We start from the raw sequence: 144179 nt of genomic DNA on the forward strand, positions 1-144179 counted from the left end.
TGAATACTTAAAACAGAGATTATGCACAGGTCCATTAACATGTCATCCTTCTCAGACAGCAAGTGAAGAAGACAGTGAAGGAAAGAGAACCATCAGATGCCATTTGGATATATACTCTGGTAAAAAATATTTATAAGCCCTTTGCTAGCTTACAGACTCAATAACTTTGGAAGGCAGCAGTCTTCCAACCACTCTAAAATACACAATATCCCTACCAGTGATCAAGAAATCATAACTCAGTGCAAGTGATTGTGATTAATTTGAGCAAGAGTTTTGTCAAGCTTAAGATGAACAACAGTATTGCCAGTGTTAGGCCTGAAACTTCCGGAAGCCTTATAAAATGAGATTTGCAAAATTATCTTTAAAACAGCAATCTTTGCAAAATTAAGCTGCAACTTGTGGTCAAAAGATGCCTACAACCAGACATTTTATGCTGACTCCTATATGGTATAATAGGTCATATTGAAAGGCTTATTGAAACTGCCTTTGAAACTTGTGGTTAAAAGACGCTGCAGCCAAAAAACTGATTCTTATGTAGGTTTGATGGGCTAGGCCTTTAGATAATCTTACTCACAATCAAGCCAATAGCCCATTTACAGGTAAGTTACCTAGAGAACTAAGGAAAACCACAGTCAAGACAGTGGGCTACAGAGAAGTAAGCTATCTCCTTGAGCCTAATTTATAAACTAAAACAAAAATTGACTACAAAAAAAATAAGTAAGCATGAATTACACAGCCAAAGCGATAACACTAAATTTGGCCTAACGTGATTGGTTGTCCTGCTTCAAAACATGGCAGGCAGATGAAATTGAATGTGTACAACCTCAGGGTGTGTGTGTGTGTGTGTGTGTGCGTGCGTGCGTGTATGTGTCTTGGTCTAAGAATTTATTCTCTTTGATTGGTCCTACCTGCATCCCCTGAACCGAGGAAACCTGAACTGCACCGACTATCTGCACCTGGCCAATGCAAAGAGCGGTCGACTGAAAGGTAGCATATTCTCAGCTGGGTAAGGTTTTAAACTAAAATAATCTGGTTGCATGCAAAATAAGGTAACAGAGTAAAGAAGTCTGGGTTGCTTGAGCTGTTTTGATCCCAAGTTATACTGACATTATAGTATTAAGAATGGTAGTGTCGGGATAATTTGATATCAGATTATACTAATGCTGCAGTATTAAAAATAGTAGTAAAAGTTTACTTGTACTTGTGCTTGTCTTCTGTGTTGCATTTACAGCTGTAAGTCATTAAAAGCCTTTCTAGAGGAATAATCAGTAGTTTTCATTTCTTTATGCGGACACCACTTAACCTCATTACGTCTGTGTTGCGTGGTGGGAAGTAGTGATCACCCAGAGCCCCATTTGGGCCCTGATGTGTGTCCTCTTCTTCCTATATCTCCACAGTGATCTCACTGTCACTTAGAGTCTAATATTGTCTTCCTGAGCAAAGTGATTGAGAAGGTGATAAAGAACCATCTCCATCTACAGCTGATTTCTCCCAATAGCCCAACTGTTTCATATCAGGGTTAGAACTGAGATATGACACAGAAATGAGGCTGCTCATGCTAGGAGAAGATAATCTGCAATGGACAACAGGCAAATATTTATTGTTATACTGATGAACCTCTCAGATGCTTTTAATACAGTAAACCATGAAAAGCTGATGGCATGCCTTGAAGATCTGGCAGGAATGAAGTGCCTTAATAATTAGAAATAGCAAATATATATTTGCACATACATTTATTTAATACTTAAAACATTTCAGTTTACTTCAATAATATACCATACCATTGTGACAGTTTGGAATATTTGCATATGAAAAATATCTACCTTTAATATATCACACTCTCCTTTTCCATTTATTTTATTTTCCCTCTCTCTCTCCTCTCCACCCTCTCTTCACTGTGTATGCTTGATGCATAGCAATTGAAGATCCATACTGTACAGCAATTTAGTAAGATGAAGCATCAAATTACCTAGAACTCCAGTTGTGAAACAACTTAATGTTCCTTAGAGACTCATCTCACTCTTGTGCAAACTTTTCTTGAGGCACCACTTTTCTTACAGTTGAGAAGAGTTGACATTCAAGATTAATACAATTTGGTTTTTGATTTTTCGAGGACAGTCAAACACCAAACGTGATTTAATTTTGAATTATTGTATCATGGGGATTGCTGTTAAACCATCACATCCCTAGACTTATTGTATGAGTTTCAGTGGACAACATTAAACCCACAGAATTTTCAAACTGAACGTGTTGCTGTTCAAGAAGTTATTAAAATTCAAGACAAAATGCATTAATGTACTGGGAGGGAAGAAGCTGAAGGACCTTTCCTCATTCCTAAAATTCATATATTTTCCCTTGCAGAGATATATCAAACATATTACTTCAGCCTGCCTAGAAACTTTTCCATTCCTAATATTTATGCAATATTGTTTAGTTTGGTTAATGATGAATGTCTTTCGATGCTACCATTAACTGAAGTAGTGTGATAACTCAACTACAGCAGACATAAATAGCAAAAACAGTTTTGATAAGTAAAACCATGTTCATTATGTAGCTGCAAAAATGTTGCGCACATTTGGTGTACAGCAATTCTGTATATTCTAATTGGTGATTCATTCATTAAACTTTAAATGGCAATTATATTTTACATTTGGTACTCACTATTTTTAAAGTGGTGACTTATGCTTAAAAATAAATTTAAAATCATTGCTTTTCTTGTGTGTCCCATCCTTTAAGCATCTAAATGATATTATAATGAAAGTGAATTTTTTTTTCAGAAGGTTATTATTAAAAAAACTATACTAGTATTTCATTTTATTAGTATTTATTTTTTATTGATATATTTTTATAATCTGGCTCCTGTACCAAGCTCTGGGCGCTTAACATGTATTTTAAATATATTACCACATTTTTTAATCTACAAAGCAAAATTTAAAATGTTCAGTTATTCAATTATCCAGTAACCTCAATGACCAATAAAGATGATAAAACCACGCACCAAACTCCCAAGACTCCAGCTAAAGCAACACACTGTCTGCAGGCCCATCCACATCTCTCCCAAATGCTAGAGGATTAACAACTCTGAGGTCTGGCAAAGGGGAGCAAATTCTAGAGCCAAAGAAACATCACAGAAAGCACCATAATAACAGCTCCCATTTAAACCAGGGTAATCCAGTTTACTCTGAGAGTATCGCACAGGGAGACATTACAGATGTTAAGGAAATTAAATTTTTCTTTTTTAAAAATGTCTGACAACATTTGGGTGGGGTGTAAGCAATGTTTGGGAATAATTATGTGCAGTAAAGAAAGTGAAAGTTGTAAAAGCCCTTTTCATGCACAAATTTGATCATGAGGAACAAACAGTCATGGCGGTGCTTCCCTCCAGATCACACAGCCCATATGAGCTCTGAGCTTTGGTCCCACTTTTGTTACTGCCTGGTTTTATACCACTGGACAGTCTTTTATTTAGTTAGATAACAAGGATAAAATAAATTTCCCCTATTTAACACATCAGGAATAATGTCAGTGAAACTGAGGCTCAGAAAAGTTAGTGATATATCCAAAATCATGAACCAAGTCAGTGTCACTACCTGGATTAGAGCCCGAGTCTCTTGTCTGGTATGGCCCATGCTTAATTCACTCGTAAGCACTACGCTTCAGGACAATCACTATGTATTGGTTTCTCCAGCTGTAAAGCTGGAATAACGCATATGACTATGGGTCAAAAATTGAAAAAGAGTGAATATTTCATGTAAAGTTTTCAACATAACTTTCAAAAACTTTTTTTTAAGTTTTTGTTTGTTTGTTTGGTCAAAAGTTTTCAGTTTATTATTTTTCTTTCATTTTACCAATATAACAAAGTGTGGATGGAGAGAAAAGGAGGAGAAAAGGGACAAAAACAAAACCCAAAAGCTGAAAAAAGGAAAATAATGTTTTTGAGTTTTGGAGGGAAAAAACAAAACAAAACACCAGAACTGGGTTTTTTTAGAAGTTTATTGTTCCACCACAGGAGCTGAGACAGATAGCTGCTGGCTGTTTTCTAATTACACTGATGTAGCTAGAGTTGAAATTTTGAAGGACCCTGACTTATAGTGGACAAGAAATGTTCAGCAGAAATGGGAGTTCCCTGCACACTCAGGGGCAAGCACTGGTTGAGCTGGGTGGAGGAGTGGTCAGCAGCTGCATGGGACCTGGTTCTCACTGAAGTTGACCAGGGCCAGGAGAAGTGTGTGGCACTTGGAATTCACACAAGCCTAAATTTGAATTTGCCTGGGTGCTAATGGAATGGGCCATGGCCCATCCAGGCTCACCTGTGTTAATCCCCGTGTCACACACCCTGGCATACAGGGTTTGCCAGAGGCAGGACTCAGGGTGAAAGAAAGGTGGAGGAGGTGGAGATGAAGCACATATTGTTGCTGAGATTCTGGGCAGAGCTACTGCTCATTGGCAGCTAGGGACTGGCTACCATAACTCAGGCATCCTCCAGACACAGCACAGCCTGTCATCCTTATTTTGCAAGTACTTAGCTGTACAACCTGCCCTTCTAAACAGTGTGGTCAGGTCTTGAATAATGTCACTATTCAAGAATCCACCTCTCTAAGTAACAGTTACAGGAATGATATCACCACCTCACAGAACCTTCTACTGGCTAACAAATTGCAACATTATTCTTGAGTATACCATATCCTGTGGCAATATACCATGTCAGAGAGTGATTCTGATTACATACACAAATAGATGGTACATTTGTGGGTTACGCATTCATTCTTAAGAGGGTCAAGCATCCTACTGTTTGCTCATCTGTTGTAAACAATAAAAAGAAAAAAAATATCACTTACTTAGAGTAATATTTAAATTGAAAATTCTCACAGTGGCAGTTACTTAGAGGTCAGTGAACCTCAAATGAATCAAAACGTTGGTGAATTGTAATGTTTAAACCAGCTTCACTTAGACATTCAAGAAAGCATCATCCACACTGTATGCATTACAGGCAGCATCCAATCTGATAAATGACCATCACTGCAAGCTTACTAAAACGCATTACCACAAACTGCAGCTAAAGTTTGGAACTGCAACAAGAAATTGTAATGAACTAAAGAAAAAAAAAACTTTGATTGTATATTATGAAGGATAGTAAGCAGTGAATATCTATTTGCATATTTTGTATATTACATGTGGTGAAAATATACCTATATTTTTCATGATAAAAATAATCATCATAAAGTTAACATACAATATTTTAAAAACTCTTCAAATAATCTTATATTTAACAGTTTGTTTTGACTTCACTATCTCATATGCCTAGTTTTATGATACGTGAAAAATGATGTAGCTGTGTCTTGTTAAATTAAATTATGTACCACATACGGCTTTAGCAATTGGTGTAATTACTCTATAATTTCTAAAATATGTATAATAGAAATGCACAAATGATATAAAGCCCATTATTCTGTAAACAGAGTAATTAATACAGAAATCTCAAACTCTCTTGACTGTCAAAAGCAATATGCTTGAAAACTTTGGGAAGGTCTGGCTTAGTACCTTGAAAGACTTTAGAAGAAACAGTTTAAGCAGCTTTCAGCACAATAAATATATTCATAAACTATGCAAATGAAATTCAACAGGTATTATATAACAAAAGCCTTAGGATGTGAAGCTATGATTCACCATTTGTTTTTTCTCAGGATAATAAAGACTAATTGTGACCGTGCTCATCTGAATAGGAGAAAAAGCCATCGATCTTTGTATCAGAATACAGAATGTGATTTGGTGGTTGGCATCACATCTATCCTCATTGCTTTGCGGTGGGCTCTACTCCACTCACGTTTATGCTGGAGTTGGGCAGACTGTGAAGAAGAAAGCGGTACAGTACACCTCTTTCCAAATGACTCACAGACAGTATTTTCCTTCTGACAACTTGGAGCCCAATTCACCACAGGGTTACTCTGCTTTTACCCTGATGTAACTCCACTGATTTCAAAAGAATTACACTTGTTTAAAACCAGAACAATTCAAGGGTGAATAAGGCCCTTAGCGATAGCCGTTGAGATTGGAATCATTTAAAGGGCACACTTGAAATGTCTATAAGAATCCAGAGGAATTACAGTGAGGATGAAGAGGCCTAAAGAAGCAATTTACAGTCTCTTCTCTATTTTTAGTCTATTAAGTATTGGATTAATACACAACTACCAGTAATTTCAATGTGTATAACTCCAAACTATTTTTATTATTGCAAGTTCAATCCCACTCAAAGAGTTCATTAGTGCCAGCAGCAAAGGCTCTGGAGGCTAAAGCTTTCCAAGCAACTGAAGTAGCTGCCTAAAGAGCATTCAGCAGGAGTCTTTTGAAGCAGTTCTACCACCCAATTCCTGTTACCCCAACTAGTTCATGCCTATTAACCACTTGTGCACAGTGCATCATTATGAAGAAAATTCCTTGGAGCTGAATACTATATAAAGCACACAGAACAAAGCAAACTTCCACTGTCTTTGAAAAAATGCCCATATTCTACACCCATGATCAAATGAGCCATGGGTGAAATGGCATGGATGAAATAAGAACCAGCCTGCTCAAAGGTCAGACTGAACCAGATAACCAAAGTTTTCTGAGGTTTGAACAACATGTTACTAAGTTGTTGTAGTTTTCATTTTCAACCCTTTCAATCTATGTAGTTGAGGCAAATTTCTGAAAAACTGTGAGAAAAAATATTAGTATTATAATTATTTATGGCAGCACTCAGAGATCCCAGACATGATGAGGGCTCATTGTACTAAGTACTGTACCACAAAAAAAAATAAAAAAATAAAAAAATAGAGTAAGATAGTCCCTGCAACAAAAAAGTTTACAATTTAAATAGAAAAGACAGAATAAGAAGGTACAAAAAAAATACCATTACTGCCATTTTATAGATGAGAAACTGAGGCAAAGAATGATAATGCAACTTACCAAAGTCACCCAGAAATAAGAGTTGTGCAAATAACAGATTTCTCAGTTAACTGACAATTCCAAAAAAAATCATTTCAGGTTAACCTCAAAATGATTTTTTTCTTTTCTTTTTAATTTTCAGTGACTCAAAATGTATAAAACATGGTTTGGGTTGAAAAAAAAATGCTTCATTTCAATTCTGAGCATTTTAAACATTTTTTTAAACAAAATTGAAAGAAATTTCTAAACAAAAAGTAATTTTCAATAAAAAATTGATTGCTTCATTTAAAAAATGTCCAATAAAATTTTGACTTTTTTGAGACTTATTAGGTGTTTTTTACATGAACAGTTCAGTGACACTCACACAATTCATGAAATGCTCTGATGTCACAGAATCTGCATTTTTTACTGAAAAAAGTTTCAGCCAAAAAAAATTGCCCAGTTCTACAAGGAAATTCTGTGGCAGAGTCAAGAACCAAACTCAGATCTTTTGAGTCCCATTCTAATGCCTTATTATACACAAGCTAAGAAAGTTTCAATAATCCCTCCATCTCTGTGTTTGAAGTTAGAAGTATTTATGTAAACAAATATTCCTGTTTAATCATTTGTTTGAGTAGAATTTAAATATTGCCTGCACTTGACTTCTCATTTTATTTGCACAAATGCAATTATTTTTTTCAAACATTGTTCTGTACCTATACTGCAAATGTATCTATTTATAGTACCTGATAACTGGAAGCATACACACATGCACACAAACAAAATGGCCAATCCATGTCATATCCATATACCTCAAACTACCAAACACATGCAATTTTGTCGGGCTGGGCAAACTACATGATGGGGGTCTAACAAATGCATCACAATTAGGTTCTCAATGTTTTTAGTAAGCACACTTATAATGATCCTAATTAACCATCTTCAGGGCCGGCTCCAGGCACCAGCATAGCAAGCAGGTGCTTGGGGCTGCCAACGGAAAGGGTCGGCATGTCCAGCTCTTTGGCGGCAATTTGGCAGTGGGTCGCTCAGTCCCTGTTTGAAGGAAGGACCTGCCACTGAATTGCCTCCAAAGATGGAAGCGGTAGGGTAGAGCTGCCACTGAAGTGCTGCCAATAGTGGCTTTTTTTTTTGCCACCGCTTGGAATGACAAAAAAGCTCGAGCCGGCCCTGACCATCTCCAATATTAAAATGCTGTCCTATTTTCTGAAATACAGTACTTCAAAGCAACATAGTTGTTTCCAGGGTAGTGTGCATAATAGAATCTAAAAATAATAATACTAAGAATCTATATAGTACTTTTCATACACTGGTCTCAGCAAAGAAGGTTAAATGAAAATATCCATGTATTAAATAATAGAGGATAAGTGACTGGCCCAAGGCCACAGAGGAAGTCAGTGGAAGAAATTGCCTCTCTTGTGCACTATCCATTGCACTATGATGCCTCCCTATAAAAAATACAAAAGATTCAATCTGACAAGTAAGTCATAGTTAGTTGAGTAGTAACACTAAGTTCACCTGCATTTCCCATCGATTCTGAGTTACTTTGTTAATATACCATCTGACTTATTCATCAACAGAAATTGCTTCTGATGTGTTTCTAACAGAAGATAAAGATGCACTCAAAGTTGTTAGAAAAAAAACTAGGAAACTGCTAAGTTTGAGGAAGGGGTGGCATGGAGAGGATTATGCTTTCCATGTGTATTGTTTGCTCCTGTAAATTCAGTCCACATGACTATCAAACAATAGCTAACCTTAAGCAAAATGCTTGGTAATGTTTTTAACTACTCATGAGTTATGAAAGAAAAATAAAGAAAAAAAAATAGAAATCCCCAAGACACAAACCCTAGCCCCACGATCCAAATCACCACTACACCAAAAAACCCCTTCATTCTACTTTCTCCTGCTTTCCTTTTTTTTTTAAAAACAGACAACAAAATTAGACTGTTTAGAACTTGCTGTATCCTATTTGCCATCCGCAACTGGAACATCTTATTTCAGCCTTATTGTACACAGCCTAGCCAGCCTTAAAAAGCTGGCTCTCTTCAAACCATGGAAAGTGCAGCATAGCAGACACAGATGTTAGAGGAATATTGAAACAACCAAAAATTATGTTTGCTTTGGCAAACATTTTGCATGTTTGTTTATTGGCATCTCTTTAAAATAGTTGTCCTGGTAACTTTTTTATGCAAATTAGTCAATACTGGGGATTGCAGAAACATGGTTGACTTGCTATGAAAGTCTATAGCCGGCAGGCTTAGATTTATCTTTTATGCCGTGACCATGAAAAGTATGTACACAAAACACAATACCACAGCTGGAGTTTAAACAAATGGCAATCCATTAAGTGTTTTTTCCCCCAAAACATTTTAAACATCTCTTTTCATATCAGACAGCCCAAGGGTAAAAAAGGTTGCTTGTCAATTTATAGGCAAGTTTATACCTGCAAGTGTCCCATGAGCATGTTCTAAGCCTCAAACAAATGTCTGTTTCCTTTATGATGCATTTGGGCTTTTGAGACCAACATCCTCTAGGTGCATTATCTTTGTCTGAGACTCATTAACATGGTAAGATAAAAATTGTAAATGACAGGCTGTGAGATGGAATCTTATTTTAGCATTTTAAGGGATAGGTTTACTAGAATTTCATGTAACCTTAAATATTTGGTACAGTTAAAAAATGAATGAGACAAAAACAATGTTTCAATATAGGCAAGCTAATGTTAAAAAGTGTGGACAATTCAAAATAAGGGGATACCCATCTACACATTCTTGTTTCACTAAACTGCTTAGACATTACTAAGCAATATTCTCAGTAAAGAAGAAAAATCCAATTGGATCGTGAAAGATTTCAGTATTAGAATTTCAAGAAGGCTCATTCTCCATTCATACCTCTTGTACAATATTCATCACTATTATTCATTTGTACTTACAACTGACAGTCACTTACTAATCTTTCTTTCTTTCATACGGTTCATTGTCCTGTCCCCAAATATCACAAATTATAAACCTCTTTTGTCCTGGCATTCCCCAGTCCCATTTAATTAAATATATTGAGATCTTTCCCCAAAACACTTTTGATGATAATAAAATCAGCTAGACAGAACAAGACTGGTGTTGGGAAAAAAAAACACCACACACACACAGACAATTTGTCAGCCAAACAGCGTTTTTAAAGGATATTTAAGCCCCCCAGCAAGAATGTTATTTGTTAGCGGTAACCCTGTCTTCTCAATATTTCCTTCTTCCTCTCACCTGCCAGTCTGCTCATTTTCTCCTGTTTCCTCTCATCTCCTTTACTTTCATGATCATCTCCCCTTATGATACTTAGGGGGGTGCAGAGGAAAAAGGAAGCTTAAGAGTTCCACAAGGAATTTGAAAGTCTAGCAAAGGACTTGGGGTATGATCCAAAGTCCATTGAAATCAATTGAAAGACTCCACTGACTTCACTGGGCTTTGGATCAGGCCCTTCAATGATTGCTTAACTTTAAGCAGGCCAAGGGGTCTACTCTCTTGCAGGAAGGTAAGCACATACTTAAGAGCTTCAGGGCCAATGCTAGAGTATATTTAAATATAGCAACAAAATATACACTTGCAGGATCTGAGATGGCATATGTACTTACCTGTTTAAATATCTGCAAGCCCACCGGTAAAAGCTCTTATCTATTAATAAAAGCTAACAATTAGTTGATAATTTATGAACTAATCCAGATAGTTTTCTCAGTACCTAGATTTATTTCTTACAAGACCACATACAGATATTACAAGGTGCAATACACGTTGGAATAACACATTATTAATACAGAAATGAGATCTCCCACCCACTTCAGAGTTATATTTGTATGTGATCTGTTAGCAATTCCTTTGATTTCAGCACTGGGCAGGTCTGGGTGATTTACATTTCCTTTTATCTTTGTTCTCTCCTATATTTTTCAATCTATTCCATGGCTTCTGTGTGCTCTTACACATATTTCAATAGCATCTATAACAACATGCAGTAAAGCCCAAAACTAAGAAATACACGTAATAGCTTTTACAGTAGTAGTGTCAATAAAGTACTTATGGACTCTTAACCTTTATGCTCCTAATCAGGTTTGTATTCACAGCAGGTTCTCATTTAATCACATACATACATGTTTATTGACCTACTTGTGTTTTAGCTCGTTACTCACAGCGACTCTTAATAACCAGATGAAAGCAGCGTGAAGGAGGACCTGATTGAACCAAAAGGTGGAATTGTTGTTTATCTACAATAGCTTCAGAAAAGCTGCAGACAAAAAACAAAACAAAACAACAACAACAACAAAACCCAACACACGTGCTTCACTAGGGAAGGAGGGAAAGCAGTGTTTATTTGATTGGTAATAGAGAAAAGCATCCGCCTTAGTTATCAACAAATCAGGATGTTACTTTGTAGCTTTATAATACAGCTGGTTGGAAAACAGAATTGCTATTTCATGGGAAATATTGATCTTTCAGAACAAAAAACAAACAAACAAACAAAACCACCAAAAAAACCCTGTTCAACATGAAAAGATTTTTGCATGATGGAAATTCCAAAAAATATTCAATTAGGAAACATCTACATACTTTGTGTTAATAAAATTGAACCATTTTATTTCAATTACGTTAAACATTATACAAGAGTGTACATATATTTAGTATTAAATTATTTGCATTATATGAAAATATTACTATTAGTTTCAATAAAATTAAATAGAACAAAATGTGTTTACCTTTTCTCAATAAAATGTTTAGACATTATTGAAATTAAATGACCAAGTCAAAACTATTTGTTTTGACTTTTTCCTTTTGAGAAAATTTCAACAAAAGCATGTTCCCATGAAAATATTTCCATTTTGATACAAATGCATTATACCACAGAAATTTGTTCCTTTATTTTTTCCAACTACCTCTACATTTTGAAGCTCACATTTTGTCTTTTAATCCCATACTAATGAGCCTTTTCAATATTGTCACTCTTTTCTGCTCTTATTGGCTGTAGTCATAACAGAGACCACAAACTAAGCCCCTAATTTTCTTGTGCACAGTTTGCATTGAACATAGCAGAGAAAGATGGGTGAAATAGAGTCTGCACTAAGTTCATCAGAGAAAATTCCACTGGCATATAATGGGCGTCTTACACACAGAGCAAGTATAAACCATGCAAGAAAGATGTAGTTTAAATAAGGGAATTTTCTCTATCGAGAATAGAACTGCTACTGAAAAGATGCCCTTGTGTGTAGCCTATTGGAGAGTTCTGTAATTTACTGGGAGAAAAAAACTGATTAAATTTTTGTTCTACTTTCTATCATGCATTGCACGTTTAGCAACTGTATTCAAGAACACAGACAAATTGCCACTGGATAACATTAATGTATTTTTTTTTTTAAATATCCTTTTATGCTCTTGCCTAAAATCTGCATTTGATTCATGCCACTGTACCAGCCACACCATTTGCAACCACTCAAATGAATCTCATGTATCAAGGTAATGACAAGGCCCTTAGCTTGATATATTACATGCTACAGTATCTTGAGAAATGAGTAAGTAACACATTGTTGTGCAAAAAAACCCCACAAAAACACAACCAAAACATATATTTAGCAGGAAGACGCTTCTATGTATAAAATACCAGGAGTCTAATGTTTAAACTATGCCTATGGGTGGTTATGGCTGATGCTAGAAATCTGCATGAAATTTCCTTTAAAAAAGTGACATTAACAAATAACGTGACAAGTTATTTATTTATTTACTTACATCTTTATAGCCTAAAAAGAACTCAGTGGATATTTTTCCTATAACTGATACAAATTGACTTTATCCTTGGCTGAGACGTGTTTATACTAGAAACAGTCAGTCTCAGTAACAAGAAGTAGGTCGCTGTAGATTACAACCTCCTCGGGGTACGGATCATTTCTTTGTATGTTACCTGATACAATGGAGTCCTGATCCTGGGCAGGGTTTCTCAGTGTTATCACAACACAAATAACAACATACTGTACCATAAAAGCATTTAAACACCTTGTTAAAGTACAAAGTGGCATTAATATTAAAATTACAAGTTTAAAGGCATGAAAGTCAGGAAATATGGAAGTTAAAGTTGAAGGAACCTCTAGTCCATTATGTCTATGCATTTTTATTTATTTATTTGTATTAGTATCTAGGAGTCATGGACCAGAACCCCATTGTGATATGAAACAATTTTTGAAAGCACCTAAGTGATTTTGAAGATGGGAATTATTCCAATATAGCTATTCCTGATTAAATCCTGATGTGGATGCTCGTTGTCTAGGCCTTGGTCTGCACCACAAGTTTAGTTCGAATTTAGCAGTGTTAGGTTGATTTAATCCTGCACCTGTCCACACAACAAAGCCATTTTTGTTGACTTAAAGGGCTCTTAAAATCTATTTTTGTACTCCTCCCCGATGAGGGGATTAGTGCTGAAATCAACATCACCGGGTTGAATCTGGGGTAGTGTGGACTCAATTCGACGGAATTGGCCTCTGGGACCTATCCCAGGGTGCTCCATTGTGACTGCTCTGGACAGCACTCTCAACTAAGATGCACTGGCCAGGTAGACAGGAAAAGCCCCACAAACTTTTGAATTTCATTTCCTGTTTGGCCAGTGTGGCGAGCTGATCAGCACAGGTGACCGTACAGAGCTCATCAGCACAGATGACCATGGAGTCCCAGAACTGCAAAAGAGCTCCAGCATGGACCGAATGGGAAGTACGGGATCTGATCGCTGTTTGGGGAGACAGATCCATGCTATCAGAGCTCTGTTCCAAAAGATGAAATGCCAAAATATTTGGAAAAAAAATGTCCAAGGGCATGAAGGACAGAGACTGTAACAGGGACCCACAGCAGTGCCATGTGAAACTTAAGGAGCTGAGGCAAGCCTACCAAAAAACCAAACAGGCAAACGGCTGCTCCGGGTCAGACCCCCAGATATGCTGCTTCTATGACGAGCTGCATGCAATTCTAGGGGATGTCCCCACCACTACCCCACTCCTGTTCATGGACTCCTGTAAGGGATGAGAATTTTGGGGACGAGGAAGGTGATTCTGAGGAGGAGGAGGATAGCGCACAGCAGGCAAGCAGAGAAAGTGTTCTCCCCAACAACCGAGAATTGTTTATCACCCCAAAGACAATTCCCTCCCAACCCTCCCAAGGCAGGCTCCCGGACCTTGAAGGCGGAGAAGGCACCTCTGGTGAGTGTACCTTTGTAAATATAATACATGGTTTAAAAGCAAGCATGTTTAATGATTAATTTGCCCTGAAGACTTGGGATGCATTCATGGCCAGTACAGCTACTGGAATGCATTCAAGCAACATCTTTATCTCTCTGTATTATTCTCAGGAAAGTGATATGATTCACGGTCACCTGGTTGAAATAGAGGAATTTTATTAAGGGGACATTCAGAGGCAATATGCGACTTTGTACCAAAAGCACATGTGGTACGTAATGTTAACAGCTTGGTTCACCATTAAAGAGTCTACCCATTGTTCTCTAAAAAAATGTGTCTTTTTAAATACTACTCTCCCCTTTTTTTCCCTCCTGCAGCTGCAAATGTTTCAATGTTCCCCCTATTATCTCCGTCCCAGATGCTAACGCAGATAAGAAGGCAAAAAAATGCACTCGTGATGAAATGTTCTCTGAGCTCGTTCAGGCCTCCTGCACTGAAAGAGCCCAGCAGAATGTGTGGAGGCAGACAATGTCAGAGTCCAGGAAAGCACAAAAATGAATGTGAGGACAGGAGGGACATGTGAGAGGCAGGAGCAAGATGACAGGTGACTGCAGTGTGATGAGAAGAGGCAGGATGCAATGCTGAGGCTACTGGAAGATCAAACTGATATGCTCCAGCATATGGCTGAGCTGCAGGAAAGGTATCAGGAGCACAGACCATCGCTGCAGCCACTGTGTAACCAATCATCCTCCTCCCCAAGTTCCATAGCCTCCTCACCCAGACGCCCAAGAACGTGGGGGGGAGGGGCCTCCGGGTACCCAACCACTCCACCCCAAAGGAGTGTGCAAGCAACAGAAGGCTGGCATTCAATAAGTTTTGAAGTGCAGTTTGGCCTTGTCCTTCCCTCCTCTTCTCCTCCCACACCTCACCCGATGCTTCCCTCCTCTCCCACCCCACCCAGGCTACTTTGGCATTTATCCCCCTATTTGTGTGACGAATTAATAAAGAATGCATTAATTTGAAACAACAATGACTTTATTGCCTCTGCAAGCAGTGATCGAAGGGGGAAGATCTTGGTTGGCTTACAAGGAAGTAGAGTGACCTAAGGGGGAGGGTTTTCATCAAAGAGAAATGAACAGAACTTTCCCACCGTAGCCTGGTCAGTAATGAAACTGGTTTTCCAAGATTCTCTGATGTGCAGTGTGCCTTGCTATGCTCTTCTAACCACCTTAGTGTCTGGCTGAGCATAATCAGCAGCCAGGCGATTTGCCTCAACCTCTCATCCTGTGATAAACGTCTCCCCCTTATTCTCATTGATATTATGGAGCACACAGCAAGCAGTAATAACAATGGGAATATTAATTTCACTGAGGTATAAGCGAGTCAGTAAACTGTGCCAGCACACTTTTAAATATCCAAATGCACATTCTATCACAATTCTACACTTGCACAGACTATAGTTGAACAGTTCCTAATTACTGTCCAGGGTGCCTGTGTATGGCTTCCTGAGCCATGGCTTTAAGGGGTAGACTGCGTCCCCAAGGATAACTATAGGCATTTCAACATCTCCAATGGTTATTTTCTGGTCTAGAAAGTAAGCCCTTTCTACAGTTGTTCAGACAGACCAGAGTTCCTGAAGATGTGAGCATCAGGTACCTTTCCCGGCGATCCCACGTTGATGTTGGTGAAACATCCCTTGTGATCCACCAGCGCTTGCAGCACCATTTAAAATTACCCCTTTCGATTTATGTACTGGCTGACAAGGTGGTTCTGTCTCAAGATAGGGATATGTGTTACATCTATTGCCCCACCACAGTAAGGGAATCCCATTGCAGCAACGCCATCCACTATGCCCTGCACATTTCCCAGAGTCACTACCCTTGATATCAGCAGCTCTTTGATTGCCTTGGCTATTTGGATTACAGCAGCCCCACAGTAGATTTGCCCACTCCAAATTGATTTCTGACTGACCAGTAGCTGTCTGGCGTTGCAAGTTTCAAGAGGGATATCATCACTCGTTTGTGAACTGTGAGGGCTGCTCTCATCTTGGTATTCTGGCGCTTCAGGGCAGGGGAAAGAAAGTCACAAACTTCCATGAAAGTGCCCTTACGCATGCGAAAGTTTCACAGCAACTGGGAATCATCCCAGACCTGTAACACTATGCAGTCCCACCAGTCTGTGCTTGTTTCCCAGACCCAGAATCAGCATTCCATGGCATCAGCCTGTCCCATTACCACCAGGATATCCAAATTTCTGGGGTCCGTACTTTGCGAGAGGTCTGTGTCCATGTACTCATCACTCTCAATACCACGCTGCCAGCATGTCCTCGCCTGCTTTTGCAGGTTCTGGTGCTGCACATGCTGCAGGATAATGCGTGAGGTGTTTACAATACTCATAACTGCTGCGGTGATCTGAGTGGGCTCCATGCTTGCCATGGTATGGCGTCTGCAGGAGAGCAGGAGACCGGAGTTGCAGCAGAAGCGATGGATGTTGGAATAGATATTTATAGAGAGATGCCACAAGAATAGGTATTTATAGAGAATGACAAGAGGACCTGTGAGGTGGGTTCATGAGAGCAGGAAAGCAGATTTGCAGTGGAAGTGGGAGTCCATGACAGCCAACATGGAGATATTCGCTATCCATCGAGACGAGAGCAGGAGAGTAGACTGGCAGTGGAAGTGGTTGTTGGAAGACCAGTTTTGCAGACCTACTTCACCATCTTCTGCCAGGACACAAGAGCGGTGGCGCCCATTAGCTGAGCTGAGCAGGCTGCATGCTTGCCATTGTATGGCGAGACAAGAGCAGGAGAGCAGAGTTGCAGCGGAAGCGGTGGATGATAACAGTCACATAGAGGACCGGCGAGGTGGATTCATGGCACCAGAGGAACAGGAGAGCAGAGTGCCAGCAGAAGTGGTGGTTGGATGGCCAGTTTTGCTGACCTATTGCACCGTCTGCTGCCAGCAACATCAGGACACAACAGTGGTGGTGTCCATTAGCTGAGCGGGCTGCACGCTTGCTGTGGTATGGCAAGACAAGAGCAGGAGAGCAGAGATGCAGCAGATGCCACAAGAATAGATATTTATTTATAATGACGAGAGGACCTGTGAGGTGGATTTATGGCACCAGGAGAGCAGGAGAGCAGGGTGGCAGCGGAAGCAGTCATTTGATGACTACGGTTAGCAGTCCTACTACACCATCTGCTGAAAGCAGTATAGCGCCTGCATGGAAAAAAGGCGCAAAATGATTGTCTGCCATTGCTTTCACAGAGGGAGAGGTGACTGACAACATGTACCCAAAACCATCCATGACAATGTTTTTGCCCCATTGGGCATTGGGAGCTCAACCCAGAATTCCAATGGGCGGCAGAGTCTGAGGGAACTGTGGGATACCTACCCACAGTGCAAGGCTCTGAAAGTCAACGCTAGCCAGGGTACTGTGGATGCACTCCACCGACTTAATGTGCTTAGAGGGGACACACACAATCAACAGTATAAAATCACTTCCTAAAAATCGACTTCAGTAAATTCGACCTAATTTCGTAGTGTAGACATACCCTAGAATAAAAGTGCCTTACTCCAAATTAGTTTAATCCACTTGCAAAATGGATTAAGCTAATTCAGAAGAAGGCTTGACCATATTGACATTTAGTTCACAGCAAGTTGGGGTGTGAATCTAGCCTGATACACACTAAGTGTCATCATGGACCCTGCTGATGCATGCCAATTATTCCTTAGTGCTCTTTGATCTATTCTTGTTTCAAAGTGGGGTAGATCAAAGCAAACTAGGAAACCATTAGTGTGCATCAGCAAAGTTTGCTGTGATAATTCAGCCTACAAATTTACTCTTATTGTGAGCTCAACTGTGAAAAAGTGAATAAGAGTTCATAAAATGTCACAATAACCTATAAAAAGCAAACATTGAAGAGAAAAAGGAAGACAGGAAGACTGTATTAGTCTGAAAAAAAGGCTTAATGCGGTAATTCAAAGACTGGGTTAAGGTCATGTCTGGTAAACAAGTGTGGCAGTGGACTGGAATTAACCAGACTAGGCCTAATTCATGGGCACAATAATGAGAGGCTGGACTATGCCACCTGCCACTTGACTTTTGAGGTCCTCAAAAAAACTCTGGAGGGAAATTTGGTAAGTGGACGCAGGGATGTGAAAGCTGGCTGACTGAAAGAAGGAAGGAGCAAGCTTCACTCTCATTATGGCCATCCTCACAGTGCCTTGGGACCCAAGGATCCAGCATTACACCCCTGTATCTTAGGCCTGGTCTACACTACGAATTTATTTTGAATTTAGCAGCGTTAAACTGAATTAATGTTGCACCCGTCCACACAACAAAGCCTTTTATTTCGATAAAAAGGGCTCTTAATATCGATATCTGTACTCCTCCCCTCTGAGGGGAGTAGTGCTGAAATCGGTATTGCCATTTTGGATTAGGGTTAGTGTGGCCGCAATTTGACGGTATTGGCCTCTGGGGACTGTCCCACAGTGCACCATTGTGACCGCTCTGGACAGCAATCTGAACTCGTATGCATTGGCCAGGAAGACAGGAAAAGATCCGCGAACTTTTGAATTTCATTTCCTGTTTGCCCAGCGTGGAGCGCTGATCAGCACAGGTGACCATGCAGTCCCAGAATCAAAAAAGAGATCCAGCAAGGACCGTATGGGAGATACAGAATCTGATCTCTGTATGGGGAGATGAATCTGTTCTATCAGAACTCCGTTGCAACAGACAAAATGCCAAAATATTTGAAAAAACCTCCAAGGTTATGATGGACAGAGGCCACAACAGGGACTAAACACAGTGCTGTGTGAAACTTAAGGAGCTGAGACAAGCGTACCAGAAAGCCAAAGAATGAAATGGATGCTCACGGAGGGAGGGGCGACTGACGACTGTAGCTATCCCACAGTTCCCGCACTCTCTGAAAACCATATGAATTCTTGGCTGAGATCCCAAAACCTGAAGGGTCAAAAACATTGCTGTGGGTGGTTCAGGGTATATGTCATCAACCCCCCCACCCTCTGCCACAAAACCAAAGGGGAAAAAATCATTTCTCGCCTTTTTTCAATGTCATCGTATGTCTACCGGATGCTGCTGGCAGACACAGTGCTGCAGCGCTACACAGCAGCATCACCTTCCCTTCCTTTGCCTTGCAGATGACAGATGGTACAGTATGACTGATATCCGTCATCGTCATCCTGTGAGTGCTCCTGGCTGGCCTCGGTGAGGTCAGCCAGGGGCACCTGGGCAAAATTGGGAATGACTCCCGGTCATTTTCTTCTTTAAGCTTTGTCTCCTGGAGATTCACTCCTGCCTGGAATATCATAGCAGCTGGAGGCTGCCCCCTCCCCCCATTTGATCTCTGCTTGCAGAGGCAATAAAGTCAGTGTTTTTTCTTATTCATGCATTCTTTATTACTTCATCAACAAATGGGGGATAACTGCCACGGTAGCCCAGGTGGGGTGAGGGAGGAGGGAAGCAAGAGTGGGGTTGTTGCAGGGGCATCCCTAGAATGGCATGCAGCTCATCATTTCTGCAGGATGTCTGGGGCTCTGACCTGGAGTGTTGTTTTAACTTTTCTGGTTCTTTAGTAGGTTGCCTGATATTCTAAGGCAGGACTGACTCTCCCTTTAGACAAAACTTAAAGAAGAGAATGACCTGGGGAGTCATTCCCATTTTTTTCATGCGCCCCCGGCCGACCTCACTGAGGCCGGCCAGGAGCACCCATGACAGCAGTAGATGGTACAGCATGAACTGGTACTGTCATTGTCAGCTTGCAAAGCAGCAGACGGTACAGTAGCGCTCAGTACCACGTCTGTTAGCAACACCAGTAGACATACGGTGACAGTGAAAAAAGGCTGAATGGGCTCCATGGTTGCCGTGCTAATACCGTTTGCCTGGGTAATCCAGAAAAAAGGGCGCAAAATGATTGTCTGCCGTTGCTTTCACGGAGGAGGATTGTCCCTGACGACAATTTACCCAGAATCACCCGCGACACTGTTTTTGCACCATCATGCATTGGTATCTCAACCCAGAATTCCAATGAGCCGAGGAGACTGCGGGAACTATGGGGTAGCTACAGGATAGCTACCCACAGTGCAATGCTCTGGAAATCGACGCTAGCCTCGGTACATGGACACACACCACTGAATTAATGTGCTTTGTGTGGCCGTGTGCACTTGACTTTATATAATCTGTTTTTAAAAAAACGTTTCTGTAAAATCAGAATAATCCCGTAGTGTAGACATATCCTTTGTTGTCCTGATCCTGAGAGATGTCCTGACCAGACCAAGCCAGAGAGATGAAGCCAGATGACAATAACATCACCACCTCCACCAGCAAAATCTTGAACACCACCAGACTTTGCACATACATTCATGAGCACACACACACAGCATGTCTTTTCTTTCCTCATTTTATTCCCTCTCTTTTCTATCCTTCTGCCTGATAAGAATTTGTCTCAGGCAGCCAAGACTGCACATTGTGCCACACTGCTGTGAACCTCTCACCAGAAAGACGCAGATCAAAAGCAATGCCCTAAACAGCCTGACGCTGGTACAAATTTGTCATGTCCTGGATTGTGTGCTGTGCCTATGTTTTGTTCCTAGTAGTGAGGTTGCACCTACTGAGAATCTGGGAAAGGGCAGAAACAAGTCCTGCCTATATCTAAAAGCCCTTCCCCCCAACAAACGGGGAGAATCTATCAGACCCATATCCCAAGTAAATATGGGTGACAACAAATGATAAAAACAAGAGCAGTGAGGTTGCAAGCGAATATGAAAACCAGAAAAGAAGCTGCCTTTTCTATCTTTGCTCTTTTTTTCTTTGCCTGTGTGTGTGTGTGTCAGGGCCGGTGCAAGGAAGTTTCGCGCCTTAGGCAAAACTTCCACCTTGTGCCCCCCCTCCATCCCTGCGGCAGCTCCCCGAACCCCCTCCACCCTGAGGCACCCCCACCCCTGCAGCAGCTCCCACCTGCCCTGAGGCTTCCCCCCCGCCATGCAGCACCTCCCATCCCAACTCACCTCTGCTCCGCATCCTCCCCGAGCACGCAGCCCTGCTCTAATTCTCCTCCCAGGCTTGCGGCGCCAGACAGCTGATTGGTGCTGCAAGCCTGGGAGGCAGGAGAAGTGGAACAGCGACTGCACGCAGGGGGGAAACCACTGTAAAAACAAAATTGGGGGCACCATTTTTTGGCACCCCCAAATCTTGGCACCCTAGGCAATTGCCTAGTTCGCCTTAATGGTAGCACTGGCCCTGGTGTGTGTGTGTTTGTCTTGTTTAATCTTCTAGAAAATAGGACTGAACTTCAACAGCAAAAGCCATAAGAGCTCCAGCCCATCTCAGCTAACTTCGCTTTTCCCAATAAAGGACAGTTACCACCATCTTTAATACCACCAATAAGACTCTCAAACAAGGAGTTTTTCCGTATCAACATTCTGTACAGCAAAAGGGAAAGGGAACAAAACATTGTTAAAATGAAAGTCTTACGTAATCCTTAATCATTTACATTTACAAAGGTTTTAAATATGTTTAATCCCTGTAAGATGTTTGGTGTGTTTGCCATCGTACTAAGCAGGTAAAGGTTTCTGTATACCAAACTCCAAATCTTGCTTACAACTCTTTAAAGTTAGACAGTTACAGGATCGTGTGAACACCTTTGACTTTTTGGGCCCATATAGGCCATCTAAATTAATTCAACAGATCCACATGCAGTGGCAGGCTAATGTGGGATACATTTATACCCCCAGCTTGCCACAAACTAAACTTTGCTGTAGACAAGGCCTAATATGCTCTTATTCCATTATAAAAGCATTCACAGAGATAGGTAATCAGGAAGATCAAGTCTATTAATTAGCTGTTATTCCAAGTTAGCTTCCCTGTGCAGACAAGCCCTAAGTGACTGAGGAGCCTAAGTTCAATTTTCAAAAGTGTCTCCTAAGTCACTTTTGAAAACTTTACTCAGTCTTTAACAATAATGTTTACTATTGCCCAAATAATAGAGTGCCATTTATGCATATTTAACTTATTTTCACATTGACACTGAATGAAGAGACATACTTTTTGAGAAAAAGTGGCCCCCGTGGGCAAGATGTCCACATATCCCACCTTCCTTAACAAAATGAAGTAAAACCTGCTTAGGCAGCAGTACACTAGGAACCAGGGAGTTCCTGCAGTTGCTTCAGGAAATGGAGACAGGACAGCTGTATCTAATTACCAGTGAAAACAAATAAAGAGTATCCAGAAGTCACCTACTACAAGACAGGCCCAACAAAGAAAATAACAGAATGCCACTAGCCGTCACCTTCAGCCCCCAACTAAAACCTCTCTAGATCATCATCAAGAATCTACAACCTATCCTGAAAGATGATCCCTCACTCTCACAGATCTTGGGAGACAGACCTGTCCTCGCTTACAGACAGCCCCCTAACCTGAAGCAAATACTCACCAGCACCATACCACCACAGAACAAAAACACTAACCCAGGAACTATCCTTGCAACAAGCCTGATGCCACTCTGTCCATATCTATTTGAGTGACATCATCATAGGACCTAATCACATCAGCCATGCCATCAGGGTCTCGTTCACCTGCACATCTACCAATATGATATATGCCATCATGTGCCAGCAATGCCCCTCTGCCATATAAATTGGCCAAACCAGACGATTCTTACACAAAAGAATAAATGGACACAAATCTGACATCTAGAATAATAAAATTCAAAAACCAGTAGAGAACACTTCAATCTCTCTGGCCACTCAGTAACAGACCTAAAGGTGGCAATTTTGCAACAGAAAGCTTGAAAAACAGATCCAATTAGAAATGCTGAACTTGAATTAGTATGCAAATTAGACACTATCAATTTAGGCTTGAATAGAGACGGAATGGCAGAACTGTATTCTCATACCTCTTGTCAAACTGTCTGAATAGGCATCCTTATGGATCACTAACAAAGTTTTTTTATCTTAATATGAAGTGGGCTGTAGCCCACGAAAGCTTATGCTCAAATAAATTTGTTAGTCTCTAAGGTGCCACAAGTACTCCTGTTGTTTTTACAAAGAGGGAAGTTTCTCAAGTGGAGGTTTTGTTAGGAGTTGTCCTGCTATTCTGATGTACATCTGAGGGTAATGTCTACACTGCATCTGAAAGCAAGCTTCCCTGCCTGGGTCCACAAACTTTGCTATCAAGCATTGCAAACACTGAAAATTGGATGTGTAGACATTGCAGCTCAGGTTCTTGAGTCTTGATTCCAAAGCAACATCTACTCAGCTATTTTAGCAGGCTAGAAAAAGGCACACTGACACAAATCTTTGGACTCAGGATTGGACACCCACCTACAGATGCAGTGTAGAACACACTCAGGGTCTTTATTTAGCTCAGTTCACAACTGTGGAGAAACATCATTGCTCATGAGTCAGTACTTAGCAATACAATAATTTCTTCCTCTTAAACAACCAGCTTGATTAGTGTATGTTTCATTCAACCCTTTTTTCTCCTTTCTTGTTGATGTATACTAGTTTCTTATCTATTTTTTTATTTTGAAATATTTACCTTCAATTAAATCTTTTCTACTGTCTCCACTGGTTACATTTGATCAAAATGGCATGGCTAGCGTGTAGTCTGGGGTCATTCAGAAAGTCTCATTAGCTTGTTGATTGTCTGCGACATCTTCCAAGAGAAGGTTTAATTATCATGCAAATGGAAATAGCCCTTTGTTCAGACAAGCTAATTGTTACACAGCATAATTTATAGATCACTAAATATTAAACTCATCAAAATGTATAGAGTTGATGAAATCCATATCAAACCAACTTGACATTGCCTGTTACTCACACCAAGGATGAGGAAAGAGAGAGAAAGATAATGGGGAGTCACCTGTATGCTGTGACATTGTTTTGTGTTTTTGTTTTTAGTATTCAGCTCAAAATGCAGCCAGGAAAGCCATTCAAACTCAGGGCAACACAAGAAAGAGAAAAGCAAACTTAAAACTGCCCTTTCAAAATCAATTTTCTTAGCATGCCTTCTGCATTCCCTAGGAAAGATTCGTCACAGCAACCACCATTAAACAACCAGATCATTAAAACATTGGTGAGACATAGAGCTCTTTCCCATACATTTTGCAAAGAAATGGGCCAAAGCCATGAAGTTTGCATCATGATCTAGTGCTCTAGTTCGAACTATTTGAGAGAGTTTGGAGCTTTCAGTCTATGAAAGAGTTGAAGCATCTGGATCCAAATTTAACCGTCCTCATATTTTGGGACGGTGAAAGGGCTAGATCTGGTGTTCAGCTTCAGGCTTGTCTTCCACAACAAGAAAAAAAAATCACACAGAGTCAGAGAGAAAGATTGGAAGAAAAGCAGTCTATTAGGAGGTACACAATCTGCGGCTATCTGAAAAAGCTTCTGCTTGTGCCAACCAGTCATAGAAAGATCACCATAGAAGCATGTATTTAGCCTCCTCTCCTCGCATGCTACTCCTCCAGGGCCAAATTGACTTGTAGTTCAATCTTCCTGAATCACCATCAGAGTAGGTTGTGCACTACTATTGACAGAGGGTGTACTTATGACAGGAATAAATAGCCTTTTCTAGAAACTTGCTTGACCCTTCTTAAATATAAAGGCCCAGATTATCTTGTCCTGTTCCAGCCACTATGTGACATCTGAGCATGTCAACAGAGGCAGAAACTGGCCAGCTAAGAATTTACCAGCATAGAGGAGCTCACAGAAGTTATAAAGGGAGGTAGATAACTCCTACACCAAATGCCCCACCTTCTGGTAGGCGGGCATTATGAAGTGGCATTGAGGTTAAGCCAGTGTGTTCCTGCACTGTACCAGTTCACAACCACCACATACTCCCACAGAGTCTACAACCACCTGGCATATGTTAGAGCCATTAAGGAACCTCGCTGACTTACACCGAGACGCTTGGGCCAGCACAGAGGCATCACAAGAATCAGGGAGGTGTAACGTGTTTCCTGATGGGTCCCTCCTTCTCCTATGCCAAGTGAATCTCAGCACAAGAAAAGAATGGCCCAAATCTCCTGTTTTTAAATGAAATCTTATGAGAACTTTAACAGAAAATAAAAATACACATTAAAAATGGACAAGGTAAGTAAATGTTAAGGTCCATCTGGTAGGTTGGAGTATATATGGACATTTCCAGTTAACAGGCAGCTGTGAAGGTTTAGGAATAAAATCTTTTTAGACTCTGTGGATATTACCCTGACCAATCAATGCTGATAGCCTATATTGAATAAAGTGGACATCCACCCAAGCACTTTAGTCAGTCATTCCATTCTCTACTTATCTGATTATTAGAAAGACGCAGAGTGATCTTTTAGACTCACAACATTAACCTTCAATCAATAAACACTTTAATGGCAGATGGACTTATCTTTCTTCAGCCTCTTCCAGCTGCATTACTGTGACATCACCATTTGGATAATGATTAACATGCTCAATATGTCAAAGTTTAATTCCTGTTTACACTGAAAGATGCTGCATTACACATTACACATTTCTATACAACATTCCAAGTCCTCCAGTAGTGGATTCTGACAAAGATAGGCTGTTGATTGCTTTCAGAATGGCCTCTGCTGAAGAACAGAACTGCTGTTCCTTTTTCAACACTGTAATCAGTAGGTGCAATTATGTGAAATGCTACTATTTGGGGAGTTTTAAACTATGGAGGTATATATGTAATTTGCTGAAAAAAAAACAGAAAGAAAAGCAAAACCAAAGAATGTATTTTTTCTGCTCTTCTGATTTTTTAGTGCAGACAAAATTTAAAGGGTAATCTAAAAGGGTAATTTTCTAAGTAGAAAGCTAAAACCAAGCTAAGTTTATTGTTTCTTTGCTGATATAAACTGAACCATGTATATTCAAGGGACAACCATCTGCATCATCTGGTAAAGAAATGCTGAGAAGTTTAAAAATATGGAAACCCTTTACAATAATGATTAATTCTTTTACATGTATATTACAATGGAATTCCTATAAGTAATATGAATAGTACTAGGCAATCAGTGTTTGCAAATCAGAGATAAAGCATCAAAACAAGCAAAACCTATTTTGAAATCAAGACTTCGTAGAGCTCATAAACTGTTTGACTTTCTCTCCAAACCTCCCATTTGGAGAGAACCAGAAAACCAGAAAAATCACAACTCTGAGCTGATAAGAAAATTTTCAATTATTTTTAAAGAAAAGAAAGATCAGAAACAATTTGTTATACAAGTATTTATTGTATGCAAAGTACCTACTATCTGTAGCCTTTCTGCCTATTCATAAATAAGCAAGTATGTTATGTTAGGAAACATTTGCTCTTCTTTGTGCAACATTTTTATGTAATTAGTTATTAACATGTTTTTATGGTGCATCTAGCCAAACGCTCTAGGCTCATGTACCAATTACTAATAACTCTGAAATAATAGAAAACTATAGATTCTTCACTGTCCTATTAATTCAAGAGGATGCTATATCAAAATCATCAGTAACCTGTCCCCATAAACACTCTTAGACCACTCTCATCTCAACAGGAGCTTTGCTCTTGTGTATGCGGTATATCCTGAAGCTCAGCAGACTCAAGTTTCCATTGACTAGAAGGAACTGAGTTCCACAGTCAAAAGACACTCATGAAAATGCCCTACTCCCTCTTTCCGTTTAAACCAGTTGGGTGCAACCTTGATTGGCTCAGCTGACCCCAAGTGCTATGTTCCACCCTATGAGAGAGAGGTAGCTGCTAAGCAGAGTAGGCCTTAAATTTTTATGGGTCCCAAACCAACACTTCAAAATGAATGTAGAGATGAACTGGAACCTGGTGCAGATGATGGAGCATGGGTCTATGGTGTTCACTGCTTGATTTCTGTTGGATTCTGGGAAGTGGGTGGGTATAAGACCGCCCATGGCTAAAGGTCCCTCCCCCAGCCTAAGAGGAGGAGCCACTGAGTGTGGGACTCAATTAAATATGGGGAACAACAAAAGGGAAAAAAACAGGATATGTGTGAGGGTGAAAAGGTCAAAAGTAGGGAACTTGAAGGAGACACAAAGCAGAGAACCCCAGACAGCGCCCACTGCTCCTCAAAAGTGTTAAGGGAACCAGCGGACATGGCCCAGAAGAACTCTACCCAGATACGTGAATGGAGAGAGGAACAGAAAGAGGCCCCACAGTCGCAGAGAACCTCCTCGGCCAATATCCTCTCCCTGGTGTTATAGATGGCTACTTTGGCCATCACTAAGAGGAAGTTGACAAGGAGGTCCTGTGACTTCTTGGGGCCATGAATGGGGTGTACATAAACAAGAAGGTGGGGTGAGAAAAAGCAAAAGCAAGTCTAGGAGATCTCCCTCATGCTCCAGGTTTCCCTCACGCCACAAAATGAAAAGGCATCGGGGATGGGGTGAACTGTGCCAGGTACACACCTTTGCTCATGGCTTCATGATGAAGCTGCCAACTAATATCCCTGGTGGGCCATGGGACCAAGGTGGAATACAGTCTGGCCCACAAGGCTCGCTGCTTAGCTAACAGGCAGCCACATTCCACACTGTCTGAAGTTTCTAAGCGGTTTGCAAGTGTAGTTCACATAGACAGCATTCCCACTATGGAAAATTCAGTGAAATTAATGGAGCTATGACCATTTGCACCAGCTGAAGATCCACCCCAGGGATGAACTCTCCCTCCATTGGAGTCAATGGGAGTTTTGCCATTGACTTCAATAGTGCCAGGATTTAACCCTAGGCGAGGAAGGCATGGCTAGCCATATTGAGGTCCACATCCAAAAGAAATAGCTGCTACTGTCACCTTCTACATTAGCCTAGATGGTGAAAAAATGGCCACTGTTGCCACCTGGATATCCAAAAGCAGCTGGTGATCTAACAAGCTCTACAAATTATGAACCTGCCTAACTATTAAAGCTGGTCCCAATTTTGGTGGGGGTTTTTTTGTTTGTTGGAGAGAGGGGTTATGAAATATTTCATCTAAATTTTGAATTTCAACAGAAAGAGGAAATATATTTTTGAAAAAAAAATGAAAAAAAAATTCTCATTTTCCAACCAGCTCTAACAATTAACAGGCATAGTCTCCTACTCAAAGGAGATGACCTAACTACCACTCTTCCTTCTGTAAACAAAGAAAGAAACTGAGCTAAGCAAAGAGGAGAAATAAGTCAGAGGAAAGATGGCACTCAGAATCTCATGTGAAAAAGGTGCCCTCTCATGCTGGCTTACCCCTGGATCTACTAGAGAATGGTAGGTAGAAAAAAATATCTTTAGACTGAGAAGAGTGGATCGTATACAATATTTCTCTGTCTGTAAGAGATATTATATACAGAAGATGGATCACATTCTACAGTCCTCACTAAGGGAAAATTATCATGGAGAATGACATAAAACTGAGTAAGGTCTGCATGACTGGCTCCTTTAAACAAAATACAAATAATCCTGCTTTTCTTTTCCTAAAATGAACAAACAAAAATGAACAAAAACAAATGTACAAGATATTGGTTTGCTTGGGGAATCTTCCAGTTTCTTCTCACATCTTCACTTAGATGATATTCTTGTTCACTTCCTGTCTTAAAATGTTGTGCTGTATTACAGCATGCACTGTTTTACACCTTCCATATACCACCCCAGAAGTAGCTGCACTTGTGTGGTAGGGAAAGTAACACGTACAGATTCTACAATAAAAAGCACTATGTCCATGCAAGAAAAAATAATAAGTAATAATTACTATAACCAAGGCTTGATTTGGACCTGCACTTAAAAAAATGCTATTAATAGCCACAAATCTAAGTTTTAGTTAAGACTAAGGACTTGTCTACTACAGCTGAGCTGCTGTAGCACTTCAGGGTAGACATTGCCTATGCTGAGGGGAGGAGTTCCCCCAATGGAGTAGCTAATTCACTTCCATGACAGGCAGTAGCTAGGTCAACACAAGAATTCTTCCACAACCTAGCACTGCCTACACTGGAGGTTAGGTCGGCTTAACTATGCCCAGGTGCGGCTCCAGGCCTCAGCACGCCAAGCGCGAGCTTGGGGCGGCAAGCCGCGGGGGAGGGGGCGTGGGCGCTCTGCCGGCGCCGCAAGGGTGGCAGGCAGGCTGCCCTCAGCGGCTTGCCTGCAGAGGGTCTGCTGGTCCCGCGGCTTCGGTGGACCTCCCACAGGGAAACCGCCGGAGTCAGCCTGCCTGCCATGTTTGGGTGGTAAAATCCCTAGAGCCGCCCCTGACTATGCCCCTCAGGGTTATGAATTTTTCAGACTCCTGAACAACGTATCTGGGTCAACCTAATTGTTTAGGCCTAAATGGAAGCTTCTATTAAAGATTTTGATAAGGTGAACAATCTACTCTGTTTAGTATCCATCAGACAACAGGGCTATAGGATCAATTTCTGCATCTTTATATATCAGATGTGTTTAAAATGCCCACAGGCCCAAGCCTGCTTTTAAAAAGGTTTTTTCCTTCTCTTCCTGCCTCCACCCCCACCCCCCAATCTCTTTACATGGTGACTCTCAGTTATTTAAAGTGGGTAAATTCCCTCTTGATTTGATAGCCAAAGTGTCTCACTGTCTTCCCATTAACTGTAATGGTCCATTATTGTCTTTTCTTGAGTTGGACAGTGGGTGGTCATTTGGAACTGGTTTTCATGTTTTGGGAGGTGCCCCTACTTGTTATGAGGTGTAGTTGAAGATGTAGTATGGGTTATGAGCACAATTTTCTATATACATAAATTCATAACCACAGTCTGTATACAGCTCATAATGATCATGATGTGATAGCCTAATTTTGGCAATTAATTGATTTTTGACTATTAGCAGTAAATATGCCCAGTGGCCTGTGATGGGACACTAGATAGGGTGGGATATGAGTTACTACAGATAATTCTTTCCTGGGTGTCTGGCTGGTGAGTCTTGCCCATATGCTCAGGGTTTAGCTGATTACCATATTTGGGATTGGAAAGGAATTTTCCTCCAGGGCAGATTGGCAGAAGCCCTGAGAGGTTTTCACTTTCCTCTGCAGTGTGGGGCACAGCACACTTGCTGGAAGATTCTCTGCATCTTGAAGTCTTTAAACCATGATTTGAGGACTTCAGTGACTCAGACATAGGAGTGGGTGGGTGAGATTCTGTGGCCTAAATTGTGCAGGAGGTCAGACTAGATGCTCATAATGGTCCCTTCTGACCTTAAAGTCTATGATTCTATGAAAAGACATAATTTTAATATACTGAATCCACATAGCCCACTTAGAGAAGCAGTTGTTTTCTACTATAGTTCAATTAGTTTTGTAGTACATCATCTGAGGATGTTTATGTAGAAAAAGAACAATCTAAAGCTTTATCACAGTAAGTCAGCAGGATCAGAATAGCATGTAAACAGCAGTCCAGTGGTATTAGGCAAGAGTAGAAAGGCAAAAGTGAGAGCATAAAGGGCAGGCTGACAGTGATGGCTAGACAGCTCAATATTCGACGATAAGGAATTCTGGGGATTGCTGCAAGCCACAACCATTTTAATTTCTCAACATTTCTGCCTCTTGGCGTGTTTCCAAAAATAGACAACAATCCCCTTGCCCTCCTGGATAATACAATATTACAACTTAGTTACTGTTATCTATCAGACTTACTAATTACCTGATCCTGCAATCTTTAAGTGTGCCAAATTCCCACTAAAATCAATGGGGAGTTATACTTGAATGAAGACGGCAGGGGTGAGTTCTAAATTTAAAAAGCTGGAGCAGACAGCAAACTATGGGGGTTTATCCACTCTGATTAAAAACATGAAGTCTGCAAGTGTTTGATGGCCAGTGGGTAATATCAAGGCGTCTTTAGTCTTTTTAATTTGCTAAACTGTACATCCAGGGTACTTTGTTAGCAAAAATGTGCTATATTTTACATTCAAGACTCTGCCTTAATTGCACAACTCTGTGCCTCATAGGAATTACAAAGGAGTGTAAAACTGGAGTCAGTAATAGATTTGTGGGCAAGAGGCCAACAGTTGTGAGACTGTGACTGACAGTTGAGTTTTCATTTTAAAGTCTTCTTCCCTGCTCTAATTACTGGCATTATAAGCAAAGGGATATTTGACTTACTTAAAACAGGCTACTTCTAATTAGCTGGCTTTTTGCAAGCACATACAAATTCTCTGTGAGGTCAGCTATGCTTTCAGGCAATCGCTGCTGAATTTAGAGGACAGTATACAGTTAACTGCAATGGTTATTTTCAGCTTTAGTCATCACTGGAGCTTGTCACATTTACGTGTTTTGATCTCTCTTAAGCCCTATTCACCTGCATCATGTCAGGGCCACTGACGATCTAAAAACATTAGGGCACTGGAAGAGCTCACTTTAGATTAGCAAACAGCTTATGATGCCAGCTGTACAAAGGAGTCTTATACTGCAGTGCAGCATTCTTTTCCCATTGTCAGCTTGCAGCCAATAACTTAATGAGACAAGAGAGGGCTAACGGATACTAATGAGCGTCGAGTTTGATGACAGCAGTTAGAGGATAGCTCAGCCAAACTAATTTGGTGCTGTGACTAACTAACCAATATTATGATCAATAACACTTCTTAATCTTTCATATTTCATTGTATATATTATTGTGGCCCTCTTCCCTCCCCCATTTCTCCCCTCCAGTAATTACAAAATGGTACTGACACCTCTGGTTGTGGTGATCAATTTTCCGCTAAATTAGCCCATAGTTGGTAATTCCAGCTTCTATCCTGAGGCAGCTTTGTGCATGCTCCAGAAATTTAATAGTAAAGGAAGCCATTCAAGGTGTTAACATTTGCAGCACCTACGTGATAATGGTGACCATTGGAGCCTTATGGCGCAAACAAACATATTATAGAACCTCTCATGACTACTTCTTGTAAGGAGTGGGAGAGGGCTTATTCAAATAAAAGAAAAAAGTATTGGTATAAGGCTAGCACTTTAAGTGAAGCCACTAGGCCAGACTCTCAGCTGGGGTAAACTGAAGTAGGTCCTTTAGTTTCCATGGAACAACATGGAATTACTGCACCAGATCTCAGACGGTGAGAGTGGAAAGGATAATAATAGTGCTATATCCTTGTTCCACCTTTGAAAACTGGTTTATTTACCTATTAGCTACACCTATTATATTCTATTTACTACAGAAAAGCAGGAGTGTTGGTGTGAGTGTGGGTTTGAGGGAAAACCATCATCATCTTCTCTATGCTTTTTGTGCAGCTCAGATCTTCAGCATCAGCATGTGTAGAATGCTAGTAACCCACCTTTTCACATATATAAAAAATATATACCGTATATACTTGATCATAAGCCGGTTTGTTTATAAGACAACCCCCCCAAGATGGATAAGTAAAAACGGAAAAATGTTATGACCCATTCATAAGCCGACTCTATAATTCAGGAGTCAGCAAACTTTGGCTCCTGAGCCATCAGGATAAGCCATGGTGGGCTGAGATGGTTTGTTTACCTCAAGCCTCCGCAGGCACGGAGGTAAACCTAAGTAAACAAAATGTCCCGACATGCCAGCTGCTTACCTTGATGGGCCAGGACAGCAACTGGTGGGGAAATTTTGGGGGGGGAGAAGCTGGGGGTCAGGGGAGTAACCCCTGTTACCACCCCCCACATGATGCTACCCCTAGCCCAGGACCCTCACACTCTCCCAATCCCATCCCTTCCCACCTTATCTGGGGAGGGCCAGGGGAGGATGTCTCTGGCCTGACTGGAGCTGCTCTGGCAGGCTGGGCAGCGTGGCCACAGCACGTTCCAGCAGGCTGGGCCGGACGGCACGGTGCAGCGTGCTACAGCAGTGTGGCCACAGCCTCTTCTCAGGGGGGGTGCTGAGTGGCAAGGCTGCAGCCTGCCAGCCCTGGAGCTGCAGCTGCTTCGGAGGCTGGGGGGAAAGCAGTGTAGCCAGAAGCGGAGAGACTCTGGCCCCATCTCTTCCCTTCTGTCTCTGCTGGCGGTGGTGCTTCTCCTTGCTCCCTGTGTTGGGGGGAAGGGCTGTGTCCCACATCTCCCTCTGTATATCCATTCATAAACCAACCCCTGTCTCTGGTTCCTCTCTTTTTTTTATAAACTTATGAACGAGTATATACGGTATACTGTTTGTCTGAGCTTTACTAAAGTACCAAGTACCATTGTATCTAACTGATGAATACAAAAGTAAGAATCACCTTATTTGGCAGAGTTTACTGTTGCTGAACCATTTTTTTTTTTAATATATGAAAAGGCTAGGTGTTTCTAGTGGAGTCCCTTGGGGATCTGCCCAATGCTATTCAATATCTTTATCAATGATGTTTATGAAAATATAAATTATTGTTGATTAAGTTTGCAAGTGACACAAAAATGGATGGATTGGCAAATACTTATAAGGAGAGGTCAGTTTATTAGTGATCTGGATCACTTGGTAAGCCAAGTTCATTTGAATATGTGTTTTAATACAGCCAAATTCGAGACCATACATGTAGGAATCAAGAATGTAGGTCACACATCACAAGCAGTGATTCTGAAAAGGATTTAATGGGAGTCCTGGCGGACAATGAACTCAACATGAGCTCCCAGTGTAAAGTGGTGACTGAAAGAGCTAACACAATCCTTAGTCTTATAAGTAGGAGAATATCAAGAATAAGTAAGGAGGTGGCATCACTTCTGTGTTCAGTAGTAGTGAGATCATTATAACAATGGTGAATTCAGATCTTGGGTCCACATCTAAAAAACGATCCTTAAAAATTACAAAGGCTCAAAAAAATTGCTACAAGAATAACTAGAGGTCTGGTAACCCTACCATGTAGTGAGAGGCTAAAGAAGCTCCATATATTTACCTCATCCAAGAGACAAATCAGTCTAAAAGTACTTATATGAGAAGAAACAACGAGGAGTACTTGTGCCACCTTAGAGACTAACACATAAGCTTTCCTGGGCTGAAACCCACTTCCTCAGATGCATGGAGTGCAAAATACATAGGTATATATACACAGTACATTAATATATCCAGACTAACACGGCTACCACTCTGAAACCTGTCACTACATGAGAAGAATATTTCTCATAGTACAGGGCTCTTTAATTCAGCTAACAAAGTCATCATACGATCCAATGGCAGGAAGCTGAAGATAGTAAAATGCATACTAGAAATATGGTGCTTTAAAACAACAGTGTGCATGGTGACGGGGGAAGGGGGAGAGATTAACCTTTGGAACAACACATGTAGAGATGTGGTACATTCTTCCATCATTTTAAGATTTTAACTCAAAATTAGGTATTTTTCTAAAATATAATTTTTACTGTACCAAAAAGTTACAGTATTGATGCAGGAATTACACAGTGAAGTTCTATGGCCTGTGTTAAGCAGGAGATCAGATTAGAAGATCATAATGGACCTTTCTGGCCTTTGAAAATCTGTCTGTTTATAAGTTCCAATTGAGTTATTTCCTCAGAAGCCATTTTGAAGTGTAAAAAAACTTTCTTATTTTCTTTGTTTTTACTACTCACTATTTTGTTAACAAGTTCAAAAAATGCCAATACATTAAAGAGGAATAATGTGTACTCTTACAAATGTCATGTTGCTTTGCTGCTATCGCTGAATAGCTGTTATATTTGTAATAGCTAATTATTTTCTCACCTAGCATTTTTTCCCTGTTGATGAGTTAAGCATCATTAGATTATAATTTCTATGATCACTCATCAATCTCGCTCTCTATTTTTTTTCTTTTCTTTAATCAACCAGTACCACATTCACTACCCAGGCTGCAAAGAGAGCATCTGGCTCTGTAGAAGCTGCCAGGCCTTTTAAGCCTCAGACTTAGGTTTCAAACATGAAATTTGGATCTGGCTCCAAACTTTGCCAGAATTCTGAGGTGTTTGATGAGGGCTTTGGTTTGGGTCCATCTGTATTAAGTTCCCACTACGGATCTCGCATAAAATCACTAAACATGTGGAAAGGAGTCTGGTATTTATGTGGTAGAAGATACTTTGGAATGGGGAAGGGAGTGAGCTGATGAGACAATCCAAATTTGAAAAAGTTCTGGGCTTATATCAATGTTGAAAGTTCAGTACATCTTCCCCCAGGTGGTCAGTCCATAACCAATACTGATCACATTCTGAAAGAAAATTAATGCACTTCTTCTGTGTTTTTTTCTTAGTGAAAAGACACATTGGAGTGAAAAGAAGCCAGCATCCCATCCTAGGCAGCTCAGCTTTTCACTGACTACAGACAGCTATCTAGACAATAAAACACACTAAATTCCCAACAGGACAAAAATTTGAGTGAGTGAATGCCAAAGGTATAAATGCATACCCCTCCCAAGAGCCATCATGAAATTTAAGCTTAATGGATCAATTATGAAATAGTTGATGTTAAATAGTCCCTGGTGGTGGTTGTCAGACACATGACGTATACCTCAACTTAACATAGATTTACAACCAGAAAGCCTTTAAAACTGCAACTATTCCATCATTTTTTATGGGATTCCATCCATATTCAACAGTTACAGATAAACAATTATAATGAGGGAGAAAAATCTATATTCTACTATTTCCCATTAACCATAATGACTCTATAATGTCTGTAGAGAAAGGTTTACTGACAAAAAATATGAGACTAACTCTGCTGACCAGACATTTGTCTTCTTATGTGACCTGATTGGCAGGATATTGGTCTCACGGTCTGGTAACAGCAGTTACTGTATTTCACTAGCTACAGGATGCAGAAAAATGTTATGACACAATCTGTCCACTTCTTTGAGAGCAAAATATTGACAACTTAGTGGTTCTAAAATGAAGATCCGCCAGAGCCTAGAGAGACTTTTTTTTTTGTGGGCCACAGAACCCCAAGAGAAAGAGAATGATGTGTGGAAAGTGGGTTGAAGAAAGGACTATTAGAAGATCTTTTCTTACAAAGTCATGCACAGAGAGGAAATGATGAAGAATCCCTGGACAAATGGGACAAAGCAAGCAATCCTTATTGAGTAAGACAGCAGTTGATACGGATGACATTGTGTGATACAGGCATATAATTTCAGGATAGAACCTTAAAACAAATTGACATTTTTCTCATATTTAATATAGATAAAAACTAGCCATTTGTCTAAGTATATGGTACAGATGATTGGAAGTAAAAATGTGTTTGAGGAACCTGGTCAGCAGGGTCCCACTGTGATGATATTTACTTGTAGATGTACTCTTCAGCCACTAGATGTCTCCATGCCATATTGTAAATTCCAGGAACAGGTGTGTGTCTTTGGATGCAAAGATGGAAGCCAGTCTATTTTACTAGTACCTTATTGATGTTCTCCCTAATACAGACCTATTTTTAAAAGAGGTTTGTGGCTGCATATAGTATGACACTCACAATGTGTATAATCCAGACCTCCCATCTCCAGTACTTGACCACTCCTTGTACCTCTCCAAACCCCTGTATTGCCAGGCATAAGCATTCAAAATGCAGGAGTCAGGATCTAAAAAATCATGGGATTTTAAAAATAATCAATTTCAGGGTTTTTTGTTTGTTTGTTTGTTTGTTTTATAATTGGCTTGTGCTGTTGGAGCATTTAGGATTCAGGATTTCAAGCTTTTATCCACAACTGTGAGGGATAGAAACATACATTGTTTAAAGGAAAGATGAGATTCTCAAGTAATAACCTGAAGGGGCTTTCAGGAAAATACCATGAAACTGTAACAAAATCATGAGGCATCTACACTGTAACCCCAGTCATTAACCTTCTGTATCACTTCACCAGCAAACAAGAAAAAGCGCACCTTGTCTGCTACAGCAGCAGCTAGAAGACTATGAGCTGCAAACCCTTGTGAAGAAAGAGTGTGGCACAAGAGAAAGATTTTTCTAATACCCAAATTGTATACTCAGGCATGCAGAGCAAAACGATGCTTCCTTACTGTTCTTAATCTTTTCCTTTGCAGTTTTATTTGTTTACTTGCTTTCTGTTTAATGAGCATTGGATTTCTCAACATGGAAGCAAATTCTTCCTTTTTACATAAAATGCAACATCATAACATTTTGATATGATCAGAGGAGAAGGGTTTGCCCTATCAATAGTAGCACCTTCTATTTGTGAGTCTCACATCATTTTACAAGTCTTATATTTAAATCTTACTCTTATGAGTAACAGTTTTACACCCGTTTTACAGGTAGGAAAATGGAGGTACAAAGAAATTAGCTGATCTGCAGAAGATCATAAAAAGCCAGGAATAAAACTTGGGATTCATGATGTTTGCAGTAATACATACACAAAGATCAGGCAGACATTCTCACTCTGAAGGACTTGTTTAGAATTAGTAATAAATCAAGAAAGGAAAAAGGTAAAGTCTTCATGAGAAAGGGTAGTGTATTTCACCTCTGCAGAGGCTGTGGCAAATATGAGAGGAAAAATGGCCACTGATCTTCACAATTCATTTATAGAAGTGTAAAAGAAACAATATACACAACACAAAGGTAATCCAGTTTCATAGTTACATACACCACACTAGACTATCTCCTACTCTAACTGCTTGAGAATTTGGAGATGGTATGATTAGGGCAAGTTCCTCCTTCAGTCATAAGATCTTTTGTTTCTAAATGTTCCATAGACTCTTTTTGTGTATTTTAAGTAAACACATATTCTATATCATTTCAGTAAAATGAAGGAGAAATGTACTCTAAATATATTTCATACAGTTTCTTGTCTTTGTTCTTTTTTCTTTATAGCTCTTACGGCTTTTTGAAGATTCCATGAAGCACAGGGTCAGCTAAGCATATAAATCATGTTTGCTTTGCTACTTCTTGTGAAATAACTTTAATTCTTCTAATCTTGCCTTTGACAGTGGACAGGTTCGCAGGCCTAATGGATAACACCACAATAGCACTTCAATAGCTTTCATCCCAGAGAGTTACAGCCATGTCATTACATTCTAGTGCAGGGGTTGATTTAAGAGTTATTTAAAGGTTAGATCACAAGGATAATAGATTGGTGTTTGGGCCTTTTTGTTTGTGTTTTTAATTTGGTTAACTACCCCGTTGCTCCGAGGAAAACTGAATTGCTAACAAGAAAGGTTACTCTTGACTTTATCATGCCACAATCCCTTTTCATTCTGTGTCCAAGGGTTAAAAGGATATATTGCTCTTCAAGAGGTAGTTCAAAAAGCAGCCAGGATTGCTTGAAGAAAGATTCAGGCAGAGATGTGTGACTAAACTGATGGAGAATGCACAACTGGAAATGACTCAAGGAAAGATAATCTGTAAGTAATTTGAAAGTAAAACTTAATATGGTACAAAAAGAGCAGTCTTTCATTTCAGATACTTATGAGCACCTCATATAGTGAGCTCTGACATCCTGCAGAGACAAATGAAAATTCCTTTAAAGCACAGATTAGATCAGAGGGTCTCAAACTGTAGTATGTAGAAGGCTTGCTGGTGATCTAGGCAGAGCCGGCTGCCTGCTTGCTAGTTCTAGTTCCTTGTTTCTGCTAAATCAGCTACAACTCAACAATACTTTCCTAATATTACTGTTCCATGTAAGCAATTGGTTTAGTTACCAAAAGGATGTTATATAACTGCTAATGGGAAAGCAGAATAGTCCAGTGAGACGGCCCGCAGTATGAAAAAACTGGAGAACTCCTAAAGCAAAATTTAAATAACACGTGACATGAGGGATTGTTCCTTTCAGTAACATGGGATTGCAGGAATACAACAATCAGTGACCCTTCATAATGAGTGATTACATACCAAAAGATTGGTTTAGGCCTCTAAATCTCTTGGGAGATTTTAAAGCCAAGAAAAAGTTATAGAAAAACACAGAGAACAGGCCCTGGTGTTAATGATCATGAAAAATAACCACTTGATAATTTTTGTTTCAAAAAGAACAAACACTGATAACATGAATTAATAAAATAGATAAAGGAAAAGGAGGCAGACGTGATGTATTAGTGAGAACAAGGAAAAAATCTAAACACATTATTTCTGCAAGGATGCTACAAGCATTATTTTTCCCTGTCTTATATAAAAGGCAGGAGGATAGAGCATTCACTGACCACTACTAGGTGCTGTCAGAAGGAGAACGTAAATCATTTGGGTGTGATCAAACTTTTTTTTTTTTCAGAACTAAGTGGTATTTAAAAAATAATAATATGATGGGGAATAGTCTCATTTTGTGCTGGATTCTGCTGAATGACAATCCTGAACCTGCATCACACAGCAAACTCTTTTAAAAATTATTTTAAAAGTAGCTAAAATTCCTTAGAGTAATGAAATACCTGTGCTGCTATTACAACCCATGCCTGGTTGGTGTCATTTTGTCCCCCTGTGGTGGTAACTAGGCCAGCTAGAGTTCAGTGAGTCTGCTACAAGCCTTGGCTCATAGAGATATGTCTTTTAGTTCGTGCAGTAGAGGCTCATGCATTAAGTTCCAAAAGTCCTAGGTTTGATCCTGGCTACTGCTATCAAGCGTCTGTCACCAGTACACTATAGATATAGCTTTGCAGACTTAGCTCTGAGTGGCAGCACGGCTAGGGCACTGTACTGGGAGCCAGAATACTTAGGTTCCATTCCCAGCTCTGCTGCTGATTGTCTGTGTTTCGTTGGACAGACTACTTCAGCTCCTCACACTTCTGTTTCCCCTCCCCTCCTTTGATTTGTCTATTTAAATAAGACCCTTCAGGGCAGGGGACGTCTTTCTGTTTGTACAGTACCTAGTACATGGGACCACAATTTTGGTTGGAGCCTCTAAACACTACCTTTAATTAATAATGCAAATAAATAAATAACATGCTTTCTGTGCTGTATTACTAGTTTGATCTCTTTGTTCAAGTTAAAATGTTGCTTTGGTTGAAAAGGACAGGCACGAGGACAGGAAGTTTTCACAAATCTGTCTTTTATGAGGGCTTATATATAAGAATTTGGTTAATGGAAATCACCCTTTAGGCTTTCTCTCTCACAGTCTGGCTTGATGGCCGATGCTCTTATTTAGTGACTAAACCTGACTGATATATGCTTTCTCATCCACACAGCTACTTAACTACCTTTTTCAAATCTTTCCCCTGGGCACGTGTGATAACTGTAAAACTCTATCTACTAGTTTGAAGGATATTCCCATCTAAAACCAGCTGATTTATTCATTATGGGGGGAAAAAAAAACAAAACCTGATCAATCGAATTTCACTTTCCTTCCTGTTCCTAAGTTTTTTGGTGAACAAATCACAACTTTTATGAATGTATTAGTCACACGGATATGTGTGCAAGCATACTTCAACTAATGTAATGTTAGAGCAATGTTTGTGATAATCTTTAATTCAAGCATTTGGAATTTTGTTATTCAGGCTAGTCCTCTGGACACCTAATTCACATGGCATTATTTCTCCTCCCTTATTATATGAAGAAGACTTTACAAATGGCAAGACTGCCTGAAGTAACCACTGGCTCTTTGGTTCTTCCAACAGATGGCGAAGGAGGAAGGAAATATGTGGCGGGGGGGAGGAGAGAGATAAGAATGTGTAGAGTACTTTAGGAAATTCTGAATCTTTTTCTGTTTCCTTGTGCACAAGATCATAATATTTGGCTTTTTTCATGAACTCGGGTTCAAGAACACTTAAGATTCTGTTCTGGAAAGAGACAGAAAGAGAGAGAGAGAGGTCATATTTACCAGCTGTTTAGCAGACTTCAATTTTGTCTTATCACATTCACATTTATGTGAATGTGCTCTTACTGCAGTGCATGTGTTCACTTGTTAATTCACATCTTTTGTTTGAGCAGTTGCCGAGCGCCAGGGATCTGGCCAGAGGGATTTGAGGAGCTGGTATGTATTGTCATATTCCACATGCAACACACTAGTCTAGATCCCTGGCTAGTATAAATGGACACAGCTTTCTTAACATCCATGGAGCTGCACCTCTGTACACCAACAGCGAAAACGGCCCACTATTTTGTACATGAACTGAATCTAAGAGGTTTAATTTTACATCTAAGCCATAAGCACTAACTTCTTCTCTACCCAGGGGCTGCTCAACCCCCACCCTGCCCCAGGCTTTGCACCCACTCCACCCCTTCCTCCAAGGCCCCCATGCCAACTGTTCCCACCCTGCCTCATCCCCACCTCTTTCCACCCCGTCCCTCTCCCTCCCAGTGCTTCCTGCACACTGCAGAACAGCTGATTCGTGGTGTGCAGGAGGCGCTATGAAGGATGGAAAGGAGTTGATCAGTGGGACTGCTGGGGGGCAGAAGGCAGTGAGGGGAGGAGGGAAGGGGTGAGCTTGGCTCCCAGTGGGTGCTAGGCACCTGCTAGTTTTTTCCCATAGACGCTCCAGTCCTGGAGCACCCATGGAGTTGGTCCCTATGATCTAAGGTTTCGCCAAGTTCCAAGCACTCCAGTCAAGGGATCTTTCATTCAATCTTTCCCTCTATTGCTCACTGCTGCTCATGCAGATTTTTTAAGAAACCAGTGATCTTAAAAACATTCTCCTAACATCCTCATTGACAAACAGACAAAATCAGTATGGGCAGTGGTTAATTCATATACTGTTATGCCAGCACAGCTATTCACATTTGCATGTAAATATTCTCATATGCACTAGAATACACATATTTATTCTTAATATAAGCACCTGCTCACACATTCATGCAAACAAGAAATACTTCACAGAAACGTTATAGGAAAACCAAAGAAAAAAGAGTTGCAGGCAGGGCAGAATCATAAAGAAATCCAGAATTTGAAAAAATAAAATAAAATGACAAACAGTGCAGATTTTAAAGCACACTCAACTGATTTTGGATTTTCCCTGATGTATTATTTTTATTTTTTGTTGAACATGCAATCATTCCTTCTGTTAAGTATACCACACTTTAATCTGTCAATATTTTTGTTGCAGAAGAAGTTGGCAAACTCCATGCTGTTTACAGCTCATTTGCAATTAAATTTTGTTTACAGAAAGCTGGTGAAATATGGATGATCTGGATGGCACTCAGTCTGCAAGGAGATTTCATCCCGTTGGGATTTGCTTTGATAATGGTGATAATAAAATATGGAAGCAACCATTAAAGTACTGCATCTCCTGAGATGTGGTGTTCAACTGGCATAACTATAGATACACGTACATGTGTGCTTAAATGTGTGTCATCCTAAATGAGTTTTGTGTGTGTAATTTTATTTTTCCTGCCAGGATCATTTTATAAATTTAACATTGCTTAGGGTAGCTGGATGTACATACATAAGCACACATATGCATATGATTCTAAACTCCCAGCATTTCTTGGGCTGTGCACTGGATCTCATGAAAAAATAAGAGAATTATGCTTTCAAAGGATATAAGCTTTAATTCTATTTTAAAATGTAGGTGCACACAATATGTCTTTCTTTGACAGCTGTCACCTGAGACTATTAAACATCAACTGTTGCATAATTAATCTGTTACACTTGGACTTCATAAAGACTCTGGGACTGATCAATTTGCTCTCGACTCATTTTGCATAAAGCAGCAACTTGAACTTCAGGCCAGATCCTAGACTAAAAAATTCTGTAATTAATGCACTAAAGCCCACCTTATACCTCGAACAAGATAATTCTTAACTCTGTGAAGCACAGTTAGGACGTTCGCTATGCAGAACAAGTATTTCATATAACAAATCATTTGTCATCTAAGAACCTATCTCATTTATTAACAAGTGTCCTAATGAGGATCTCACCCAAAGCAAAAACACATTTTCTAATAAACCTTTGTGACAGAGTGGTAAATTTATCTTTCAGCTATTCAGTTTCTTAACTTTTCATCCAGTAACTTTGAAAGAAAATTGCTCTTTCTTTACAATTTTGATAATTTCTATCAACAAAGCCATGATAAAATTAAACATTAAACCTCATTTAAATCAATGGGAGTATCCTCTGTATCCCATATCTGCCAGGAGAAGACTCTGTTGTCCCATGCCGGAAGGAGACCTATGTACCATTCTGTACTGTAGTGGGAAGAGCAGAGTGTATTTTAAAGAGGCAAGTATCTTTTTGTCCTTGTGTTTAAAAGTTTTCTCTCCTCTTTTAGTGACACTGAAAGATTTTTAAAATTTGAAATAATCTATCATTTTTTGATCAAATGTGTAGTTCCTTCTCAACTTCTTGTATTTTTTCTTAACTTTTGCCAGTTTCATCTTAGTTTATGATTGCTCACAAATTTCACTTTCCTGTTCTCCTGCACTACCAAAATGCTGAAATGTTTGGGTTGCAAACACTGCAGGGTACTGTTTGTGTGTGGTATTTTGTTTGTTTTTTAAGTGTTGATAAACAAAGCAATCTCCTGAAAGCAAGAATGTTGGTATGTTTTTGTGAGTTCCTTTAAAGCTGTCAGACATAAATATTAGCCACAAATGGAGCTTGAGCAACCTTTTTAAAGAGATATCATCAATGTGATTACACTAAGCCTGCATTAAAATGAAAGTTTGTTTTGTACAAACAACACAAATATGGCAGGTGGATTTACCAACAGATGTAGTACACGGGATATTTTTTGACATGCCTACTTCCTAATAGCTTGCAAAAATAGAATTAGTAAATATACACACACACACACACACAATTCCATGTCTTATATTCTGGTGGGTCTCAACCTTTCAAGAATCTAATTTCTCTTGCGTACCCCCAAGTTTCACCTCACTTAAAAACTACTTATTTACAAAATGAGCCATAAAAATACAAAAGTGTCACAACACACTACTACTGAAAAAATTCTTACTTTCTCATTTTTACGATATAATTATAAAATAAATAAATTGGAATATAAATTTTGTACTTACATTTCAGTGTATGGTATATAGAGCAGTATAGACAAGTCATTGTCTGAATTAAATTTTAATTTGTAGTGACTTCTCTAGAGCTTTTTATGTAGCTAGTTTTAAGACTAGGCAAATATCTAGATGAATTGATGTAGCCCCTGGAATACCTCTGTGTACCCCCAGGGGTACATGTATCCCTGGTTGAGAACCACTGTTCTATTCTATTTAGTATCTTCTCTATTAAGAATATCTAGATAGGCATCACGAATAGGATACTTTCAAAGGATACAGTTGAACAGTTATTCTCAAAACTATTCTTGGAACTGTATAATGAAGAGAAACTTCTGGTAAAAATATTAGGACCTCATCAGCCTGGTTTAAAACTCAGGTAGTCCTCAAAAAGACAGGAATAACAACAGCATAGTGGCATGGGATTTTAGAAAGTTATTGTCCTGCTTTGTCTTCTTGCTTTTTGGAGTGAATGATTTAAAACATCTTTTCAAAAATATCAAGAAACACAAATCATGTAAATGTGACTTGGACATCTGTGACATATGATTAAATTATGACTATGCATATAATTTTTGTCACCACTGTTTTACAATTGAATATCTGGGTTGGAAGGGACCTCAGGAGGTCATCTAGTCCAACCTCCTGCTCAAAGCAGGACTAATCCCCAGACAGATTTTTGCTCCAGACCCTTAAATGGCCCCCTCAAGGATTAGAGTTTACAACCCTGAGTTTAACAGGCCAATGCTCAAACCACTAAGCTATCCCTCCCCTCAACAAAACAAATCTTGTGCATTTTATGTCATGTAAGGTGTCAATGGAAAAGTTATTTGCTGAATATGATTATCCTGTTTTTAGGCATGTATCATTTTAGTATCTAAAGTTATGAATATTGATCCAAGAACTTTGCAATAAGTTTATGTATTTGCTTTCCATGACCATTTTAACTCTCTCCTCTTTCTTTTCTCTTACAAATAAACCTTTAGATATTAGCTACTAAAAGATTGTCAACAACATGATTATTAGGTAAGATCTGAGTTATATATTGGACAGGCTACATGTCTGATCTCTTGGAATTAGACGAACCCTTTGTTTGATGAAACTGGTTTTAAATAACCGCTCATCAAAAAGTGTAGTGTCTGGGTGGTGAAAAAAGGGCTGGGATGACCAAGAAGACTGCACCTCTGACTTCTTGCTACCCAGTGTGGTGAGACAGAAAGTGTACTTCTGTTATTGGCTTGGTATTTCTCAGCAGTTTGTCCTGAATCTAGTATCCTCAGCTGTGACCGACTCAGGCATAGTGACAACATTTCAATAAAGCTGGCAATATCTGGAAGTGTAAATACTGCAACAGAGCAGGGCAAAAATCTAACAGGAAAAAAATCTAAGGGAAAAAGGAGTTTACGAAAGCTGGCATCTTCTCAAGTACATAATATTAAAGGCACAACTGAAAACTATCCTGATGTGAAGAAAAGATAGCAGGACTAGTAAAAGGCCAATGCACCTCCATCAGGAGCTCTTTAATGACCTGAAAAGAAAAAGGAATCACAGAAAAAGTGGAAGCATGGACAAACTGCTAAGAATTACAAAAAACATAGGAACAAAAATCAGAAAGGCTAAGGCACAAAATTAGTTACACATAGCAAAGGACACAAAAAGGCAATAAGAAGAGAGTTTTTTTAAAAAATACATTAGGAGTGAGAGAAATACGATAGAATATGTATGATCCCTACTTAGCAGAGAAGAGCTAACAACTGATGACACCAAGAAAGGTGAGGTGTTTAATGTCTATTTTGCTTCAGTCTTCACTGAAGCATTAAAAAGGTTAATGGTGACCAGATACTCAAACAATTAATATTAACAACAAGGAGGATGAAATGGAAGCCAAAGTAGGGAGGAAAATGAAACAGGTTAAAAACTATTTAGATATGTTAGATACAGTGTTCCCTCTAATGTTTCCCAGACATATGCGGAATTAATTTTATGTGCACCAATACGGAGGTGATTATATGTGTGTCACACATCAGCTCCATATTGGTGCACATAACAAAATGCATGTGATGGGATGGGGCCAAGGGGTTCAGAGTGTGGAAGGGGGCTCAGGGCTGGGGCAGAGGATTGGGGTGCAGGGGGGATGAGGTCTCCAGCTCAGGGTGCAGGCTCTGGGGTGAGACCAAGGATGAGGGGCTCAAGGGCTGGGCTGCGGTAGAGATGCGGGGGTGATGGTGAGAGCTCTGGCTGGGGTGTGGGCTCTGAGATGGGGCTAAGGATGGAGGCACAGGGTTCTGGGTCAGGATGCCTGGGGCTAAAAGGAGGAGAGAGGAATCCACCCAACTCTATCTCCCTGAAACAGCACCAGGGCTGGGGGGCGATAGGCGCCTCTCCCCCTGTCATGGCAGGTCCGGGCCAAGGCTGAATTGGGGCAGGGAGAGGGGCACCTCTCTCCCTGGCAATGGCAGGTCCCAGGGACACCTCTCTCTCCAGCAATGGCAGGTCCGGGACAGGCCTGTGTTGCAGCTGAGGGAGGGGTGCCTCTCCTCCCCCACCCCACCCCTGTCCTTGGCAGTTCTAGGCTGGGTTGGGGTTGGGATCAAGGGAGGGGCGCCTCTCCCTGCCGCAGTAGGTCTGGGGCTAGAGGAGAGGTATCTCTCCCCACAGTAGCCCTGAGTGCATGCACGGTGCTTAATAAGCTGCTGCGTGGCCATGCACCTTGGAGAGAATTTATGTTACATATATTCAAAGTCAGAAGAGCCTGAAGAAATTCATCCTAAGGAACTGAAGTAACTAGCTTAAGAAATCTCAGAACCATTAGCAATTAACTTTGAGAACTCATGAAAGATGAGCGAGATCACAAAACATTAGAGAAGAGCAAATGTAATACCTGTCTTTAAAAAAGGAAAGAAAGAAGTCCCAGGTAATTTTAGATAAATCAGCCTAACATCAATACCTGGAAAAAATATTGGAACAAATTATTAAACAATCAATTTGAAAGTATCTGGAAAATAGTAGTGCTTTAAGTAATAATGAGCATTAATTTGTCAAGAACAAATCATGGCAAACCAACCTAGTTTCCATTTTTCGGTAAGGTTACTGGCCTAGTGGATAGCAACGAAGCAATAGATGTGATATATCTTGATTTCAGTAACAATTTTGGCAAAGACCCACATGATATTCTCATGAGGAATTTAGGGAAATGTGATCTTGATGAAATTACTATAAGGTGGATGCACAACTGGTTGAAAGACTGTATTCTAAGAGTAGTTCTCAATGGTATGCTGTGAAACTGGGAGTATCTAGTAGTGTCCCACAGGGGGCCAGTCTTGGGTCCGGTTCTAGTCAATATTTTCATTAATAACTTGAATAATGTAGTGAAGAGTATATTTATAAAATGTGCAGATGACATTTCACTGGGAGGGGTTGCAAGCACTTTAGAGGACAGTATTAGAATTCAGAATGACTTTGACAAATTGGAGAATTGGTCTGAAGTCAACAAGATGAAATTCAGTTAAGAAGAGTTTAAATTACTTCATGTAGGAAGGAAGAATCAAATGTACAACTGGAAAATGGGGAATAATTGGCTAGGTGGTAGTATTGCTGAAAAGGATCGGGACATTTTAATGAATTAAACATTGAATATATGTCAACAATGTGATGCAGCAGCAAAAAAGGCTATCATCATTCTAGGGTATTAACAGGAGTGTCGTATGTAAGACACGAGAAGTAATTTTCCTGCTCTACTAGGAACTGGTGAGGATTCAGCTGGAGTATTGTGTCTAATTCTGGACACCACATTTTAAGAAAGATTTGGACAAATTAGAGAGAATCCAGAGGAGAACAATAAAAATGATAAAAGGTCTAGAAAACCTGAGGAGGAAAAGTTAAAAAACTGGGTATGTTTAGTCTTCACAAATGAAGAGTATTCTTGAAGGGGTGACCTCATGACAATCTTCAACTATGTTAAGGGCTGTTACAAAAAGGACAGTGATCAATTGTTCTCTGTGGCCACTGAAGGTAGGACAAGAAGCAATCAGCTTAGTTTGCAGTAAAGGAGATTTAGGTTAGATTTGAGGAAACAATTTCTAATTGTAAAGGTAGTTAAGCTTTGGAACAGGCTTCCCAGGGAGGTTGTAGAATCCCCATAATTACAAGTTTTTTAAGAAGTGGTTGGACAAACACCTGTCATAGATGGTCTAGGTTTGCTTGGTCCTATCACAACATAGGAGGCTGGACTGGATGACTTCTTGAGGTGCTTTCCAGCTCTACATTTCCATGAACTCTATCATGTAGGAATAAGCAAACATAACAAGGAAGTTAACAGGAACCAATATATTCTGTCAAAATTAATTGTTTGTGTATGCTTTTGAATTGGCATTGTTTGACCATAATGAAACAGAATCATCTTTGAATCTAGGAGTGTTTTGAGGTTTAGCAGATTTTCTATCCAGTATAGACATGGAATGTGAAATGTGAAAACTACAAATGTTTAAGAGTCTTTCAAAAACTATGCAGAATTAGCTGCTTGAATGTATGCTGCACATGATTAAAGAGTTCATTATCCAGCAGTTGAGAAGAACTTAATATGTGGCTAAACAAGCTCCTGATCAACAGTAATGGTTTACTGATGGAGAAGGGTAAAGTTTTTGAAAGGTTTTATGGTTTTATACATTTAAAAAATCTTGTGCAGAATCAAATGCTACAGCTTTTCTTGATCAATTTTCTTTGAGCACTGTGACAAACAGAAATTGATTGCTCAAAGACATGATGCTGCCGGTGCACTATTTGAAGAGTTTGGCAGGATCCAAAGGAAGGTAAGGGACAGAAACCCAAATGTACATTAGGTTTATTGTTATGCCCACCAACTAAACCTAAACATGGAGCAAGAAATATGTAAAATATTGAAAGGGAGAATTTTCTTTGGCTTTGAAGCCTTCTTTAAACACTCTCCTAAAAGGACTGAAGATCCAGATGCCAGTGGCTAGAAGGATTAGAAAGGGGTTGCAATGCGATGGAACTTTTTTATTTAGCCACTTAATGTCATCTCTCAGCGTGAAGAGAATCTTCTTGAATATTTTAAGACAATCAAACTTTTTGATGATTTTGAGTCCATTGTGATTCAGTTGTTATGGGGATTTGTTAGAATGCTGGAAATCAGGGAGTTCCTTCCCTCCCACCACAATAGAATGTGCCAGGTTGATGTGCTGTACAGCCAACTGCAAAAACAGGACATTGAGAGAGTTACTACTGAGTTTGTGAGCAGTATCAACAAAACGTGGGAACCCATTGAGGATCCGGGATGTCAAGTTGCTCAACAAGCAGCAGTGCCAACTTTCTAATCTCTGCCTCAGGCCCAGCCCCCAGTCCACCTCAATCCCTAAGCTTCCACCCTGTCTCACCTTGTCCACCCTGCCCCAACCCCACCCCACCTCTTCCTTCCCCTGAGCTTGCCCCATCCTTGTTCCTCTTCCCCACCCCCACCCCCAGTGCTTCCTGAACACTGAGGAACATCTTATCTTGGTGGCGAAAGGTGCTGGAAGGGAGGGGGAGGCACTGATCAGCGGGGCTGCTAGCAGATGGGAAGCACTGCATGGAGTGGAAGGAGCTGGCTGCTGATGGGTGATCTGCACTCACTTTTTTTTCCCAGTCAGTGTTCCAGTCCTGGATCACCCAAGGAGTCAGTGCCTATGTCAACAAGTCTGAGTTTCCCAGATGTAGAACTGAAACGAAGACAATGAAGCAAGAGGCACAAGATATCTGTGACAATATAATTGTTCATGTATATGAAAGCTTTGATTCACAAAACATCTGGTGAGTACAAAGTTATTGCAAAATGACAGATGGCAGGGGATCCCCCACAGCTTCCCAGCCCTGGGGGTGGGGGATTTGCAGCTGCCCAGCCAAGGAGTGTGTTTGAGGGGAACCCGCAGCAGCCCAGCTCCCACAGGAGGTGGAGGACCCCCTGGAGCTCTCTCCTGCTATGGGGGAGGGGCCTGTTGTTCCCTGCCACCACAGAGGTCCCCCGTTCCAAGCTACTCAGCCTCCATGAGGGGTGGGAACCTGGAGCTCTCACTCATCACTGCAGCAGGAGACCCCAGAGCCACAGCAGCGGTGAGGGCTGAACCCGACTCCCTCCCCATTTTCTCAGGGATATTTTTAGTGAAAGTTAGGGACTGGTCATGGGTTTCCTTGAGTGTTTCTTTATTGCCTGTGACCTCTCCATGACTTCTCCTAAAAATATCCGTGACAAAATCTTAGCATTAATCATAAGACCATAAGGTTAGAAGGGACTGTGAGTGTCATTTAGCCATCCCTCACCAAGATGCAGGATTTGTTGTGTCTAAACCATCCAAGACAGATGGTTATACAGACTCTTTCTGAAAATCTCCAGTGTAGGAGATTCCATGACTTCCCTAGGCAGTCTGTGCCATTGTCCTACTGTTTTTTCTTTTCTTTTTCTTTTTTTCTCTTTTTTTTTTTTTTTTACACAATTAGGAAGTTTTTTTTCCTGAGATTTATTCTAAATCTGCTATGCTGCAGTTTGAACCCATTGCCTCTTGTCCTGCCCTCTGTGGCAAGAAAGAACACTTTTTTCTCCATATTTCTTATGGCAGCCTTTCAAATATTTGAAGGCCACTATCATGTCTCTACTTAATTTCCTCTTTTCCAAACAAAACGTACTCAGTCCCTTCAGCCTTTGCTCACATGGCTTGCATTCCATCCCTTTGATCGTCTTGTCAGTCATTTGTGGAACCTTTCCAATTTCTCTACATCCTTTTAATACAGCACTGGCCAAAATTGGACATTACTCTAGCTGAGGCCTAACCAGTGCCAAGCAGAGTGGTACTATTACCTCCTATGACTTGCATGCTATGCCTCTGTTAATGCAACCCAAAATTGTATTTGCCTTTTTTTGCAACCGCATGCAATTGTTGACTCATGTTGAAGTTGTGATTCTCCACAATTCTCAGATCTTTGCCAGCAGTGCTGTTGCCATGGCAGTTATCCCCCATTCTGTATTTGCACATTTGCATTTTCTTCCCCAGCTGTAGTACCTTACATTTGAATTTGCTGAATTTCATTTTGTAATCTATAGCCTCGTTCTCCAATTTATCAAGATCCCTTCTATTCTCTAAAGTGTTGGCAACCCCCCCCCCATACACACACCCTAGCTTTGTGCCATCTGCAAATCTAATCAGTATGCTCTCTCTTCCTGCATTCAGGTCATTAAAAAAGATGTTAAATAACACCCGACCCAGAACAGATCCCTGTAGAACTTCACTTGAAACCTCCTTCCAATCTGAATACACTAGTGGTGCTGTCAGTGGAGAAATAGATGATCCAAGAGATAGCAGATTTCAACAAGACAACTATTGAGAAGTTTTCTGCTCTCAAAGATCACGTGGAAAAAATCATTTATAAGTAACTGAGTGTGTTTTACTTCATGACTGCTTTACATTATAGAAATATCTTTTTTTTGGTTCAAAAATTATTTTTCAGTGACATACATTGTACATTGAGCACATCACTACATAGTCTTCTGATTAAATTGCACAGTGAACAAAACTATTTAAACTGGCCCTGTATGAATAGATGTCACTTTACATAATATGGATGCTAGTTAATCATAGTATAATTTTGATGCTAAGAATTGGTGTGAAAAAATTTTTAGTCATCAATATGATTTCATGATTTTTTCCCCCTGCAATGTCCCACTTGGACAAGGCTCATAAATTGTCACTTACCATACAGTAGAACAAAATTTCTCTAGTCAAGTCATGGAATCTGTACATGTAGTTTCGCCACAAATCAGCACATCATTCAGTTCTCAAAAGGAGACAGAAACCCTTAGAGCAATACACTTTCTCTGTTTCCTCGCCCCCCTTCTTTATCTGTTCATTCTTTGAACTGCTTTTTCATACAAAGACAATAGTCACAAGCTCAACTGCAAAGTTTATCCACAGCTTGTACACGTGAGATGTATTTCCATTCTTTGATGAACTGTCTACTCCTTTATTCACACTAGTAATTGTCATTTAAACACTTGACTGTCATTATTAGACTTCAGGCATAATATTAACAATAATTTTATACATGTATAGAGTGACTTTCATCCTGAATAATCCCATGTATTATAGGGATTACAGGAACATAGTGGAATAGCATTTGTGCCTGGAATGCAGGTATTGAAGGGTAGGTGCTGTTTAGGAGAGAGAGAAATAAAGGAAAAGGTGGTGAGGTAGCGTCGAACATCAATAAAGTAGTAAACTGTAAAGAAATAAGAAGTGATAATATGGACAAAACAGAATCTTTATTTGGGTCAAAATCGCTTTGGGGAAGTATTATAAAAAGGTTCTGTTGGGATAGTGTTAGGGGATAGCTATAAATCCCCATGGTCAGATCTGGATATGGACAGAGGTCTCTAATATTGTTAGAATGATAAACACTTTTGGAAATTGTCTCATAAGGGAAAACTAACTTCCCAGATATAGATTGGAGAATAAATGCTACTAATACTAGTTATTCCTCAGTGTGATAGATGACAGTTTTCTTTATCAAATTGTCACTGAATCAACAAGAAGTGATGTAATTTTAGACTTGGTTATGGTAAGTAGTGAAGGCATCATAGAAGAGATGTCATAGAAATAACCTTGAATCAAATGATGGTGAGTTGATTCAGTTTAAATTAAATGGAAGGATAATCAAAACCAGGCTGTCAACTATGCTTTTTTTTATTTCAAAAAGGGCAGACTTTGGAAAATTAGTTAAAGAAGTCAGCTTCACTGAAGAATTCAAGGATGAAATGTGGAGGAGCCCTGGAATTTCCTCAAAGCAACAGTACAAAATACTGTATTCCAAACAAGGGGTATAATATTTGTAGGCTCCAGATTTTGCTGGATATATAATCACTAGAAATGCTACGTCATGGAGGTTAGAACATGTAGGAATAAAGTTAGAATTGCTAAAAGACAAACTGGATTAGCTCTTGCCTAGGAAATTAAAATAAACAGAGATATGAGTTATATCTATAAAAAGAGAATAAGGAAGGATGAAGTTGGGCTATTATGCAATGTGGCTGGGAAAAAGATGAGAGAATCTAGGTATGGACCCAAAACTAAATGAATATTTTCCATTGGTTTTCAATAAGGATGATAATATGGAACATGTGCATGAAGGCAGTACAGCAAATGGAAATGAGCATCTAGAAATGGATGTTACCAATCTGAGGTGGAAGAAAAATGTGATGCACTCAAATCAGGAGGAATAGGCCATCCCAGAATATTAAAAGAACTGGTACATAGGAATCATAGAATCATAGGACTGGAAGGGACCTCGAGAGGTCATCATGTCCAGTCCCCTGCACTCAAGGCAGAACTAAGTATTATGTAGAGCATCCCTGACAGGTGTTTGTCAAAATTGCTCTTAAAAATCCCCAGTGATGGAGATTCCACCACTTTCCTAGGCAATTTATTCCAGTGCTTAATAACTTTGACAGTTAGGAAGCTTTTTCCTAATGTCCAAGCTAAACCGCCCTTGCTTCAGTTTAAGTCTCATAGACTCATAGACTCATAGACTCGTAGGTCAGAAGGGACCAATATGATCATCTAGTCTGACCTCCTGCACAAAGCAGGCCACAGAACCCTACCCATCCACTTTTTATTATAACACCCCTACACATGACTGAGTTATTGAAGTCCTCAAAATTGATGGAGTCCATTGCTTCTTGTCCTATGCTCAGAGGTTAGAGAACAATTCTTCTCCCTCCTCCTTATAACAACCTTTTATGTACTTGAAAACTGTTATCATTGTCCTCTTCTGTATTCTCTTCTCCAAACTAAACAAACACAATTTTTTCAATCTTCCCTCATAAGTCATGTTCTCTAGACCTTTAATCATTTTTGTTTCTCTTCTCTGGAGTTTCTCCAATTTGTCCACATCTTTCCTGAAATGTGGTGCCCAGAACTGGACACAATACTCCAGCTGAGGCCTAATCAGAGCGGAGTAGAACGGAAGAATTACTTCTCATGTCTTACTTACAATACTTCTGCTAATACATCCCAGAAAGATGTTTTTTTTTTGCAGCAGTGTTATGCTGTTGACTCATATTTAGCTTATGATCCACTATGACCTCCAGATCACTTTCCACAGTACTCCATCCTACTCAGTCATTTCCCATATTGTATGTATGCAACTGATTGTTCCTTCCTAAGTGGAGTATCTTGCATTTGTCCTTATTGAATTTCATCCTATTTACTTCAGACCATTTCTCCAGCTTGTGCAAATCATTTTGAATTTTAATCCTATCCTCCAAAGCATCTGCAACCCCTCCCAGTTTGGTATCATCCGCAAACTTTATAAGTGTACTCTCCATTATCTAAATCATTGATAAAGATATTGAACAGATCCAGACCCAAAACCGATCCCTGCAGGACCCCACTTGTTCTGCCCTTCCTGCATGATTGTGAACCAATAACTACTTTCTGGAAATTGTTTTCCAACCACTTATGCATCCACCTTATTCTAGCGCCATCTAGGTTGTATTTCCCTAGTTTATTTATGAGAAGGTCATGAGAGACAGTATAAAAAGCCTTAGTAAAGTTAAGATATAGCACATCTATCCCTATCCACAAGACTTGTAACCCTGTCAAAGAAAGCTATCAGGTTGGTTTGACATGATTTGTTCTTGGCAAATCCATGCTGACTGTTATTTATCACCTTATTATCTTCTAGGTGTTTGCAAATTGATTGCTTAATTATTTGCTCCATTATCTTTCCGGGTACAGAAGATAAGCTGACTGGTCTGTAATTCCCCAGGTTGTCCTTATTTCCCTTTTTATAGAGAGGCATTATACTTGCCCTTTTCCAGTCTTCTGGAATGTCTTCTGTCTTATATGACTTTTCAAAGATAATAGCTAACGGCTCAGATATCTCCTTAATCAGCAGCTTGCGTTTTCTAGGATGCATTTCATCAGGCCCTGGTGATTTAAAGACATCTAACTTGTCTAAATGATTTTCAACTTGTTCTTTCTCTACTTTAGACTCTGATCCTATCTCAATTTCACTGGCATTCACTATTTTAGACGTCCCATCGCCACCAATCTATTTGGTGAAAACCAAAACCAAGAAGTCATTAAGTACCTCTGCCATTTCCACATTTTCGATTATTGTCTTTCCCCTCATTGATTAATGGGCCTACTCTGTCCGTGGTCTTCCTTTTGCTTCTAATGTATTTGTAGAATATTTTCTTGTTTCCTTTTATGTGCCTAGCTAGTTTGATCTCGTTTTGTGCCTTGGTTTTTCTAATTTTGTCCCTAAATACTTGTGTTGTTTATATTCATCCTTTGTAATTTGACCGAATTTCCACTTTTTGTAGGACTCTTTTTGAGTTTTAGACAATTGAGGATCTCCTGGTTAAGCCAAGGTCGTCTTTTTCCCTACTTTCTATCTTTCCCATGCAGTGGGATAGTTTGCTCTTGTGCCCTTAATAATGTCTCGTTGAAAAACTGCCAATTGTCTTCAATTGTTTTTCCTCTTAGTCTTGCTTCCATGGGATTTTACCTACCAACTCCCTCAGTTTGCTGAAGTCTGCCTTCCTAAAATCCATTGTCTTTATTGTGCTGTTTTCCCGCTTACCATTCCTTAGAATCATGAACTCTGCCATTTCATGAGGTTGCTAGTCCAATGGTAAGGATTTTTAATAAATCTATCTATTTTGGGGTAGAACCATATGACTGGAGAATTGCTAATATATTTGTAGTTAAGAATAGGGGGGAAATGATCTGGCCAATTACAGATCTACTGGTCTGACCTCAATAATATTCAAGGCTTTAGGATAAATTATGAAGGAAAGAATAATTAACTTCCTGAAGATAAGTGGTAAAGGTAGACCATGCCAAACTAACCTGATCACCTTCCTTGAAAAAAAATAACTGATTTGTTAGAAGGAGAAGTGCAGGGGATCTAATACACTTGGACTTCAGTAAAGTATTTGACACAATACCACATGGGAAATTATTAGTTAAATTAGATAAGATGGTTGTCAGAACAGGCATTGTAAAGTGGATAAAGAACTGGTTTAAGGGGAGAAGGAAATGGATTGTGCTGAAAGCTGAATTATTGGGTCGGAGGCAGGTTGCTAGTGGATTACTTCAGGGATCGGTCTTGAGACCAATCTTTCAATAATTTGATTAGTGATCTTGACATAAAAATAGTAGTATGCTAATGAAATTTACTGATGATACAAAGTTTGGAGCATCATCAATACAAAAGAGGACTGGAATACTATGGAGGAAGGTCTAAATGAGCTGTAGCCTTGTTGGACCCAGGATATTAAAGTGAGAAAGTGGCTGAGGTAATCTCTTTTATTGGACCAACTTCTGTTGGTGAGAGAGACAAGCTTTCAAGTTTACACAGAGCTCTTCTTCAGGTCTGGGAAACATACTCAAAGTGTCAGTTAAACACAATATGAAATATGTGTTAACAACTTATGCTAAAAAATGTGTTCAGACCTTGTTTTTAATAATGATACTTGAATTAGTTTCCCAGACCTGAATAAGAATTTTGTGTAAGCTCGAAAGCTTTCTCTCTCAGAAACAGATGTTAATCCAATAAAATATATTACCTCACCCACCTTGTCTCTCCGAAGGTTAGAGCAGCAGAATTGGGATGAAATTCAATAGTACAATGTGGGAGGTCATGCACATAGCGTCTAATAATAAGAATTTCTGCTACAAGCTGGGAGCTCATCAAGTAGAAGTGACAGAGAAGGCAAAAGAGACTTGGGTGTATGGTCAATCAGAGAATGACTATGCACCACCAGTGTGATGCATTTGGGAAAGAGGCAAATAGAATCCTAGCATGCATCATGCAAGGCACTTATAGAACAGAGACAGAAGTATTAATGCCATTGTTCATGGTAAGACCTCATTTGGAATACTTGTTCAAGAAAGATTAATTTAAACTGGAGCAGGTCCAGAGAAGAGCTATTATGATGATGAGAGGAAGGGAGGGCCTATCTTATTAGAGAAGACTGAAAGAGCTTGGCTTGCTTACACAGGAAAACAAACAAACAAACAACAACAAAAGCTAAGAGGAGATATAATTGCTCTCTATAAATTGCGAGGTAAATACCAAGAAGGGATAAGAGCTATTTAAGTTAAAGGACAGCACTGGCCCAAGAACAAATGTATTTAAACTGGTCTTGAACAAATTCAGCCTGAAAATTAGAAGAAAATTTCTAACCTTCTGAGGTTATGGAACAGCCTCCTGATAGGTGTTTTTGGGGAACATAACTTAAGTAATTTTGAAAGAGATATGGACAAATTGATTAGAGCAGTTGTATGATGCAGTTGCATCTGATGGGGACAGGTCTCAACAGCCCAAGGGCTGAGTTCTGTTTGACATCTTACGTTCCTAATTAGAGCTTATTAGGTTTATTACTAATAATCCTGTTTCAGGGTTTCAGATGGTCAGGAAAGGATTCTTCCCTGCAGGGATCAAGAAGAGATTTTTCCCTCATCCAGAATACATTGCTTTTTTCCCCATTTCCTTCCTCTGAATCACCAGAGGTGGCCATGGCTGGAGATGGGACTCTGGACAGGGAGGGTCAGTGCTCTGAGGTGGCATTGAAGTTCCCTCTGTCTCAGGTGCTTGGCTGACTTTCTCTGTCACATGCTCAAGATCTAACTGATTTTCTTCCCAACTCCACATTTGGCATTTTCCCCAAGGTCAGATTGGCAGTAACCTTGGTTTTTTTTCATCTTTCTCTGAAGTGGGGGTCACTTACCAGGATTATCTGGGTATTCATAGACTCTAGAACTGGAAGGGACCTCGAGAGGTCATTGAGTCCAGTCCCTTGCCCTCATGGCAGGACCAAATACTGTCTAGACCATCCCTGATAGACATTTATCTCAATTATTTCTCTGCCACTGCAGGATCCTTGGGCATTGGTGCACCTCAATCCCTCCTATTCTGTGCCTGTGGCACAAATTCTAGTCTAATGTAGCAGGTGCTGGGTGGTGTTAGTGGCCTGTTATATAGAAGAGGTCAGATTAGATCATTTGGTGGTCCCTTCTAGCCTTAGACTATATGATAATATTTGCAAATATAAGCAAGAATACTAAGTAACTTTTTTCCTCCACAGTGGAGGAACACAGACACTGAGAAAGCTGGGAACAGGATAAAGTCTGCTATCCTCCATTCACAACCACATCAAATGCCATTGCTGGGGTACTGCTCCTTGGCTCTGGGTCTAGCAGCCTCCTTCCCCTTAGGCTTCACATTTTTCTCCTTCATGCAGTGTCCTGTCAAAAGCAGCAGCTCCTCAGCCACTCCAGCAAACTATAACCATTAGTCAGATCAGAAAGCCAGGGCCTCCACAGAGTCAGTAGTAGAGCTGTGTGAATAATAGATTTTTTTATTGTATTTTATTTATTTATTTATTTATGGTTTGGGGCAATTCAGAAAAAAAATAAAAAAAATAGGTTTGGAATCATCAACAATTAAAACCTTTATGAACCAAAGTTATCATCTCATTTTAAAAAAAAATTAGTTTGACAGGATATATTATAAACAGATGGTAGCTTCTCCGTAGTTCAGGTTTGGACCAGCTTCTATTATTAAACCCTATTTTTTTTACACACACGTGCGCACACACACACTCTTTATAACTATTGTTTAGGAAGTTCATTTGCCCTGATAACTGCCAAAAATAGAATATTTCTTCACAGGAAGGAGAACTTTTGTCAAACTATTTATGAGTTATAGGTCATTAACAATTACTCTACCTTTTAATTTTGACTTATAATCTCTCCTTCTAGTTCAGATAGAGCTTGCTACTGTCCTTAAATTCTGCTAAATACTGCCTATGTTCTGTAATGAATATAAATAAGCAGTTCTGCCAATTGTCATGATATTTTGTAGTTTTCTTAAATTCTCTGAATCACGATTACATGAGAATTTCAGCTTTCATTAAAAAAATTAAAATAAAATAAAAAAAAAATCTCCAGCCCTCATCATTGCAGAGGAAAGTTTGAAAACATTCATCCTCAAAATTCCAAAACAAGAAGGCAAATAAACAGAACTCACAATTTATTAAGATTTTAAACAATAAGATTTTAGCCAGTCTCATGATTTTAGGGTGTTTGACTCAATTTTTTGATTTTTGAATACGAAAACTTTCTTTTCAAATACAAAGCTTTGAATATTGTATCATAAGACAGAAATCTTGACTGACCAAAAAATAAATATGGTTCTTTCATCAGTAAAGTAAGTGCAACACAAATCCCTGCCAAAAGAAACAACTCATATATGTACTTATGCAACACTGACCAGCTTCACATGCCAGGCTGCATGCATATATGCTTTCACCACAAATTGATAGTGGCATACACCTTTCATATTAAATTACCATGAGAAAAACCAGTTACAAGAAGTTTACCACCAACAATATTATTGTTAATTGATAATATATTAACTGATATTTCCAAAAAAAACATTAGATATTGAAATCAAGGGAAATAACAACACATTAAAGAAACAAACAATCCATCAACTGGTTGGAAGTAACATTGTTATGTTATGATGGAATATACATTCATCTACACTTGATAAGAATAATGTGTTTATTATGTGGGAGTGTAAAGATTTATGAGTTCCTTAACTATTAATTTCCTTGTTTTTGAGTGCTTGGGCGGTGTAAATAATGAGACAGTTAAGTATATTTTTGTCAATTAGGAACCTCAACTGCTCTTTTTTAATTCTTCTTTTTTATTTATTTATTTATTTTTGCAGGAGGCCTATTATCACTGAATTGTTTTTATTTCCTCATCTTGGAATCTACTTAAGCTACTTAAACTGTTGCATTCATACACCCCGAAAGAACCTCAGAAAGAAATGAGTCCATAAATATTTCAGCATTACTGAACTTAAATGCTATTTTTAAAAGTGTTAGCTATCAAGACACATGTACTATTTACCAAAGTAATTAACTATCTATTGTTTCTCTTGTCTTCCCATCCCCATGTTTAAGACACATGTAGGTAAATGAGTGTTAGTCAATGGGAATCTAAGTTAGCATAGTTTGTGTGCTTAATGGACTAAGTGCTGTAAATTACACAGACTTTATGGCTTGTCTACTCTGGCAAGTTTCTGCGCAGTAAAACAGCTTTCTATGTTGTAACTCCTGATGTGTATACACTGCCAAGCCACTTAGTGCACAGAAACTATGCAACTGCAGAGCTGTAAAAAAAAACAACAAAAAAACCCAGCAAAACACAAGAAGCATACAGCTTTCTGTGCTGGGGCTACAGAGCCGTGATACCAGTGTAGGCACCCTGGTTGATTATAAAGCTTCAATTTTCCTCTGGGAGTTGTCCCACAATGCCTCTCATCACCTCTCTGGTCATCAGTTTGAACTTTACTGCCCCACCCTCAGGAGAACAACCGTGAGCCCCACCCCTTTAATTCCTTGGGAATTTTGAAAGTCCCCTTCCTGTTTGCTTGGTGATCCATGCAATGGTTTCAGCACATCTTTCCAGGTGACCATGCCTGCTCCATGCACGAGAAGATCCCCTGCTTGGAGCAATGCCGAGCCGCTGGACTTCATCAGCATTTGGGGAAAGGAGGCTATCCAGTCCCAGCTGTGCTCCAGCCATAACAATTATGATACCTACGACAGATTTCAAGACTAATGATAGAAAGGGGCGATGATCGGGACATACTGCAGTGAAGGATCGAAATGAAGGAGCTGCAGAACACCTACCACAAGGCACAGGAGGCAAACCGCCACTGTGGTGCTGCGCCCACGAGCTGCTGGTTCTACAAAGAGCTAAACGCAATACTCGGTGCCAACCCCACCTCCACTGCGACGGTCACTGTGGATACCTCAGTGGCTTGTGTGTTGGACGAGGGTGGACTAAGCCAGGAGGAGTAAATCTTGGATGAGGATGTGGAGGCAGAGGATGACTTGGAGGTCAGAGATGCATGCAGCCAGGAACTCTTCTCTTCCCGGGAGGAGGCTAGCCAGTCAGCTGTCAGAGCTTGGTGAAGCACAAACAGGAGAGGAGGCCTCTGGTAAGTGGCTTTGATTTTGGGAATCACTGAAGTGAGTTGTTGGGGGCAGAAGGGTTACAGAAAGCAAGCTTGTGTCTGTATGATGCTCTTACCACCACATGCCTAGTCTGAGAGGTGGAACAGACTGTTGATTGACTCCCTCACTTCATGGGAATCTGCCTCAGAGATCGCCATGAAACTCTCATGGAGATACTGGGCAATTCGCTGCCCCACATTCTTTAGCAAAGCTGCTTTGTTTCTTGCCCCATCAAGGGTAACTTTCCCGCACCACTCTGCCATCAATGGAGGGGTAACCATTGCTGCACACGGACAAGCCGCATAAGGGCCAGTGCAGAAGCTGTAGACTTGGAGAAGACCCTCCCTTTATTCCCTGCCCACCCTCAGCAGCAAGATATCTTCCATAATAAACATAACCTGTGGAAAATGTGAGGACAGGAATGAGTATAAGCTCCCCCACCTCCAGTGCTGGCTCTCTCCAAGAGCCACATGCCCAGTATACAGTACGGTCCTGGAACACTGATTTCCCCTGCCCCTGTGGTTACTCATCATTTGTGTGTGTCTGTGCTCGGGAGGTCTCATGGCTCATGTGTGCTTGCCTGGGATCAGCCAGTTAGTGACATGGTATGTGAATAGTGGCTGTGTTTTAAAATCACTGGATCAGTGGTCTGTATATTGCAAACAATACTGCTTCTGGAAAATGTTGCATTTTGGCTTTACAGATATGACCTTGGGAGCCCAGCCTCCCTCTTTGTTATCTCTGGCTGAACAGCTGCACAGAATTAGAAAGCAGCCACAAAGAACTAAAGAGGACTTTCTGCGTGAGGTCACGATGCACTCTGTGGCCGAAAAAACAAGAATTGAAGGAGTAGGGGGACAGCAAGAAGAAAGACCAAAAGGAGAATGTGGCATGCAAGAATGAAGCCATGGAGTGTCCCTTAAAGGTTATGGAGTGTCAAGCTGACAAGCTCCAAGTGCTACTAGCACGGCAAACCGAGCAGCTCCATGCCCACCCTACCCCGCAGCTGCTGTTTCAAAACTCTTTCCCATGCACCACCCAGACACCGCTAATACAGTTTTATAAACCTCCTGGCTCCAGTCTCTACACGCAGAATCCCACTCCTGCCCTGCCCTGTCACAGTCCAGCTACAGTACCCACTGCACTAAACACCCAGCCCTCTGCAGTTCAGCCCTGCTGAAGTACAGTCCCCACTGCACTGTACTCCAAAGGACAAGGCTGCATATGATACCTGGACATACACAAATCTTTAACCATCCCAGGACCCCTCCTCCCTTTCCCTACCCCCTACAGTGCTGATGGGTGTTTTTTTTGGTTTGGTTGATTTTTTGGGGGGTCTCTCTCCTATTTTTTTTTAAATAAAACAATTGTTTTGGTTTGAAAGCAATCTTTATTCCATTAATTGAAAGCAAACAGAGCCCTGCAAAGCAACAGGCGGTTTTCTTAAACCTTCACAGTGCACCATCTGCACCAATTACAATCACCTCCTAGGATTCGAAGCACTGCACTCTCGAGCACAGCATCAAATATTAGTGGCTTTCAGCTTCAAATTGCTTCCTCAAGGCAACTCCGATGCTTATGGCCCTGTGCTGTGCCCCTCTAATAGCCTTGGTCTCTGGCTGTTCAAATTCATCCTCCAGGTACTGAGGCTTAGCGGTCCAGCCCTGAATGAAGCTTTCACCCTTCCCTACATAAATATTATGGACTGTACAGTACACAAACTATAAGCATAGGAATATTGTCATCGGCCAGGTCCAGCCTCCCATAAAGGCAGTGCCAGCGGACCTTTAAACAGCCAAAAGCACACTCAACAGTGATTCTGCACTTGCTTAGCCTTTTGTTGAACTGCTCCTTGCTGCTGTCAAGACTCCCTGTGTATGGCTTCATAAGCCAGGGCATTAAGGGGTAGGCAGGGTCTCCCAGGATCACAATGGGCATTTTGACTTCCTTTTCGGTGATCTTCTGGTCCAGGAAGAAAGTCCCTGTTTGCAGCTTCCTGAACAGGCCAGTGTTCTGAAAGATGTATGTGTCATGCACCTTTCTGGACCAGCCTGTGTTAATGTCCATGAAACGCCCACAGTGATCCACAAGCACCTGGAGAACCATAGAGAAATACCTCTTCCAATTAATGTACTCAGTGGTTAGATGGTTTGGTGCCAGAATTGGAATGTGTGTGTCATCTATCGTGCCTCTACAATTAGAGAAGCCCATTTGTGCAAAGCCATCCACAATGTCACACACGTTACCCAGAGTCACAGTCTTTTGGAGCAGGATGTGATTAATGGCCCTGCACACTTCCGTTAACACGCGTCCAACAATTGACTTTCCCACTCTCAGCTGGTTAGTGACCAATTGGTAGCAGTCTAGAATAGCAAGCTTCCACACGCTTCTCCAATGACAAGGTAACTCTCATTCTCATGTCCTTGTGCCACAGGGCTGGGGCGAGCTCATCACACAGTCCCATGAATGTGGCTTTCCTCATTCAAAAGTTCTGCAGCCATTGCTCGTCATCCCAGATATGCATGATTATGTGATCCCACCACTCAGTGCTTGTTTTCTGAGCCCAAAAGCGGTGTTCAGTTGTGGTCTGCACCTCCAAGAATGCTACAAGCAATTTCGTGTCGTAGCTACTATGCGTGGCAAGTTCAATGTCAAACTTCTCTTGCCTTTGTAGTTTAAGGAATAACTCCACTGCCACTCGTGATGTGTTAGTGAGAGCGAGCAGCATATTGGTCAACAGTCCAGGATCCATTCCTGCAGATTGAAGAGGCAGGATGTGCAGTACACAAATCGTTAAAAGATGGCACCAAATGAGGACAGAAGCACAGGGATTAATGGGATGTGAATCAATGCATCATGGGGCATTTGGACAGGACCCAGGATGCCCCTCAACCCCCTCCGCCTTCCTACAACTCTTAGTGGCAAAAGAGAAAGAGAGGTTCTGTGGGATAGCTACCCAGAGTGCACCACTCCAAATACCGATGCAAGTGCTGCAAGTGTGAACACGCTATTGTGCAGGCAGCTGACAGTGTGAACACACAAAAGTGGTTTCCCTTCAGCTCTCTCTGAGCAGCACTGTAACTGCCGGCACTGTAACTCTGCCAATGTAGACATAAGTCCGACTTCTGTATTTACCCTCTGTCTTTTAGGTGTCTGTGAAGAATCACATATCTGGTGTCTCCAGGGCAGGGCATAGACCCAGTGGTGGGGCAATACAGTTGAATCTTGCAGTGGCATTGTCCATGCTATTTGAATGATGTGGATAAACAGAAGACTTTAGTCAGCAGGGCCATCAATCTGACAGATGTTACTTTTTTTTTTTTTTTAAGGGCAGAGTATGTGAGATTTACATGCCTTGTATCCTAGCCAAGATTATCTAAAAGTAATTTTTTAATACAGTGCAGAGTACAAATGTTCATCACGTCTGACGATTTATCACATACCTGCCCTGTTTCCTTCTCATTACTATTCTTGACAAAATTTGCATGCGGTTATAAAGTAATTTTAAATCCTCATTTTGAAACATTCTGATGTGCCAAACAGAGATGGTAGGAGTATCACGTTGTGTCATGATTGGAATTAGAATAGATTGTTTCCCATCAGTTCCATGTTTTCAGTCATCTTTAAAAATGAATCAAAAGACTGTCCATGTGGCATAAAGATATTGTTCATGAACAGGTTTTTTTTCCAGTGAGATCAATTCTAAGCTACTTTCTTTCTTTTATTTAAAAAATACAAACACTATACATAAACATAAAATGTCTAGAAACTTCCAAAAGCTGTATGCAAAGCACAAATAATCAGGAGAAAATATGTATCAGAGCCATGTTAGTCTGGATCTGTAAAAAGTGACAAAGTCTTGTGGCACCTGTGACAAAGTTCCTCCTCTACCTTGGTGGGTCATGCGCTTATTGGCAGATTTGCTCACCTCAGTGATCTTCCCCTTTTGTGGAACCCACAGTCTGGATCAGCTCCTCCTGTGTCTGATCAGGAGTTGGGAGGTTTGCGGGGGAACCCAGGCCCACCCTCTACTTCGGGTTCCAGCCCAGGGCCCTGTGGATCACAGCTGTCTATAGTGCCTTCTGTAACAGTTGCATGACAGCTACAACTCCCTGGGCTACTTCCCCATGGCCTCCTCCAAACACCTTCTTTATCATCACCACAGGACCTTCCTCCTGGTGTCTGATAATGCTTGTCCTCTTCAATCCTCCAGCAGTACACTCTCTCACTCTCAGTTCCTTGCCCTCTTGCTCCCAGCTCCTCACACACACTCCTTCTCCTCTGGCTCCTCCCTGCCTGACTGGAGTGAGCTCCTTTTTAAACCCAGGTGCCCTGATTAGCCTGACTTGATTGGCTGCAGGTGTTCTAATTAAAGTAGCTATCTCCACTGCCTTCTAGAAAGATCTTAATTGGCCCCAGGTGCCTTGATTAACCTGAAGCAACTGCCATCTGGTTACCAGGGTACTAGGGATTTGTTTAGCCTGGGGCTAACATACCTGTTTCTCAGTACTTTACTGTAGTCATGTGGCCTTGCCTCATCACACACCTCATAAACTAACAGACGTATTGGAGTGGGGGGGAGAAGAATCTCTAGGCATAGGACATTTAAAATACCCAGTATGAAAACACAGACAATAAAAATTAAGGCTTTGATTACAGATTCTACTCCTATCTTCTCTATGGATTTTCCTACAGCACATCTGCATGGCTTCCTGGTTTGTTGTTGTTTTTTTGTTTCTGATTCTGCACCAGTACCACACAGCTATTCTTCAAAGTATATTTTGATAGTCTCTGACTTGTGCAGAGCTCCTTCCCCTCACTCCTTACCCATCATGGTATCCTCATGCAAACTAGTCCTGGTTGAAAAAAAAAGTGACTTCATCTCAATTGTTGTTCAAATATTTTGACCAGCTCTTTATTTGACTAAAAAAATAGATGATTTTTAAAAAATGCAAAGAAGTTCATCTCTGTTTTGGTAGAAATTTTGAGTTTTATCCAAAAAAAATCAAAACACGGAAAAATTCAACAAGCTTTAATGAAAACACATATAGCTGGTTTAAAATGACTTAATCCAGTTGGAAAATTTTGGAAAGTTTTCTAAAATCTCCATTACAGACAATAGATTGTCTTTCCAGATAGATTACAGTAAATATAATACAATAGTATTGTAATAGATACAATAGTCTAGCATAGATAATTTTTTTAGGCAGCATAGCCTAGTGGACTGAGATTCAGAAGACATGGCTACCATTCCTGATTCTGCCACTAGCCTGATGGGTGATCTTGGGCAAGTCACTTCAACTCCTTGTTCCTCAGTTTCTCCATCTGTACAATGGAGATAGCAGTACTGATCTCTTTAGTAAAGAGGTTTGAGATCAACTGATGAAAAGTGCTAGGTAAAGGATAGGTTTTATTATAAGTTATTATTATATGTGCAAATAAAGTGCATTGCCTTTTATTGCAAAGCTACATGTCTGAATTTCAGCCAGAATGGCATTGGCAAAATATTATCTCTTGGCTGTTTAGTATACTATAAAAATAAATGCAAATTGGTGCCACTAGACTACTTCCTAGTAATAGATGTCTATTATTTATAGAGCATCATACATGTCAGTTTCTGGGTCCTTTTAGGCATTTGGTCAAATGAACAAAAAAGGGAATGAAGCATTTGATTAAATGCCTAGAATTACTCACTGAATTAAACAACCAAAGGGATAAATGCTTCATTGGATAACAGAACAGAACAGACTATCAAATGTCATTTATTTTTCATCACTATGGAGAAAATTTGTTTCCTTTTCTCTGAGGGAGCAGTGCCCTGTGCAGCTGAGTTGCCTTTGGAATCTTTTGGTTCGCCAGTTACCATAGGAGTTGACCAGGATGGGCTGTATGAGGATTTTAATACAGGGGAGGAGTGCCCAGTAAGAGATCATTCTCTCTTTCTCTACTTAAGCGCATGAAGTCTGTTGTCTCTCTGCTCACATTATAGGCTCTAGCCCATAGTAGTCAATACTATTGAGCTGTATTATGAGGGAACTAAATTTGTAGTCTCCACAGGTGGTCCATATGCCTGGTGGCCACTCAGTTCCCTGCACTTCAGGATTGGCATTGGCATTGGCAGAGACGAGCCAATAGCAAGGACAGGACCAGTGCATGAACTGAGGCCAAAAGGTTAGCAAGATCCAAAAGACGATTAGACATTTATATAACTAACAAAAACAAAGAATTACAGTAATAAGGAATACATAATTAAAATCCATTTTTTAAAAATGGTTTGGAAGGAAAATAAACCAATATTGCAAACCCCAAACATTCAAAACTCATGAGTCAGGCACCAAATACTCATAAGAGTAGCTTCAAAATCATGAGGACTTTTTAAAACATAAACAAGTGTGTGAGTTCTTTTTATTTGCCTTCAGGGTGTACTCATTTCATATTTTCAAACTTTTCTCCCTAATCATACTTAAAAAAAAAAAGAAAGAAAGAAAGCTGAGCTGCTCATGCATTCTCTGGATTCTAGCAGCCATGGCTTTAAGGAAAAATATGAAATAACACGAGGCTTAATAAAATCATGAACAGTTGTCAACACTGATCAGCTACATACTTCAGGGCATAATCTGATCTCTCACTAAGGGGGATTAGGAGGAAACTCCCTGCAGTAGGTTACCCTGTAGCTGCCTAATGTAGGGTTTCTTGCACCTTCCTCTAAAGCACCCAATGCTGGCTTCCATTACTGACAAATTATTGATCTAATCTGCCACAGCAATTCCTGCGAGAAAGGGTTAATGATGGAATATTATGTTGGAGAAATCAAGCTCACAATTCAGTCAGCTGATTTGATTTATGCACATTCACTTGATTATTTATGCTTGATTGAAGCTAGCTGGACTTAATATAAACACACTCTTATTCCTTGTGAGATACCTCTGCATCCTACACAGCAAGCCTAAACATGCTTGCCATCACTGAGCTTAGTGCAGCCACAGCAAATAGGACAATAAAGGGTTATTCTATCTCTTATTGCAACATTGTCCCACAATCGGTAGTTCTACTGTAGATACAATAAAAAGATTTGATAAGCATGAACCCACAGGCCTACATCAAAAGTTCAAATTTAGCTTTCCTTATGGCAACCGATATAATTTTACTCATAGCAATATTTGTCAATTACTATATAAATGGATTCCCCCAGAAAATCTTCAGAGCAGGGCAAATTCAATCAAATTTGCGCAGTGTTATTACAGCAGTCACTGCTTGATTGTTATTATACTTTCCCTCAAGGTTAGCATGACAAAGCAACCCTAGGGATTTTCTCGTGGATCTTTCAAGAATGAGCTCTAGTGATATAATTTCAACAGGATATTCTGGTTCCATGATAATTCATACCACAGTTTCCCCTGCAGATTGCAATATAATACTGAGAGAGAGAGAGTGTGTTTTGGCCTTCTCCTTTGTTCCTACATTGAGAAAAGGGTAATGGATGAAGAGTGAAGCAGTGTAGAAAAAAAATAATGTGTTACGGCAGTGTTCTCAAACTATTATTATTCGTATTACCATACCACCTAGGAGCACTAATCAAGGACCAGATTCCCTTTGTTCTAGGTACTGTACAAATAAAAGAAAAATGGGGTCCCTGCCTCAAGGAACTTACAATAGCCTGCAGACCATCAAAGGACCATGGGGCTCTTTCTACTGATCCACCAGACCATTGGAGAAAACAGAGAATGCAGTGGAGAAGGCAGCCAAACTGAGAAGCTGGAAGAAGCAGATGATTCATCTCTTAAGATGTTCTACAGAGTAAGGAAGTGTGAGAACGATTGTGTCTGAGGTTTGACAACTAGTTAAAGTTCTCCTTAGCCAATGGCTCACTAAGTTGGGGGAGGGAGGGTTAAAGTGCATCAGTTTCATGACCAACAGTACACAAGGGAGTGATGTGGCTAGCATCATGGTTGAGGTGGCTGAATAGTTAAGATGCTCAACTGCAATCATGAACATCACAGATTTGAGTCTCACTCAATCTCATGCTGAAAGTCAATCTCTAATTCACCAACCTAATTTACTAGGGACATGGACAACTGTGGAGCAGAAAGAGATGAAAAGGGAAGAGTGGTGAATGAAGCTGTATCTGTGAATAATAAAAACTACAAAAATAAGACAACTTCCCTGTGAGCAAAATTCAAGTGTCCCGTCTTTGATTGTGGGGACAAGAATAACCTAGTAAAGCAGCTATTTATTCAGGTTCAGTTGGTTTGGCAATATAATATTCTGTCACAACCACCAGGTGGTGCATTAACATAACCATAGTACACAAGAGTTTTACTTTGTTCAGCACAATTATTTTAATTCCAAAATGCCTCAAAACAGAAGTAAGAGTTCACTTGACATTTAATGTGTTGTATTTAATTAGTTCTGAGGATTTTTAACACAATGGAAAAGAAACAAGAACAAGTTAAGTATGTCTTGTGATTTCAGTAAAATTCACTATGAATAATCTCCTTTTGTGTCTGTATCTGTTATTTTATTAATTTTATTTTTAACCTGTGTTACAGACTGTTTAAAAGCTTAGAAGTCTCTGCATTACTGCATTTCAAATCCTGTTTCAACTGAAGGCTGTTATAACAAACATTTCCCTTTAAAAATAGATGACCAAAAGCAGGGCTTGTACTAAAAGTGAAGTACCATTGTATTGTCTTTTGTTTGTATTCTTTATCTCAATACAATATGTTCAACTTTTACAATTCAGAGGTATATGTTGTTGGTACATTCAGTTGCCTTACTCAAATCATTGTAATTTAGAGACTATACACAAACATCTCCAATCCTACCAGAGAGGGTTGAAATGTTTCTAGCTAAACGGTTTTCTGATAGAATGGGGGGAGGAGTTAGGGACAAAATGTTTGTTTGTTCTGAAATGTCATTGTTTGTCATATTTTGGTTTGGTTTCATAAAAATGTTGAAGCAAAGATTTTCTGGGGAAAAAAAAACCCTTGGCAAAAATTTTCGTAGGGAAAAATAATAATCTCCTGAACAATTCTACTCAGAACTGCAGGTGTCTGAAGTATAATGCTAATACCTGATCATCTAAAACTGGAAGAACACAAATCCAGTGATGTTGCATTAAAAAAAAAAAAGATTGTAGACAGAGGTATAACTGAATCAAAGCTCTGGTGGAGGCCTACAACTATAAAATAGAAAATGTAAGTGTTAAACATTCACTATCCAGTGTCCCAGATTCATATTTTTATTAATGAAAATGCTGAAATTCTCTTACATGTAAATTTTTTTTTTTTTACTGAATTATACAGCTGGAGATGTGTTGTGCCTATCAACTAGTATGCCAGACCCCAGGTCCTACAGTCCTTGCATGAAGTCTCCTTTGCAGTGTTTGCATTTCGTATTTGTGCATCTTTCACATTACTTCAGTTAGGACTCAAATTGTGACTCCTGTGGAGTCATTCAGTAGGACTGCTCATGGCACTAAGGTCTCACCCAACAGTAAACATTTGTAGGGTTGGGCTTCTGGTCTCTAGCAACAGTTCCGTCAAGTAAATAAAAAGGTGACCAAGCCAGTAGAAGCTTTGCTGAACTTGTCTCATCTGGAAATTGCTCTTGGCAAGGTTATAGTATAATCCGTAGGTCGGCAACCTCTCAGAAGTGATGTGCCAAGTCTTCATTTATTCACTCTAATTTAAGGTTTCGCGTGCCAGTCATACATTTGAACATTTTTAGAAGGTCTCTTTCTATAAGTCTATAATATATAACAAAACTATTGTTGTATGTAAAGTAAATAAGGTTTTTAAAATGTTTAAGAAGCTTCATTTAAAATTAATTAAAATGCAGAGCCCCCTGGACCGGTGGCCAGGACCCAGGCAGTGTGAGTGCCACTGAAAATCAACTCACGTGCCGTCTTTGGCACACGTGCCATAGATTGCCTACCCCTGGTATAATCCCTTGAATTATAAAAATTCGATACTTCACATGTAGTAATTGTCGAAAGAGACCAGCAGATCAACAGAGATGTTTTAATCACTTTTTATGGATTTTAATTGACTTTATTGTTGGTGATTTTGGCTTCTGTTATCAAAGACAAACTTATGTGAACTTAGCTACTACACTAGAATCATACTAATGTCAAAAAACCCTACAGATGTGAAAACGTATAGTTGAGAGATATCTTCATGATTTTGTAAATAAGAAATGATGAAAAGCACAGAAGGAAATGAGAGAAGCAGTAATTAAACACTGTAAATTTCTTCAGGATATGAAAGGGTTAGTATTCTGCAAAAAAGAAAAAAAAGAATATTTATAGAGTAAACTAGACATCACTTGTAATCAGAGCATTCTTTGTAGACATTTTGATGACAGAGTACAAGAAACAGCACATGTATGTCTACCATCCAATCCAAATTATTTACATATTGTTTCTGTAATTTTTTCCATAACCCATCTGTAGTTTATTCTTTGCCACCAAATATGGTCTTGTTCAGGGTAGTAATGGAACTTATGTATACAGGTTTTCTAACATTTATTTAGCAATGGATTTATCTTTACAGCTGGTAAAACCTGAAATGAATGAACTAGCAGCTACCCCCATAGTGGAACAGCTTGCTTTTTTGAACGAGATTGCCCTCAATCACATATATCATCATACAATGGCTACCAGCCATAACCATAGGCTTCTATTGTAGTGAAACCAATTAAGCTGGGCCTCCTTTTTCCTTTTTTCTTTTTTTTTTTTTTTTTTTTTGCAAAGTCCATGGATGCTGCATCATTCTGGTGTTGCAAACTAGAAGTGCTGTTGCAGTTTCTTGTAAGTTTAAAAAAAACACAAAAGAGGTTTTGAATAAATGGAATATGAAAGTGAATGATATTGTTGCTATGATTGTAAATTGTCTTTACGCTGTGTCTATGTTTTTAATTTTCAGTATGCATCAGATTTTTGTATTGATGACATGTAACTATGGTAATTATGGTGGAAGCTGGATGTGTTGGCAACTTGACTAAGGACAGTTGAGAGTGTTAGCACCTGAGAGGGCCTGGGAAGCATTTTAGAATTGTGGAACATGCACATTAGTTGGATGTGTCTTCTAAAATGATCACGTTAAATAGTTGACAGTGTTGACATTTGCATTATTATGCTTAGGTTTCAGAGTCAATAAGTCACTGAAATAAATGTGGCAGTGTGCATCACTCAGATCTGTTTTAGGCTGTCTATAGACTCAGGAAGCAAACGTACTAGTTTAGACTCACTTTACATTTTCAAAGTTGTCTTTGTAGCCAGGAGGGCTAGAAATACATATTAATGAAAATTTAGATTTTGAACACAATTCTGTGGCAAGTGTTGAGCAAGGGGTGGATTCTATTTCAAATAGTGCACTATGCAATCACAGAACACAGAGTCCAAATTACATTCTACGTTTCACTTAGAATGGACATCTCTTTTCTCCTTGTCTGCAGTCAGCTGTGGCAATGTACAAATAGTACTAAATGATGTATTTAAAATTCAATGGATTGACATCACCAGGTACCAATGCCAAAATCATTTATATTTATAAGCTTTGGGGGGTCTTTTTATTATACGTATGTACACTCAGTGTCGAGCACAAAGGCATATGATTCACTATCAGGGCCTAAAGGGATGACTCCAGCACAAAAATATCTTGCTGCAGAGCAAAGTTGAATCTTAATATAGCGTAACTTCTCCTACAAACAGAATGGTCTTAGAGCATTCCCGTCACTAAGACTACTCAAGTGGGTAAAAGTGCTTTTGCTATATGATATTAATGAATACCTCTGATATGTGGCTCTGTGATGGCTTTACTAGAGTAAAGATGCAACACACAGTTGTATTGTCCAAGCAGGAGACTACATGGGAGACTTTGACTCCAAGAGCCATGTAACATCAAAATACCCACACTATTTATATAATTAATGGTCCATATACCTCAAACGTTTACCGCCAAATAATGATCACCTCAAATCTCTACTGAGACAATCTCAGATCCCCCAAAATCCCACGTCTCTATCCAAGCCTCTGAAAGCAGAAGACAAATAAAGATAACTCAGTGTTATTTATTAGTATTTTAAATCTCCTGATTTGTAAGCCAATCTCATGATCTTGGCAGTCCTTGAGATTTCTGTAAATTTGTGGTTGTCAATACTGGTACAATATTTAGCTGAATGGGCCCCTAATCTCATTCAGAACATCTGCACAATATTATAATGCAAATAGTTTTATTAAACTAGCAAGAGTACAATCCACAGACTATGGGATCTGTGCCAACAAATACTGATGCAGGACAAAGTTCAAAAGAGTGCAGAATTTGATCACAGGCTACATGGCTGCTCACTTAGGACTGAATTTCCTGACAGATAATGCAGTAAAATTCAACTCCGTTCTTCCCAAACAACTTGTTATTTATATTTCAACTCCTCTTTCAGTAATACCACCTCTTAGATAAAAGATTATTTGCATTTGTGTATAACACCACCTAAATACAGATGCATTTTACTTAATACAACATGATACTATCCAGGGACAGATGCCATTAGACCAGATTGAGGACAGAATGGAGGTTTACCCAAAATAAGTTTATGAGTTTTCTCTTCTACAGTAAGAGGGTGTCATGTTAGTTCATTTTAAAAACAAAGTTAAGCATTTGATTGGCATGGGAGGGTAATTCTTTGCAGGAAAGATTATGAAAATGTGGGGGTTTTGACAGGAATTTAAGGAAGAGATGATGAAAGCACTCTGGAGTGAATCAGGGAGGGTGGTCCACAAATAGGTGGCAACACAGAAGCAAATGCAGAGGCACTTGTTGAAGAAGAGATAAAAATGGAATTAGCAGAATTTAAGTCACAAGGGTGACACCACATATTGGATATTAGCAAGGACAGAGCTGTGCACAGCCTTTGAGGTAAGGATGGGGAGTATGCATTTGAGGTGGGAGGATTAAAAAGAAACTCTAGAGAAGCAATGTGGTCTACCAGCACTGGATTAGGAAACTAGATTGATGAGTTTTAATCCTGATTGTACCACTCCCTTGTGAAATATTGGACAAACCACATACAAACTGATCCTGTAAAGATTTATGCATGTGCTTAACTTTAAGCACACGACTAGTCCCACTGCTTCAAACAGTCTACTCATATGCTTAAAGCTAAGCACCCATGTCAAGGTATTTTCCCCCCAGTTTGAACTTTAGCGTCCAAAAGTGGGGACCTGCATGTACCCTTCTAAGCTTAATTCCTAGCTTAGACCTGATAGCGTCACCATCAGCCAAAATATAGTGTTTGGCACAATTTTTGTTCCCCTAAAACCTTCCCTGGGAAACCCAAGACCCAAACCCCTTGAGTCTTAAAACAGGGAGAAATAAACCATACCCCCTCCTTTCCCCCTCCCAGACTTTCCCCTCCCTGGGCTACCCTGAGAGACTACACTGATCCAAACTCCTTGGATCTTAAAACATAGAGGAACTAACCTTTCCACCCACTCCTTTCCCCCCACCAATCCCTGGTGAGTTCAAACCCAATCCCCTTGGGTCTTAAATAAAGGGAAAAAATCAATCAGGATCTTAAAAAAGAAAGCTTTTAATTAAAGAAAGAAAAAAGTAAAAATTATCTCTGTAAAATTAGGATGGAAAATGTTTACAGGGTATTTAGCTCATATAGACTAGAGGGACTCCCCTCCCCAGCCTGATTCAAGTTACAGCAAACAGAGCTAAAAATACTTCCAGCACAATACACAATTGCAAGTTAAGAAAACAAACATAAGACTAATCCACCTTTTCTAGCTAGTACTTACTATTTTGAACATGACAGACTGTTTCAGAAAGAATGGAGAAAGATCTGGCTGCACGTCTGGACCCTCTTAGCCCCAAGAGCGAACAATGAACAAAACAAACAGCACAAACAAAGACTTTCCTCCTCCAAGATTTGAAAGTATCTTGTACCCCGATTGGTCCTCTGGTCAGGTGTCAGCCAAGTTTATTGAACTTCTTAACCCTTTACAGGTAAAACAGACATTAACCCTTAACTATCTGTTTATGACAACACGCATAAGTCTTTGCAAAATCAAGGCATCAGAAATAAATTTTCAAAAGTGACCTTTAATTTTGTGAGCCTGAGACTGTGGGTATTCCTTTTTAGAAAATCAAGGTCTCTAAAGTCGGGAAAATTGAAGAACTAGGGCACTCAAATTTAGAGATCACTTTTGAAAATTTTCTCCTACATTTCTCTGCCTCAGATACCTATCTGCATTGTGAGGCTCACAGTACTTCTCCAGATGGTGTGAAGAATAGCTAGTTAATGTTTGAAAAGCATTGTATGAATGCTGAGTGTTAGATTTATTATATGCAACGTCATTAAAAAGGTCAGTAGGCACCTATAAAAAGACATCTTTTTACTTGAAATATGGACTTCCCCATAGTGATTTCTTTCCTGTGGTTAAAATCATAGATGTTTACACTGAAATTTTAATTTATTTGTCAGATTTCCCTCTCTTTCACTACCAGTCTCAGACTCAAGGAAATTCCATTACTGGCTATCTGATGTTGTAGTAAAACAAGGGTTAAAAGCAGCCCTGGAGAGGGCTGCAGCTAGGAGAAGCTAGGCTGATCAGGGAAGCAGCCTTTTATAAGGGCTAAGGGAAAGCTGGAAGAGCTTCTCTCTCTCTCTCTTTCTCTCTGTAGAAAGAGAGGGGAAGGGGGGACCTAGCTGCCAGAAGGAGCAAGGGTACCTGAGGCTGGGCAGTACTGGGGAAGGGCAAAGGCACTAGGGAGCTCCAGCCTGGCAACTCCCCAGGCTAAGGTCTTGGTTAAGTCCTAAGAAGTTACTGGGGATGCAGGCATGCAGCCTGGCAATAGGCAGAGGCAGCTGATCCAACCTCCTTGCCAGTGATGAGTGGCCAACAGACTGCAGTTTGCCCTAGTTAGCGGAGGCTAGATGATGACCGGCAGTAACCACCGAGGCAAGGTGGGTGTAGAGGGTTGGGGGTTCCCCTGAGAGGGGAGTCTCATTGTGTGCAGATACTGCTGGGGCAGCACCCGAAGGTAAAGGGCACCGGAATCCTGGAGAGACACGGGGCGGGGGGGTCTGAGGCAGGTGAGCCATTGGCCAGCAGAGGGCGCTCTGGGCTAAAATCAAGCTGCTTCCCAGGATAACCCATAGGCAACAGCTGTTTCGGGCTGCAACCCTGGGAGGGAGGAAGGAAGGGAGGAGGAAGAACACAGTGCACTTGGGGAAGAGGCGGGGCTGGGGTGGGGATTTGGGGTGAGGTCCAATAGGGGCAGGGAGGGGGCAGGGCCAGGGGGTGCGAGCACCCACCGGTGCCAACAAAAGTTGGTGCCTGTGGGATAATAAGCAGCCGGCACCACACAGGTGAGTCTCTCTTCACTACAGATGTATCTAGGGCCAGGTCTACATTGCGACTTTAAATCGGTTTAATGGCCGATATACCGATTTAACGCTGTATCCGTTCACATGACGTCGTCATTAATATCGAGTTAAACGGCTCCTTAAATCGATTTCGGAACTCCTCCCAAACGAGAGGAGTAGCGCTAAATTCGATAGCGATAACTCGGATTAGGGTTCATGTGGACGGAAATCGACGTTATTGGCCTCCGGGCGGCATCCCAGAGTGCAGCACTCGACGCTCTGGACAGCAAATCTGACTCAGAATGCAGGGGCAGTAAACCGAAGCCCCGCGAAACTTTTGAATTACATTTCCTGCTGCCCGCGTGGAGCTCTGATCAGCACGGCTGGCGATGCAGTCTGACAATCGAAAAAGAAGCTTCCAGCCATAGACCTACGGGAGATACATAGGATCTGATCGCTGTATGGGGAGACAAATTGTTTTGTATGCCAGCTCGACATTACAGAACGAAATGCCAAAGGCGTTGAATAAAAAACTCCACGGATAACGCGCTGCGTGGACAGCGTAACGGGAAGCCCAGAGACTCATACCATGGACGCTCATCGAAGGGAGGGAGGGGTACTGTTGGACTCCAGCTTCCCAGTCCACCCAGCCTCTAAAATTATTTGCATTCTTGGCTGACTCCCAATGTCTGTAGGTTCAAACACAGTGGTCCTGGCGTGGTTAGGGAACAGCTCCTCAGTTTTATTTCCCCCCTCCAAACCACTGAAAAAAAAAGGGAAAGATTCTGGTGCTAACGCGTTTGCTCAATGCACTCCGCGAAAAGCGCCAAAGGGGTTGTCTGCTGCCTTCACAAAGGGAGGGTGAGGCTGTACCCAGCACCACCCGGGAAAATGTTTTCTGCCCCATCAGGCACTGTGCTCTCAACACGGAATGGGAACTATGGGATAGCTGAGGAACAGCTACCACAAAGTGCACGCTCTGAAATCGATGGTAGCTTTGGACCATGGACGCAAACAATCGATTTCAGGATCCCACTGTGGACGCGCTAACCGATTTATTAGATCTGTTTGTCAATATCGGTTTAAGACTAAATTCGAAATAATCGTGCAGTGTAAGACGTACCTAGGTACCAGGTTTATCAGCACTTTACAATGTCTAGCCTGAACACATCAGATTATTAACTTTAGTGATTTAATTATTACGCTAAGCAGCGTTTCCCTAAACTTGGGATCTGCTTGTGTATGGAAAGTCTCTGGTGGCAGTTGTTTACCCTGTCTGCGTCCAGGTTCCGGTTGATCACTGCTCCCCATTTTGCCGCAGTTCGCTGTGCAGGCGCAATGGGAGCTGCCTGGAAGCGGCGCGGCTCCCGGGGGACATACTGGCCGTGGCTTCCAGCAGCTCCCTATTGGCCTGAAGCAGCGAACCGTGGCCAGTGGGAGCTGCGATTGGCTGAACTTGCGGACGCGGCAAGTAAACAAACTGGCCTGGCCTGCCAGGGGCTTTCCCTACACAAGCAGCCTCCCAAGTTTGGGAAACACTGACCTAAGGTCAAACTGTATCCTCAGCACTAAAATTAAATTCTTATCTGTTCCAGGTTCTGCATCTCAAAATGTAGAAGGTCCCCAATAGAGAATCGTTCTTTCTCTAGAGGCAGAAATGATCTCTATAATTCAGTTCCTTTCCATACCTTTATCTCCTTAGTACTGTAAAACTATTTTTAAGCAATCAACCATATGACGTGGCCAAGTCACAGCTATTAAGAGAGTCTTTTTCCTTTCCTGTATTTACAAATGATACCTCCAACGTGACCCATTGTTCAGAACAGTAGAATGTCATAATACCTAACAATACTATGTGTCATGACTTACATATCAAATTACTTTACGGATCCTGTGCTAATTTTAGCTCATGATTCAGAATCTTCAGGTCACACCAGGTTCACTTTTACAATAAAGGGCACCTCCAGAAGAGTATTGCCCCCAATAGGAAGTTGGAGAACTGGTTAAATATAGATTGAGAAGGGAGAGTGCCACCAACTGAATTGACAACATCATTTCACCTGGGGCACCTGGACTTATTTGGAGATTTACCATCAATGTACTTGTCATACCAGACTCTGCTTAGCTTAAGGGATCTGGACATAACAGACCATTATTGAACCCTGCATTTAAACCAGGCACAGTCAAAATTATCTGTATCTACTTTGGATGAACATTTTCATTGAAATATTGAAAGTCAATAAAAATGGAACATATTTTCCCCCTAAAAATATCTTATTTTTTCAACCACTTCTAATTTAAATTCAGGCAGAGCTAAATATTGTTGTCGTCTTTTCCCCCCAACATGTATAGTTTTCAGATTGTGATCAGAGGACCACTGGAGAGCCACAGAGACTCTGCAAGTGGTTCAAGGAGAGTTCCAGTTGCACATCATGCTGTTGACTTTCCCTTCTGCATCTTGGAGCTGACGTGGCTATAGAAGCTGAGGGGAAGCCAGTTTCACAGCACGTATTAAGGGGCTGCAAAAGGATCCTGGGACCAAAACCATCTACCCAAGGACCTGGGATACAGGCCAACAGATACCCCAGAGGCTGCAAAACTATGTTCTAAGGCCTTAAGCCAAGAACTACCAGCCTAACAGGTAATGCAGGAGGTATACATGTCAACTGTTCTCCTCAACCATGAGTGAAATTCTCTCCTTTTCTCCTGTCCCCATTACCCTGAAATAAGTTCTGGCCTAGTGCCTTATTCAAGTGACCGAACTTTTGAACTACTCCTTCCCCGCCCCCCCACATCAACTCCAATAATTCTCCTGCTACCTTGCTTTAAACGCTGGCCACTGGTACCTTTCTCCACGACTATTTTAAGCTTTTCGTTTCTGCTACAGATTGGGTACTATGTTCACCCTGGATGCAGCTGTATTTTCATGGGAAGTGACCGATTCTTCTCAGTGTAGTCCGTAAGGCACTCTGGGATCCTTCTTGACATAAAGTACTGTATAAATATGACATTTTGCTGTTATAAATAAATGGGTAAGTAGAAGATATAGCACAGAAGATCCACATCCACATTATGGTAAGGGTCATCTATTGTTTGATGCCTCATATCCCATATAAAGTCAATATAAAGAACACAATGTCTCTTCTATTTCAGCAATAATCATGCACAGAATGATACAATGACATACGATGTAACATGAATGGAATTTTAGGTTGCAGTCCTGTAAAAATAAACTCTGTAGAGTAGTTTTCATACAGCTGTCCTTTATTTCTTTGAAACATAGGCAGTAAGTTGACTAATATATATTTGGGATTTTGTATTCAGAGTTCCCTACCCACAAGTACGTAGATAGACCTTTCCTGAAGATTTCTATCTTGTGTTATACATGTCTTCTCCCAGCAGACACTACATCTACTTCCTTCACTGCAAGCCCATACATTTTCTGTGAAAGCCCATATTTTAGGACTTCTCTTGGCAGAGGCCTGACATATTGCATTTTTGCTGAATCAAGACTTTGGGAAAGGATGGAAAGCCGAAGCAAGAACAATTGATCAATAAGATAAGCTTGTGGACATGGGAACAGATCCTGAGCGAATGTATCTTGGTGCAGCCCCATTGACATCACTAGAGCTATGCCAATTTACATCGGCTCTCCTTTTGTCACCTATCTTTTTTTTTTTTAAAAAAAGAATTTTTTAATGCTATACAGAACAATTATTTTAATACAAATTGAAAAGAACTCTTGGCAGGTTAAGGCATATATAAATATTTCTATGTTAATGTCTACCAAGCTCAGGCTGTCAGGTTCCCATCTCCTATCAACACAACAACATTATTTTTCAAACCTCTAAGATTTTTCTCTGCTAGAATTTTAAAAGGCGGACACACACATTGTATTACTGAAGAGGGACGCTTATTGTCATATAATACAAATCTGAACAGGAAATAAATACAGTGTGAATACGTGATAAGCAACATGTATAAGTTTGATGCATAAAAAATAATTATAGATAATTAAATAAAAGAACATGAGGCATCTCTGTTAATGTCAGCACAACAAGCTATCCTACAGAAGTAAAACATTGTCTTTGAGATGGGAGTAAAGAAAGTCAAAATAGCTATTTCTGTGATTTCATTGCTAGATTCTGCATATTTAGTAAAAGAAGACCAAACTGCATAGTACAATACAGTAATGGATATTTTTAATTGTTTTTTGTTTTTCAGTCTTGTAATTTCATACATCGAAAGAACATTCAAAACGTTATTAAACTAAATATTTAAAGTGTTCTAGCCTGAGGCAAAAGAAAGAGATGAGCTGCAGTCAAAAGAAATTTAAGAAGAGAATCTACTTTCCCTTCTATGATTTTTATTATTTATACCCAGGAGATTGATGGACATATTTAAATTAAATGACATAATCATCTTTTTTTTAATATATTGAGAAATTAATTTCCCAAATATTTTAACTCTGTGTCAGCATAGTTTCTGAAGGCATCGATCACATCACTACTGAAATGTCTCTTTGATGAACTTATTTTATATCATCCCTGTGATGTAAGATTTGAAAAATTTGATCATTTCTATTTAAATAAACTCCAATCTTGCAAACACTTACACAAGCAACTTCAATGGGACTACTCACAGTTCACTCAATTCATAATAGATATATAACTTGATAGGATCAGAGCCATGGTGTGTACATATATTACGCAGATTTCCACAGTTTTTTCCTAAAATTTGTTGCCTGTGCCCATGGTGACATCTTTCCATAGATTTTCTAGAAGGGGCTGTATTTTTCACACTTCCACACTTACTTATGTGAAAGGTCTAATTTTGGTCCATGGAGCTACTCATGTAAATTACAACTCAACTCCAGTAAGAGACTTGGAATTAGGCCCTCAATCGATAAAGGTAATGGGGCTGTTCATGAGCACTATTTAGTCTGTGCAAAGGGTTGAAGAATTTAGGTTTTGTGCGGATGTGTTAACAGTATTGCCTTGATTTTGAAATATCTTCCTTTGTATAATAGTGAAAGGGTTGGCTGAATTTCTAAGCCTGCTATTGGTCTTAATGATAATTATTTGTAATTATGCAAATATAACAGTTTTGAAACTATTGAAATAAATCTAAGTTAATGTTGTGTTGTTTTTTTTAAAGTGATAAAAATTGGACAACTAAGCATTTGTTCAATATTGATTATTTTTATAAGACTTGCGTTCTAAAGACTCCAATCAAAATCAGGATACATTGCGAGAGGCACTATACAGGCATAGAAGGAAAGAAAGTTCCTGCTCCCAGGAGCCTAAAATCTAAGTAGAGAAGAATGGACAGGGAAAAAAAGAGGCACAGAGTGGTGAACTGAATTTCTCAAGATCACACATTGGGTAACTGGAAGAGCAAGGAGAAGAACTGAGGTCTCCTGACTCCAGATCCAGTGGTCTATCAACTAAATCACCCTGCCTCCCTATTTCCATCTAGCAGTTGACCAGATACAAGCTATTGTGTATACTGAAAATAATCTAGTGACTAAAGAAACAGTGATTAAATAAAAATGCATTTAACAAATGATGAGATGGAATATTCAGAATTTTTATGAATTCTGCCCAGATAGTGACAGTTTATCCTTTTGACCAGACATTTTTTTGATGGAATGTAAAGTAGAAATACTGAGGTTGAATTTAGAGGACATTTAAAAGAAAAAGAAAAGAAAAGAGAAGAAAATGAAACACTTACCTCTATTTGTCCTTGTAAAATAGATTCACTTTGTTGGTAATTTGTAACTACTTTCTAAGTAATCTGCATACATTCTAATTCCTTCAAAGTAACCATCAACATGATAAAAAAATACTCAATTATTCATGAGATAACATTCCTATGTCATCAGATATCCTTTTCTAATATACTTATATGCATTCTGATATGGCTACAGTAGCCTGAACAGAAGGAATGCTTTCTGACTGGCTCATTCACACCTCGGTCCCTGTCCCCTCCTTCTGCTCAGTCACTTTCAGGAGGCAGCTTTAGTTCCAAACACATTACATAACTGGCTGGAATGACACCAAAGAAATTCTCGGTGCATTTGAGACCCAAAGGTGCCAATTGGATTGCTAGATTTGAAGGCCAAAAGGAATCATTATGACTAGGTAAATGCATAAGTGAGCAGAACTGGACACTCCCAAACCTTATTATATCAATTATTTAAAGTGTGGATATAGGTAGTACTCCAGCCTGAGGCAGTGAGATAAGGGCAATTGGAGTAGGTCCATTGGTGAGTGACCACAAAGGTTCCTTTATGAGCTCAGTGATGGCCCATCAGAAGTTGTGCCCTAGACACCCACCCATGGCAATGATACTTTACAAGTGTCTAGAACTGTTTATCTTATCTGGATTTAAAATTATAATTCATTACCTCCCATAATCTATTTTCAGGCTATTGGAATATATTTCTTGTATGAGGAATGTCACTTAGCCTTTTATTTCATACACAACTTGTTCAGATAACTGTTCAGTGAAATGTCAGTGTGATGGGCTGTACAAGCCTCACAGTGAGGAACAAGGGGTTAAGGAACTACTCTAGGTTCAGCCATCGGCATCCTGCCACACCTGTAAGTGAATGCACTAAATTGAGAAGGAGCTAAAAGGCAGGAGAACGGCTCATTTGGGGGCAGACCAGGGAGGAGAGCAGACCTACTACAGACAGCTCCAGGGAGAAGAGTTGGGGGAAGGCAGAATGTCTCTTGAAACTGCCTGCCCAAAGGCCCCTCCCCGAGGGAAAGGAGGGACAGCTGCAGAGACTGCCTGAAAGGGAAACATTGCCCTCTCATATGACCTCTGGACTGGGTTGATCCCCTTTATTTTTGTTTGGATTACCCCTGCAGAGGGAAGCCTTGGACTGAGCTGGTCCAGGAGGCTGGGTCATACCCCAGGACGACGAAGTCGTCCTCATGCCCCAGACAATGACCCTTGGACAATTGCAGGGAGGTGGTAGGAAATGGCTCAGGGAGGGCTGCCTTAAGCATCCCTGGCTGTCAGAGCACTGGTAGCCATCAAAGGGCACTTAGTCAGAGCCAAGTGGAGTGGGAGGGCCTGAGCTCCCCTTCCAACAAGCCCTCTTTGTGTCACTGCCTAAGCCCCAACCAATAAGCCATGCTCTCCTACCAACCAGCTCTGAGTGAGGGCCGTCACAGTCAGCAACGGCATCCTTTTGTATTTTATGCTTTTTTAACAGCAAAATCTTTTAGGAATACATTATACTGTGAATGTAAAACCACCTATGGCACTAAGGCGCGGTGGAGTATGTACACACCATATAAGGAGTGGTGTGAAGCTGCACCACCCCCAAGGGAGCTTGAGAAGGAAGAAAGTACCAAGCAATAAAACCCCTCGCTGAGTGGCACACAGCACAGGAGGACTATGCAGACTGCAGTATCATTGACAACAGTGCCGCCTGCTTCCCTCTGTGCAGCCAGCTTGCTCTGTGTTGGCCAATAGACAGGGTTGGTTGGGGCCATTGCCTTGCTGCTCTTTGCTTCTTTTAGGGCTCTGTATGACCTTGGGGACGTACTGATGGAGGAGTCCCTACTCAGCATGTAAATTATATTACCTTATCATCCCGGAAGTTCATGCCATGTCTGAATATGTCACATAGACTAGGTTTGTTTGCATGTGGGTGTGATGTCTGTGTTAGCTCATGTCTTTCAGAATAATTAAGCACTGAAACCACAAAGATCATGATGGGAAAAAAGCTAGGCCTGTCCTAGATCCACAGCTGCTAAAGTTGCCGAGGTTCATTATACCATCTCATCATCAGCCCTGATATAACTGATGGCATAGCAGGTCACTGAAGCGAGCCGGGGTGGCCTCCCTCCAAACCAGAGGGTAAAGAACCACTCTCTCAGTCTGAGTGGGCGGAGCCAGGTCAAGCTTACTTCACCCCACAGAAGGGGAGGGGTGGAACAGGAAGTACAAAAGGCAGGTCCCTTAGCCCAGTCAGGGCAGCACCAGGGAGGGAGACAGACACAGATTGCTGGCTGTTCTCTGTAGAGCCTGCTGCCAAACCAAGGGATGCTCTGGACCAGCAGAAACCTGACCTTGAGGAAGGACTTGGGCTACCAGGACTGCCAGCCGCAGAGTATCCTGAGAGACTAGAGGAGCCAGGCAGCAACCTGAGCCCAAGTGAGCCTGACACTGAAGGTAAGCTGGAGCTATCGGAGCTACTGGCGGCTGAATATCCCGATGAATTGGAGGAACGAGAAGGACTCATTCGAGAGACCGGGTAGGAAGTAGCCCAGGGGCAGAACTGCACAGTGCGGTGAGTCTATTTGATCAGCATGTTGTGGATGGATCCCTGCTGACGAAGTGGTGGGACCCTCTCCTCCCACCACTGTCAGGGCCCTGGGCTGAAATGCAGTAGAGTCAGGTGGGCTTGTGTTCCCCTACCCCTGCCACCCCACCTTGAGGTGGCAGAATCCTGATAAAGAGCTTTGACCTTTGCCAGCGCTCCCCTGCCTGAGGGGGCACGTCCCAGTCTCTTGCCGTCACTCCCCTGCCTGAAGGGCATGCCACTGACTCTTATCAGCGCTCTTCTGCCCCATGGGCATGCCATGGACTCTTGCTGATACTCCCTGGCCTGAGGGGCATGTCACAGACTCTGGCTGAAACTCCTGTGTCACGCCAATTATGATGGCACTCCTCTCTCCTCCAATTCCCCGTCGATGGAGAGGTATGACCAAAGCCTTTCAGCAAGGCAGTAGTTCACCACCGCCTCCAAGCGGCTCGGTGGACCAACTGAGACCTTGCTACAGTCAGATTCAATGATTTTTTTCCATGATGCCCCATAGTCCTATTTCAATCATCAACTGAAGCTGACTGAAACTAAAGGAACCAAAAGGCAGCTTTCAGAGGTCATTTAAATTGTTGGGTCTCGTATGGAGTTTCACCAGAGTCCTAGCTGCCTGAACTAAACAGAAATTTTAAGTGAAACTGAAGGGATATGAAACCACATCAACGACACACAGAACGTCTAATACAGAATTCCCCTGAAGTTGGATGAAAACACTTCCTTAATTAGGAAATTGTCATCCATAATAGTTAGTAATTCCAAGGATGTTTTAGTACCAGGAGCTTGAAACCTCCACCATATGTCACTCAGATTGAAGTTTCCCTTGATCAGTAGATTTTTTCCCTACACATTATAGTTAGATGTGTAGGGAACTTGTCATCCTGTTCCCTAGTTTGATTAATGGTCTATAGCAGACACCAACTAATGTGTTTTATTTGTTAGGACACTGATTGATGAGCATCCAAGATAATTTTCTTCTCAGTTATCACTGACTCAGGACCAGGCAGCACTATTTTTGACAGAGCACCCCTCCCCTTCCTTTTTAGCCCATCAAATCTTTCCAAAATAGGTTCTGATCATTGATTTTAACATTCCAATCAAGGGAATAATCCCATTAGGTTCCAGTAATTGGCTTCCACACCATCCTTACCTCTTTTCATTGTCTCTTCATTAGCTAAATTCAGCTATATCTAAAATATAGCCTTCGAGTAAGGGCAAAGAATTTTCTTGGCCAAGTACCACAAAGAGTTCTTGCTATGAATCTTCAAATATAAATGTCTAATTCATCTGTGTCAGGACTCCAGGGCTTTGTATTTTGAGTCCTTCTTCAAAACTACCATGCTTCAGATTTGACATTGACAAGATGAGGTATGAGACATTCCACAAGAAGATCTGGAGACAGGAGTAAGAAAACTGCAAGAGATCTGTGGCAGAAGTGTCTTCATCAAAGACAAAGTACAGCATTCTGGCAGGGATAATTTGGTCATAATGGCTAAAGAATGGACCTTTTAAAGAGTAGTCCGCTGCTTCTGAGTTCCTTCCTCAAACGATGAACAGCTCAGAAAAAAAACATTACTAAATAATTGCCCACATAAACTTGCTGGAAACAAAGAGAAAGGGGAATTGTCCCTCACAATTATAATCCTATAATACTCTACACGGCAAAATAAAGTTCCCAAGGAAATTGGTTCAGGACATTACTTGCCTAAATACACTACTGTCCTATTATTATAATATTTAAATTTCAGCATCCTTTGAACATTTTCCCCATTATCATTTAACTCCCTATGAGTTTTCTTGCCTCAAGGATCCTAATTTGAGGGAAGAGAAATTAGCATATTTGACACATTTATTTTCTCTGATTCTCCCAATTCCAGAGTTCCACGTCTCTCCTTCTCCCTCCCCTGACCCTAATGTGAACCATACCACTTTCCTAGCCCTCCTCTGATCCCCTGAGGAACTCCAAATGTGGGTTCTCCACCATGCAAACTGATGTTTGCCCCATTGTCACCTTCCCCTGCCAGACCTTCATCCCTTACTGCCTCAAATGGCCCCTGTTCCTTCTATACCTTTCCCGTACAAATGCCCCTTCCCTCGTGTCTTTTGCTCTGAAGGAGTATTGGCATCAAAATATGGCAAGAAAGCAGCCTGGGAGAGGAAGACAATACAAGAATCATTGCAGGCAAGACTCCTGACCTGGCCCCACCTTTTAGCAGTCAAACACTCTGCCTTCTCAGCACAGTAAACTACAGTTTGCTACTCCTTAAGCCCAGGGAAGTGGCTGACCCTTAACTTATAACACACCCAAAGATTATCTAGTCACCAAAGCTTAATACACTTCTGATCTACTTTTTAAAAAAGTTTCAGGTTTCTATTTTAACACTTCTTTATTTATAATATCGTCCTCAGAAGTTAAAAATATTTCTTTCCCTATGGGTTTTATCTTCTTTTCATTTAGCAGTCATTGATGTGTCACCTTCTCCCCATGTTTCTTACACAGCAAAGTCAACACAGTTATGTTTTATTTACATTCTTATTTGTACTGTACACGCACAGTTTAGCAAAGCTGCCATCCACAAGAGATTTGATATACCCAACAAAGATAGCATGTAGGAGCCCTACTGCTTGACAATACGCTACTTTGGCAACAATAGAAGTCTCCATCCACTCTTAAAACACAAGTGACTAGGTAAGTGCCATTGTATCTACATTAGAGTTGGGAGAATTTTCAGCTGAAACTTTTAAAGCAAAAAATGCAGATTTTTGTGGGTCTCTCAGTCTCTCCCATAGAAGCTGTTCCAGTCTGTATAATATTAATTGGAACAGGAACTGAAACCCCGGTGTTTCCTCTCCCAAGTGAGTACTCTAACCACCTGGCTATGGATTCAGCCTCACGCTCTTTCTGGCACAATAGCTATCTAAGTATAAAGGTGAGTGCTTTAACCATTTACTAAAGGTTATAAGGGTGCCACTGGTGCCACTCCAACCACTTTTCACTTTCTTTATTTAAAAAAAAAATGCCCAAGAAGAAACTAAATGATTCATTTGCAATAAAAGATTTTTCCCTGATTTTGGATTTGCCAAAATTAAACAATAAAAAAGTTAAAAAAACCGCAACCCCTCAAATTTTGTACAAAAAATTCAGAACTGCCAGGAAACTGAAAAAAACCAAAATCAAATCAGTTATTTACAAAATTCTAATCTGCACTGAAGAAGATTTCAATTACCACTAGCACCATCAAAACTGATGTTCAGAGATTCATCGAATTTAAGACAAGAAGAGACCATTAGACAATATAGTTTGATCTTCTGTATATCACAAGCCATTTCACATAGTTATCCCTGTATGATCTTTATTGTTCATAAAAAATATGGGTCTGATCCAGCATACACTCCATGTGTATCAGTCCAATTCAAGTCAATGGGATTTCTGCGTGAAAAGACTTTACCATATCAATCCTTACATTTTTAATCTTCTCTTTTAAAAATACTGATACTTTATACTTATCATACAGGCTTCACCCCTACTTCCATTAAACTCAAGCAGTTATATAAAGTATATTTCCATATAACTATCAAAATGGCATCTTATGTTTCCATGCTTATCATCTTTCAATGATTTCCTGATCAGCATTGCCTGGTTTACAAATGCAAAAATGAATCTCCTAACTGCCAGTTCTGTAAAAGCGTGGGATCTAAAAGCTAAGCTGAATTCTTTTCAGGTCTTACATCATCCAAACAATTGGAATTTAGGTAAAAACCCAGCTAATTTTGTGAGAAATGAATCCAGCTCGCTGTCCTAGAGTGGTATTGCTCTGCAGTGCTATCAGGGCGCAGTAAAAAGTGTAATAAATACCATCAAAGTAGTCAGCTCTCACTCTGGATGAATGCAGGAAGCAAATCCATTGAGTAAATCAAAGCCATTTTTACATTGCTGTTTTTCATGGTAGAACTTCACTTTAAATGAGAGTGCAGAAGCATGCAGTTGGCCTCAGGAGAGTTGCTGTCTGTTTCAGTGGGCAATTGCATTTTCAGCATAATTTGTGATATAATTGTGCATTTAGATTTAGTCAGTTCATTCATTTGTTCACATAATTAATTCTGATTTATTTTCAAGCTCTCTTTTTGCAATTCTTTGTTTTTCATTTTCTGCTTATCAACTTGCTGAAGGATAGATTAGATTTTGAAATCCTTTGGAAACTGTTTTGATATTTTATATTGAGAAAATTAGAAGTCAGAAGTGTTTTTTCCCTCCCTGATAATAAGGCAACACATTGTCATTTTTATTTTTAACATTCTCAAAACAACAAACATTACAGAAGAATCCAGAGATCTTTACTAATTCTTTATTCAGCACTCTCCTTTACAAGTTGCATGGTCCAACTGTGGGGAAAAGCTAAAAGTGACTACAAATTTGGTTCCCTATTGTTGCTCTAACTTTGACTGGAGGTACTGGTCCTGCATTCAGTGTCCCCATGATGAACTTTACGTCACCTTTGCACTCTATCAATCCATGTTGTGTACAGTTCAGTGTAGGATCTAACCACATATCCCAAGTGTTAGATTTATGAACTGCTTTTACAACAGTTGGTCGTGATTTGTTGATTAGAATGGGATTCTAGTGGAAATAGATGTGGCTGCCCTTTCATGGCCTCGTTTCTATTGTGCTTAGTTTTCGCTAGTTGCTTGTCTGCCCCAAGAGCTCTCTCATATAAGATTTGACAAGATTCCATCCTCTCTCCCTCTCTTCTTCAATATGTACATGAGGTAGGGTTGCCAAAATTTGTATTTCAAAAATATGGGACTGTTTTATTAGCACCCTTACCCAGAGGAGACGTGTTTGGGGGGTGTGGGGGAAGGAGAAGCATGCAGGGTCACGCGCTCCCCCAGATTTGTTGAATGGCTTGTACTGAGCATGCACCACACCAACATCTGTTGAAGCCACTGTGCTCACTTTGCCCTACCCCCCATGACCAGTTGGTACAAATCATCTCTTCCCCCTCCCAATATTAATTACTATCATCATCCTCATCATCAAGTAATATTCACCTATTTCTTCTGCCTTTTTTTTTTTTTTTTTGCAGCACTCAGCAACTCCCAATCTTGTTGTACAGAGATAAAGAAATCTTTGTGGGATAACTGGAAGATTATTCAAATTTGGAGGTTGCTTGTAATTAAATTTCTGTTGCATGTATTCCGTACATCAGACCATTTATTCCCTATTGATGAAAAAAATCCTCTCTACAAATTTGATCCTGGTACACTAAGTACAAACAGCATAATTTGGAACAGGTTTTTCAAGTTTTTTCTTCCACACTTCTGAAGCTCATACACCTATTTTTTTTTTACTGATAGATTTGGAAATGTCATTTCTTGATGTTTTGATTGCTTGCTAGTTTCTCAAAACTTGATCGACTGCTGGGTTAAAGGATAGCCATCTTGTACTCAAGGGTCTCAGTACTTCTTTCCATACAATGTCAACAAGCTCAAAAAATACTTCAGAGTTGTTCTCCACATATTGCAGACACAGAAAAATGGCTATAAATTTTCAACACAAATGATTCTATGTCAACCGACAACTGATCACTCACATGTTTGCAAGTATAATGACAGGGCAGTTCACCTTCAAAATGAGGTCATTTTCAGGACATAACTGATATACTAAATTGTGTTTGCCGTAGTTCACATTTGTGTCAGCCGCAGAGTATGCAGTAATGCAATTAACATTAAGCTGGTGTTTCTCAAGGCAGTTCATTACAGCATGAAGAATGCCATTTACAGATTCATCACTGTCTTCATAAAAATTGAGCCACTTGCACTGAACACCATTTGGTACGGTGAAATATCATAGGCACATTGGAAACATCTTTCTGTTCCCCTTATTTGAGGCATCTGTTGCTAGAGAGAAATACAAGTGCTGTTTTGGGGGCGATGGTAATAAATCCCATAAACAATCCCCCACAGAGTTTGGGGCCAAAGCACTGGTCACTAATAGCTCTGCTTTGGTTCTTCCACAACACAATTTTCTGCAATACGTTTCACAAAACATTTCACTGGCAAGCTTATTATCGCGGTCCATACTGTTGTAACTTGGGTTATGTTTAAGTGTGTGGGAAATATTGTAATTTCTCATGCTGCAATTCTGTCACTTTCAGTGTTTGAAGAGACAAAGAATTTGCTAATATTTATCATAATTTTAGCCTGTGTGTTTTTCTTATGTCCATCGGTTGCTGTGTGCTTCCTCAGGTCAGTTTTGCCTCCATGCCTGACAGTGAATTCACACTGGCACAAAGTACAAAAGGTTTTACTAGAATCACAACTGACAGGTTTAACCCAGTCATATTTTTCTTCACATTGACTTTTATATCTACACTGTCTCTTTTTTGGTTTAGGTTCAGGAGGACTGCCTGGTGTTCCCACTGCTTTGCTCTTAATTGCATTGTACATTTTCCTGATCATGTGGTAAAAGTGTGCTGCAGCTAATGCTAGCCGCTAATAATATGATTTCTAAATATTAGTTCTGCTATATTTGTTCAGTAAATCATGGGACCAATTCTGCATTACTACATTGCCTAATTTGAAAAAAACTTTTTATCATTGGAAGGTAAGGTAATAATAAAACTGCCTTTGCATGATATTTTTAATATGCTGAAATATGGGATAAAAGGTGACCCATACTGTTTAAATAAGGGACATCCCTTGAAATATGATACTGGGGGCAACTCTGCCAAGGAGCCATTAGGAGGATAAGTAAACATGGGTTATGGTATTTTCAGTACATTGGTAACACCCAGTTCCATAGCTGTACTCCAAGCCAAAGCCACTGAATTCCTCAGCCAATGTTTGGTAAACAGTAGGACATGGAAGAGGTCTAGCTGGCTGAGCTTCAACTGGAATAAGATTGAAGTATTACAGGTAGGATGAGACAGTAACTAGAAGAGTTGGGAGATTATATCTGCTACTTTCCTTGAGGGTATGTTGCACTCATTGGTTACAAATATTATTTCGGGGCATGGGTGGATCCATCAATTGCTAGTAAAAGGCGACACTGCAGCAACAACTACGATGATTTTTTTTCAGTCTACATCTCTGGCCAGGAAGTTGCAGGTACAGACTCTGCTACCATGATTCACATCTTGAGACTAAACTGTATGAATGCTCAATCTGCAGGGAAATGGAAGCTGGTGCTCAATGCACTGGCTTATACCTTATGGGCATTTTATTTTTAATCACAAGCATATAGCAAGTTTTCCATGATCTGCACTGTCTCCCTATCAGTTTCCAGGAGAAATTTAAGATGATATTCTCATCCTGTGAAGCTTTTCATGGATGCGTACAATTTGGATGAGCAGCTCCCCAATGCACCCTAGGGCTGTATTTGAAATCAGTAGAACTGCTACAACTGAGGCATCCTCAGTTCAAAAGAGAGGCATTTTATTTAAGAGGCCCTCATCTTTGGAATTCACTTCTCTTCTTTGGTCTAGAACAGTGGTCTCCAAAGTAGGGTGCGCACACCCCAGGGGGTGTGCAAGAGGATCCTACGGAGTGCGTGGTAGGAGGAGCACAACCGTAGCAGCACCGCTTTTTTTTCCCCCTCCCTCAGCAGTTCAGCCGGGAGTCCAAGCGGTTTCCCATCCTCGGCAGTTCGGCCAGGTGCGACTTTTTTTTTTTTTGCTTTGACAGTTCAGTCAGGGAGTGCGTGCTCAAAAATTGTTTACTGATGGGGTCCGCCTTCAAAAAAGTTTGGAGACCACTAGTCTAGAATAATCCACTTCTATGGACCTTAGGGACATCATGTAAAACACATTTCTTAAACCAATCTTTTGGACATGGAAGGACACATTGGGTAAATGATTATTATTTTGTTTTTGGTTATTTTTTACCCTCTTTTGGGGGGACCTGCCAAACTAATTTGTGTGTGAATCTGGATTATCCTTTTAGCAGATTTTAAAGGAGCACAGAGAGCAGAACTGGTACTTTTAAAATGTATCATACAAATTCAAATAAAATATACAAACATTATGGGAGAGAGGAGTGCAGATCTGAATGGAATCAAATTTAAATTAAGCTAGAGTTTTGAAATCTAACTTTCTCACTCTCTTGCATAATATTTATTTGTAATATAATTCTTTTTTCCCCCATTGTTATTTTTATCATTTTGGTGAAGGTGGCTCAGCAGATTTTGCCTACTATTACAACAGCTTTACAAGCCTTAGTTAAACTCCTCCATAGGTTGGATCTTTATGGATAGATAGATAATAGGCTTCTTGAGGGAAATGAAAGAATACATCCGAGCCCTTTCAGACTTGCAATGCTATTGTGCTGATTGTGTATTGGACCAGTTTCGTTTGCCTTTATTTCTTTTTAATGAAAATACTGGAGGAAAGAAAGTGACTTCTATGCAGTTCTAGAGAGGACAGAGGGAGATTGTGTGGCTCTTTCATGACAATTGTATATGGAAGTGCATGCTAAAATATGTTTTCAAAATGTAATCTTGTTTAGTTCTTATTTCTTGTAGAGAATTATTCAGTGAGTGATATAAACCAAAGATGAAAATAACATAGTGAGCACTAAGAGAGAGAAGCCATTTTGAGCACAGGGAAACTGCAGAGATTAGTCAAAGTAACAGAGATAGCTAAGCAAACACACACACGCAGGCACGCTAGTATGTACATACAAAACAGAGTTACTGAGAATAAAACATACAATTTGTCCTTTCTAGCTCTGCCTCTGTGGATCATAATTAAATCTACAATTACGTCTTCTTACTGGATTGACTTTCTTGTTCTACCATGTACATTTCATAATTATTATTCCAATACCTTTTTTCTTGATTTGAATTCATACTGTTGGATTTGTGACTTCACAATTATTTCCATCACAACAGACAAAGATGCCATAAGCAAGTTTGCTGATATCTCTGCAAGATGAGTAGGAGACAAATAGCTTCAATAATAGCAAAGGCCAAATAAATTTCATTTTGGTTTGTATTTTTAAAGTGTTTTCCCCAGTGTCACTATAAAAAGACTATATTGTCATGGATTAAACTACCAATTAAACCTTTAGTTCTTTCTAAAGATCTTCACAAATTGGCATGTTATTGAAACATTTCTGCACTAATAAATCACTAATAAGTCTCTTAACTTCTGATTTAAAAAAAATAGACGCCTGTCTGCTTTTTAAGCCGTTCCCCCATCCCCATCCAAAACTAAAACAATCTACCCTTTCTTTCTGGAGGTTTGAATAGCAGAGAACCTGGAGAACATTTTTGTCCCTTATTTGTTTCTTCAAGAAGACATGGATGAAATGCACTAAGACACAGGGAAGGAAATTTTCTAGAACACCAGCTAATGGATTCTTTGCCTGACCCATCTTCTCTCTTTTTGCTACTGGATGAAAGGTACGCAATGAGTTTCAATGCAGACAACTTGCCTTTATTAAAGGGTGATGTTATGCTAGAGGTCAGTGATGTGGAACTTTTCCAAATGTGAATGTGAAAAATGACATTTTGATGTTAGGTGCCCCTTTACTCCTCTATCTCTGCCTTTTTTGTACTCTCTCTCTCACTCTCATCCCTTCCTCTTATTGGGCTTCATTTTGCCCATTATGCACCTTTCACTCCTATTTCTTCTCTTATACCCTTTTCTATCTGTATATCTAAAATATATGCATGGTCCCCATCAACATAGTATCTGAGCATCTCACAATCTAATATATTTGTTTTCACAACACTCTTGTGAGATAGGGAAGTGTTATTATCCCAGCTTTACAGACGGGGAACTGAGGCACATAGAGGCTAGGTTATGGGTCCATTGTCACACAGGAAGTCTTTGGCAGAGCAGGGCATTAAGCATGTCTCCCAACTGCCAATCTAGTGCCCTAAGCACTGGATTACACACTCACACACAGGAGAGCAGCGGTTTCAAAATTAGGTTTCATTATTACAAACAAAATCCAAGAATCTCTAAATTCTCTGGAAAAGAGAATTCTTACAAAATTTAGTTTTGATCACCACTTTTTAAAATTGTATTTTATAATATACAAAATAAAATACAAAATTTGGAAAAAAAATGAAAGCATTGGGAAACAAAAATCAACACACAAAGTTATGGAAATGTTGAAATGGGGTGTTTCAGCATTGTCAGACCTTTTTCTATGAAACAAAAGGTGTGTCTTCACTAAAAATGCTGTGCCACTGCAGCCGTGCCACTGTAGCACAGAGACTTACTGCAGGAATGGAAGAGGTTCTTCCATTGCTTTAGTAAATCCATCTCTCTAAGATGCAGTAGCTAGGTCAACAGAAGAATTTTGGTTATGTGGTGTCTACCCCAAGTCTTAAATCAGCTTAATTGCATTGCACAGGGTGTGAATTTTTTCTGAGCTATGAAGTTATCTTGACCTAACTTTGCACCATCGACTAGCATACAATTTTGTCGAATTCAATACCTATCAAGTTTCCTCCCCGACTCTGAACTTTAGGGTACAGATGTGGGGACCTGCATAAACACTTCTAAGCTTAACTACCAGCTTAGATCTGGTTTCGCTGCCACCATCCATTTTCCTCAGTCTGGAACACCCCCTTTCCTCCCAAAACCTTCCCTGGGTAGCCTTGAGAGAATTTTTCACCAAGTTCCTGGTGAACACCGATCCAACCCCTTGGATCTTAACACAAGGAGAATTTAACCACTCCCCCTCTTTTCCCCCACCAGTTTCTGGTGATCCAGATCCAATCCCCTTGGATCTTAAAACAAGGAAAAATCAATCAGGTTCTTAAAAAGAAAGCTTTTAATTAAAGAAAGAAAGGTAAAAATCATCTCTGTAAAATCAGGATGGAAAATATCGCCCAGATGAAGCCTCTCTACCCTTAGGTTCAAAGTTACAGCAAACAGAGGTAAAATCCTCTCGGCAAACAGGAACATTTACAAGTTGAGAAAACAAAAATAAGACTAACACACCTTGCCTGGCTGTTACTTACAAGTTTGAAATATGAGAGACTGGTTCAGAAAGATTTGGAGAGCCTGGATTGATGTCTTGTCCCTCTCAGTCCCAAGAGCAAACAACCTCCAAAACAAAGAGCACAAACAAAAGCCTTTCCCCCACCAAGATTTGAAAGTATCTTGTCCCCTTATTGGTCTTTTGGCTCAGGTGTCAGCCAGGTTTCTTGAGCTTTTTAACCCTTTACAGGTAAAAGGATTTAGTGTCTTTGGCCATGAGGGATTTTATACTATTGTACACAGGAGGGCTGTTCCCTTCCCTTTATAGTTATGACAACACCGTTTCTTGAAGTGTTTATATTTAAACAGAACTACATTTTCTGGCAGAAAAATATTTCATGGAAGTTTTTCCAGCCAGTGCTAATTCACAGTTTGTGCTGGTCCTCTTGCTCAACTTCCAGGGCAGTTTCAATGTACACGTTAAAGAGAGGGAATGGAGGACACATTGCATAAACCATTAGGTGACTGAGCTACCACCAACCATCTTTATTTGAGTTTCCCACACCACACACTTGGGAATTTAGCCACCCACCACACAGACTGCCTCATTCAAAGTCTAGGACATCATTCCATTTGAGTTATCTGCTCCATATGGTCTTCTTTACCTCTACAGACTGAGGAAATACATCAAATGTAAACATCTTCCCTCACTTCCAAAAGGAATCTGTTTATACATCCAAGTACACATGTGGTCATGTCACACATTAACTATATTTTGGTCCAGTTTTAACAGCTACATTGTAAGTCTCTAGACACATATGTTTTGTTTACTCTCTTTGCATCACAAACAAATGAATTAGCAAAACCCACCTGAAAATGAAGAATTTCAGTTTGTCTATATGGTAATTTTGGACAATAAATACTACAAACCATTTGATTCTTTTTATTTTAATACATAAGAACATAAGAATGGCCCTACTGGGTCAGACCACAGGTCAATCTAGCCCAGTATCCTGTCTTCCGACAGTGGTCAGTGCCAGCTGCCCCAGAGGGAATGAACAGAACAGGTAACCATCAAGTGAAGCATCCCCTGTTGCTCATTCCCAGCTTCTGGCAAACAGAGGCTAGGGACACCATTCCTGCCCATCCTGGCTAATAACTATTGAAGGACCTATCCTCCATGAATTTATCTAGCTTTTTTGAATGGTTTTGGCCTTCACAACATCCTCTGGCAAGGAGCTCCACAGACTGACTGTGTGTTTGTTGTGAAGAAATACTTGCTTTTATTTGTTTTTAAATCTGCTGCTATTAATTCCATTTGGTGACCCTAGTCTGACGTTATGAGAAGCATAAACAACACTTCCTTATCTATTTTCTCTACACGTCATGGTTTTTATGACTCAATCATATCTCATAGACTCATAGTCAGAAGGACCAATATGCATCATCTAGTCCTGACCTCCTGCACAGCAGGCCACAAAACCCTACCATACCATTATAAAACCCGACCCTGACTGATTAATTGAAATCGTCAAAATTGAGATTTGAAGACCTCAGCTGCGGGATCCACAGCAAGCGACCATGCCCCACGCTGCGAGAGAAGGCGAAAAAACTCAGGGCTCTGCCAATCCGCCTGGAGAAAATTCCTCCGATCCCCAACTATGGCGATCAGCTTAAACCCTGAGATGTGGGAAGACTCCCAGCCAGCACCCAAGAAAAATTCTTCTGCAGTAACTCAGTTCCATCCCATCACATCCCCTTCACAGACCATCGACAGACTATGCCGATATATCCAAAATCAATTGCCGCAAATTAACACTATCCCATCATATACATCCTCCATATACTTATTCAAGCTAGTCTTAAGCCGATAAGGTCTTTTGCCCCTACTTCATCGGAAGGCCGTTCCAGAACTTCATCCCTATGTGTGAACTTCGTGCTAATTTCAAGTCTAAACTTCCTAATATCCGTTTGTACCCATTCGTCCCTGCTACATTAGTACTAACACTTAAATTCCTCTCCCTCCCTAACGTTCATCCCCTGATATTTATATAGAGCTAAGCAATATTCTCCGAGCGCTTCTTTTGGCCGCTGACAAGCAGCTCCTTTGAGTCTCCTTTCATAAGGCAATTTCCATTCCTCGGATTCATCCTATAGCCCGTCTCTGAACCTTGTCCAGTTTGAATCATCCTTCTAAACATGGGCACACCAAACTGCACACATATTTGCAGGTGGGTCTCACCACGCCTGTATATCTCTCTTTACCGGCCTTTTCCAGCGAAGTCCCAGTCTTTAATCACTCTCTCAGTATGGAAGCGATTCCATACCCTAATTTTTGTTGCTCTTTTCTGAAATGGTTTTCCAGTTCAAATATCGTTTTTGAGATGGGCGAGCCACTCTGTACCAGTATTCAAGATGGGGGATTACCATGGGATTATATAGAGCAACATGATATTTTCTGTCCTATTATCTATCCCTTTCTTAATTATTCCCAGCATTCTGTTCACTTTTTTGACTGCTGCTGCACATTGAGTAGATGTTTTCAGAGAACTATCCATAATGACTCTAATATCGTTTTCTTGAGTGGTAACAGCTAATTTAGACCCCATCATTTTATATGTATAGTTGGAATTATTTTTTCAAATGTGCATTACTTTGCATTTGTCAACATTAAATTTCATCTGCCATTTTGTTGCCCAGTCACCCAGTTTTGAGAGATTCTTTTGTAGCTCTTCACAGTCTACCAGGGTCTTAATGATCTTTAGTAATTTTGTATCATCTGCAAATTTTGCCACCTCACCATTTACCGCTTTTTCCAGATCATTTATGAATGTTGAATCAGACTGGTCCCAGAACAGCCCCCTGGGGGACACCACTATTTCCCTCTCTGCATTCTGAAAACTGACCATTTATACCCACTCTTTGTTTCTTATCTTTTAACCAGTTACCAATCCATAAGAGCCCCTTCTCTCTTATCCTGTGGCAACTTACTTTGCATGAGAACCATTGGTGAGGGACCTTGTCAATGTCTTTGTGAAAATCTAAGCACACTATATCCAGTGGATCCCCTTAGTCCACATGCTTGTTGACCCCCCTCAAAGAATTCCAGTAGATTAGTGAGACATGATTTCCATTTATTAAAACCATGTTGACTCTTCCTCAACAAATTACATTCATATATATGTCTGACAATATTGTTTTTTTATTATTGTTTAACCAGTTTGCCTGGTACTGAAGTCAGGCTTGCAGGCCTGTAATTGATGGGATCGCCTCTGGAGTCCTTTTTAAAAATTGGCTTCACATTAGCTCTCCTCCAGTCATCTGGTACAGAAGTTGATTTAAATGGTAGGTTACAGACTTCAGTTAATAGTTCTGCAATTTCACATTTGTGTTCCTTCAGAACTCTTGGGTGAATAGCATCTGGTCCTGGCGATTTATTGCTGTTTAATTTATCAATTTGTTGCAAAACCTCCTCTAATAATACCTCAATATGTGGCAGTTCCTCAGATCTGTCACCTACAAAGAATGGCTCAGGTTTGGGAATTTCCCTCACATCCTCAGCTGTGAAGACTGATGCAAAGAATTCATTTAGTTTCTCCGCAATGGCCTTATTGTCCTTGAGTGCTCCTTTATCACCTTGATCATCCAATGGCCGCACTGGTTGTTTAGCAGGCTTCCTGCTTCTGATGTACTTAAATAAATGCTATTATTTTTTAAGTCTGGTTACTGTTCCTCAAATTCTTTATTGACCTTCCTTATTGTATTTTTACACTTCATTTGCCAGTGTTTATGCTCCTTTCCATTTTCCTCACTAGAATTTAACTTCCACTTTTTAAAGGATGCTTTTTTGCCGCTCACTGCTTCTTTTACTTTTTTTGTGCAGCTTGCAGATATTTCACTTTTGGCACTGTACCCTTTAATTTCTGTTTAACTAACCTCCTCATTTTTGTGTAGTTCCCCTTTCTGAAATTAAATGCTACAGTGTTGGGCTGCTATCATGTTTTTCCTGCCCCAGGGATATTAAATGTAATTATATTACGGTCATTATTACCAAGTGGTCCAGCTATATTCACCATTGGACCAGATCCTGTGCTTCACTTAGGACTAAATCAAGAATTGCCTCTCCTCTGGTGGGTTCCAGGACCATCTGGTTCCAAGAAGGTGTCAAGAAACTTTATCTCTGCATTCTGTCCTCAGGTGACATGTACCCAGTCAATATGGGGATTATTGAATCCCCTGTTTTTTATTCTAATAGCCTCTCTAATCTCCATGAGCATTTCATAGTCACTATTGCCATCCTGGTCACGTGGTCGGTAATATATCCCTACTGCTATATTCTTATTATTAGAGCATGGAATTTCTATCCATAGAGATTCTATGGTATGGTTTGATTCATTTACGATTTTTACTTCATTTGATGCTACGCTCTCTTTCACATATAATGCTACTCCCCCACCAGCAGAACCTGTTCTGTCCTTCCGATATATTTTGTACCCTGGTATTACTGTATCACATTGATTATCCTCATTCCACCAAGTTTCTGTGATGCCTATTATATCAGTATCCTCATTTAATACGAGGCACTCTACTTCACCCACTTTATTATTTAGACATCTAGCACTGGTATATAAGCAGTTAATATACTTGTTCTGAAAAAGTATTTAGGCAAATACTGAACAAAATTTTATTTTTTCTTACCAATTAACAATGTAATTTTACTTCCAAAGGGTGATTAACCTACTGCTGTACTCCTTATATCTATTCTTGCTCTTAGTACTGCAGGATTATTTTCTTTGATGTCAGATTTTGAAAACTAAATAATTTGAGAATACTTAGGGAACTTATTACTAATATAAAGGATTACCACCTTCCCTCCTCTGCCTCCCCACCACCACATATCTTTTACATATAAAATGCATGTAAGAGTTCAATGACATTCAGAAAAAAAAAATCCTTGTAAACTTTCTGTCCTTACAATAAGCAATGAGATTTCAAATCTGAGTGTAGAGATTCCCCATTATATTTTCCCCCTTACTCCACAAACGACACTTACACTTTGGTAGGTCTGCAAGCACTGGAGAATGGGGTTTCCTTTGTCTTGGGCCAGGACACATATGAAGTTTATGATCAGCTCTGAGCTGAGGCAAGAATCAGGAATGGTCTGGATAAGAGTCACAGGTTTTTAATCCACCCCAATCTTTCTCTCGTTTTACAAGGAACAGCTATAACACAGCATATAGATAGCCCCGTTGTGAAGAAAAGGTGACATGTTTCCTGTCAGTGCATAGGGAATTACTAATAGTGGATGTTGGTTAGAAGTACAGTGACCTCTTGAAAGATTGAGAGAATCTAGCCCCTCCACAACATTTTTAACATTTATCGACCCAGTGAGCGAAAGCCAAAACTGAGTCTGAAAGCAGAGTCTCTCATGTGACAATGAAATGCATTAATGTCTTTCTTGGTTGTGCATTATGCTTCCTATACAATAGTTAAGTGTATTAATGAGTTCACAGTTAATGCTAACCTCTAGAATAACTGGATGCTATCATACTACATATGTGTACATTTTATTTCCCAGGGATATTTTAATGCTCCCTTCATTTATTTCAGGATCACCTAGTACATTAACCAGTCGCTATGAGTCCCTTGAGCCCCACTGCACTGAGGTATGTAGTATATGCATTCCCACAATATAGACTTTATAAAGTTAAGTCTTGAATAGCAACTGTTTTGGTTTACACAAACAATTTTTCCCATTCTGATGGCAACTTCTGGGCTTTTATGAGTTTCAGGCCCATATAAACTCCAATTCCAAAAAATAATAATAAAAAAAAAACCTAAGCCAGAACAGATGAGATACCAAAGATTGATACCATCTGTGTCACAGAGTTATGAATCATTTCCACCCAGCCCCATAAATCCATTGAAAATTTTGCAGATTCATAAAACAATATGCAAACTTTTAGTAAAGCTGGTTTGAGCTTCACATTTGATACAAAAGCTGAAACCATGAAAAAAAGTGTCACAACAGTACAAGCAGTACTCAAAAATCTCACTAAGAAAGTTTATCATTTCTGACAAAGATGAGATACAGTTGCAAGCACACACTTTGCTCAGCATGATGCAGCTGTTTCAGCTTTCAGTAGGAAACAAACTATTCCAATCATGGCAAAACAGCACAGAGAACCAGGATACCCTGTGCTGCAAAGTCAACTCCCAGCCCAGGTCTGAATACAGGAGCTTATGCAAATCACTATATGTCAAATAAAGGTGACTGAGCTACAGCTAATGATATTCCACTGAATTCCACTTGTCCAAGGCATAAAAGTCCAGAAAGCCCATTTGATGGTTGTTCAACAACCTACAGTTTGTGAAATTAGTGGTCAAATGTACAAAAGCAACATGTAACTGACTTTGTAGTTTGGTGGTTAGAGCACCCACTTGGCAGATGGGTAACCCAGGCTCTGGTTTCTCTGCCCTAATTACTTCTAGAAGTTATTTTTCCACAGTGGAACAGCCCGGTGACTAGGGCAGTCATGTGAGAGTTGAAAGATCCCAGTTGAATTCCGTTTTCCTGCTCAGGCAGAGGGAGAACTTATCTATCTGGTAGATAAACAAAGGATAAGAGTAAATGGTCAGTTTTCACAATGGAAAGAGGTAAATAGAGGGGTCCCAGAAGAATCTGTACCAGTAGCACTGTTGTTCAACATATTCATAAAAGATCTGGAAAAAGGGTAAACAGAGAGGTGGCAAAGTTTGCAGACAATATATAATTACTCAGTATAGCTAAGTCCAAAGTTGACTGTGAATCAATCAGAATTGGGTGACTGGGCAAGAAAATGGCAGATAAAATACAGTTTTGATAAAGTCAAAGTAATGAACACTGGAAAACTGAATAGGGAAGTTTTATTTACTCTTTCATATAACATAATAACTAGGGGTTGCCCAATGAAATTAATAAGCAGCAGATTTAAAACAAACATAGGAAGTACTTCTTCACATGACACGCAGTCAAAATATGGAACTCATTGGCCTCTGTGAAGGCCAAAGGAATAACTATATTAAAAAATAATTAGATATCCTCTCTGAATTTAAGTCCATCAATTGCTATTAGCCATGCAACCTCTTGCTTCAGGTGTCCCTAAATCTCTGATTACTGGAAGATGGGACTGGATGACAAGGTAGGGTTACCAAGCCTCCCGGATTGGCCAGGAGTCTCCCGGAATCAGCCTCAATCTCCCAGTTGCTATTGAAAGCAATCCAGGAGATTTTAATAGCCCAAAAGTCCAGTCAGTAGGGGTGGCACGCAGGACTGAGACAGGCTGTCTATCTGCCCTGGCTCCACGCGGTTCCCGGAAGTGGCAGCATGTCTCTATGGCTCCTAGGTGGGAACTGCGGCCAATGGGAGCTGCAAGGGTAGTGCCTGCAAGCAGGGGTAACACGCAAAGCCACTTAGCCACCCCTGCTTGTGCCTAGGAGCCAATGGACATGTCACCATTGCAGAAGCTGCCAGAGGTAAACGCTGCCCAGCCAGAGTCCGCACCCAACACCCCCTCCCACACCCCAATCCCCTGCTCCATCTCTGAGCCCCCTCCTACATCCAAAACTCCCTTTCATAGCTTGCACCCCTCACACTTCCCTGCACCCAAACCCCACCCTGAGCCCCCTTCTGCACCCATACTCTCTGCTAAAGCCTGCACCTCACACCCCAAACCCCTAATCCCCAGCCTGAGACAAAGCCTGCACCCCCTCCCACACCCCAATCCTCTGCCCCAGTCCTGAGCCCCATCCTGCACCCAAACTCCCTCCCAGAGCCCAAACTCCACAGTCCACACTCTGCACCCCCTCCTGCAATGGAGGGGGGTGGAGCAAGTGGGGGAAGGGCCTCAGAGCCGGGGGTGGGACAAGGTTGTTTGGGTTTGTACAATTAGACAGTTGGCAACCCTAATGACAGGGAATGGATCACTCAGATAAACTCTAAATACATCAGACAAGATAAACTATATAAAATAATAATAATACTATGCACTGAAGCTCCAACTTGGATTTTGGCACCACACACACACACACACACACACACACACACTGAATTACAAAGGCAGAGGTGATGCCAAAGAAGGACATTTCACAAACAAAGATGCTGAATGTCAAAACCGCAGAACAGGTGTCTTGTTGCCATTAAAATTAATGGTGGCTGGGAGTTAAAATCTATTAAGGCCTCTCTCTAAGTCCTCATATCCAGGCAACATATACGTCTTGAAGATTCTTTCTGAATAACTTCTCTAAGATATAGAATTTCCTATTCACAGCTAAAACTCTTGTCAAGGTTCACATTGTCTTGTGTCTCGATTACTTCAGCGTCCTTTTATTTGGCTTTGACAAATTCAATCTCACTTATTTCAGAATCTCAATGACTACTGTCATTACATAAAATGTCTGACCCTCCCAAAAATTTTTTGCAACTGTAAACATGTAAAAAAAAAAAAAATCAATAAAAATAAATGTTGGAAACTCAATTTTGCACAGCTATGAACCTAAAAATTTAAAAATATGCTTAAAAATAGATACTAGATATCAAAATTTTAAAAATAAATATGCCCCAAAACATCCTTTGCTCCTTCATCAGCTTGTATCAGCCACAACATGGTCTGTGGAATGGGATCACAGAAAGGGGATAGCTTTAAGATTGTGAACCAAAGCCACAGGCCACAAACCAAGGTGAAGAGGGAATAAATGAGCAAAATGATACTGCCCAATTACTGCTACTTCGTTTGCAAGTCTATGTCCCCTGGGTGAGCCGAAATGTTTCCTGACTGTACTGGGAGTTAGTGTGGCTCTACATGACTGGAGTTTCGTTTCTATTAGCTCTATGCCCCAGGGTCCTAATCATCCATGGAGAGGGCCCTGCTGCCTTTGTCTTCGATCCCCCGCCCCATCCTCAGTCTGTTTCATACCAGTACAGGAAAAAAATAATAAATAAATAAGCAAGCTTTTATAGGCTTCCCTCTAAGACATACTGTGGCTCTCCCTTCTAAGGCCCTATGCATAGCTGAAAGGAAGTAGCCTGTAGGAAGAAGACAGGGAGGATGGAATCATTCCCACAACCTGCATGGGGGGCAGGGCTGTCAGGCTTTCTTCACTGTTGGGCGAAGGATATTACTACAACATATCACCATGGATATAGGGGGAAAACAGGCATAGCCCTCTCCTCCATCCTCACTGGTTTGTAGCCCCACTGATCCAACCTCTGCATAGGCTGACTAGCCATACCTCAAGAACAGCCTCCTTCCAATCACTGCGAAATCCAACACACTGTTGTTGGAGACATCTGCTATGACACAGGAGTTGAGACTCCCTTGTTCAGATACTTCACTGCCTGGTCTCCCAGACAGTGGAAATGTGGTATTTATGAGGTGTTTAGGGCCACAGACACTCATGAGCTGGCCTATGACCCTCTCTGTAGAGAAGCAGGAACCTGAGAAATCCACTTAATCTCTAACATAAGTTACCTGTACCACGTCGCAGTGTGGGTGAAGAGCAGCTGATACAAGCTGCTATTCTCCCCGCTGCACAGACACGTAGGCAAGAAGTAGATGCATCCTTGACTGCAATCCCTTCTTCCCAATAAAGCAGCCAACATAGCTGAGCTAGAATAGAGGAGGCAGACAGCTGCATGGGGAAAAGGGATATCATAGAACAATGGGAAAACAGAGAGTATGTTGTGACTGAGTTACAATTTTTTCCCTAGTATGCTCCTTGGACAGTGAAATTATATGTTACCCCCCACTGATGGCAGATTGCTAGGGGCCAAATCCAACAGAGAGGAAACAGCAATATTTGCTCCTTAACTGAGGGTGGTGGGGTGAAAACAGCATTAAAACATAACGTAGGCAATATACTACAGGGAGGGACTGAATGCTTTTAAAAATGACTTATTTTTATTTCAGTTTTGAAATGTCTTATACATATTTAAACTTTTCCCATCACTTTTGAATAACCATCGTGAAGGAGTGCCCATCACCAGTGTTTTATTGGCAGCATCTAAAGACGTGTGTTATAAATGTTAGAGTTGTGTCTGATGTAATTCAAGCAAAATTACCTTATAACAAAGTAGTATGTAAAACCTTGGCATTACATTTTAACATGATTTGACATAACTAACACAGAAAAGTAGTGAAACCGACAGCTAAGTAAGTCTTTGAACAAATCTTGACACTCTTCATTGTCTGCCTCCTCCTCCCTGCCCATTACCTTTCAGTTAGGCAGCAAACAATAGAGGCTTGAAGTCAGGAAAGCCTTACATTGTTTATGCATCATCTGTAAAAGATTGTACTTTATATGCTATGAGACATATTCAAGTTCTCAATCCCTCACCCAGCATGAAACCATCATGGAAACTAATTTTAAAATAGGCTATGAGCTCTGAATAGCACAATTATAGAGTCCAGTTCTCAAGTTGGATAACATTTCCTATCAATAATCAATCAACATTAAAGGATACAATATCTCTAGATGAAGGGAACATTAAGGTTACATCTTAAAATTACAAAAGCTATGACATTAAAAGCTAACACAGTACCCATGAAAATCCATATATGTCTATATAAGCATCCAGAATTTGGGTAATTGCAGAGATCAATACACAATCAGTGTCCCAATCTGCTGGTATGAAGGGGGAACGACACTTTAAAGTGTGTGTCACTCTGCCTCCACCAGCGTGACCTTGTGCACACGATGTCTGTGTGTGTGTGTGTGTGTGTGTGTGATCACACTGGCAGGAGTAGAGTGGTGCACTCTTCAAAATGGTCTCCTCCATAATGTGCAACCTTGCACATACAGTGCATGTGAGGTCACGTCAGCGGGGCGAGGTGCTCTTCAACATGGTGTCTGCAAGGTCATGCCAGCGGGGTAGGCCCACACCATTCCCAGAAATACAAGAATATCCAATATTCTGGGGATGCGTGAGTAGCCACCCTAACATACAAATCTGAAGCTGCAGACATCGTATCCAGGCCCACAATTCACTAGCCCTTTATTCATAACTCATCGTGCTATGCATTTCCATTGCAGAGCTTCACTTTCTTTGGCCCTAATTTCTTATTTTTGTATTTTATCAAAATGCCACAGGATAGGTGACTTGTCAGCAGAGATAAAAGCATAGTATAACAATGAGTGCTGTTATTACATGTGTGTTAGACTACAATGAGTATCTCTTTCTTTAATAGGCCTTAGTCATGTGAACACATGCAGCCAGGTTAACTGAATTTTCAGATGAATTGCAACTAAGGATACTGTAACAGTAAATAACCAAGATTTTCAGAAATTACTAGTGATTTTGGATACCTCAATTTTCATGCGCTCAACCTGACACACTCTTAAGGAGCCTAATTTATAGACGGTGGGTGCTCAACACTTTCCAGAAGCTCCCTATTTATTCAGCTTGCTAGATCCTCAGCCAGTGTAATGCAGAGACTTACACCAGCTAAAGATCTTACAGCAGGTCTAGTCACCCAGGTATTTGAAAGTGAATATAGCACAATGTTTTTGCAGCCATTGATTTCCAATTCTGAATGTCCTTGGCTTTTGGCACATACACAATATCAACTTATTATAGTCTGTATGTATTTAATTTCCTCTTTTGGTTTATGGCCTTTCAGAGACGAAAATACATTTTACGGAGAAATATAATAGAGATGATTGATAGCTCATATCGTCTACAATAATCATTTGTCTATTTTTCTTCCATAAAGTTTTATTACAATTTTTATAGAACAAACTATGTACCCATTGAACCACAGAAGTCTGAATCCTCATAATAGCTCATCTTGGTAATGCATATTTAAATAACTCTTAAAAGCACATAATGTACAGTAATTGAAAAGCTAGGTCCTGACCTTGCAAACAAGTATATTTTTGGTGAGTAGTCCCATTGATCCCAATGGGCTCAGCAAGCATGAATCAAGATTACTCAGGTGAGTAAGAGTACAAATGCTCAGGCTCTAAAAGGGATCCTCCACCTATTGTACAAACTGTCAATATCAGTTAAAATAAGTGCAGTCTTGGTAAATTCTCATGTGCAAGGCTATTTCAGTGAATACAAAGTGGTAGAACTACAAGAAGTACCACTGACACTTTCACACACCCCGAAAGGGAACAGACTATTTGTGCTACACTTAGAAATGCTGTGTGTGAAACATGTTTACATTATTTTGTACAGGCAGACTGGGTGATTTCAATGGATCACTATCTTTTAGGACCACGGTCTAAAGAACATATACAACAATGTTATAAATATTTTTAAAAAGCATACAAAGAACTGTAGCAAGGGATAATGCATGATTCAGGAAAAAAGTTTTAAAAAGGGAATGTTGGGAGACCAGGATTCATCATTCCTGTACCACTGGTTTGAATCTTGTCCAACCCTGGACTGTCACCAGCTAATAATTCTTCCACAGCATGTATGAAACAAGATTGTGTCAGTATAGACCTTAATTAAATGGACCAATTGGCAATGACAGCAGAGAGATCAAGGGCTGTGGGCATGGAATTGATATTGAACTATAGTCTCATCCTTAAGCTATTTCCTTCAAATCAGGCTTGTGGCACATTTTAAGAGGAATTTGCACTACCCCTGACTATATTGTCTGTGTTCAGTAATAGGATACTCCACATTCCAAGGCACTCAGATTTTCACTGGGCAGGGTCCCTTGACCCCGTGGACTCCTCCTCAAGGCAGTGGGCAACATCAAAGTCCTTGTGACTTGAACCCCCATTCTTATTTGCTCATGCTTTGTTCATCTGTACTTAGTTAAGTCTTGGTACAGTGGTCCCCTCTAATGAGACACTACTTTGGGTGGCTCTGCCCATCAATCCCAGAATGTAAATACGGTTTTAAATGCACTAAGGAATAAAAAAAAAAGTCACAGAGGCAGTGTTTCCTAGTGAATAGAGCAGTGGACTAAGACTCAAGACACATGGGTTCTGTTCCTGGCTCTGTGACTGGCCTGCTGGGTGATCATAGGCAAGTCATTTTACCACCACGTGCCTCTGTTTCCTCTTCTGTAAAATAGTAATCTACTCATGAAAAGCATTAAGAGCTAAGTATTATTAATTAGTAGATGAGCTTTGTGTGGCTCAAAAGATTCTCTCTCACCAACAGAAGTTGGTCCAATAAAAGATATTACCTCTCTCACCTTGTCTCTCTAATCCATTAAATGGATTATGCAGTCATAACTGATTGCATGATCCATAATAGCGATATCAAGCAAGGTAACAAAGGAGTCACAGACACCTTGGACTGCATTCTACGTGAGTGAGAGAGAAATTGTATGTTGTGCTTTACACTCAGGGCTGGTGCAAACATTTGGGCCAACTATGCGGTTGCCTAGGACGCCAAGATTTGGGGGTGCCAAAAAGTGGCGCCCCCGCAAATTTTTTTAAATGATTGCAGCCGCTGCTGCTGGAGGGGCTGAGCTGCCGGTGGCAGCAGCTGCCTGCAGCCGGCAGCCCAAGGTGTCCCCCGGGTCAGTGCGCAGCCGCCGCAGCCCAGGGCACCCCCCCTCCGAGGTCAGGGAGCCACCGCCTCGACCCGGCAGCCCAGGGCGCCCCCCGCCCCTGAGGTCAGCAAGGCGCCGCCGCATCCAGGCAGCCCAGGGCGCCCCCCCGGGGTCAGGGCGCCCCCCGCCCCCGGGGTCAGGGAGCCGCCGCAGCCCAGGGCGCCCCACCCCCCAGGATCAGGGAGCCGCCGCCGCGACCCGGCACCCCAAGGCACCCCCCCCACCGCCCCCCGGGGTCAGGGAGCCGCGGCTCCGGTGGACCTGCCGCAGGCATGCCTGCGGCAGCTCCGCCAGAGCCGCAAGACCCGCGCGCGGGGCGGTGAAATGTCCCGGCGCCTAGTGCGCCAGAAACCCTAGCACCGGTCCTGTTTACACTAAGAATGGAAATGCTTTCTTTTTTTTCCCTACCAATATTTTCCTATCATATAATGAAAAATAAATCTAAATTTAAAATGTATAAAAAGGTAGTGTTTTAGCATCTCATTAACTACATCATTGCTGTCTAACATACCAGATACACAAAGTAAAGTCCACATCCATTGTCTCTATTATCAATCAGATACCCAACGAAATATCAATATCCTAGGGGAATACTGGCAATTAAATTAAAACCTATGTATTGAGAGAAAGCAAAGGAATGGTCATTTAAAAAAAACAAAATTAGTATTCCATTATAGGGAAAAAAGTGCAAGTCATACACAATCTGTTTGGACTATCAAAGAATACAATTACTCATGAATGGAGGTAAAATGGTATTATGTGAAGCCTTTAAAGCTTTGTAATTTTTTTGGGAGAGGGAGCAGGGAAGGAGCAAGGCTCAAACTGAGCTGGCTTGTAGCATTTCAGCAAACCAACACTCTGATAACTATTATCTTCTGTTTCAAACGCTAGGATTTCTTTCTTTGCCCCCCCATGCCAAATTAAATCTTTGTAAAAAATAACCAACAAATGTTAATTAAGTCTAAAATGATGCAGAGATGTCTGCCTGAGTCTGAAGAGAACATAAACAATAGCCCAGAAAGTTTTGAATGACCCTTTATTCATTTCAGTGCATTGTTAATTCTGAAGTTGAATGATGATGACACTTTAAATGTCAGCACTGGACTATTTCACTGCTGATCAAAGTACACAAGAAAGAGGAAAGAGAATGTGATTTTAAAGATAAACAGTGCGCAGAGTTTCTTTCTGGGTGGAGCTTAGGAAAAACACAACTGTTCCCCGCCTCCCTCCCAAAAAAATGTTGCTGCTTTTAGCACTTTGCTGAGCTTCAGTGAAAGAGAATAATGTAGTTTATTCAGAATCATCAAGCTGTGCACACAACTAACTTATATGACCACTAATCGACATTACCCATGTCTGTACTCACCCATTCCTTCTATTATTCATCACACATTTGTTATACATTGTCTTAAATTAGTCTGCAAGCTCTTTAGGGCCAGGACTGGAGCTAGTAAAAACTTTGGGAATTGCACATCTCTATTTTCCCCTCAAACAGTCATTTTATTAACATTTTATTTGTTGATGTATTTATTGCAGCTTTATAGGTGTGTTGTGTGATTTGTTAGTTAAAAGAAAATTCCAAAATAAGGAGAGGGAGGATTTTTTTTTTCTTTCCCAATATCCCTTCCCCCACTTCTTCAGAGACAAAATGGGAAAGAAAAAAAGATGAAGGGAAAAAGGAAAAGGAGAATTGGGAAGAACAACAGGGAGAGAATGAGGAGAAAAACATGTATGTCTACTATAACTGGTGTGTGTGATTGTTGCCCATGTAGGCGTATCTGCACTATCTTTAATCTAGCTAGAGTGAGTGCCAATAGCAATGGAGCTGTCAGATTACAGGATTCGGTCTGGGCTGCCCACCTGGGATCCCAAGTGCACATGCAGTGAGCGAGCCTGTTCTGAAGCCCAGAGTGCTGCAGTTTCATTGCTATTAGTACCCAGGCTAGGTAGATTAAAGTTTGCTCAGGTATGCAGCATGTGGAGACAATAATAATAGGAGATATACCTATCTCCTAGAACTGGAAGGGACCTTAAAAGGTCATTGATCTAGTCCCCTGCCTTCACTAGCAGCACCAAATACTGATTTTTGCCCCAGATCCCTAAGTGGCCTCCTCAAGGCCTGAGCTCACAACTCTGGGTTTAGCAGGCCAATGCTCAAACCACTGATCTACCCCTCCCACACCTCTGTCTGTAGCACAGCCAGAGGAAATATAATTGAGGTGGTCACTAATTTTTGGAACAAACAAAACAAATTTTGACCAGCTCTAATAGAGAGCACACCTTTTAATGTGTTTGTATGGAGTCCAACAGAACAGATTCGCCATTCTCAGGGGAACACCCTGAGAGTGCTACCAAAATACAAACGTTAAATAAACCTGCAGTTAATGTAATGATCAGTTATTTTGTGGATTGATTCTTTGTGATAAAGAGTGAACTGGAGGATCAAGGTCTCATACCCTCTTACCAGAGAAGTGGTGCTGCAGAAGCCAGTTCCTTTTCAATATGACCTTTTAATCCTTTTACTCATTTTATTGGAAGTCAGTTACCAAATTACAAAGACACAGACAGTTAAATAAACAATAATAGTGATGAATTAAGTTTCAGGATAGACTGAGATCTGGGGAGGGAGGGGAAAAAGAAAAGAAAATGACTCAATATACATAAATTCACAATGGTAAAAAAGTAAAAAATCCCTGAAAACAACCTGAACCAATCACATGAACTATAAAACAGAAAACACTGATCTTTATGCTAAGACTCAAAATGATATATTAGATACAACCTTTTTTTTTTTAATACATTTGTCTGATAGAACCATAGGACAAGATTTTCACAACTGGATACCTAAAGTTGGGCTATAGGGTCCGTATTTAGATGCTTTTAGTGGCCAGATTTTCACAAGTGCAGAGCACTAACAAGCTCTCAGTGAAGTCAATGGAGATACACCAGAAACTAAAGTTGGCCACAGTGTTCGTCCAAACATTGGGCTCTAACTGTTTGAGGTCTTTCAAATTTTGCATAATTATTTTTAAGGTTATGGAGATAAGATTATCCATGACTGTTTTCAAAGATTTATCCCTTCTACTCTCAAAGTGGTCTTTGATCTCTTTTAAAGCTCTGACTCATGGTTCCCAGGGGAACATCATTTCTTAAACAACAATATAAATGACATGGATGTGCAACCCAAATGATAATGTCCTCACAAATAACCTCAATACTTCCTTACTCCCATACCCAACCTCTCTTATACACAGAGAAGGGCTCCCAGAGCCAGTGTTGGCACCATAAGACTTCCCTTAGAACTCTAGGAACCTCAAAAGACCCCAAAAGGCACCCAGCCTTCCTAAAGGACTCGAGGGAAAGAGGAGGAGGAAATACAGTTCCAGGAGACATCTGATAAGACAGAGGTGAAGGTTATTTACTTCCCCAGGCAAAAGATATCTAAAATCTTGGAGGAAGAGTTAAATTGAGCAGAGGGAATGCAACATAGGGTAATGGGTTCTCTGATCTGAGAGTGGAGTGTTGGAATAGGTGGAGGTGCATGTTATACTCTGTTTTAAAGGTCCAAATATTAGCCTCTATTAAAACCTCTGAACCTAACTACTGCATTATTCACATGTGCCTGTTTATCTAATACGTAATACTCCCAAATACTTGGGGGGAGAAGCCCAGTTATGATCACATGAGATGGATATATCTGCATCTTAGACTGGGGGTACCTCTGAGGGGGACAAAGAAGATACACAACTATCTACAGTGACATCACTAGAAACCTGAGAAGAAAATGAATAAATAGTAACTTCAAAGCTGAGGATACTGTGGTGGAAGGGGAGGCAAGAATGAGACTAAGTAGTGTCAGACTTCTCAAGTGGGTAAAAGTTTTAAAATGCAAAGGGATACGGATAACTTAAAAAAAATAAATCACATTTGTTTTTACCATTCAGAAAACAAAGATGGATGAAAACAAAATAATTTGAAGCTATGTACAATCATGGGCCAAAATTTGCAAAAGATGTGCCCACATTTATATTTTAAACCCATATTTAAGCACCTAAATATATGACCTGATTTGCAAAAGAGCCAAGCACCAGCTGCACAATGACTTCAATGGGCACTGTTGAAATCAGTGGGTGATGTTGGGTGCTCAGTACTTTTGAAAATGAGGCCAACGTAGGTGGCCAAATAGTCTCTTTCTTCCCTATCTAGGTATTATAAATCTTGGCCTTGAAGCCTTAAAACTCTACCTTTCCTGTGAAGAGGAAAGACAAATCCTGTAGGACAAGAGGTGATTTAGGACTCCAGGACTATAATGTTTGAATTCTATTTTTGCTGAAGTTCTTGTGTATTAAATCTAGCTTCCACAGAAGGAAATAAAACAGAAAACACCAGTATAGCTTAATGGGAATCAAGCTATCCAGACTTCCCTTATATATTTTTTCTTGAAGGAAAGTGCTTTTATTAAGTGTTCTTTTAATAGGTAGGAAGTCTTATTAAATCAACTTTAAAACTATTTTTCCTGCTCTCTTCCCAGAAGGCACATGCCACTGCTAATTGAGAGAAGCTTTTAAAAAAATTGACACTCTTTATCCCTGAACAAAGATTACATGCACACTAAGTTGTAATCCTTGGCTTTGCAATATTGCTTTACGATGTTAAGAAGATGAATGTTCATTGCTTTTAATCCCCACCATGATTTACGAGGCTCTGGGTATCCCTTCCCCAGAGCATCTACAACTGTGTGGTTGTTCCGCCTGCTGCTTAAATTACAGAGACATCTGCAAAGTAAATTATGGACTGTTGTCTTACAGCCGAGCTGCCTCTTCATCTCGCCTGCAACATTTCTTTGACTGTAACAAGAGGATTTTACATTTTACTTTGTTTGTTTACTCTGTTTGTTTCTCCCCAGAGTGGGTGATATTATGATGACCTGGATTACTGCCTGTCATGCTAACTTTCAAACAACATTATTACAGCTGTAAAAGCGGTAAGTGGGTGGGAGCTGAAGTCATCCTGCCTTTTTTATTTAAAGCTCTTAAAAGTTCACAAGTCTAGTACTGATTTTCCTAAACTTAACTGAGAATCTGTGACCAAAGGACCACTTGAATGGTCTGCATCTATAATGAATACACAACATCTTTCTGTTGCCCTGACTGATCTAAACTATTATTTCAACATTAGAATTGCACGCACACACACACACACCCTTATCCCTCCACAAATATATATATCCTATATCAATGCATATACACATAGTATATGCTTGTGTATGTTTATATGAGTATATACACATCTATAAGTTAACCTATACCATATGGTGAATGTTTGAAACCTAGCTGTCTAAATGTAGGCATCTAAAAGCTACATTTGTACACCTAAATAAGTGACTTAATTTGCAAGGATGCTGAGCACCTGCACCCCTTTGATATGACAGTTGTGAGTGCTCAATACCTGACAAATGGACACCTTGTTTCAATGGTTAAACATTGATTTATAGCCTAATTTTAGGAATAAAAGGGTTGGAAATTTGTTATGGTGAATATACACATTTGATGCGCTTCTTCTAGTAGGCTTAAGGGGACTGAGGTACACAAGCATTCAAATCTCTAGCGAAAAGTTGACTTCAGTTTTGCTTGCAAATAAAGTGCTGGCAATTTCCATGCTGAAATAGCCAACTGCACTTCCCCCGTCTTATTTGTTCTTTATATTTGTTACCTTTTGTAGATGTATCATGATTCCTGATAAGCATGCACTGTCAAGTCTTGACACAAACAGCACTAGAAAAATGTCTAGTGCCATGTTGTCTGCCAACATTTCCTAAGAGGCATGATTTGTAATTCCAACTCTAATCCCACTGTCAAAAAATTAAGCAAGCAAAGTAAACCACACAGTAATAGGTTATCTAGGGCATTCTCATGAAGCAGGAAATGTATTTTCAACAGCTAATAGCACAACATGCTCCTGGAACACAACTACCAAAGAAACTAATCAAGATGTTGATGGCACTAAATATCAGAAGCTTAAATTATGCATCAGGAAAGAGAACCATCAAGGTATGAGACCTCTGTATTGTATCACCAGGTCTGTTTTGATTTGACATACACAACACTGTCCCATGAGGAGACACACACAGGCACATATGGCAATTTTATTATATTGCTGTTCCCAAAGGATTCTAAATGGAGATAGAGCTGAACCAAAATCAGGGTTCCAGATAGTCCCAAACTTGGAGTGTTTGAGATTTTTCATCAGAATTGTGTGGCCCAGACTCACTGATGAATTCAAAGTATTACACATATTACGTACTGTGCATTCAGAAGAGTTATTGAAATGCAACTGCCTCCATGGCAAAATGTGGCATCTGTAACACCATTACCACTTAACTCTTTAGGACAGAATGTGAAGTACATACTATCGAATGGCAACTACGAAAGGTTTAGACATACAGAATGGCATTACGCAAGATGGCATTTGGGCAGGCCACCATGCCGAATATCTTACTGTGAAGACAAATACAAAGGTTATTTAATTACCAAAACGATCAGGTCCTTAGTTTTGCATCCCATCCAAATGATGGCACATCCAACATCACACTGTCCCCAGCGCTATGCTCAGACTATGATATAGTACTACTTCTGAGGGAAGACAGACACCTATTGAATCACCAACACTACTTCCCTCTTCATGTAGGCATTCCTTGAAGATATCCCATCCAATGCTGACCTGGTTCAATCTTACTTTCCTCATTACATTGAACGGAAGCACAAACCAAGGTGGTATGGCTACAAATATCCCACATTACAAATGTAACTCAACTAGTCTTCCCCACCCCCCCTCCACTCTCTTTGCAGAATGAATTTTTCACTAGACCAAATGGCTAATCTAAATTGATTGTCATCTCCTGGGGATTGAGATGCAGACTCCAAATTTATTTTGATTTCACCTTCAGAGTGCATAATATAACTGCCATCACACATATGACAGCAGTGCTTAAAACCAGCTACCTCCATCTGGTCTGAACTTTAAATAAGTATGGAACATTATCAATGGTCCTCATTCCCCAGCATTTGATTCCTGACATCAATAAAGGAAGAGAAGCTTGGCGCTGGATTCCACAATTGATCTAGACAGTAGCATATTAATATTAATAAACATGAGGGAGCCTGTGACATTGTCTTCTTTTCCTCTCTGAAAGAGCTTTTACTGAGGTATGACTTTGAAATAAGGCATCTCATTTGACAAAAGTAATATCCTGCAATTACGAGGAAAAAAAAGTGAAGCTCAAAGTGAAGCTCAAAAAAAGAAAATGAATTTTTGTCCTTTTAGAGGCACTGAGCAGGCTGTAAAAGGACTTTCATTTCCTCCAATCTACAGGTAAATTGAAACAGTCTGAAATGCATGACATACAGTACAGGCATCTGTAAATATAATTCTGTGAGCAGAACTGGTCACTTGTACAAGACTCTGGTTTGAACAGAATATTTCTTTTGAGACTTGCACCAAACACACTATAATATCTGGATTCTTCTTTCTTGGTTTTATGTAGCAAAAACTGGCTGACTTCATATACAAACAAAATTGAAAAAAATATTGCATTTTAAACCACAAATTAAATTGACTTGTTTTAGAAAGAATAATTTCATTTAGCACAGGTTTCCAGCAGGTGATGCAGAGGTCTATAAAATAGAAAAGTCTACCTGTGATTATGTTGCCACATCATCCAAGATCTTAGAGAAGTACAGTTCAGTCCTTAGCTGGCCTCATTCTCCAAAGTCATCACTTGGTTAGTCACTAAAATCTGCCAAAGCAAACATACAAAAAGAAAAAGTAAAATATTTAATGTCAACAGTTTACGTTTAATGCATGAAGTAACATAAATATCTGATTAAAGAACTCAGTCCTATGGAGGGGGGAAACAAAAAATTACAGATGCATTTTTTTCTGTGGATCTTGATGTAAATGTACAGTAAGTGTGAGGGAGAGTGGCTCCTTGAGGTATGTGGACTCCAGCTGAGAAAACATGCAAAACCGCTGAAGTGCCCATATTTCTAACAAGCTGCCTAAAAACCTGTTGGATTTCTACTGCCAATGCCCATTACTGAAGATCATGATGCTAGGAAACCTGTGATAATGTAGATTCACCGTTATGTCTGTATTTCCTTCATGCCAGCTATCATTCATCTCAGCATGAAAATAAACATACAGTGATTTCTCTAATGGATGGCATAGTGATGACATGAGTTAATTGCATATTTAGTGTGAAATGCTGTGTTAATGTTCTGATTGTTTTGAAGTTAAACTGTGTAACCACTATGGTTTAGTTCAGAATCACATACTGACTTAACAAGTGCACCGCTGGACTGAAGATGTAATTAAAAAGCCTATAATGGGGTAAATAACACAGCAAGGTCATGTTGCTCTCTCATTTTTGGAGCTCTGGCTTCAAAGCTGAAAGAATGAATAAGTCACGAGTGAAATACTTTAGATAGAGTCTTGTGATTATTACAGGATTGACAATGTGCTTAGTACTGTAAAAGACTAAGTGTCCACCCCTGAGATTTTGATGATCTAGAGGACAGAAAAAGACAGACAAGTCACAATGGTAAATGTAAAAGAAATTACCCAAGATATGTTGATAATGTTTTTAACTAATGTACACACTGGCTACTTCTGCATGGGTGTATTCCAAGACCAGAAAAAAAAATGGTCATGGAGGATAAGGATTAAATGGCTCAGCTGCTTTGTGGGACATTCATAGCCCATCTCAAACTGTGCCTAATGCTAAGCAAGAATATCAGTTTCTGACTTCTATGAACACCACCCTCTTAAAAGTTAGAGTCACATCCCCAAGAAGTTAGAGTTATTTTACTGCAAAATCAATAAACAGTGCAGTGATGACCAAATAGCATAAGCACCAAAATGGGGAAATTGACTTCATTCTCTTGTGGAAAAAAAAAGAGAACAGCATAACCACTGGAACTTCTTAAAGGCACTGGCAACTGAACAACTCTACTAGTGTTCTGTTCCTGCACTCTGACACTGGATGCAAGGCTAATCAGTTTTACTACATTACCAATACAACAAGAAACCTCTGGGGTAAAATCATGGTGCAGCTGAAGTCAATAGGAGTTTTGCTATTGACTTAATCAGAGTAGGATCCTTCATCAATTTCTTGTTCAGTTGTTAGTGCACTGGAATCGCTGAAGGAAAATGAAATGAAAAATGAGAAAAGAATCATAGAACAGAAAGGAGTAGAAAAGAAAAAGAAAGTGAAAAACTAACAAAACCTACAAGAACTAAGGCTGAGAGAAAAATGAGAAAAGACCTTGAATGCCCAGATGAAAAGAGGAAAGATACAAAGACAGAAGTAGAGTTGAGCTGACAAGCAACTTTTCACCCTCTACCTTTGGTATCCCATGTAATTTTCACATGATAGATAATGTGGGTTACTAGATCACACTGTCCATCAATGCACGTACAACACTGGCATAAACATGCACACAGCAAAAATACGTAATCTATGCATACAAATATATACAGCAGTGGTTTTCAACCTGTGGTCTGTGGAACCCTTGGGGGTTCACAGACTATGTGTAATATTTCCAAAGGGGTCCGCCCCTCCATTCAAAATTTAAGGGTCTGCAAATGAAAAAGGTTGAAACCCACTGATATATAACATAGGTAGAAAAGAGAAGTAAACTACCACAAATCTAGTTATATTTTTAAAATATGCATTTTATTACATAGCTGTCTAAGACTGTAGAATGCTAATTATGCGTTTAAATATACAAAGCCTAATTTTGCAGTCCTTACTCAGGCTATATTCCCCACTGATTTCATCACTGTGCCCATAACAGTCAGTCCGTCTTCTGTGCATGGGTTATCAATACCATGCCATTTAAACAAAAGCTAGTACCAAAATGTCCATTGGCTTAACCGGAAGCAGGATTGGGTCCCAAATGATTTGTTTGTAATTTTGTATGCCACGTTGTTGTAACCATGTTGATCTCAGTATATATGAGAGAGAAGGTGGGTGAGGCAATCTCTTTTATTGGACCAACTTCTGTTGGTGAGCAAGACAAACTTTTAAGCTTACCTAGAGCTCTTCAGGTCTGGTAAACATACTCCGAGGGTCACAACTAAATACAAGGTGGAACAGATTTAGCTGTCAGTATGTTTCCCAGACCTGAAGAAGAGTTCTGTATAAGCTTGAAACATTGTCTCTCTCATCAACCGACATTGTTCCAATAAATGATATTAACTCACCCACCTTGTTTTTAATTTTGCCATTAACTTATAACTTCTAATTAAACCTCAGTTTATTTGTCCTGGTAGTGTTCACTTAAGTGAGAATAAATTCCCTTCACTGCAGGAAGTGCTGGGAGAAATTCTATGGACTATGTTATGAAAGATGACAGACCAGATGACCAGTGATCCCTTCTGCTTTCAAAAAATCTCTGCATCTAATACAAAAAATGTAATAGGAGAGCCAAATCTAGAACTGGTCAGAAAATACCAATTTGTGGAACCTAAGATTTTCTCATGGAAACACAAAAGTGCTTGAAAACCATGAGAATATTGCTTCTAACCTAGTTTTGGCTCCCAGCCCTGCAGCTGGAAGCCTGTAAACCTTAGAAATCCCAGCTCCAATTAGTGCTCTCAGGGATTTCAGGCTCCCTATTGCTGGCCCCAGGAGCCTGTCCAGCCTGAAAGCCATGGCTCTCATGGTCTAGGCACCAGAGCAGGATGCCTGGAAGCCCTTTGAAACCTGATGTAAGCTAGGGATCTCAGGGCTCCTCAGGCCAAACTCTCAGGGTAGCTGGTTTTTCAGGTTGCACAATTTGGACAAGCCTAGTAAGCCCACTGGTCCAGGAGTTTGGAATCCATGGGATCTATGGCCCTGGGGCAGTGCAAATGACTGGGCTGCCCAAGAGGCATGGACCCTGAGGTCCACAAGAGCTGCTGAAATGATTCTTGTGAGATTCAGTGCTACCCAGTAGCAAATAGCAGCAGTGAGCCTGACTTGAATTATGTCAATTTCACTGACCAGCTCCTTTCAGAAACATTGTTTCTGGTTTTCAAAAGAAAAATATTTTTGAATGTTCTCTTCATGGAAGATTTCAAAATGACAATTTTTCCTGAAAACTGGAAGTTCAGAACTTCAACCAGCTCTTGCCAAGTCCTGCTCACCTTGCTCATGAGACATCCTATTGACTTCAATGTTAAAGCAAGAAGGATTTGGATGTCAAGTTTTTACTCCCAGAAAAAAAAAATTGCTTTTCTTTTTAACAGTTTACTGGTGACCCTGCAGAATTCTCTAACTCACATTAAAACGTGAACATGTTTAGAAGAAAGTAAAAAAGGAACCTTCAGAAGCTCTTTGTTCCTCAGAATCTGTCACATGACAGAAAGCGTGACAAAAAACTCCTTTGATCTGTCTACTGTAGTTTTGCCTTTGCAGGCTTTACATCTGATCTGCTGAAACATGCATGTGTGTGCACACCCACACATTAAATTTTCACTTTCACCTTTCCACTGCAGTCAGAAGTCATCAGAAGTTCTCCTAACAAATTTATACGGTAATAATATAAACTTTTTTCTCTCATCGTGTCAGTGTCATGTACTATTGATCTGGGCTTTGTATCAGCAATATTAACTTCCTGGATCAATAACTCTTGATATCAGTTAAAAACACAAGTCAAAAATTTTGCTTAGGGTTACACGCACTGCCCTATTCTTAAGGGATACTGTGGCTGCTGATGTGGAAGATGGATATGTGTATTAATATACAAATGAGTATTATAATACTAGAATTTTGAAAGCCAGAAAATATTTAGATTTTTAGCATTAACATTGAAAACCCTTATTTTTTAAAATTAGTTTTAACATACAGCGAGTGCACAGTCCCATTTGTTTTCTGCTTGGCACTTTCTACTGAAAAATACTGACAACTGGAAAGATTTTAGAATGATTTATATTGCCAAATAAAGACTTCTTTGGTACTGTAGTATTGATTTTTTGTATTAGTTACATTGATTTAATTTAAAAAAATCTTGTTTCTAACTATTCAGTTTGCCTAGCTGGAGGAAAAGACGAGCACACACAGTATAATGTATGGTTTGGTTTTATCATCAAGTCTAGACTGTGACTTAGAACTATGCTGCTTGAATACACCAGAAAATACTCATGACCACAGGGAAGTTTAAATAAACCATTTACAAAACAAAGTTAATGCTGTCAAGATTGTTATCTCCCAGGAAACTGAAGGAGAAATCTTGTTGAACCAAACGATATAGAACCTGAATACTTGGCAGAATACTGTGCTATTTGAATTACAAATATATATTTTTTTTAAACAGGACAATTAACTGGTGGTCATCTGCCTTAGACTAGATTAAACTACAGTTCTCTACTCTATCCTTTCCGCTTGACATATCTGGGACTCCACTAAAGCTTCTAACAATTAATGAGAGCTGGAATGTTTATTCAGGATATACACTATAACAGAATAAATGGCCAGAGATTAGGGATGAGCAAAAATGGGGCCCTCCAATCAGTACCTTTTTGGCTGAATTCCTTGACACATACCACCTACAATGGTTGCGGATTGGAAATGAAATTGGAAGAGGACTGTTTACTTGTTTGAATGAAAACCAAATCCAACATAAACTATTATTATTTAAAATATTATACTCCAGAATGGTGTAAAACACATTCAGACTCATGATCTTGTATGTCTGCCAACAGCCTTGGAGAGATGAATGTCCCAGACAAAGTCCTGGGACTGTTGACAGGTATCTACTCCACAGTTTCTGTTGTCTCCTCCACTCCAAGATTTTAAAAAAAACAAACAAACAAAAACACACTAGTGCCACCAGCATTTGTATTCTAGCGCTTGTTCCTGAACAGCCACAGCATGGTGCACTAATTAAGACAATCTCCATACATGAACAGCCTGTCAGGTGTTATGGGAAGCGAAGTGGCCATATGTTCCAGACACTGGAGGACAAACCAGACTAGACCTCTGCACTTGATGTTCAGAATGATCATCAGACGGGAGTCACAGTACACAGGAACAGAATGAGTGAACAGAGAAAGTTTTATGTTGATTCACATATATAAAAGACAACTATCCAAGAGAGAAAGAAAGACAGGTCATTTATTACTTTTAGCCTTAATCTTGCTGTTTTTGATGTCACATCGACCTGGCTGCATTCTTAAAATAAAGTTAAAGTAAAAATCTGACAAACATTAGTATCCTGTGCTTCAGATCAGGCACTTTAAAACTAGAAAGATTAGATAAGTGATGTATTGATAATCCAAAAGAATGATCAAACACATACCAGGATATTGTCAGTCTTACTGTAATCAAACAAAGGGAAAAATACACACACAGGACCTATCATAATACTCCTGGAAGTTAGGAGATGAGGCACATTACTGTAGTTATTTCAAATAAATCAAATAAAAAATCATTGTATTTCCTAGTCACTCATCCACCAATAATCTCATAAAAGATATGGACCTATGAATAATGTAGATTAAAAGGCCCTCACATTGTTTGATTATAGGTACATATAAATATATTGCACTCTGGTTGGATTAATTATTTATCAGGCAATTCACTTATCTACCTCTTAGATACATTCACTTCTGCTGTATTATTTGAGGGACTGGCATTCCAGCTTGTAGTCTTTGTCAAGTCCATTATGAAGAATACATGCTGGTGCACAAAGGAAAAAAAGATTTTCAACTAAGGTAAAGATGGTCTTTTTGTACCCATCATGCTTATATGCAAAATCAGTTGAGGACAGACTGTGATCATAGACTGAAAGGCTTTTCCCTCCTTTACTTTACTAAATCATCATCTTGAGACTGATCTTATCTAACATTGTCATTTAATGAATTTGGCACAAAAAGTGGGAGTGTACTAACAAAATTTGCAGGTGACCCAAAGTTGGGAGGTGCATTGCCAATATGGAGGAGGACTTGAATTTCAAACAAGAACATTTGGATGACTTTGAAAACCGGAGTAATAGAAATAGGATGAAATTTAATAGTGTGAAGTGCAAGGTCATGCACTTGGGGACTAACAACAAGATTTTTTACTGTAAGATGTGAACATATCAATTGGAAGCAACAGTGGAGAAAGGCCTGGGTGCATTGGTCAAATCACAAGATGACTATCAGCTGCTAATGTTATATGGCTGTGAAAAAGGCTAATCCAATCCTAAAATGCATCAAGTGAGGTATTTCCAGTAGAGATAGGGAAGTGTTAGTGACATCATAAAAGGAACTGGTGAGACCTCATCTGGAATACCATGTGCAGTTCTGGTCTCTAGTGTTTAGGAAAGATTAATACAAACTGGAACAGATGCAGAGAAGGGCTACTAGGCTGATCAGAGGAATGGAAAACCTACTTTACGAGAGGATACTCAGGAGTTTAGCTTGTTCAGGCTAAGCAAAGGAAGGTGGAGGGGAGATATGGTTGGTCTCTATAAATATATTATAGGAAGAAACACCAGGGAGGGAGAGGAAATATTAAGTTAAGGGCCAGTGCTGGCATAAGAACAAATGGATATAAACTGGCCAAAATAAGTTTAAGCTTGAAATTAAAGGAGAGAAGAAGAGTGGAGGCAAAATACCTAACTTATTTCAAGACTTAATTTAATAAGTTTATGGAGAGGATGGTATGATGAGATTGCCCACAATGTCACAGGGCCCATCTGAAACTGCAAAGCACATTGCAAAGAAATGGACTTCCATTGGGGGTATATTTTATAAATATACCCTCACATAAAGATGTGGTGAGGAACAGTTAAAAATGTTGTCACATTTGCGCCTCCAAAAATCGATACATAAATCACACTTACTCTCCTGCCAGGGCCTCATTCTCTCCCTAGCAAATTAATAGCAAAGCTCTGCTTCGATCAACTCAGCCCCCCCCGCCTTTTTTTGTTGCTATTTCTTCTGTGAGCAGTAGGTTGCAACAGTGCTTCCTGTTGCAGGTGCACTTCAGCTAAATTAGACCTTGGTTACTAAAGCAACATGTTTTATATGACACAGAGCAGCCATGGCTGCTCATGTTTTCATTCCTGGCCATGTAAAAAGGCATCTCCAAAAGATATGGTTTTCTTTACAAAATTCTGTAGAATTCTAAGAAGAGAAAAGTTTTTAAAACTATCTTTCTGCCTGTGGATAAGTACTGCAGTTGCAGTAATATCAGGTCCATAGTGTCCTTTTGTTTTGAAGGAACTTCTATAAAAGCAAGTATTGCTCCATTAAACTTTTTTTTATTTTATTTTTTTTAAACTTTTCACCATAGTGAAAACTTTTATCACTTTTTTGCTCTCCTCTGGACTATCTCCAATTTACCCACATCTTTCCTAAAATGTGGTGCCCAGAACTGGACACAGTATTCCAACTGAGGCCTCACCACAGCTGAGTAGAGTGAGACAACTACATCTGACGTCTTACAAATAACACTCTTGAATAATATTAGCCTTTCTAAAAAGCTGCATCACATTGCTGACTAATACTCACTTTATGTTCCACTAGAATCCTCAGATCCTTTCAGCAGTACTACCAGCTGGCCAGTTATTCCCCATTTTATCATTGTGAATTTGATTTTTCCTTCCTAGGTGAAGTTTTTTGCACTTTACTGAATTCCAGCTCATTGATTTCAGACCAATTCTCCAATTTGTCAAGTCATGTTAAATTCTAATCCTGACCTCCAAACTGCTTGCATCCCCTCCCAGCTTAGTGTCCTCTGCAAATTTTACAAGCATACTCTCCAGTCCATAATTTAATTCATAATATGTCAGGGGTAATGTAATACCCACAAGCCTGCTGGCACTCAGAACCACAGTGTGCGGTGTTTAAATGACTGAGGGCTATGTCTGTCCCATTCTTTTTACTCCTTTCTGAATGAAACTTGGCTTCAGTTCCTACCTCCTGCGCTGGGTCATCTTTTTCCATCCTTTTCACTTCTGTTTGAATGAAACTTGGCTATTTTGGTCACATCCACTCCTCCTAAACCATGTTTAGATCTTTTCATCTACTCTCTTACTTTCAAAATGGCCTGCTAACCAATAGCAACTGGGGAGAACATTCACTAAGGCCTCTTTGAGGCATGGGCTGCACTATTGCTCAAATAAACAGACATTTCAGTCACTTTATGAATTGTATCTTATGTGTACAGACCCTTAATTTAATTAATAATTGGAGATATACCTATCTCCTAGAACTGGAAGGGACCTTTAAAGGTCATTGAGTCCAGCTCCCTGCCTTCATTGGACCAAGTACTGATTTTTACCCCAGATCCCTAAGTGGACCCTTCCAAGACTGAACTCACAACCCTGAGCTTAGTAGGCCAGTGCCCAAAGCACTGAGCTATCTCTCCCCCTTTATGTATAATGATTTGGAATCTATTGTCTAATTCACTATTTTCCCCTGGTGATGAGGTGCCTCCCCACACTGGGATCTAAGGGGTTAATAGAGCCCTTGGCAGGCTGCTATGGAGGAAGCCAATCAGAGACGGGCTGCGATGAGCAGCCAATCAGGGACGGGCTGGCCCATATAAGAAGTGCTGCAGAACAGAGCTGCTTCAATCACTCCCTGGAGCTTGAGGAGGACTGGTTTCCTTACAGACTGAAGGCTGCATGCACCCTGGACAGAGCAGTGCTGCAGGCAGAGACTCAGGGTATGGCTACACTTGCAGCCGTACAGCGCTCCTGTGGGAGCGCTCCTGTGGCAGCTCTTTGAAGTGCAAGTGTGGTCGCAGCGCCAGCGCTGGGAGAGAGCTTTCCCAGCGCTGCAGGTACTCCACCTCCCTGTGAGGATTACCTTACAGTGCTAGGAGCTGTGCTTAAACTGGCGCTTTGCAACATTAACTTGCTGCGCTCAGGGGTGTGTTTTTTCACACTCCTGGGTGAGAAAGTTGCAGCGCTGTAAAGTGCCAGTGTAGCCAAGGCCTCAGGGAGTTAAAAGCAGTTCCTGACAAGCTGCAGGGATCTGAAGGCTAAGGCCCTGAGGTGAGGGCAAAGAATGTTGGGGCCATGGGGAAGTGACCCAGAGATATTTACAGAGGAGTTGGAGGGGACACAGCAAGTAGTGGACATCTACAGGGGGCCTGGACCCAGAGTAGTGGGGGGGCCTGGGTCCCCCCCCTTCTCACCACTGAAGAAGTAGCCAGACAATTAGCTGCAGTTGCCACTGAAGGAAATGGCTGGACAGTGGACTGCAGTTCCCCCAGGAGAAAGGAGAACCAAGTGTAACACAGCTGGAGGCCTGTGTCCTGAAGCTGATGCCGTGGTCCATGGGATGACACTGGTCTTGGAGCAGAAGTGATGGTTGCAAGACATTACCAGAAGAGGGCACACTGGTGAACAGAGCAATTCCCAGGACAGCCACCAGGAGATGCTGCAGTGGTGAGTGAATCTCATCACATCCCCCTTATATGCTACTTTACAAAGCAGCATTTACTTTGTTAGCTAAGCCTTATGGGGCTTTATTACAGGTGGGAACTTGTTTCTTTATCTTCAGAAAAATAATGTGAACATAAGCTTCCCATCATTTAGTTAGTTTGTCCCTGCTCACGTGAAGAATCATTTTTTCTGGCACTTAGTAGTAGCACTTCTTATTGAGGCTTACAGGCCTCTGCCAAGGACTGGCTAATACACTGAAGGGAATAAGAACAATATTGGGTTACTTTAAAAAAACAAACAGCCTAATAACAGTTTTCAAATGTGTTAAGGGATGTTATAAAGAAGACAGTAATCAATTGTTCTCCCGGTCCTCTGAAGGTAGGAGAAGAAATAATGGACTTAATGTGCATCAAGGGAGACTTAGGTTAGATATTAGGAACAAACTAACTACAAGGATAGATAAGCAGTGGAATAGGCTTCCTCAAGGGAGGTTCTGGAATCCCCATCATTGGAGATTTTTATGAACAGGTTGAACAAACTACTGCCAGGGTTGGTCTAGGTTTACTTGGTCCTGCCTCAGGACAGTATGGGACTTGATGACCTCTCGTTGTTCCTTCCAGCCCTACACTTATGATTTTTTTATATACATGTTTTTAATTTATTTTAGTGCTAATAGAAGATGCCAATGGTGCAAGAGAACTTGAATTCAGTTTTTTTCCTAAACAGCAGCAGCCTAGGTAATAGTTGTGTCAGCATCTGTAAACTAACTGCCAGATACCTCAGCCCTATTTTGGAGGGACTGCTGATGATGAGAAGGTGATTAAGGCTCCATTGTTCACTCAGTCCTTAAATCTTTTATAATGCTGACAATGGTAGTAGTTATTTTTCCATGTGGATACCAGCTCATTAGGAACTTCAGTGAGACCAATTATACATTCTGCATAGCAACTGCAGCGCTTTCAGGTAGTAATGATTTTCAGTCACCACTGACTTGGCTTGAATTTGAACTACTGACCCAAAGGGCAAAAGTGCTCTAGCCAATTATCAATCTCCTGAGCCATCCAGCCCCTTCTATTACCTTGATTTCCTTTACAAGATTAACACTATTACCACAAATTTAATCAAATGTTTTGGGTCTGACATTTACTTCATCCCACATCTGCTTCCTATCAAAGATAGGATGGGACAAGAGGGCCTTAAAACAGCCACCACCAATACCTCTTAAGAAATTAAATGCTGACTGCTCAGGCTATGTATGAAGAACTAAGACTGAGAATTCTGTCGATTCATTGTACGGTGCTCTTTGTCCTCTTGAAGACGGCAAAACACTTTGCCCTAAGTTTTCAGAAGGGAAAAGTAATGTGGGGTTGTTTCAATGATTGGGTGCCCAACTTGAACATCAAAAGGGGGAAGATTTTCAATGAGTAGCTACTCACCACTTTCTAAAAACCAGACCCTGTTAAAAATGTACCTAGCTGGGCACCAAAATACAAACAAAACAGATCAAAATAATTACTACCTCTTTTTGAAAATTTAGTCCACCACATTACTATGGTACTCAACGTATGTATAAAATTACCAGATACAGATGAAGTTTCCTTCATCTGAGATGGGAAGTTGATTCTAGACTGGTTCACAAACACCTGATGGTAGTTTATTACTACATCTTCAGATCAAGACTACTGGGGATTTCTCAGTCTGCATTAATCTCAATCCACTTTTATGCATATGCTAGAGGGAGAAGGCGACTCTTTTTAAAATTCCACAACCAAAAGGAAGGATTCACTCTGAATATTAAGTGATCTTTCATAAGGTTGATTTATCTCTGGGTCTGAAAATATTTTAGAAGATTTTCATCTTTGGAAGTGACCACATTGTACCAAGTGTTGTTTATATTTTTAATGTACCTTACAAGAGGATCATCCACAAGACTCTCCTGGCATGGTCTTCACCCCCCATTCAATTTGAAGTTATAAAAGTTGAAATCTGTACTATACTTAACATGTTTTTCAGGAACAAAAAACAACAACTTTACAGTGAACGTACTTTAGACACATTCCGTTGTAAATCTCTGGTATAAGGACATTTAATAGCATTGAACACTGGGTTTGAAAGCACAGTGCCAAATGAAACCTATTAACCAGTTTAATTCATAACTATAGAAGGAGATTGAATTGTTCTCTCCTTGGTAAGGATCCATCTGAAAATCAGAGAGGAGAAGGAAGTGATGTGAATCCAGGAGCTATTGTGAAATCACAATTTGATTAACCTGTAGGTCTCATTTCTGCAAGAAAAACTTTTCTATAGATATTATACCTATAAATAAATTTTGCTTTTGCATACAACTAGACAAGCTATTTGGTAAAATATTAGAGTATTTTCCATATCTCTCAGGCTTGTTACATAATTGATTTGCTAACCACTAAAATGTAAACCTAGACACACACACACACACACACCTGTTTTAGCAGTTAGTAAATCAATCATTGCTTCAACTACATGTTATACATGTGACTAGGCACGTGATATTCTCTCATATTGGATAATAAATGGTTTGAACAGAATAAAGAATGCACATCCTATATGAATTTGCAGCCAATTATATTTGTGTTAAATTTGTGAAACTCAAGATTTGAGAAATTTTTCATTATCCCGTAGTGACTGACAGATCTAGTATCGGCCCTTTTATTTCTGAAAATATTCACAGCTTTTTTTTTCCTTCAACAGTATTCAACAGCTTTTACTTCATATTAGTTCAAGGATTTAAATTTACTAGATTACACTTGTAGATTCCCTTTTTCCATCTAAATTAAACTTTTTTTCTGAACATGGAACTTGCAAAAATTTTGCTAAATTATATGTGAGCATTGAGATTGTCACAATCTTCATTAAATTCAAAATTGTGGATCCCATAGCAAAAAAATAAATAGGTCAAAGAGTCAAATTTACCCACCGACGACTTCACCACATCAACATAAGAAATGTGGAATGGGCTCAAACTATGGTGACAGGTCACAGTATAAAACTGTAGATAACATTCAGTCCATACACCCACTGCAGGTACGTCAAGGGCTTTGAGATATATTTGTTGAGACATGTAACCTATGTCAGAGAGACTACATGAAATAACAAATAATGCACTATTGGCTTGATTTTGTGAGTGCCCACCCATCCTGCTAGAATCAATAGGAGCTGGAGGTGATAATCACCTTTAAAAAAATCAGACTGTGTGTATTTAGTTGCGTCTAATTAAAGGTATTTGTTGCAATAGATGAGATGTACATTTCTGCTTGTGTGGGAGTAGGCTTGGATATCCACAGTTAGTATACCCTGAAGTCAATACAGAAAATAATATCTGGAGGTATGTATGATACAGGAGTCACCATGACAAGTCAAAACGATGAGTTCTTTATGGCACCTTAGAGGTTAGCAGTTGCCAACAGATATTGCACAACTCACAGCTATAACCTATTTTAAGTAGGATAACACTATAATATAACATCTACCACTACAGAGCAGTGATAGCACAAACACTGACTCTTTAAAAATGACCGTTTAATTTTCATTTGTTTATAACATTTTCAAGCAGTTCCTTCGCAAACTTTGCAAAGATGACGACATGATTTGTCTTCAGTGGCACTATTTTTGTGTTAGCTGAATGTAAACAAGTTGGAATATTTTTAAATGGTGAAAAATATTGGTTAAAAATATTTGGTTGATCTGTATATGGCCAACTGCATTTGATGCAATTTTTTTGCAAAACAAATCACAACCAAGATAAGAACTGACAACACAATACCTGTGGAAACATAATTATGATGTTACAAACACTAGTATTTTAAAAATACAGTCAAATCTCACAATAACGTGCCCTGCTATAACATGAAATCACATAACGTGATCATAAGTTGGCTCCTCTTTAAAGCAGATACAGCTTAGATAATGTTTTCACAGTACTGTACAGTACCAGTGGTCCCCAACACCATTGCAGGGGAGAGAAGCTGCAGCCCCCCGCCTGCCGGGGACAGAGAACTCCGGGGCTGCGGGCACCAGTGCTCTCTGTCCCCGGCAGGCGTGGGGCGCCAGCTTCTCTCTGGCTTCTCCGGGGCTGCAGCCACCGGTGCTCTGTCCCTGGCAGGCTGGAGAGAAGCCACGGCCCCGCACCTGACAGTGACAGAGAACTCCAACATAAATCTTGAAAAATTGTTGTCTCCGCCACGCTCTTCTCAAAACATGTATGTGCTACTGGCCACAAAAAGGTTGGGGACCACTGGTTTAAGTCTTGTAAAAAAAAAAAAAAAAAAAAATTATCCCAGACTGTTTCCAACACAATAGTAGTAATTTAATTAAATGTATATGAAAAACTTGAAAACTACAGTACTGTATACAGTACAGTACTAATCATTGTGCAGACTGCAAAGTCAATCCAGTTGCATGACTTCATAATTTTAAACGTCATCACTTCTTAAAAAAAAAAAAAGCTATCTAGTGTGGTCTGCTTATTTGCCGCAGACTGTTGGCTTCTAGCAAAGTCAGGTATGCTTCTGAGTTGGAGGATTTTGATGCTCTCCACATCTTGAGTCTCCAGCCATGTCAAACTGGCTTCTAGGTGCTTTACTGACTCAGACGCTTCTGGTGGTGGAATTGAGGTGGCGTCGTCGTCGTCATTATTGCCATTGGTTTTGGGCTCTGGTGGTGCAGCTTCATGTTTCCCGCTGACATTTGCGACAATATCATCTGAGATGTGTTCATATATGGGCAGATGTCATCTGCTGAAAACCAGCTGAGGATATCATGATGACTGTGCTCATTCTTTCAGTGCTTCTTTGGCTAAACATGTCTTCAGTGAATCTTGTAAATTCAGGCTCATCATCATTGCCATCATCGTGTGTAGATGATGGAAAAGCTGGACCAAGACCCTTAATCCAGCACTGTTCAATGCAACGTGCAGAGATGGTGGGAAAGCCTGGGATGCTGAGGTCACAGACTTCTTTCAAGTTGAGTGATGCCAGTGATGTGTGGCCAGAGGAGTTGTTACCCGCTACCATCCTCTTGATCATTTCCCGACAATAATTTTATTTAAATACCGATATGATGCCTTGGTCCAGTGGCTGGATTTCTGATGTGTTCTTCGGGAGACAAGAGACTTTAATCTTACCATCACGACTGACAAGATTTTCTGCAGGGCAGGGCAATTATCCAGCAGGAGCAGAGCTTTTTCCTCCTGCTTCAGTTTTTGCAAATGAGCCTGAATGGCTGGCACAAGTTTTATGGAACCAGCCTTCAAATATGGAGCTATTCATCCATGCATTCTTGCTGTTGGTGTATTCAAAGGGAAGAGCTTTCATATTAACATGATGTAAACATCTGGGAGATCTCGCTTTTCTGATCATCAGAGGTCTGAGTTTGTGGCTGCCAGACTTGTTGACACAAAACAAGAGCGTGACTTGGTCCTTTTTGTGCTTAAAGCCTTCTCGTTTGTGACTGTCAGTCTTGGTTGCGAGGGTGCGATCGGGTAACATTTTAAAGCATAAACCAGTCTTGTCGCAGTTGTAAACTTGATCAGCTGTGTAGCAACCTTCCTCCAGCAACTTTTTAAGCTCAGTTGGATAGGAATCAGCAGCTTCTATCAGCTGAGCAGATTTCCCCAGACACAAGAACTTAGCTTATAGTGTGCCTTTTCTTGAATCTGTCCAGCCAGCTGTTACTCACCTTAAATTTGAATTCATTTCCATTGATAAGGCGATCAAATTTCTCTGCCTGAGCTTTCAGAATAGGGCCAGAAATAGGAACTCCTTCTGAGCAGGCCTGGACAAACCATTGATACAAAGGTGAATCTAGGCTATCATCATTAGCAAACTTGATCTTTTAGTGCTGTAAACCAGTTTCCTCTTCAAGAATGCAGGGTAGGCTACAGAGCTTTTCTTCTTTTTCCCACCCTCACAGAGTGGACTCGCTAATTCCTAGATCTCTAGCAAGCCGAGTTTGTTTGCCCTTCTTTAGTTGATCCAGGGCATACAATTTCTCTCAGGCAGAAACGACTTGCATTTGTGAACTGGCGTATCCATAATGGTAAAATATTTTTAAAATATAGAAAACGAACAACTTAGACAAACACCATATACATGTACAACCTGAGAAATACAGTAAATGCAATGGATCTGCAATAGCCACAAGTCACTTTATCCTATATGACCGGAAAAACGTGGTTTATTTATAAATGTTGTAAAAAAGTACAATATTCTGGCAAAATGTGAACAGTATTACAACAGTGGTCCAACCTTTCTGTGGCCAGTAGCACATGCATGTTTTGAAAAAAAAAAAAGTTTGGTGGAGCCAACAACTTTTCAAGACTTTTATTTTGGAGTTGTCTATCACTGGCAGGCGTGGGGCTGTGGCTTCTCTACAGCCTGCCAGGGACAGAGAGCACCGGCGCCCGCAGCCCCGGAGTTCTCTGTGCCTGGCAGGCAGGAAGCCATGGCTCCTCTCCCCTATTGGGCACTAGGTGGCGCACATGAATGCACTGCTTTGGGGACCACTGACAAACTTACTGGTTTGGAACCCTGCTATACCGTGACCCCGCATTTAGCACGAAGGAAGTTTTTGGACCCCAAACATCATGTGATAGCGGGGTTTCATTGTATGTAGCTTCCTTAGTTATTTTTCTAAGAATTGGTACTAAATTGCTACAAATGTTTTATAAACATTCCCCTCCTAGTGGAATTTGCAGATGAAAATATTCAACTGGTTCCAGCTAGCAAGTGGAACAAAAGCAATAAAATGTTTTGGTAGCCTGGTTCCTGGATCTTCTAGCAGAAACCAAGAGTAATTAGCTGACAGCTTTTAACCAAGTCTACTGGAATGCCCATTTGGAGTACCCATTGGTACGTTCTACAGTAAAAAACGACAATATTTTGTTTTTGCTGACCTAAAGCTGAAAAGGGAATGGTATTTCAGTTTCTCTTGACTAATATATATATGTAAATTGAAGTGTAGCTAAAGCTCATTCTTCAATACAAGAACTGAAATTTCATAGAAGAGCAGTCTTTGCATTGTTAGAGTGGCTCCTTCTTAAAGGATGTAGCTAAGGCTGTAATGCACAAGTTATTTTCAATCACAACAGAAAAGACAACATATGGGCTTTACTGACTGTCCAAAGATTGTGAATTATAGTTTCAGAGATTCCATTGTTCTGCTCAGAAGTTTATGAAGTCAATGTTTTAAGCAAAGGGTATTTCCTGAGACCTTAATTTTGACAACTAAGGTGTTGGAGTCAAAATAAAATAGTCACTACATATCATTTTAAAGAATTGAATTTTATTTTAAAAATTCATAGCCTGTAATCACATACTCTCCTGTATAACCTACCTTTGATATTTATTGAGTGCCAGTCACTCACTACCAAGATGTGAAAAATGCCATGTATGTTGTTTATGTAGCACCAACAAGCTGTTATTACCTTGTTGTCTACAAAGCACCTAACTTATTATGAAGTAAAAATGACATAGCATCCAAATAAAATTTAAGACTATGATAGCTGTGCACTGTAAAGAGAATTAGCATATTTTTATATTTAAAATCACTGACAGATTTAGAACAGTTTAAAAACATCTGCTCTCAACCAATGCATATAATGTATAAAGGGTACTTTTCACACAGGACCTCCTTTTGAAAAATGTTTGCACACCATTATGTAGTGGAGCTGTGCTCCTTGAAAAGTAGTACAGAAGAGAACAGAAGGCAGGGCCAGTAAGGGGTGGCGATATTGTCATTAGGACCATAATTATGCAGATTCAGTGCCCAAAGGTTGATTCATAGGAGGTGTAGCCCCTAGGAACGAAAGTAGCTGCTGCAGGCAGGATGAAGGGTTTCCCCAGAGGCAGGACTGGATTGTATACTCTCAATACTGCACAAAACCAGATTCTCAACAAGGGTGTCAGTGTATGTCTGTGAAAATTGAGCATAAGTGTCATGATATTTTTATTTTTCTTCATTCTTCAAAAATGTACATGCAATTGAGAGAGACTTATCAGGTACTAAAATTGCCTAGTCAAAGGGCCAGCTATGAATCTACTTGGAAACTTCAAGCAAAAGTGCCAGACTTGTGAATGAGTGCAAAGGTGGTAAATGCACATGCATACCTGCCAACAGTCTCATTGTCACTTTTTAACTCTGAACTCTAAAGACAAAACATACTTTGACTTCCTTTAAATAAAAGTTCTTCTCAGACGGACTTTCAAGAAGGTAATCTCTTTTGTGTAAGTAAGAATGAGGGGTGAAATTCAGATCTGACCATAGCTAAAGGGAGCTCAAGAAAATAGTCTTTTTAGATGGAACTATGTGCTGGTGGAGCCACGGCAGCCATGAAGTCCTTCCACATTCACTACTCCAGCCCATTACATGGTACCTTATAGCTACTGAATGTGTAACTGTCTATCACAGCTATATAATTGTGGAGCCAATGGCTACAATCTTGGCCCTCCTCCTTTCACTCTGTCTTTACAAAACCCAACTCTGTATGAACATTAGGTACTCAGCTCTCCTTGCCTGCCCGCCCTCCTCCAACAAACCAGCAGTGATTATACGGCCTTCCAAGGACCTTCCTATACGAGGTGAAGTTCACCCTCTATGACAATTCTGCAGTTACCCACTGTCAGCATCAAGAAATCACACCTAGGGTGGATATCACTTAATAGTTTGTCAGGAACCAATCTTATCCCTTCCGCTATGGGCAATGGCATGCCATTTACTGAGAACTCTTTTTTGGAAGAAAGGCACTGGCTGGAGGCAGGTTTGTGCGGCTGCAGCTAGGGAAGGAAACACTAGAAAGCATGAAGCCCCACAAAAATCTGCCTGTTCCTGGAGAGTGCACAGGAGGTAATGGGCTGGAGCATCTACTTCCCTGCTCAGTGGGGGAGCCCCTGTCAGAGTCCCAGCACTGCGGACTGGGAGGGGAGGCTTTGGGCAGGATAACAGCAGGCAGGGGGGTTGCAGTTCAGATGCCAAAGCTTTCCACAAGCAGTAGGGGCTTTGGGGGCCATGGAGCTGCACGGTAGTTCTCCCTGCTGCTGCTTTGCCCAGTCCCCTCTCAGCTCCCCTCGTGCAGTTCTGCAGGTCCCACTGCTTTCATTCCCTGCTGCAGGCCCCCTTCCTGTGGAAAGCTCCAGGATCCTGGCTGTAACACCCCTCCCCATTGCTGCCCTCTCCAAAAATAGGTTTTCAGGGCTGCAGCCTGCTATGTCCCAGCATTTTCTTCCCTGGCTGCAGCCCCATAAACCTGTCTTCCACGTACTGGCAACTGCCGAATAACGGCAGATTTTAGCCATCAACCAAGGGGTAGCTAATAAGCAGATCCTACAGCATATCATTTGTCACCAGGGAAAAGTTTTTTAATCCTCCCTGTGTTTAAAAAATAGAACCTGAAGGTCTTCATCACAGGCTGAGATTATTTATGTTCAGAGGCAAATAACTGTAACCAGCCAGGAATTATTGTTCAACCATATGAATGCTTTGCTAATGATTATATAGATTTCTTCATTATTTCAACTGTGAAAGATCTCATGACCAGCTTGTGAATTTATCATTTTTATCCCTGTAGTTCAAGGGGCCTTATTTATCATCCTTGTTGCTTATGCATAATACATATTCACATGAAACTGACTAACATGATGAAAAGGACTAGGAAAAATGATGGATGTTTACCCCCTTAAAACAATGGCCTTTCCCCAAGTAGTGAGATTAACTGATGCTGTAATGCGTTTTCAGTCTTTGGGCACAGAATTCAGACCTCTTTCCCCCTGGCTCAGTGACACTGCTGAAGAGCTTGCCAGGCGTGAAAGTTTAGTCCTGTTAAATCAAATGCATTCTTATGATAAAGCTACGAATTACTTTCAACATGCATATGCCCACTGCACAGCATGAAAACTTTGATTCACTTAGCTAACAAAAAGGGTTAGGTTAACATAGGTTAGATATGTGGACCATACCTGAAGAAAAATTATGGGGAAACAGAAATAAAAGTTCTGTTTTTCAGCATGGTTAAACCCATAGACCCTGCAATGAGATTGTGTCAGCAGGGAGCAACTAGGCTGTGGAAAATTTAACCTTATATAACTGAAATTGAAATAACTATGCACATAGACTGATTACTAATTTACTGAAGCAAACACCATCCAACCACAAAGAGCATCAGAAGCGCCTAGCAGGCCAATTTGGAAGTGTTTTATGAAGGGATGCATGGACGATAGGGTGCATGCCTTCAGATTGCTTTAAAAATGTATACGTCAACCCAAAATTCTATTACTGCTCTTAGGGAGTGGGGCCTGAGTGCAGAAAGGGAAGACAAGTTATTTGTCATTTTCAGCTGGGATCTACCCAAACACAGACACTAACTCTGTGGGTGCTCTAGGGCTGGAGCGCACAATGGAAAAGAATTAGCAAGTGCTTAGTACCAACCAGCATTCAAGCTCTGCCCCTTCCCCTTCCCCTTCCTGCCTCCTTCCCCCCAGCAGTCTCACTGATCTCTCCTCCCCCTCCCTCCCAGTGCCTCCCGCAGATCAGCTGTTCTGCAGCATGCAGCAGGCACTGGGAGGGAGGAGGAGGAGTGGGGATGGGCCACGCTCGGGGGAGAGAGTGGAAAGAGGCAGGGAAGAGACAGGGCAGGAAGAAGCAGGGCAGGGGTGGGACCTCGGGGGAAATAGTGGAGTGCGGGCAGGGCCTGGGGCCAAAGGAGGTGGGTTTGAGCACCCCTGAGATAGAGAGGACGTCAGTGCCTATGTACTGAAATATTGATGACCAAGCATTATTGAGCTTGATCCTCTAGTTTTATCTAACTGTATTATTTGTCTGTCCACACAGGACCAGAGTTTTCTCTTGGGTGTGATGGCTTGAGACAGAAGGACACTAGTACTCTCTCCCTTGATTTTTGGGAGATGAAGTTGACTTTAGGGATAAATACTAGATTCACCCTTTGTCAGCATGAAAATACTATATGGACAGAGCTTCTAAAACCAATGTTTGTCTGTCCACTGGGATTTTATTTATGTAATGCGTGTGCATATGCAGGAATACTTGAGAGAAACTCCTAAATTTTTCCTCTGGTATATGATGTTTCCAAGAGCTATTTTACTTTGGGAAAAATCAATTTTAAAAAAAAATAATTTCAATGTTAAAATATCAATGCATATTTTAACTTTTTCTATTTAAATTACCTGTTGTAGGAAAGCATGTGGAAGAGTCAGATAACAGGATGGATCAGACAACAGTTCTCTAATAACAGTAGACAGATTGAAGAAGCAAAAACTTTATAAGTGTTAACTCACAAATTGTCAACATCACTGGTTAAAATATATTAAGTAAGTATCCATAAATCAAACTCACTCAAGCTGCAGTTTTCTTACTTTGCCTATCTACAAATTTTGATTTTCAAGGATGGAAATATTTTATTTGTTTTCTGTGTGTAAAGTGAAATTAACTTTTACCAACACTTACAGATAAAATTCCAATCCTATTTATGTGTCTTTTTTCCAGGAATACAGCCAATTTTACCTGCATTGGTGGCCAGAATCCTACCTGAAAAATGCAAAATACATCAAGAGTAATCTGAAAATAAATAATACTGCCAGGGATAACAACCGAAGGGTTGCTCTCAGCCTGACATTTTTTACCTTTTCAGGAAGGAAACTCATCAGCAATCATACCAATGCCAGGATCACTGATGTGGATCAATGTCACGGAGGCCCCTAGCATTGCTGAAGCTTCCTTGTAGCTCCTTAGAGATTATTTCATCTTTGTCAATTAGTTTATGGATATGAATCCACAAACTTTGAATTACAAATCCAAACTCCTTATCAGGAAAGATTTAGGGATATAAGGACCTAATCTTGATCTTGAGGGAAAATCTCTCATTTTGTTACTTGTGGGTGGGATTTTCAAAAGTGTCTAAATGATTTAAGGACATAAGTATCACTGATTTACAGTCTATTGAAAATTCCTCCCTATATCATATTTATTCTATTTAATAAAAGGTTCATTCAGGTTAAGGTTGACTGCTTCAATGGCTCTCCTTAGTCTGTTGTCTGAGGGAACAATCTTTCCTTCCAACAATTCTGCTGAGGACAGGAAGAGACTTCTCTTGCCTGTTCTTCTTGTAATTTAGACAATGCTTTGGCTCTAAATCCTAGAACACTCTTGGTCAGAATCTTAATGATAAATCTGACTCACCCTAAAAATGGACAGCCTCCCTTTCATATGTGTTTTTTCATGCTGTGCAACAGCTAAAACTGTATCTATGTGAAAAATAAATCTCCCTGATACCAAACAGTCCAAGAAACCCATGTTTTCACAGTTCTGAAATCCTACAGAGTTTTCCCCAACAGAAAATATGTTTTCTGCACATTAATCCTTACCATATTAAAACTGGTTGTTCCACAAATCCATAGCAAACATATAAAGAAAAGGCCATTCCAGATCAGCTTGTGTAATATTATTTGTTGGTCTAATAGCATGACATCATTTTTATCTACCCAGACCACACACAGCTGTCACAGGAAGACAAGCCAATTGATTCCTCTTGGCATTTTTGTGAAGTTCAAATTTAAGAGGCATATAATGCTGATATTTCATTTGCAAGAGGACTATGCTGCATTGGATCTGTGCTTCTTTTCAAACAATTCCTTTACTTTTGGGAGCTTATCAGAGGATAGTCCGTTAACAGACATGAATTGCCACCAATCAGTATGGCTTACCAGGAGGAGGCTGGCAAAACATTTATTCCAGTTGAAGTCTCTGGAGTTGCACTTATGGAAACACTGGTGTCCCAGAAGTGAGAATAAGGCCCTCAAGTTTTTATGAGTAAGGTTTTGCATTCATAAATGTTGAGAATTTTGTGTACTCAACTGAAGTTTTCACGTTGAGAGTGATTCTTCAAAGCTACTATCTGATTCTATATGCACAGCTCTGAGGTTGCGCAAAGCATAGGCGTCAAAAAGCATAAGTGCAGTTTTAGAATCTGATTCGGGAAGCTTGAGTCTCTCTCCCCTCACTCAAGTTTTCAATTCACTCATTCTGTGTTATTCAGGTATCTCACATCTCTGAGATGGAATACATACCACTAGCTTCCTTTGAGCTAAGAGTATATGTAAATTAAGCTCCAGTTTAGGAGATGCAAAGAGAAATTTTAAACTACAAAAATATTTTCCTTTGATACTTCATGAAAGAGGCTCTAATGGACTGGCCAAGGAGCAGCGCAGCAATTGGCTTAATTTGAATGATTTATAAATTACCACTTCCATCCCTACACAGATTACTTTCCCCTCTTTAAAATTTAAAGTATGTCTAAAAAGGACAAATGGCACTCTGAGTTCTATTTTACCTCAAGGTCCATTCAGACACAGGATGCAGCTACCAGGAAAAGAAAATAACTCTTAATTTTTATTTTGACAATTGAATATTAAACATTTCAGTTTTAAATTCCCCTCTTTCTTAGATCCTCAGATTAGAGAACACAAACCAATTCAATTACACTACAGACTATGATGTTGAGCCCCATTGCAGACAATGGTGTAACTCATGTACCTTAAAATGAGCTGGATGTGGCCCTTAACTAAAAAAAATCAAAGACCACAACCACCAGCCAGCTCTGGACATGTCTTTACCACCCTCAAATCAATTATTTCATGCCGAAGAACATCCAGCAGAGAGCTGGAGCATAGGAACAAATATACACAATAGCCTGAAAGTCTGAATTGGAGCTGGGAATTTGAATTTTCCTTTTGCTTATTCTGGTTTTCAGAAGTAAAAGACAAATGCATGAAAATAAGATGTGCTGGCAAACTGCCAAAGCGCTGTACCAGCTGCACTGCCAGGTGGGACATTATGTTGTTTGACAGAAAAACTGTCACTCAAATGCCTAACACTATTGTTTGCTTGCAGCAGGAGATGTGATTTCTGAAGTGTTAGTGGGTAAGTTTATAGCAATTAATCCTTGTGTCAGGCAAGGCTTTAGTTGCAAGCCTTGTTAGTAGCTGCTAAAAATACTTACCTGAATACCACACAAAAAAGACAAAAGAAAAGCAAAAAAAAAAAAAGAAAAAAAAAAAAAAAAGACTCCCTTGGATTTCTGAAAGGTGATGCTTGGTAATGCACTTTTCTGCTCCATTACTAAAATTCTCTGTCTGGCAGAAGCCAACTAATTCTTGAGATCCATACTGAGACATGCATAAAATATGTCTATGAAGGAGTATTAAACAGATGTGCATAATAAACTAGTTATCCTGAAAACAGTGACTGTTCTGTTTATATATTTACCTGAGATGCAGCACATCCATAGAATAGAATTTACTTCACAAAATTTAAAATGGGCTTTTGCTTAATCATTTACCACTTTACTAACCGAGCCAGCACCCACATTAGTCTCAGTAAGCATATTTTAGACACATACATGTTTGTGAAAGACTGCTTCTTTATAGGGTTATTTGATGAGGCAGATCTTTAACTGGCTTCTTCCTTTTACTGGGTGTCACAGAAGAGAACGAGAAAGCATAAAATTAGTCACTTTGTTTTTGTCTCTGGCAAGGTTTCTGATTTCAGTTCATTACTAATAAAGACAATCTGCCAATTTACTTTTTCTTGTTCTGTTGGAAATTCTGGTATACTGTTTTCAAGGCAAAACCTAATTTTTAAGAGGTTTTTTTTGCTACAATTGAGTGGCCCTTTGCTGTTTTTATTATTATTTAAATAAAGCAACATGGTTAAAGGTCAGAATCTCACACTGTAGGTCTTTGTTTCTCATCACCTAGATGTCTCTTCCTCATTTACAGGATTTTGCTGCCTCCAAACAATATTGATTCATTCCCTGGAAAGGATTACTACAATGTTTTAATGTATAAGGCTTCATATATTAAAATAAAAAGAAATGGAATCTAGCACTAATACTATAGAGGTAGATAGATAAGACAAAAAAGATATATAGATAGTATTTAAGATGGGTATGCAAGTCTTTGTCTACTAAAACCTCATCATTTGTAGTTCAGCTGGCAAGTTTAAAAAAAGAAACCACAGTGGAATCTTATTGGTATTCAAAAGGAAATCATTACTGATAGAATGTTCCAGAATACTCCTTCATAGACATATTTTATGCATGTCTCAGTATGGATCTCAAGAATTAGTTGGCTTCTGTTTTGGCTATATGTTATTATAAGCCTGAAACTTCAATGAAACAGAGCAGCTCTTAAACTCTAGCAACTGGAAGGGGGCAGACAGCACAAATTACACTCACAGTTTAGTCCCAGAAGATTTCTAGTTTTAAGGAGAGCCTATGAAGATTTCCAGAATTAGAAGGAATTCATCTGAAGCAGTTTAATGGATATTTTCATGACAGTTCTTCCAAGAGTTTCTTCCACTGATTTTCACTTGAACAGATACGGTGTGTTAAAATTTCATAAGCCTTCTTCCTTTGCAATAGTTGATATATGAATGGCTTCTCAAATCACCTCTTACAATGAGGAAGATGGTGGCACAGTAACAGCTAGGACAGGATATTATGCAGTGGGATATAAAGAGAACTTTAAAACCAAGAAGATCTGGATGCTAAAGTCCAAACACAAGACATATCATAGAGTGACATACCTATTTACAGGAAAGGGTAGTACTTTTTTTTTTTCCCTTTTAAATGGATCCTATCTGTTGCTGAAGACTAGTGAACTTGACCTGCATGATGTCAATAACAGATTATTTTTTTCCCATATACTACATTTTTGTTAGCAATTATTTGAAATATTACTGTCTTAGATAGTCACAAAGTTGCATAGTGAAGGCTGCAAAGTTTCCTTATTACTCCTTGAAAAGAGGCCCCCCCAAGCACCTGCTTGCTGGGCTGATGCATGGAGCCAGCCCTGGTTCCACCCAAGACAGGCAACAGCCAGAGAGCTGGAAACCTGAGAGCTGGTACCCTTTCTGGACTACTAAGGGAAAACACAGGTGTAGTTGCCCTGAATTAAGACACACCTTGTTTTTGGGGGGAGGGATAGCTCAGTGGTTTGAGCACTGGCCTGCTAAACACAAGGTTGTGAGCCCAATCGTTGATGGGGCTGCTTAGGGATCTGATGCAAAAATCAGTACTTGGTCTTGCTAGTGAAGGCAGGGGGCTGGACTCTATGACCCTTTGGGGTCCCTTCCAGATCTAGGAGATAGGATATCTCCATTATTTAAAGAAAAAACAAAAAACACCTTTTCTATAATTGTTGTAAGATGTGAGAATAACCAGTAGCAAGATATCTGTGGGTCTTGACCTATTGAATTTTACTGTTATTACTTTTGGTTCAGCACCCAAAGCTCTAGATAGGCACTTTATATATATATATATATATATATATATATATATACACACATACACACCATCCAAGTTCTGTAGCTTTTCATTACTGATACTACTTTTGTGAAAGAAAGAAACCCTTCTAAATGCATTTCCTTTGCAGACTGTAGCCTATAGAATGGTTTGGGTTAAGAAATAAGGGGAAGGCAGGTTTGAGGCCTAAGTTAACCTAAGCATAGGAGTATGAAAAATTGAAGTTGTTAGTGTGAGACAAAGTATTATGGGAAAGTAATAATTAGAAAGGATGTTACCCAGGGCCACATTACCATTACATTTGGATAGAACTTGTTTTAGCAAGGTTTTTAATGGCTTTTTTGAGAATTGTGAATGCTTTATTAAAATACTATCTATATTGACAGTATGAAAAGGGTATTGGTGCAGATGTTAATTTAAATAATGTGTAATGTAGAGAGCCTATAAGGGAAATATAATTATAGCAAAGGAGTTTAATGTTAATTAGTATTATAATGGAATATAAAAGTAGTTTTGCTAAATTGTAGAGCGCTCCTACCCTTAGGTTTCAGGATTATAAGTCTGTATTTCATGCTGTTATCAGTGGATTTATCGCCCATACATCATTTCATATTTAAGTGTGAGTATAATTTTGCAATTGTATAAGTAGTAATTGCATGTCTGCTTGCTTAACTAATCATCTTCCCTTTTAACAACATTTGGTTGTATCATTCAGTGTGTAACCTGGAGGTCCTCTATTAAACAGATTTTTCGTAACTGACCTAGAGGCTCAAACCTGAAAACTAAGTTGATTTTTACTGCACCCTCATCTTTAACAACATAATATTATTTTAAAACATTTCAAGATAAATGTGACAGAAGGTTACATGATTCATAGTTTAGAAGGGTGCCTTGTAAATCCAGAACCATTCAGATGCATTAACTTGCTGTGATTACACTCATCCACCTACCATCATTCTACATAAGGTTACAGAAGACTTACCACCCCAACTATTCTCAAAATATAAAGAGGGAGAGAAGGAAGATGGTACACTGTGGATGTTTTCTATATTCTTTCTGACACTTCACAGTACATCTGATGAGGCCAGGCCACAGAAATCAAATGTGAATTAAGCAACTTGTTTTCACTTATGTAAGGCCAAATCCTTAGAGAAATCAGCCTAGCTATTCACATCATTAAAGACCAAAGGGGTGATAAACTGTATTCACAGATAGCTTAATCTGTTTACAAAGTATTTCCAAACCTGTTACTAGCAAAGAACTCTATTTACTAGCAAGTAAATT

The sequence above is a fragment of the Chelonoidis abingdonii genome, chromosome 2 (genome assembly GCF_003597395.2).
Source record: "Chelonoidis abingdonii isolate Lonesome George chromosome 2, CheloAbing_2.0, whole genome shotgun sequence".
NCBI classification, from domain to species: Eukaryota; Metazoa; Chordata; order Testudines; family Testudinidae; genus Chelonoidis; species Chelonoidis abingdonii.